Genomic DNA, 144,179 nt, shown 5'->3' with positions numbered 1-144,179 from the left:
ATACGTGTACAAACTTTCCAAAAAGCCTGCAATGCAGGATCACTGGCCTTCGAAGATCACAGGCTTCGTAAAAATGCCTCGCGACCGCACTGGCTTTCTTCTGCGTCGGGACAATCACACGAATTGTGCAAAAACATTTATCTCATCCTCGTATACCTTGCCCTTCGCGTAAAGCAAAATGAGGTATACTCGGCAGGAAGGACACTCTTACCTTCGACAACGCTACGTTTTGAAATTGCAATAAAAAATTGATCCAGCTTTCACAGACATCGGCGTTTAATTCACCTGTCTTCCACCGCGTGCCGCATATGACTTATATTTTTTAATCTATTGATCGATATGTGGGGTTTAACGTCCCAAAGCCAACATATATAAATATAAGAGACGCCGTAGTGGAGGGCTCCGGTAATTTTGACGACCTTGGGTTTTTTTAACGTGCACCCAAATCTGAGCACACGGGCCTACAGCATTTCCGCCTCCATCGAGGATGCAGCAGCCGCAGCCGGGATTTGATCCCGCTACCTGCGGATCAGCAGCCAAGTATCTTAGCCGCTATACCACCACGACGGGGCATTTTTTTTAAATCTAGCGCAAAGTGAAAAAATGCGTCGCGGCAAGAAAGAAAAGAAATACGGTCCTTCAAATTACTTATGTATGCCTTTCTAGTAAAAGATGCACATGCAGAATATATACGTGTTGTTATGGTGCCTTAGATTTGCGCAATAATCACTTATTAATTGACAATTGCACAAGTATGAACGCTAAATGTTGAGCAACATTGGTGGGCGCTGCGAATGGGGTCGGCCGTTTCAAGTACCCGGTGCCGGTAAGAGTGGAAAAACAGACAAATGGACAGACAGACAGACAGACAGACAGACAGACAGACAGACAGACAGACAGACAGACAGACAGACAGACAGACAGACAGACAGACAGACAGACAGACAGACATACAAACAGACGGACATACAAACAGACAGACAAACAAACAGACAGGCAAACAGACAGACAGACAGACAAACAGACAGACAGGCAAACAGACAGACAGACCAAAATTTTTGCGTCGAAGGTCCCCAAGAAAGACGATATCGTCTTTAAAGAAGTTCAAGACTTCACTTGGTTTGCCGCCGTTCGTCGTGAACGGCGACAGAGATCAGACCGGCGAGTTGTAACGTTAAAAGGCTAGTCCTTCCCCGATTCTACCAATGAATCGTTAGACGCACCGGGAAAAGAGAGAGAGAGAGAGAGAGAGAGAGAGAGAGAGAGAAGACGAAGAAGAAATGCTGCTCCAGTGCTCCTGAAATTCTGAGAAAAGCAGCCAAACGTATTCTTGTTTTTTTTTTTTTTTTAACAGCATCGATGATACGCCCGCAGTTCGTCCGGTTCGCGTCGTAGAGAAGGGACCATGATTATGATGGCGTGGCGGCGGCGTCAAGCAAAATTAAAAACAGCTGTGCCTAGATGCGTGATTTTTCGCCGCTTCTTTGGTCTTTCTCTACTGTGACTTTTCGGGGACGGCTTTAAGCTCTCCCATAGTAGAGTACCCTGTACTCTAAATCGTTACCCACTTTTTTCTAATCCCCCCCGCTACACCGATGTAACCACAGCCAAGCCTTATAAAGCAATGTTGAGCATTGTAAAACCTAATTAGTCATGCATGACTAAGTTAATGAAATCAGGCCGTTATAAGCCCTCATTAAGCCGAGCTGAGATTCTCGTATGTCTACAGCCATGCGGAGCAAGTTAAGACGTGTGGAGCTTAGTCTAATACTAATTAAGACTGAGTCTAACTATAGTGCTAACTTGGTTATTTAGCAAATTAAACTTTGGGTAAAATGAGATCCAACCTCATAGAGATCAAGCCTCGAATACGCAAATTAGGCAAATTGTTTATTTAGAGAAGTAAGGTACTTAGTGCTGCGATTGCGAATAGATTCTCAATGGAACCGATACCGAGTCAATACTCGTGAATCGCAATGTGATCGCGTGAACATTTTGTACTTGGGCATGTGAGTGAACATGTGCATGCATAGTCAAGCCTAGACAAGCCAGTGCCGACTAGCTTTACTCTGCCCCTGCCTTGCACGACTCTGCGAAAGCTGAGCAAATTGTTCACCGTGTTGAAAAGCTCGGCCTATGGCTGCTCTTGAAGGGGTTAGCATACATTTAATGGCATAACAATTGAATGGTAGCATTTAGCTTTGTTGGCTGACGCGGTTGCGGTTACGCTATTGTTAAAGGCTTTTCACATGCGCAGCTTTGTTCTTTGTTGGCTTTGCGCGCTCTGTTGTACGTATATAAGAAGGTCTTTTCGGTGCAATAAACAGTTGGTAATGAGCGCTGTATGCTGTGTGTGTTACTCGGGTAGTTGTGTGAGTGATTGTGAGAGTGTTTGCGGAAGTCGAGGTTGCGCTAAATGTCTTACAATATGACGAATAACCAACTAGCCCAAAAACAAGTTGTATTTAGCTTTGTTGATATTTAAGTTACTCAGCTTGTAGCGTAGGCTAACTTGTCGTTCCCGTGTTTTTCGAGCTTTTTTCCGCTACTTAGCCTTCTCTGGCCGCACAGAAATACTTTTTATATTTCATTTCATTTCATTTCATTTTTATTTCCTTAAGGACCCCACTCGGGGGTATTACATAAGGGGTGGATACACAGGAAAAGACAACATTTGAACACGTTAGTTTTCGCAGCATAGGTGATTTGTAAGATTTGACGCGAAGGATGATGGGCAGGTGGTTGAAGCAATGGAGCAGGGAAGGTCGTTCCAATCCTTGACGGCGCGGGGAAAAAAAGAAGCGGAAAAAGCGGCAGTTCTGTTACGATAACGGGACACTTGAAGTGGATGGCTTGTGCGGTGTGAGATGTATGTCGGGGGGAGGATGTAAGGAGCTGCATTGAGAGAAGAATGAAAAAATTTATGAAAGAGAGAAAGGGTGGCGATACGGCGGCGAACAGAGAGGGGTGATAAACCGGATTGTGCTTTCAAGGATGAAATACTGATGTCGTATGAGTACTGGGAGTGAATGAATCTAGCGGCGCGATTTTGGACAGATTCGAGGTCGTTAATGAGGTATGTTTGGGGCGGGTTCCATATGGGGGAGGCATATTCGAGTTTCGATCTGACGAGGGACTGATATGCTAGCAACTTCACATGTTTTGGTGCATGACGTAGGTGACGCTTCAAGAAGCCCAGAGTTTTATTTGCCGATGAAATGACGTTAGTAATATGCGCATTCCAAGTGAGATCGCAATACAATGTGACACCTAGATACTTGTAGGATGGTTGTGATTGTACAGGGACGTTGGCGATATGATATGAAGAAATGAAAGGATTCTTACGGCGGGTAAACGTAACAAGTTTGCATTTGTTAGGGTTAAGAAACAAAAGCCAATTATCGCACCAATCTTGAATGTGGTTAAGATCGTTCTGGAGAAGATTTTGGTCGTGAGTGTTAGTTACTGTCCGATAGATTACACAGTCATCTGCAAACATGCGGATTTTGCAGGATATGCTGAGGGGTAAGTCGTTTATGTATATCAGAAACAGGAGGGGGCCAAGAACTGAACCTTGAGGTACGCCTGATGTTACTTTGAGGTAAGCAGAAGATTTATTATTGACATGCACAAACTGAGAACGGTTAGTTAGAAATGCTTTGATCCAATTTAGTACACTTGGGTCTAAGTTTAACTGGGATAGCTTTAGCATTAGTCTTTGGTGGGGTACTGTGTCGAATGCCTTTGCGTAATCTAGAAAGATTGCGTCAGTTTGTAAGTTGTTGTCAAGGTTAGCATGCAGATCGTGAAGAAATATTGCTAGTTGTGTTTCGCAGGAGAATCCTTTCCTAAAACCATGCTGGCTGGGGTGAAAAAAGTTGTTGGAATCTAAAAAGTTTACAATCTGAGAGTAGATGACATGTTCCATGATTTTGCATGGGACGCTTGTTAAAGAAATGGGACGGTAGTTCAATGGACAGTTCTTATCACCTGATTTGTAGATGGGAACGACCTTGCCCATGTTCCAGTCATCTGGAAGAAGGCCTGTGGAGAGCGACTGCGCATACATCAAGCACAGAAATGGGGCGATGGTGTTATGAATGTTTTTTAACACTTTTGAGTTAATATCGTCGACGCCACCTGATGAGGACAGTTTCATGTTTTGAATAATACTTGAAATACCACCTGCGCAAAAAACAATTGAGCCCATAGAGGATGTCAACAGCACCGGGGCAGGAGAGGAAGGTACGCTAGATTCGTTAGTAAACACAGATGAAAATGCGCTGTTAAAAGCATCAGCACATTGATCATCTGAGAGTATGTGACCAGAATCATTAGTAAGGTGGATGGTGCTGGTAGGCCGAGGGTTCACTATCTGCCAGAATTTACGTGTGTTATCGGTTAGCATGCCTGGTAAATCCTGGTTCAAAAACGTATATTTTGCGTTACTAATAGCGGTAGTATATTCTTTTTCGGCTGCGTTGTATTTCGTCCAAGCTACAGGCGTCTCGTTTGCTTTTGCTGCGCGAAAAAGGCGCTTTTTTCTATTCGCTAGTCTCTTTAGTTTGTTTGTAAACCAGGGTTTCTGCGGCGTGCTACGGAATGATGTTGTGGGGATAAATTGGCTAATTAATTTATTCATCTTATTTTTAAAAATATCCCAATTATTGCTCACAGATCGGGAGTGAAAGCTATGTTCGAAGTCTGGAAAGAAGTGTTTGAGTTCTTTGTTAATGGCCTCATAATTACCTTTATCGTATAAGGTAATTGTTTTCTTGAGTTTGTCGCGCCGCTTAAGAGGGAAGGAAAAAACTGCATGTATTACTTTGTGGTCACTAATTTCGGGTAGGTATGAAATGGACGATAAAGAATCTGGGCGGTCGGTTAGTATTAAATCTAGGATGTTAGCACAGCCGCCTGATATGCGCGTGGGCTCTGACACAAGTTGAGATAAGTTAAAATTCAAACAAACGTCTATGAAATCTTTCGTTTCGACATCGTATGCCGACGAGGGTGCAGGGTTATGCCAATCAATTTTCGGGAAATTAAAGTCCCCAAAAAGTAAAATGTGAGCGTTAGGGTAGGTGGTCGTGAGTGTGCTCATTATATTGTTTAAATCACGTGAAAAACCTGTATTGGTGCTTGGTGGCCTGTAGCACACCCCGAGTAGGAATGTTTGAGGGGAAGCGTGGCAAATTAGCCACAGAATTTCAAAGGCAGATTTTATGTTAACAGCAGAACAGGGTAGTTCTGGGCCAACAGCGATTAGCACACCCCCGCCCCGGCCGCGTTTGCGGTCAGTGCGGAATAACTGATAATCGGGTAAATCCGAAAGCACTTCGGCGTCAGTAACTTCATCGGTTAGCCACGTTTCTGTTAGTACCAAAATATTACTGTTGGAAGACGCCACAACGTTTGACACGAGTTGGCACTTCGGCATGAGACTACGAACATTAGTAAAGATAACAGAAAAAGAAAGTTCACGACGTGTTTGGATTTGGCGGTGGTGTGGTTTATTCTGCGGACGCGGTGATCGCTATGCGACTTCTATAACCGATTGTGATCCGTGGTCAAAAATGTACTGTTTGGAACCCATATACAAAGTTTTGAAACGGATCTGAAATTTACCCGATTTCTGCTTAGCGAAAGCAACGAGATGACGGCGGGCAGTACGAACTGAGAGGGAATAATCTTCGCCAATGCTGAAATTTGTTCCTTTCAATTTTTTGGCATTTGAGAGGGTGTTTTCTTTGGTTTTGTAGAATGCGAACCTGACAATTATCGGGCGGCAACGATCATTGGTGTGGCGGCCGAGGCGATGCACTCGGTCAATTTCTTTCGGGTCAATTTTTATTTTCAAGTGTTTGAGACAGTGGTTTATGATAAGTTCTTCTGTTTCAATATTTGTTTCTTTGGCGTTAGTATCTGGAAGGTTATAGAAGATTAAGTTGTTGCGGCGTGACCGGTTTTCTGCGTCATCCAGCCGTTTTTCAAGTTCGGAAACTAAGTGCGTGGTTGCGGTAGTTTCGGCTTGAATTGCGGCAATGTCAGCTCGTATGGGCAAAATATTTTGGTAATGGCGTTCTAGTTCGGTCATACGCTTTCCTAGATCCGACAATGTTTTGTCGGTTGTGAGGAGTTGCTGCTTTACTTCTTCAAAATCGGATATTAGTTTGTTTTGTCCAGCGCTAATCTTTCCGAGTTCTGCGAGAATTTCGTTCATTTCCGGACCAGGGTTAGTTTCAACGTCACCAGATAACAACAAGAGTACGGAGTAAACGGCATATAAACACTCGGCAATGATAGCAACAAGACACTGTGGGCCGGGCAGCTGGACTAGAAAGTAATCACTAGATTTTTTTGCGTAAAGACTGCTGTGCTTACTAACCTGCATTGTTGGGAGGAACGGGTAAGCGAACTGCATTGTGTCACAGCTGCCAAGCCCACAAGCTGACGCCGGTGACCGTTCGCGATATATAGGTGCTCGGAGTGGTGATGTTGACTTCGATGGGGCTGTCCAAGGTGAAGTGGGGGAGGAGTAGTCAAGCCACGGCGCTGGCAACAGTGTCGGAGCGGTAGCGGAGGGGGGCGGGACAGTGCCTGCTTCGCCATTGCCAGGCAGGAAGGTGCAGTTTGATGATGGATCCAACGAAGTGATTGCCAGGCCGGGCATCAGCAGGCGAGCGACAGATACAAGGAACACCTGCATTGTTGGGAGGAACGGGTAAGCGAACTGCATTGTGTCACAGCTGCCAAGCCCACAAGCTGACGCCGGTGACCGTTCGCGATATATAGGTGCTCGGAGTGGTGATGTTGACTTCGATGGGGCTGTCCAAGGTGAAGTGGGGGAGGAGTAGTCAAGCCACGGCGCTGGCAACAGTGTCGGAGCGGTAGCGGAGGGGGGCGGGACAGTGCCTGCTTCGCCATTGCCAGGCAGGAAGGTGCAGTTTGATGATGGATCCAACGAAGTGATTGCCAGGCCGGGCATCAGCAGGCGAGCGACAGATACAAGGAACACCTGCATTGTTGGGAGGAACGGGTAAGCGAACTGCATTGTGTCACAGCTGCCAAGCCCACAAGCTGACGCCGGTGACCGTTCGCGATATATAGGTGCTCGGAGTGGTGATGTTGACTTCGATGGGGCTGTCCAAGGTGAAGTGGGGGAGGAGTAGTCAAGCCACGGCGCTGGCAACAGTGTCGGAGCGGTAGCGGAGGGGGGCGGGACAGTGCCTGCTTCGCCATTGCCAGGCAGGAAGGTGCAGTTTGATGATGGATCCAACGAAGTGATTGCCAGGCCGGGCATCAGCAGGCGAGCGACAGATACAAGGAACACCTGCATTGTTGGGAGGAACGGGTAAGCGAACTGCATTGTGTCACAGCTGCCAAGCCCACAAGCTGACGCCGGTGACCGTTCGCGATATATAGGTGCTCGGAGTGGTGATGTTGACTTCGATGGGGCTGTCCAAGGTGAAGTGGGGGAGGAGTAGTCAAGCCACGGCGCTGGCAACAGTGTCGGAGCGGTAGCGGAGGGGGGCGGGACAGTGCCTGCTTCGCCATTGCCAGGCAGGAAGGTGCAGTTTGATGATGGATCCAACGAAGTGATTGCCAGGCCGGGCATCAGCAGGCGAGCGACAGATACAAGGAACACCTGCATTGTTGGGAGGAACGGGTAAGCGAACTGCATTGTGTCACAGCTGCCAAGCCCACAAGCTGACGCCGGTGACCGTTCGCGATATATAGGTGCTCGGAGTGGTGATGTTGACTTCGATGGGGCTGTCCAAGGTGAAGTGGGGGAGGAGTAGTCAAGCCACGGCGCTGGCAACAGTGTCGGAGCGGTAGCGGAGGGGGGCGGGACAGTGCCTGCTTCGCCATTGCCAGGCAGGAAGGTGCAGTTTGATGATGGATCCAACGAAGTGATTGCCAGGCCGGGCATCAGCAGGCGAGCGACAGATACAAGGAACACCTGCATTGTTGGGAGGAACGGGTAAGCGAACTGCATTGTGTCACAGCTGCCAAGCCCACCAATATTTGTTGGTGGTTGTGCGTCCAAAGAACGCGATATGAAAGTGAGAGATGGCTAATTGATTGATTGATTGATTGATTGATTGATATGTGGGGTTTAACGTCCCAAAACCACCATATGATTATGAGAGACGCAGTAGTGGAGGGCTCCGGAAATTTCGACCACCTGGGGTTCTTTAACGTGCACCCAAATCTGAGCACACGGGCGTACAACATTGCCGCCTCCATCGGAAATGCAGCCGCCGCAGCCGGGATTTGAAACCGCGACCTGCGGGTCAGCAGCCGAGTACCTTAGCCACTATACCACCACGGCGGGGCAAGTGAGAGATGGCGTAGTGGAGGGCCCAGGGGCGGATTCAGCGACTCATTTTAGGGGGGGGGGGGGGGGGGGGTCAGATTGAAGTAACACCGGAGGAAGGGGGGGGGGTCCTGACGCTTGCTTTTTGTAGCACGAAAACTTCGCCATAGCATAAATACTGGTCATGCATGCGCACTCACAGTGCACGGTCTCCCTCTCAGTTGTTCTAATTGGTGATTGCAGGTGGACGACAAGCACTAAAGAGAGGAGTGAGGTGCTGACACAGGCATAGGGGGGGGGGGAGAGGCAAGCGCCCTTAACCCCCCCCCCTTTTTTTTTTCTGGCTCCGCCACCCAGTGGCGGAGCCAGAGAAAGAACCTTAGGTGGTCGAAATTTTCTGAGGCCTCCACTACGGCATCTCTCAGAATTACATATGGTCGTTTTGGCAAGTTAAACCCCAACAATTACTATGGCTATTGAACTACAAGGTCATTGTACTAGAAGGTGTCGACTCGCGGTACATACAAATGGGCGCATAGCATATATAACCACGCGCGTGTTCTACCGCTACAGTTCTGCCGCTCACTTGGCTTCTTACGTCAAAGTACTCGGCGAAAGAAGAAACACTACCAAAACAACGTCATTCAACGCTCGATGGTAAATTATGTTTTTCAATAAACTAGAATTATTAATAACAATATCTGGCGTTTTACAATGCCAATACCACGATGTGAAAATGAGACCCGCGGTAGAGAACGTTGCAAATTTCGACCACGTGGTGTTCTTTGAAGGCAACTGACATCGAATGGTGCACGGTCGTTTCGCCTCCTTCGAAATGAGGTCGCTGGGGCCGGTATCAAACGTGCACCTTTCAGGTCACTGCAGCCACCGATCTCCACAGCCGCTGCACTATTCGCAGTAGTGTATACAGGGTGTCCCACATAACTTGAGCAAAGAATTTCAAGTGAAAAACACTTCAGTGGCGAATTGAACTAAACACGTACTCGTACTAGCCTGTAGGTACACAAGCTATTTTTTTTATTTCTTCCCCACACTGATTATTAATTATTCTTATTTACCTAACTTTTAAATCATGGGCTGGAAACCCAAAATATGAGCACTGAGATGTAGAGCACTTTCCGAAACCGCCGACTGAATTGTTTGCTGTACGATACGTCTAGTGCTGTTATTTTTTCCGCGTTGTAAAGAAAGCAGCGCTATACCAGGGCGCTTGCGATCCGTCACACGTCTTATTTTAACGTTTCGCGGGCTTTCTTCACAACCCCAGCATTTTGCGTGCCTGTCAAGTATTGTACCTCAGGCCCATGCCACTTCTCGGAACTACTTTTCAAATAGACCCTTTTCGTTAAACGTTGATCATGGTTGCACCGATAGCTATCCAATTTTGCAAACATTACGCATGTACTCATTTGATACCGCCATCACGTCGGCTGAACGTCAACGACTCGTCCGGTTAACGTCAAGTGTAGTTAGGCGCCATCCGCTGAAGCTGATTAATGAGCAGAGTACGGAGCTACCATCCTCGCGAGCACCAGCGTTTCTTTATATCTGCTTACCGCCTCTAGTGTGGCTAATATTCATGTCGATGTGGGTATCGTTACGCAACTGTGAACAGCCTCGGGAACGATGTCGTCTAACAATAACTTTATAGCACCACTTCGCAACGTTTCGCTGATTAAAAAAAAAAGTTACAACACAGTCACCTTCTATCCTCTTGCTTCGCATAACATCAATTCCCAATTTACGTGGTATCTGACAAAGTTTTTTTTATTTATCTACCAATTTTTTTCATTGATTTCACGTGCACTCAAACGCCTAGGCATATTTGAGGGTTGTGGTACATGTGTGCAACAATTAACGAGAATACTAATCTTTCAGCGAACACTTTTCAATATTATTTAAAGTTTGGCTGCGGGATATTAGAATTCTAGCTCGTGAACTAGTGTACGTGAATAGGTGGAAATTACTAGTAACACAAAGAATTGAAAGGCACAGTCAATTAACTAACGAAAGTTCACTAATTTTGTTCCTAATTAAATTATCACCACCATTGGAAATTGCGAAGTAAAGCCGAGGATTTCGCAAGATGGATCCGTCCGGAACGAGTATGACGCCACCAGTTTCGAGATATTAAGTTTTGAACATCACAGAAAAATGCATTGTCATTAGAATTTTTTTTCTTAACAAAACGCGCTTTCATTTATCGAAGCCCAAAATTAAGCGACAACACGGTCCAACACGGGGTCATACAGAATTCGAGTTGCCGATGGACCTCACCTGTCGAAATTGTGAAAAAAAAAAGAAAGAAAGAAAAGGGCAGCTCAATTACCTATAGTTTTTGCGTGGACCACGGCTTGCTGAAGAACACCACACGTATAGGACCATCTATCCCTAGCCTCTTATAGATGACACCGCAATCACCGACAATAATCATAGTTTTTGTTTTTTCATTTGTCATATACGTGCGCTCCGACTACTGTCAGTCCCGATGGCTGAACTTGTCCACTCCATGCCAGCCCTTGTTATACCCGGTGGCCTATAGGAATCCATTGTTACGCTATTCGGGCTATGCTACGCGCTTGCAACATTCGGACGCATGATTGATATCCTTCGCAGCTTAAAGTGGCAGACGAACCTCTGCTACCTGGATGGTACTGTGACCGTTCCAGACGACTTTGCGACCCATCCACAATAGGTCGAAGCTGTCGTCAATAGCCTCAGCTCGAATGGCGTTCACACTTCTAGAAGAGTTGCTCACGGAAGAGCTGCTCAAGGTAGTCACGCTAGAAACAGTGGATAAATACAAATATTTGGGCGTATACATAAACAACGGGGCTGAGTACCTATAGGGCACACGAAAAACCCCCTAATGACCATGTAACGGGAATGCAGCTGTAACAAAACATAGGGCACTGTGGAACTACAATAGGTACGACGTTGTGAGAGGGATTAGGAAAGCAACAAAACCGCGTGGTGGCAAAAGCGCAGAAAAAACGGCGCTCTAGCAGACGGCTCAACCCGGCATATTATGAGTGACGTCACAACGTAGGTGTCGCCACGCTATGTCATCAGTTCTATTAAGTTCCCTAATATACAATAGAGGGAACTCTGGCGCTAGTGTCTATGGGAGTTGCAACGCACGGCCGCGGCGCTTCAGCGAGCATGGGAGTGACGGGTAGTACACATATTCGTCTAATCTTCGTACTTCTGGCCTGCTTTTGGCTCCGTGTGTGTTCGTGTGGCTTGGAGCTGTTTTCTCACGAAACAAAAATCAGCAAATGTTCAGCAGTTGTGCTCCACCACCTCATTTTTTTAGGCTTACCTTTTTAAATCGGGTCGCGAGGTTCAAAAGGGTTCGTTCTTTCCTTCAAAACAAAACCGAAACGCAGCAGCAAACAAAGCCGCAAGTACGATTCGCCGCCCGCAAGCACGAAGACTAGGCAAACTTGTATACTACCCATCATTCCCATGGTCACTGAACGATCGCAGCGCCAGAGTCTCCTCTAGTTAATGTTAGGAAACTATATGATCGGTTCTGCAGTGCGAGCAGTAAGTTTGTTTTTGTTTTTTCTGTCAAGGAACTCGCTTGGAGATGCTGCCTGCATCGGCGTTGCGAAGCGAGAGAAAGAGAGACCAGGACAGGAGAAAGGGGATGCACATGCGCAATGGTAGTGTAAAAGCCGCGTGGAGGGATGGCTAGATCAGAGGAGAAGCGAGCGTGGACTAGCAGACGCTGCCTGCGTCGGCGTTGCGAGGTGAGAGGGGGCATAAGAGAGGAAAGAGGGGGAGGAGCCGTGCAGTAAGACTGTTCACGCCGCGCACCGGTTTGAGCTCGACCATGAGACGCTTCGCATCTAAAACAAAAGGCAGTTTTAGTGCTGGGTACGCAAGCTCTTGAGGCTTTGCGAGCTTGGGGGCACGCGGCATTGCGTACCCAACCCATACCCAACTGGAAAGTTTTATAGAGGCGTGCACGCAAACGCAAGCCGCACGAAGGTGGATGGATGGATGGATATGGCTGTACCCTTTAGATCGGGCGGTGGCTAGCGCCACCAAGCCGTAATACTTAATGAACTCAAAACTATATTTGTTTATTTTTTCCTTAAAAAGTGAGTTTGAGGATTAGTACTTTGCCGTGAAGAGTTTAATTTTCACTCGTGCCTTGACTTTCGCCACCAATCAGATAACCTCCTTCTAGTTAAGTCTACTTGCTTAAAGTCTATTTTGCCCTCCCGGTCCCTAAACCCCAGTGCTTTGAAAAACTCTGCGCCATCATCCTGAACTATAGGGTGAAGCCCTTTACAGAACATTATCAAGTGTTCGGCAGTTTCTTCTTCCTCTCCACACGCACTGCATACTGTGTCTACCCCTTCGTATTTGGCCCGATATGTCTTGGTTCGCAGTACTCCCGTCCTTGCCTCAAACAGTAGAGAACTACCCCGAGTATTATCATAGATCCTTTCCTTGGCAATTTCCTGCTTAAAATTTCGATAGATCTTTAGTGCGGACTACTTAATCATGCCCGATTTCCACATGTCAGTCTCCGTTTCCTTCACTTTCTTCTTAACCGATAGTTTTTTTTGGTTTGGCCACCTGCTGTTTTCTAAGTATTTACCAGTCAACTTCCTGGTTCACTTCCTCCATTTTGTATCGACATTCTTCATGTACAAGTAGCTGAAAACCTTCCTAGCCCAACGCTCCTTCTTCATTTCTCTCAATCGCTTCTCAAATTTTATCTTGCTGCTAGCTTCCCTGCCCTCAAATGATGTCCATCCCATATCACCTTGTACTCCCTGATTTGGTGTATTCCCGTGAGCTCCTAAAGCAAGCCTACCTATTCCACGTTGCTTAATTTCTAATCTTGCTTGAACTTCTGATCTCATGCACAAGACCGCATTGCCGAACGTCAGCCCAGGAATCATGACCCCTTTCCATTTTCCTCTCACAACATCATACCTATTGTAATTCCACAGTGCCCTATTTTTCATGACTGCTGCATTCCTGTTACCTTTATTTGTCACGTATATTTTGTGTTTCCTCAGGTACTCGGTCCCATTGCTTATCTATACCTTTCACACGCACTCGCAGGTTGGATGGATGGATGGATGGATATGGCTGTACCCTTTAGATCGGGCGGTGGCTAGCGCCACCAAGCCGTAATATATAATGAACCAAAAACTATATTTATTTTTTTCCTTAAAAAAGAGTTTGAGGATTCGTACTTTGCAGTGATGAGTTTAATTTTCACTCGCGCCTTGACTTTAGCCACCAATCAGACAACCTCCTTCTAGTGAAGTCTACCCGCTTAAAGTTTATTTTGCCCTCCCGGTCCCTAAACCCCAGTGCTTTGAAAAACTCTGCGCCATCATCCTGAACTATGGGGTGAAGCCCTTTACAGAACATTATCAAGTGTTCGGCAGTTTCTTCTTCCTCTCCACACGCACAGCATACTGTGTCTACCCCTTCGTATTTGGCCCGATATGTCTTGGTTCGCAGTACTCCCATTCTGGCCTCAAACAGTAGAGAACTACCCCGAGTATTATCATAGATCCTTTCCTTGGCAATTTCCTGCTTAAACGTTCGATAGACCTCTAGTGCGGACTTCTTAATCATGCCCATTCTCCACATGTCAGTCTCCGTTTCCTTCACTTTCTTCTTAACCGATAGTTCTTTTTGGTTTGGCCACCTGCTGTTTTCTAAGTATTTACCAGTCAACTTCCTGGTTCGCTTCCTCCATTTTGTATCGACATTCTTCATGTACAAGTAGCTGAAAACCTTCCTAGCCCAACGCTCTTCCCCCATTTCTCTCAATCGCTTCTCAAATTTTATCTTGCTGCTAGCTTCTCTGCCCTCAAATGATGTCCATCCCATATCACCTTGTACTCCCTGATTTGGTGTATTCCCGTGAGCTCCTAAAGCAAGCCTACCTATTCCACGTTGCTTAATTTCTAATCTTGCTTGAACTTCTGATCTCATGCACAAGACCGCATTGCCGAACGTCAGCCCAGGAACCATGACCCCTTTCCATATTCCTCTCACAACATCATACCTATTGTAATTCCACAGTGCCCTATTTTTCATGACTGCTGCATTCCTGTTACCTTTAGTCGTCACGTATATTTCGTGTTCCCTCAGATACTCGGTCCCATTGCTTATCCATACGCCCAGATATTTGTATTTATCTGTTATCTCTAGAGTGACATCCTGTACCAGGTCACACGTGCTCGCAGCGCCATAGCGTTTTGTCGCGTAAGTATTATTTAATTATTTTTATGATTTAAAATGTTAAGTTAAACATACATAGTGATCAGGACACTTTTTGTATCATGTACAGTATCCTGGTATACGCAAAAAAGTGAAAAATACAAGGTTACTGTAACAACAGTGTCGACATCTTGTGACACATCGTGCAAACACAGTCATGAACATGTTAGCTTACGCGTAATGTTTTTGAGGTGAAAAAGAATACAAAGGTTAGTCATTTGTAATATTGGCACTGCGCGGTTTTTGTGCCCGATGTAAAATGCACAATGTTTCTGCAATAACAATGTTGTGCTTGTCTGTTTCACTATAGCCGCGCTAGATGGCGCCACCTATTCAGCTGGTCGGGGTCTGGCATATTTTTAGTTTTTATCACGGAGGAAGGAAAGGTAGGAGAGGGTGTGCCCAGCCAAAGCCACCTAGAACAGGTGGCGCGGGGCGTGAAAAGTGTGGCGGAAATGATATCATGGCGGCCATATTCACTAGGCACAATGGCGGCATTGCTATGGTTACGTGTTGCGCAGTGGAGCTGGTCTAGCAGTGAGCGGCCGCGGCTGGCGGCGGAATGTGTGCCTCCCCAGGTCTCGTGCTGAGCCGTGGCGGACAATATCTGTGCTCTGCGCCGCGTTATTGGTTACGCAGTGTTCTCCTGGCAGTTACATTACTCTTAGCAACGTTTACAAATGCCTTTGCCCATCACGGGGTTTCAACAGTGCGTAGAACAAGTGCATATCCATGTGTCGTGCGGCGGATGACGCGTATGAAGCAGTTAGTGTTCACTGAAATTGCGTTGGGCACCATGACGAAGCTGAATGACGACTAACGCCTTGCAGGTCAGTGACGGTTGAGCAGTGCTCTTGCTTGTGACAACGGACGACGCTGTTGAGCCCAGCAAGACGCCGTGAGGACCATGTGCACATACGTAGTTTCGTGTTGTGTGTGTACAGTAACAACTTGCATGTGCGTATTAAAACACTTTTTCTGTTCCGCTTGGTACTCTCTCCACCAGCATTGCATGTAATCTCAACGTAACAGCAACCGTGTTCAAGTGTCACTAGAGAGAGAGAGAGACGAGAAAAAGGAAGGCAGGGAGGTTAACCAGATGCTAGTATCCGGTATGCTACCCTACACTGGGGTTGGGGAATAGTGGGTTGAAAGAGAAAGGGAGAGCACCGTGCTCAAAGTCACCACGGTCGCAGAATGCTGACGCCGGCGAGTTTCATGCGGAACACGGACGCAGTGGCCGGACGCTCCGTCGGCCGCGTGGCGGAATGCAACCGTAGAAGGCGCACGACCGATCGTGTTGTCTGTACAGTTGCTGAATTAATGACGTAAAAGCACTCGCCGTTGTCAGTGCATCTAGCGCACGTTCTCTCGTAGTTGCTTCGTTGTCGGCGAGCTGTTACTCCCTGTTATTACTCGGACGAAGCGATTTCGCTGAAGGTGTCCCGCTGGCTCAGAGTGATGAGCCCAGTTCCATTAGTTTCGGATCGTCACGTCTGCTTCGCATTCATATGTAAACAATAGAGGAGAACTTGCCTAGTCAATATGGCCGACTTCTGGCTTCATCGCGGCTTCACAACGAGTGACGTCAGGGCCTCTCCTTACCTTTCTTTCCTCCGTGGTTTTTATATTCCAGGCCATTCCAGCTTTGGTAAGTTGGCTGAAACCGTGTAATCGCTATAACTGCTCGCACTTTGGCTTACTTTAACTCGACGGAGAGGCCTTTGTCCTGGAGTGGACGTAGTCAGGCTGATGATGATGATGAACTCGACGGCTAGAGTATCCGCAGTGCGGATACCGTGAGTTCTTGCGAAGGCGGCCGATCCATGCTGTCCGAAATTTCGCGCCTTTGTGCAATGCTATTTGTATAGTGGCTAGCCACTATAATATTTGCGCTTAAAACTTAAAAGTCAAAGTGGTGGCTTTGGCCAGCTTCGGCTTTGGTCGCCGTGAAGGTAACATGATGCGCCGGCATGTGCGCCGGGGCAGCTTATCTCCGCTAGGAGGCCAGTGGTGGCAGCGTTGTTTATGGCCGCGTGGACGCAAGGCCCCATCGTCCCAGCGATCTTGCGACGCATCTGTTTGGCGTTTCGCGCATGCGCAATACCGCCGCCCCAACGTCCAGGGTACGCAAGCCGCTTGGGTACCCAGCACTAAAACTCCCTAAAAATTGACGAGCGCTCGCGTCTTGCTCCCACAAGACAACCTCCTCGGACGCCGCTCTCCCCCTCGTTCTGCTTCTGTTTATTTTTTTATGTCTGAGCTCCGAAACTTTCACGTGACGTTCTTTTCTAGTTTTTTTTCCTCCGTGCTTAAACAGCTCCGCTGCTTAAACGCACCTTTTTATGAGTAAGAAGATTTATGATTATCACAATGAAGTATATGCACATAGAATAGATCCATGATGTATGATTCGCCAAGGTTATCGTGAACACCTTCATGAACACATCATATATATATATATATATATATATATATATATATATATGACATCCAACAGACAACAATGCCAAAGAATGCATAGGTGAAGTTGTTAGAACAAATGGAATGTAAATAAATAAGAAGAAAGAAAAGTGGATGAAAAGATAACCAGCCGTGAGCAGGAATGGAACCTACGACCTTCGAAGGTCGTAGGTTCGATTCCTGCTCACTGCTAATTATCTTTTCACCCACTTTTCTTTCTTCTTATTTACATTTCATTTGTTCTAACTTCTCCTATGCATTCCTTGGCATTGTTGTCTGTTGGATCTCATTATTATTGTGTCAAAACACGGAAAAACGAGCCCTTAGGTATACACCTCTTTCCCTTATTTCATTGAACGAGGGTCTCGTACTGGCAGACTTGGTGTCATTAGGTTGTCTACGAGGGACTATTAATAAGCTGCCCGCTCATAATAAGTTCAAGTGCTACGTGACGCCAAACATGCGCATAAAAGGGTGTTTTCACACTCGTCGCTTGGCTAATAGATGGCGCTGACTGTCACTCCTACTTCTAAATTCACATATAAACCCAAAAAAGTGGATGGAGGGAAATGTCAGTAGTTAGAGCATCGAACGCGTTATTCGAAGGTTCGATTCCTGCTCACGGCTGGTTATTTTTTCATCCACTTTTCTTTCTTCTTATTTACATTCCATTGGTTCTTCCTTGGCATTACTGTCTGTTAGATCTCATTAATATCGTGTTAAACCACGGAAAAACGAGCCCTTAGGTATATATATATATATATATATATATATATATATATAATGTAAGTGTGTGGAGAGGAGGTTGGAGTAAAGTGCCTGGATATTTTTTTTTCGAAAGTACCGTCTTTCCTTTAACCGAGCCGCTGCGCCGCACACCCTCCTCTCGAGCCACCACTCGACAAAGGTCACGAACATCGCACGTATTATCAGCGTTACATAGCATTCTAGATAGAAAAGTGCCGCGAGCCCGATTACAGAGCCGGAACCCACCCGGTGGCCGTTTGTGAACTCTTGGGAGAGGAGAGTTGGACACTTTGGATAGGAGTGTCGCTACTTTAGGTTGGAAGTGTGGCAGCTTGGGCTAGTTGGTATGGCATGACGCGCGAGAACAAGACGACGACACAGAGACAAGAAGGACACGAAAGACACGAGCGCTCGTGTCTTTCGTGTCCTTGTCTCTGTGTCGTCGTTTTGTTCTCGCGCTATAACTATCGTTAGGTTGGAGATCTCCGCGGTCTCTACCCACGGTTAGAAGCGGGGTACGTTGAACTTTTCTCCTGTCTTCTTTTTTTTTAATATTGCAGGAAGCGGAGGTGGGGAGCCTGAAAACCTGCGTCACATTCAGCAGCTTCGGAATGTGCAGCGGCACTGTAACGCACCGCTAGCGTAAACAGTTGATGAACAGAACAAGTGCTACGTGCCCGTCAGTGACGCGAGGGATAAAATATAAAATAGAGCTTACAAAACAAAGGCGGTACGACTTTTCAAGAGAAGCAGGAAAAAGAAAAAAGAAAGAGAGAAAGAGGACGAAGCGGTGGCAGAGAACGACCTTCTCGCAGAGAGAGATAGAGGCAACGTGCGAAGGAGGACGAATGTTTTGCTTCTCCATTTTTGTTTCCCTGGGGGGCGAATGCGCGTGACTCGAGCCTCGCAGCCCGCATTTTCGCTTTCTACTATGTGCTCTCCACTATCCTCTGCTGTGTTCCCCACCGCCACCATCCTGTCGTCGTGCTCTCCGCCTCAGTCTCTGTGGCAAATTGCCGTCGCTTGCCGAGGGGTGGTGCCACGTTCTCCCTCTGGAGCTGGGGTGGTAAGGCGTCAGTATGCGGCAGTGCGCGCATGTGTTGCAAGCGGCCACCGCAAGGATCGCCAGCTACTGCCCCCATTATAAACGAGAAATGAGGAAAAGGAAAGGGCAGCAGGTTTTTGGCTCGCGCGGCAGGCGCCTTTCTGGAGGAGGCGTTGCTGTGCGCAGCCCGATTGGTCGAAACCTAACGTACACGTGACCTCTGACGTGTCGTCCCGCAGCGTTTGCACAAGCTCCTTTCTGCCTGTGCTGCCGTCGCGCACCAAGAACTGGTCTATTTCTCGCCATCTTCGCTTTCGAGGGCTTCTTCGCGAATATGGAACACACGCTGACGTGAGCGCGTGAACAGCGTCTTGCTGGTGGTGAGTTTCTCGAGATATCGATGCTTCGCGTGCGACACTTGTGTTTATAATTTGTGTTCGGACAGTCTCGTTTTTTTTTTTGTGCGTGTGGCGGCTCAGCGTTCCCGAAGTGAAGCAAGTAGCCCTCGAAACTGACCGCCATATCCTTGTCTGACCAACAGCAGCAGCGATACCGTGCTGAGAGATCTTGTTGGGGCGACCACGTCCTTGTATCTTCTGTGCGCAATCGCTTCGGCCGCCATCTTGTTTGGACAGGTGTCATCATGGCTACCAGGGTTGGGCAAGCCGTCGGTCCGGTCGCATTCGGACCTGTGCCACGTCGCCGTGACCGCCAAGCTGGCAACGGCGCACATCATGCGCAGGGAAACAACGCAGCGCCTCCAAAGAAAGCATTCAAAGCAGTGACCCCGTCACCTGCCAAAAACTCTGGCCGCGTTCCTATGTTCACAAAGAGCGCTTCGTCATCGCCACCTTTGGGACACTACGCCGGGCCAAAGTTCAGCGAGTCGCCTTCCCCGGCCGCATTGCCACGACCGCCAGTCCATTGGGTGTCTTGTGGTGCCTTGCAAGCCGCATCACCCGAGGTTTGCCGCGAGATGACCAACCGACTGAAGACTCTCCTCAAGGTGAACGCCTGAGGAGGAACGCGGCTGACGGTGGGACTCGTGTGAAGTGCTTACGAACTGACTGCGTGGTCACTGAACCGAGCCCGGGTGCTGCCTTCTGTTTGAGTGGCTTGTTCTTGGAGTACCTGGCGCGGAAGTACTGCGAAATTTGTCGGTGGATCTTGCTGGCAGGTCGTATTCACTAAGTATGGGTCTAGTCAGATATATATATAGTTTTTTATGAAATGACCATACTTACGTCTGATGGCGTTATTTTTTGCATTCTAAGCTGTCGCAGATCATACGCGTCGTGCATACGGGGGTGTGATATATATTTTTTTGCCCCTGGCCGCTAGGATTATCTGTCGTATGGCTGCGAATTTGCATGGGTGGTGTGATGTTTAGAAATTGGCTCGGCGATCATTTTACTATCGTGTTCGACATTCCGCGTCATATATACATTAATGTAAAAAAGTCATACGCACCACTTCGTGCCAGTTTGCGTCAATTCGGTTAAGCATTGTGGTAACTCGATGCCCTGTTATCGTTGGTCGTGTTGGTGGAGCCACATTCCATAGTTCAGCCATATGGTGCCGTCAATAGTGCGTGAGGACATTGACGAGGTGAGGCAGTTCGCAATTTTTTCTGCCCAGCATTCGCCCCCAAAAATGAATGCGACAGCAGTTAGAGTATTCTGCTAGACCAGTGCCAAGCACTGCCCTGGCATGAACGCGCTGTTGTGCGAAAGAATGAATTTACAGCCCCACCCTTTATCGCTGCATGTTAAGGGCATAGAACATGGGGCAACGCAACTATTGACAAGAAGCTGGCCCCAAGACTCGTTTTGTGCTATCGTACACCTGCCAGGAAGATCCACCGGCCGCAAGCTTTTAAATGCTCATATAACTTCCATCTTCGTTTGTAAACAAAAAAAAACCTCCTGGTCCTTCAATTTCTGTCTCATCACAGTTCTCTGTGTCCATGTAATGTTTTCTTTTTTTCCTCTCCCTGAAAAAGTCGTCTATAACAAAAACAAAATAGGTAAAAAAATGATTTTTTTTTTTTACATTGTACTTTCGACTTGAATTTGGCTCATCTTGTCATCCAAAAGTTTCTCTCTCTCTTTCTATGACGTCCCAATAACCCTTCCCCCCTTTCCAGGGCCCCTTCGGGGGCCCGCCAATGGTGTCCGGCAGTAGCAACGGGGCTATTCTCCCCCGAACCCTCTCATGCACTCAATGTGCACTGGGCCTTCAAGAGTGCTTTCGAGCACAGTGCCCGAAGAAAGAAGTGCACAGGCCTTCAAGAGCGCTTTTGAGCACAGTGTTTGAAGTAAGAAGCTCAAGTCGAAGTCTGGGAAAGTCCATGTGCTCTGGGTAACGTATTGCATATTTGTTCACTATTTAAGGCACCTGAGCCCCCCTCTTTATTATTTTTTTACAGATTAAAACGAGGACGGATGGATGGATTGATATGGCTGTACCCTTTAGAACGAGTGGCGGCTCACCTAGCTGGAATACTAAGAGAACCGACAGCTAAATTTATCTCTTTTTTTTTCTTTAAATAGTGAAGTTGAGGACAGGTACTTTGCAGTGAAGGATTTTTCACTTGTGCCTTAATTTTAGCCATCAATCAGATAACCTCCTCTTAGTTATTTCTACCTGCTTAAAGACTATTTTGACCTCCTTGTCCCTAAACCCCAGTGCTTTGAAAAACTCTGCACCATCATCCTGAACTATAGGGTGAAGCCCTTTACAGAACATTATCAAGTGTTTGGCAGTTTCCTCCTCCTCTCCACACGCACTGCATACTGTGTCTACCCCTTCATATTTGGCCCGATAATTTTTCGCTCACAATACTCCCGTCCTGGCCTCAAAGAGTAGAGAACTACCCCGAGTATTATCATAGATGCTTTCCTTGGCAATTTCCCGCTTAAAAGTTCCATAGATCTCTAGTGCGGACTTCTTAATCATACCAATTCTCTACATATTGGTCTCTGTTTCCTTCACCTTCTTCTTAATTGATAGTTCTTCTTGGTTTGGCCCCGTGCTCTTTTCTAAGTACTTACTCGTCAATTTTCTGGTTCGCTTCCTCCATTTTGTATCGACATTCCTCATGTACAAGTAGCTGAAAACCTTCCTAGCCTAAAACTCCTCCCCCATTTCTCTCAATCGCTTCTCAAATTTTATATTGCTCAAACTTCCCTACCCTTGTATGATGTCCATCCCATATCACCTTGTACTCCCTGAATTGGTGTATTCCCGTGAGCTCCTAAAGCAAGCCTACCTATTTCAGGTTGTTTAATTTCTAATCTTGCTTGAACCTCTGATCTCATGCCCAAGACCGCATTGCTGAAAGTCAGACCAGGAACCATGAGCCCTTTCCATGTTTCTGTCACAACATCATACCTATTGTAACTCCACAGTGCCCTATTTTTCATCACCGCTGCATTCCTGTTACCTTTAGATGTTACATATATTTCGTGTTCCCTTAGGCACTCGGTCCCATTGCTTATCCATACGCCCAGATATTTGTATTTATCTGTTATCTCTAACGTGACTTCCTGTATCCTAAGCTCACAACCTTCATTATCATTAAAAATAACGACTGCTGATTTTTCCTTACTGAATCTGAAATCTAACCTATCCCCCTCATTACCGCAGATGCCCATCAATCTCTGCAAATCTTCCTTGTTGTCAGCCATTAGCACTATGTCATCTACGTACATTAATGCTGGTAGTGCCTGTTCAATGAGTTTTCCTTGTTTGATGAAAGAGAGGTTGAAGCCAAGTCCACTCCTCTCTAATTTGGCCTCTAATCCTTGTAGGTACATCATGAATAACAAGGGTAACAGAGGACACCCCTGCCTAGGCACCCGTTTTATCTCTGTGGGCTTGGATACCTGTTTTTCCCATTTTATAACTACTTTATTACTTTTATAGATATCCTTTAAAAGATTAGCGACTACATGTTCTACGCCTAGTGTGTCCAGTATTCCCCACAATTCCTCTTGAACCACGCTATCGTACACTCCCTTGATATGCAAAAATACTAGCCACAGGGACTCGTGTTCCTTTTCTGCTATTTCGATGCACTGCGTCAGCGAAAACAAATTGTATTTCAACCTCCTGTGTTTCCGGAACCCATTCTGGAGTTCCCTATCCTCTATCCATGCCTGCAGTCTTTCTTTTATAATCTGCATCGCCAGCCTGTAGACAACTGATGTCACTGTTATAGGACAGTAGTTGTCTGTCAGCTTTGTCCCCCTTTCCTTTATAGATCATGTTCATCCTGCCAAGTTTCCATTTCTCGGGGACTTCCCCATTGATTATTGTTTGCTTGCTGCCTCTCTCAAAGTATGCTCAGACTTGGGACTCAATGCCTTTAACGGCATAATTGGGATGCCATCCAGGCCTGTTGATGTACTTCTAGAAACCCTCTTTTCAGCCCTTTCCCACTCTCATGAAAATGGAGCCACTGCACCACTTGATCCATCCTTGTCTATTAAGGTGCATAGGGCACTTTGTTGAAATTTTTCTGTCACCCTTGTTCTTGTATATTCAATAGCTTCATCCCCTTTTAGCCTAACACCTTGAGCTGTAGTTATAAACCTCTGCTCTAGGCTTGTCTCATTTTTTAGAGAGTTTAGATGGTTCCAAAATTTTGCAGCTGTCTTTCTATCCTTTTTATGTACTTCTGCCAGCCACTGAGCCCCCTTTCTTCTATTTTTTTCATTATCAGAAGGGATGCTTCCCTTCTACAGCTTAGAAAGATGTCCAATTTTCTTTCAACATAATATTGTTACGTACAATCCAAATGGTGTACGAATAACTGTTTATTGGGGCGAACTTGTGCCCGAAAAGTAAAGGAAAATGTAGCGGTGTCTCTAACAGGCGATCAGCAAAAGGGGATCAATCTCCGAGAAACCCTCGAGCGGTGCACCACTTCTTTTTCATCAAAATCCTGTGCTGAGGAGGCGCGCGCCGTCACAGCCTATTCTTGTTTGATCATCAAGCCACTGATCTCTTGGGGGGGCGCACGAACTAGCGCGCGTAGTTTGAATACTGCGTTTGCCTTGCATCAATATGTTGGTTCACCCCGCTGCTTAACACGTCTGTGTTCTCTAAAGGCTTCCTGACGCTTTGCTATGGCTCTCTTAACTTACTCATCCCACCAACTTTTGGGTTTGTATCTCCTTTTCCGGGGTGACTTGTCACATGCCTTAGCAAGCTCTAGCTCAGTCTTATTAGATTCGTGTATGTCCACACTGTTTTATTATCTTCAGTGATTACTTTCTCAATTTGTTTAGTAGCTATTTCTATTTGCCTTTCTGAATAAAAATTCCACTGTAGTTGCTCATCTTGTCTCCTTCCCACTTTCATTGCTCTTCCATAACTTAGCTTGATATGTTTGTGATCACTACCTAGACTTCTGGAGCCACATTCATCTATGCGCATTCCCCTGAGCCTATGATACATTCTATATGACATCAGTGCATAATCTATTCTCGACTGCAGCCTTCCTACCTCCCATGTTATCTGCCCGTCAGACTTCTCAGTACTGTTGTAAATTATCAAATAAGGTCTTTCAGACATATCCATGATTTTTCCTGTTGGGTCAGTATAACCATCTATATCTCCTATGTGCGCATTCATATCTCCTAGTATAATTATCTCGCACTCTCCTCCTAATTCCTCAATGTCATTTGTTATAGACTCTACTGTTGCTTGGTTTTCCTCTCTGGCCTTTGCTTCCAACCACCTCACCAAATACGGCATCTCGGCAAAGCCCGCCCCTGGTGTCACCGTTAGATCACAGGATCACCTGTACTAACCCTGTACGTACTTCTACGTTATTCTTTTTTGAATAAATGCGGTTCATCTGATGCTTAGCTTCTGTTATGCTGTCCCATCAGACAGTTCGGAAATCAAAAGGACACTAAAGTCAAATAACAGTTTACGTCGGAGTGAAAGCTCAACATTTGACGTCTAAAATGAGATATATTATCAACAGCAGTGCCCTACTTATCGAGAAATTAAGGTAAATGCACAAGAATACATGCACCGCAGTAAGACGTTCTCAAAATGATCCCTATGATGTCAGATGAACTGCCTACAATTATTCACTAGTGATCGATCTAGCTGCACTAAATAAAGAACCTTCTATGCATTGAGATAATAGAATCTCGATTTCGTTTGTTTGATTCATGGAATAAAGAACCACCGGATGTTAATCGATAACGCTTGGGTCATTGGCATGACAAAAGTCTTTAAAGGAACATGTAGAGACGGGCTTATACTTTTGTAGTGGTTGAAGCGGTAATGATATGCTTACGAGATGATCAGAGAGCCCTGGCTCGACTTCCACAGTACAATCAGAAAAATCACGACTGATGAATGCCAGGTCTAACACAGAACTAGATGTATTTTGTACACGAGTTGGTTCATGAACTACCAGCATTGAATTACACCTTAACATAATCGATCATAATGCTAACGTGTTTATTATGTGAACTACTAGCAACAATGTCTTGCCAATCTGCTCCCAGCAGGTTACAATCACCGAGAAGAAAAATTTTCTTATTTTCGTGCACTGACATTTGATTATGCAGAGTCTCTAATACATCCTTTGTGGCATTCGGAGGTCTAGAAAATGTGTATAACATAAAACTATGGCCCCAGCTGGAAATTCTAACACGCAGGCTTTCGATACCTACTATGTCATCTCATAAAACTGCCACTAGCCTGCCGATCTTTATGACATGCTGTGTAAGAAGGAGGGATTATGTCATTGTGACATATCTCCTCATTCAGCCAGGTTTCTGTCAAAACAGTTACATGAGGATCATATTGTAGGAACAAAATTTTTAAGCATTTCACACTATGGGCATTTACATTCAATCTTCGGACTTCTTTAGGGCTATTACAGGCATCGTGTCAGTCGCAAGATAATGTCGATGTATTATAACGCTGACCTTCCAAATGCAGCCGCCAAAGCCGGTGTTCGATCCCTCGACTTGAGGGTCAGCAGCCGAGTATCTTAGCTACTAGACCACCGTGGCAGGGTGGCCTTCCCATGTTCTTGGTAGTAGTCTAAATTTTTTCTAACTCAACAAACCGCACCAAATGCTTCATGAAGTGACAGATATCGGCCATAACATTGGGGCTAAGCACTGCGTAGAAGGCCTTTTCACGTGCTTGGTAGTCTAAATTTTCTCTAACAAACCACACGGAATGCTTGATGACGTGAGACATATATCGGTCATAACATTAGGGCTAAGCACTGCGCGGAAGGCCTTCCCACGTGCTCGGTAGTCTAAATTTCCTCTAATGCAGAAAACTGCACCAAACACTTCATGATGCAATATATATATCATAACATTTATTAAACACAGGCTACTGCATGAGTTGTGCACATTAATACAAATGATAGAATTTGAATTCAGTAATATCGTAATAAGTGCTTCAACAAAAACACATGCCCACCTCCTGAGATAAAGGCACCATTCACATTCCTTGTGAACAATGTGCAGGACAGTAATACTGCACTTTAATTCATTCTCTAGACACATGTGGTGACATTCTGTTTTCATTTTACTATCATGTCATGGTGCACCTGTGATTCCAATAGAGGTGCTTCTCACAAACTTTTAACCAATTGGCTGTCCAGCTGTAAACAAAACGTGTGTTTTCTTTAAGTAAAACGTAAAATGATGAAAGAGCACCGTTGTGTGCATTCGCCTTAGTTTACAAGTATCAAGTACACTAGGGAAAATGCGTGTCAGAACTGACAACCTGCAAAACAAGGTGGGTGCAAGTGGGCATGTGCTCACGTTGCACGGCAAAGAAGCAGAATAGAGTCAAGAAGCGAAAAAGCAGGCAAAACGAGCAGCACTGAATCATGCAATTTTTATTTTCGATCACCACAGTCGCGCACGTTCAACTTTGTCTTGTACATGGATGGAAATGAGACCGTTGACAGCTGAATGTGTCAGCGTCGCTGATACCCAGCACGAAATCACTGTTACCAATAAGCGCACGTTCATTGGTAACAGTTTGGCAACACATGCAAACGGTTTGCACCGAAGTCAACGAATGTTTCAGCGACATACAATCCGCAAATCCACTTATGCCCGTACGTTTTCACATCAACGAAATGGTTGACAAGTGTGAGCGCTTTCGGTGATGATGAATATCGATGTTCAAAACTCACTGCCGCTCAAAAATCGTGCGTGGGCATCAGGCCATGTCTCAGGCGTCTTATATAGCGTCTACGTTGCTACGGAAACTACTGTCAACCAATGTTCCTCCCGTAAGCTGGTTCACATGAACTCGATGGTAGAGGCCTACGCTGAATGCAGACGATACCGTTCTGAATTGACTTTGCGGTAGGCGAGAACTCGCGTTCAAAACTCTAAACCTCCTGAGCGCATTTTCACTCGTTCCGAGCACAGATGATCACAGATCAAAGCACAGGAACAACGACATGCTGCAGTAGTCTGAACGATGTTTTCACTCGGTCGACGATCGCATTGAGGCCCGGGGAGGCGGCAGACATTCGCTGGATTTATCGGCACCGCTCGAGCTCGGCACGAAACCGCGTCCCGCCGGTAGCACTCGTAGTCGTTCGCCATGTCGTTGACGTTATAGATGACGAAACAGTCATTCAGGAGAGTTTGAAGTAGTTTCCGTTCTTGCGCCGGAAACTACTCCAGCGAGAGATGCGTGCGCTAGATTTTGGCTCTAGCGGCTTAGCCAGGCCATAGATGTTCTGTGGCTAGGCCTAGCGGTACGGCCACAGTTGCGCCAGCCATGGAGACACATGGAAGGAAAGCACGTGGGCTGCGCAGCGCGCGTGTCGTGACGATCCGAAACTCGTGGAACGGGTCTCAACACTCTGGGCCAGTGCGACACGATCAGCGAAATCACTTCGAGTATTAACAGCAAGTAACAGCTCACCGACAACGAAGGAAGTACAAGAGAACGCGCGCTAGGTGCACTGACAACGGCGAGTGTTTTCACGTCATTAATTCAGCAACTGTACAGACATCACGATCGGTCGTACGCCTTCCACGGTTGCATTCTGACACGAGGCCGACGCAGTGCCCGGTAACTGTGCCCGTGTTCCGCGTGAAACTCACCGGCGTCAGCATTCTGCGACCGTGATGACTTGAGCATGGTGCAAGTGACACTTGAACGCGGTTGCTCTAACGTCGAGATTAGAATGCTGGGGGCGAGTATAACAAGTGGTACAGAAACGTTGTTTTATTACACACATGCAAGTTGTTACTGTACACATACCGAACACGAAACTACGTATGTGCACATGGTCCTCATTGCGTCTCAACACAACAGTTGGGCACAACAGTTTCGTCCGCTGCCACAAGCAGGAGCACTGCCCAACTGTCACTGACCTGCAAGGAGTTCGTCGTCGTTCCACTTCGTCATGGTGCCCAACGCAATTTTGCTGAACACTTCTAATGCTTCACCCGCGTAAACCGCCGCACGACACATGAATATGCGCTTGTTCTACGTTCAGGTGAGATGTCAGGCTATGTACCGGCGGCTCCAGCGGCTCTCGCGAGATCTCGAACTACCGAGACCAAAACCATAGCCTCCTAGATTTCATTTGCCTGCCGGATGAGCGCGAAACGCCCATCATCTATGACGGCGCTGCCTACGTAGGAATAAAGGTCTTTGTACCTGGCCTTTAAGATTGGCAATTTTGACGTTTGCTACTAGTTTCAAACATAGAGTTCCCAAAATTAAGAAACTCTATGGTTTCAAAGGCTATGCCTTGTATTGAAAGAGTTGCCTGTTGAATGACGGCGTCACTTACGTAGAGTTAATTATAATTACTTTTATGCTTTTTGAAACTTTTACGTTATTTTTGTTGCACATAAGCTCCAAAAACGTAAAAACTTATTTGAAGACCACCCTACTTAAGTAGTGCCACTACTGCCGTTCCGACCATGGCCGTTTCCCAAGTAGAGGTGTGTGCCGTGGTGGTTTCGACCGGCGGCGGCGTGGAGGTCGTTCCGAGTTGGCGGCGTCGTCGGCGCACGCCGGGCAAAATTACCTGCGGCACCAGCGCCGGTGGTGTGGAAACCAAAAGTACAATAAAAAAAAAAGCTACTTTACCATGTTTACTCTGATTATTTTGCTGAAATTCACTACTTTTAACAGTAATGCCTGAGAGAACAACATAGAGATGTAAGAGAACTGGCAAACGCTCCGTAAATGATTTGTTTTTCAGCATACACATTGAATGTAAGTTATTTCAGCGCGCCCCGTTTGTTCACATAGCTAACACTGTATCACTAGAAATTTCATTTCTTTTTACTCTCACAGCGATGCTGTTATATCTGCTAGGTATTATTCCTTGTTAACTTACACTTTGTATTGTTTTTACTTCCGAATAACTGTTAATTCATTATCAAATGTACCACTTGCCTCTGTAATGCCTTCCTGCCTTGAGGCTACTATTAAATAAATGAATACTGAAGGAGCCTCTTTTTAACGGGTAAGCAGGGGCAAGTGGAGCTCGCAGTCTTCGTGCTTAATGTACTGCTTTTTTATTTGAGTAACAGACAGGTGAGCATTTATGTAGGTCACAGTGGCATATAGTGATTCATGAAACACACGAGAAAGGCACTAATTTGTCTCCCATGAGGGGACACTGCCCATCAATTTATGATGCAAGTGCTACAACATCACGAATGCAAAAGGAGCGGAATAAATATAGGAAATACATGCGCTTTTTTCTTTGTTTCCATTTTGAAAGGTTCCATTCTTGTAAGACGCAAGGAGGTGCGGGTGGGAGGTGGGGTGGAGAGCAGTGTTTGGGTCTCGTTTGTTTGTGAGACTCCTCTTTATCTACATACCAGCTCATACCCCCTCCCCCTTTCTTTACCGAAACAAAATTTTGAGAGCGAGATAACCTGTCGAACAGTTTTGTGTAGATACGCACATCATATACGAAATGTAAACAAGTATTGTCACCCAGAACGTAGTCAAAATTAATTTTGAATGGCGTGTCGCCCTACGGCATTCTACGTATGCCTTCGTCATTAGAGTAAACAAACAACCACCCCCTGCGTCAAGAGTTTTGTGTTGGCTGCTTCTGGCAAACCATTTGAACGGACAGAAGGGCAGAGTTGTACGAGAATACAAAGGCTGGTGTTCGAGCTTCAGCGTTTCTTGAAGGGGTCACGCATATTTACAACGCCGGAGAGGAGATCAGAGGAGCGCCCACAAAACCTCGTTGAAAAGACTTGTCGACGTGGTGATTCACGTGCACGCGGTTTTGTGCGTCCACCTAGCCAGTTAGTTACCTTAGCACGAAAACCCAGGATTCCTTCCTTCCGTGTGAAAACCCCTCTGGGTCCAGCCTCACTCGGCGCTCAAGTGGAACCAAGACTTCAACAATTAACATCGCGTGCTCGAGCAAACAAGCTTTCAGGCCGTGAGTTGCAAAAAAAAAAAAAACGACATTTCTGCGTAAGTGCTCCTTCGCTCATAGAGTCCAAAATAAAAAGGGGGCTATTTATGACGCACGCCGGTCTTATCTCCTATCACAGTGTGTCGGGGACGGGGGGGGGGGGGGATAGGGCGTAATGTACGACTGGAAGTGGAGATGTTCGTAAAATTAAATGGTTGCCGCAAAGGCTTTAGCAACGCTTCATTGCGCAAAAGATCCTTTCTTTTCATCTTGCTGTGCCATCTCGATGCTTTCTCATGCCCCCCCCCCCCCCCCCCCCCGCTAAGCTTAAATTTGCTTTGTGCTTGCCAGCTGTGGGTGAGGCGAGTTTTAGCTAATCCCACCAGCCTCCCAGATTAGTTGCTACAGGCTTCCACTGAAAAGCAACCATACACGTAGAAAAATGATCGAAATCACCTTTCTTGGGCACGAATAAAGAAATATGAACAAACGTGAGAACTCCAATCAAATCAACCAGTCATCCAATGACCACTCTTCACCACAGCGGCGAAGGCGGAAAATAATGCCTGACTTCGACGCAAACGGTTATTTACAAAGGCGTTTATTCCCAGAGCCCTCCGTAATAGAAAAGAAGGGGAAAATGTGGCACCAACCGCGTCGCAACAACGCCACGTGTCGATTCCCTACATCGTGGGTGCCAGCGAAGTTCAAAAGGCAGGAGTGGACGTTGCCACAAGCCTTCCGCCACCACCGGCAGTTTCATCCGCTGGTCCAAAGACCTTGCACCTGCGGGAATAGCGCATGACGTCATGTGCAAGATCTCTTGCACCGGCTAAACCAAGAACTTCCATGAAAAAATGAGAGAGCACAGGACTTCCGTCAAATGAACAGTGAACGGAGCGCACAGGCGGGTTGTAAGCGGGTTGGCCACCATACCGGTCCCGACGGCGTGGTGGTCTTCTAATCAGAAAGAAACCTTCGCCAGCCCTTCCCCTTTGAATCTTGGCATAGTCAACAGACAGTGCGAGACAACAACCGCACCACTGGGGAAACTGCCCCCCCCCCCCCTCTATTTCCAGGGCTTGCAACGAGTCGTGGCAAACATCGCAGGCCTTCTCACCCCTGAGAAAAAAAGCCGATCAGGCTTCAAAACATCAAGTTCCTTAATATAAATATTTGCTGGAGTTTTCTGTTTTTTTTTTTTATTTTTCTGTTATCCCAACCAAGTATACTTCTGCCAAACGCTCACTTTTGAATGAATACATATATACCGTATGTGCTGCCCGCCCTGAACCCGGAGAGTAGAGCTCATTGCTGCGTTTTGCAGCCTGCCTGCATTCCTTGTGCGTACAAAAAACGCAAAAGCTCAGGTGTGAGTGACTTGAGCCTGGGTAAAGCCCGTGTCATCAAACTTTTCGCAGAATGGACTGGGCGAACACAATGACGGGCGAGCTACCGCCAAAACTGCTTCCGCGTGTCAAACCTGCATCACTATGAATGGAAAAAAGTTTGAATAGGAAAAAAAAAGAAAACTACAAAAAAGGGGTGCTGCTATGCCGTGTCGGTACGAAGCCCTGAACTGCAGGAGTGCTGGCAAAATGTTGAGAAGCTCCTCAAGTTCTCAGGTGGTCACAAAAGTCTTTGACAGCATTACAGTTTGAAGGAATTCGTTTTTGTCAGTGACTAAGCGTGACGCACGGCAGGAGCGGTGTATTAATTCCTGCCCCCTTTCTCCTCGGAATCCACTCGGAAAGTTCTCAACGTGTCACATGACAGGAAATGATATAAAAGCTGATAGCATGTGTTGTCACTACATTTTTAACAAAACTTGAAATCCGTCGAGATGGTGCGTTGCTATTGGAAACTTTTTTAGCGCAGAGCAATACATCGAAAGGGCATTCACAAACGCCCATCCAGACTCTCTCGTTCTTCTGAATATATTATTTTGTGCTCCGTAATTTTCCAATCACCACATTCATTCATGCAAAAGCGGAAGCGGTGTCTGAGGACGAGTAGCTCAATGCAGGAGACAGCGAAGAAGCACTCGATGCTCGCGAATCGTGCGGCTCTGTCGCCTTGGAAGCTGCATGATTTATCAAGGTGGGATACAGTGCTCATTCTACTTTGGTTTTCTACATAACTGTAGATCAAACTCAATGTAAATTACGATGTTGCGTAATGAAATTCCCGGGAGTTGCATATGTGCCAGAACATGCTGCACAGCCCACTTCCACGCACTCTTAAAGCCATGTTCATTCATTTTGAACAAATGTAAATTACACTATATATACACAACAATGGAGTTATGGACAATTATTCAGTTTTTCCTCTCGTTATTCCGATATGTGTTCTTCTCTGAGAAAAGATAATACGAGTTTTGTAGCATGCATGAGCATAAATTGCTCATTATACTTTGTCATAGTCTGCGAAAGGTACACCCTGCAAACACATTACCTATTAGCATTAAAGTTGAAGCCACTGCGATGCATAAAATCACTGTTACATTACTAAAAATTGCGGGTTTTTTAGAATAAACCCCTAACGTCTGGTTGGAAATTCTAACTTCAAATTGTGAAATCACGCCGGGGTGAACGGCATTAGCTCCATGATCAAATTTTGTAAATTTGTATAGGTGCACAGCTATTTGTAAATTTGTTTGCAGTGCATACACTGCAAACAAATTTACAAATAGCTACTATTGTATTTTCTGTAAAATTTGTAAATTTGTTTGCAGTGTATACACTGCAAACAAATTTACAAATAGCTGTGCACCTTGGAAGTAGGCAGTATACATTAGCTTCTTAGTCATGTTAGCATTTTAATGTTTATATCTCATCTGAGTGGTGCACTTTATGTCGCCATTTCATTCCGTGCCTTTAAGTTAAGGTTATCACTTTTATTAGGAGATATGAGAAAGTGGCTTTTATCAAGGACCTTCACTGGAACGAGTTCCAAGGGTGTGGGGAATTAGACAGATTTACAATTTGGAAAATCAATTATGTGGTTTTACAAGCCGACACATACACGATTACAAGGCACGCCATAAAATGAGACTGTAAATATTTGTAAGCATAGGTCAGCAAAATAAAAAGACACCCTCATTGAATGAGTTTTTTTTAGCATAAGACTCACAAGAACCTGGACTTACCAAAATTTTGCTGAATCGAACTAGGAACTCGCTCGAACTCAGACTCACCGTAGTAAAACTCAGCCTGGCTAACTAGGACTGATGCTTACCTAAGCATAACTCAGCGGGACTCACTCGGACTCTGACTCGCGCCTCAATCTGAGTCTTTCAATTCCTCTGATAGACTCATCAGTGAGTTTGCCGACTTATAATCGGAACACATCTCTCATTCACGTCACGCGTTGATGAAGACTTTTTGCGTGCGTTCAGGATGGTGAAATATGGGAGAATGAGGAAGTATGGAAGGGTGGTTGCTATGCCCACATGACGATAATAAGTATGCATGATCGTTACTGATCTACGTAAGAAAAAACCAACGGAAAACACGAATGTTATTTATTATTTTTTAAGATTATTAAAAACACCCAAAACTAAATGTTAATAAAGAAAGGCCTACAAAAATTAACCAGCAGCACATGCTTGAAAAGGCTATCTAAACCACATTTGCACAATTAAGCGCACTTTTTTTTTCCAACAAATGTTTCAAGGTGGTATGAAGCGGCCGATTTCCATTGAACACTAAAATATCAACGCCAAGTATACCCGCTATCTATACCGCGAGTACTTTATCTGTAAGGAAAGCTGGGGGATCACTCACACATGACACTTCGCTCTGTTCTTATTTCGAAGGCTTCACGTGTTTCACGTTGAATATTTTTTTTTCTTTTGCCAATGACATTCAATGATTTGAAAGAAATTCCTTTGTCATGTGACCGTGTCTACAGAAATCAGACGGGTCGAGGTCTAGTGACACCTATAGGCAGTGTGAACATCATTCAGGCACAAAACTGACCTCTTCACTAGTCTCTGCGTCCCCAATTTATCAGTGTCATCGGCAAAGGAAGAAATAGATTGAACGTGAAGATTTTGTATCCTTAAAAAACAAAAAAGGCAAAGTGCAATGCATGTATAAGTTGTCCTTCAGCTGTCTTTACAGCTGGATAAGGAATTCGCGTTGCTAGATAGCGGGTGCACGTGGCGTTGATCATGGCAGTGTGCTGTTTGTACCGTTTTGACACGCTTCTTGGCATTTTAGTGCTAGGTGTACAGCTCTGGAACGCCTCGGCCTATTTTTCATGAATGCGCTTCTGGTAATGGGTTTGTGGACTTTCCGCCAGAAACATTTCGCTCGAAGTCCTGTCAGGTAATTGAACTCCTTAGTTTGTTTTTCGAAAAATATTATAAACCAACTCGCCGAGCAAGCTACATATGTGCTGTCCTTTTTGAAACATGGTTGTGACAAACCTGCATCTGTAGTTAGTTGAATTAAGTCTGAGATAAAAACTGGTCAAGGAAAGGCAGATTAGTTGGTTTGATAGCGCGGTATGGAGCCTCGCACGGTGTGCAGGGCAAAACACGTTGAAAATACAAGCCCACGCTTCAGTGTTTTGTCCGCATTCATCTTCTGCGCGTTACTTCACAGTTTACACAAACTTAATTTATGGTGATCACCATTTCGTCCAATATTGTCGATCTTGCTCAACCTGCCGATACAATGGGGATAGTTTCTGTTTGATTGAGCATTTCGTACTATAATAATTGTCATTTTGCCTTTCTTTGTTCAATAAAGGCTATGCATGTGGTCCAGTTTCTTAAATGATTTTTTTTTTTGTAAATACGCCTTAAACAGCTAACCCTTTCTCAGTTATAACAATATCTTCCATACACATTGCGCTTGTACCCTGCCCGTCCCTAGATCTGGCCCCCACCTTTCGCATTTGAACGGCCTTTGTTCCTCGACTCGCTTGCACATTCATAATTATGAATATTCCAGTACCGACTTTCCATACCTTTCGTCATTGTTCAAAGCCCGCCTCACATATTACATATTCTCATCAGCTAGAATTTGTCGACAGTCATCGCCAAGCACCACCGTTGGCACTGTCACTGAGCGGGATTCGCTGAAATACAATGAACTCAGAAGTATCCTAACATTCACGTTGAAATCTAATCCAACGTTATCAGGAGGACTCCACAAGTTTTTTTTTTTTTTTTATAGTCCACTTATTTAACTTGAAATGGCAGGCGAACCAATTTCGATACGTTTGCGAAGTGGACAGAATTAAGCACAGACTGGTGACAGAAGGTGCAAAATAAACGTAGGTAAGCTGAAAGAAAAAAAAATCGTATTTAAATGGCGCGCCGAGAGAACACCGGCGGCGCGCCGATCGGTTGGAGTCGGTGCCGACAGCGTAGCAAAAATGATTGGCAGCGGCGCGCCGACCTTTCGGCGCACACTTTTATTCCCAAGTGACCGCCAGTAATCCGGCAGGCAAGAAAAATCTAGGAGGCTGTGCCATGATTGAGTAACTCTCGTAGAGTGTACTAAAAGTGTTGAGTGACGTGACCGCGCTTCGCCGCCTGATTCTTTCCGCATTGCCCTTAGCGCCGGTGCTGCAGTCGAATACTACTGAAAGAGCCGTGCGCCGGGTGCAGGAACTGCTATGCGCTTCGGCTCCTTTGTCGCGCTTTCTTGTTGCAGATTTCTTCGTACCTGCCCATCATGCATGTCTAGCACATGATGCTATATGCCTTGAAGTATGACACGCCAATCTGCTGAATTCGAGCTCCATAAAAGCCCTTGTAAGAGATCAAAAATAATTCAGAAAGGGTACGTGTGTCTTATACTGATTTATTCTCTCTTAATTCTTTCTTCGTTGGTTAGGCATCTACAATAATCAGAAGAACTGAGCTGATTTCTTGGAAGTTAGGTGGGCTCAGAAAGCTGTGAGATTAAAACAAATACTGTGTCACACGCACGCAGAACCAGAAAGCCATAAGTAAAGAGAAAGGGAATATGAACCCTCTACACCACGATATGTTTTCGTACTTTAAACAAATTATCAGGGTATACTAAAATATTTACACGCATTCACAGCGACCACCAAGTGCCACACACACACACACACCATATATATATATATATATATATATATATATATATATATATATATATATATATATATATATATATATATATATATTCGTGTGTGATTTATTGATTGATTTGTGGGGTTTAACGTCCCAAAACCACCATTTGATTATGAGAGACGCCGTAGTGGAGGGCTCCGGAAATTATGACCACCTGGGGTTCTTTAACGTGCACCCAAATCTGAGTACACGGGCCTACAACATTTCCGCCTCCATCGGAAATGCAGCCGCCGCAGCCGGGAATCGAACCCGCGACCTGCGGGTCAGCAGCCGAGTACCTTAGCCACTAGACCACCACGGCGGGGCTATATTTGTGTGTGTAAATTTCTCAAAACAAGATTCACCACTGCCTGCCTACACTTTTGACACTTAATAATAGAATTACTCTTATAATACAAAACATCGTCATAAATTTGCTGGCTTGCAATGGTGTTACGCCAATAGAATATTTGGAAAGCAGCACAATTTAAGCTGTAGATAGAAAATGACAATTGATTACAATGAATTTACGTAGATTAACAGACGGGCTATATGTAGAATTGGCACTTTTTATTATGTTTGCGTGTTGTTTTATTAAGTTTAATAGCCTGTTGGAAAGCAATAAATACTATATTTCACAGAGTCGTCATCGATTAATGTTGTGACAACGTTACTTATACTCGGGTTTCTCGTGAAACAATTGAGCGCATGTAGGCTCATATGAGGAACACTGTGCTGTGGATATCGTAGAGACTGCCGACAAAATGAGCGTATGATTTAATCGCGGTTTTGATACTTCTCCTGTCTTTGTAGTTCACCAGTCGCCACTTACTATGTAACGCAGTTCACAGCGCTGATTGAGTAAGAAGCTAGGCGGATCCGTGCAAATTCGGATTGACTTTTTTTTTTTTTGTGTGTGTGCGGGTCGGCAGGCTCTTCAAACAGTGAATGACGCAATTTCGGCGTGCCTGCATATTCACTCGTGCACCATGGCGCGTAGCAGGTGCGTCCACTGATAAAGGCTCAGAAACGCATTAAACGCGCTAAAAACGAGCAATTACACGCTTTTGCAGGCTCGGGCGCGCGCACTCCCAATGCAGACGCTCCCGCAATCTTCAGTACCATGGAACTACAGCGCCGCCGCTACTGTCACCCACCGGAGAATCAGCCGAAATGTTGCGCGGCCGCCTCGTTTACTCCACTGCCCCCTTCTAGTACACTGTTGGCCATGGCCAGCAAGGCATAGAGAGGTTACTCTACGAGCAAAGCGACACCGCAGAACACCGCAACACTACAGGAAACCTAAGGTGGTTGTAGCTGCGAAGTCGGTGTGAATTCGCGAAATTGGAACTTAGATAAGTAACCTGAAGCCAATAGCTGAACAGGTACAGTGGATTGTGATCACTGCTAAGCTGGAGCACAGCGCTGGACGACCGGGCAACGTTATTTACGAAGAAGCAGGAATCCGATGGTGACGTGAAGCACCGCGACGGATTTGTGGGTTCTGTACGGGACCTCGTGTGCGTGATCCCTCACCACTGTGGTGGTTGCTGCGTGTGTCTAACCGGAAGATGTCTGAATGATCGCCCACAAAAGCATTCGAAGTGTTAGGAAGTAAAGGTTAGTTCTAGTCATGCATTTAGCGTGCATGTTGATGCACGTCCGTGTTCTACGAAGCTCAGGCGATTTTTCTCGCACACGGGGCCCTCGTCATCGTGAACGTAGCTTTCACGGCACGTGAAAACGCTGCCGCCGATGGGCGCATTTTGTATTTAGCGTTTAGCAATCCTAGTTCGGTTCTTCCCCCCCCCCCCCCCCGTGACCTTATAAAATGTCTGTAACAAACAATAAATGTTAAATTAGTAAGCGATCGTCTTCTTCATTTCTGTTCCTCACTGCTAGTTGACTTAGCCTCAACACCCCAAACCGCTACTCGTCCTCAGAAAAGATCGGCTTGTCTGATGCCTTGACTTGCGCACGGTAAACTAATGCTGTGGGAGGCAGCATCACATTGCGGGCGTACAGCCTTGCGTAAACTAACGTGTCTAAAACAGTGCTGTAGGCAACGTCTGGTTCTAGAGTTTTGGACAGCAGGAACCGCGGTAACTGTAATGTATACGTCATATCGGCGAAAAGGAATCGCCGGCCACGAATTTCGGTGTTGCAGGATTTTCCTCCGCAGCCTCACAGGTTTCGGTGCCATTCAAATCGACGGCAACTGAACCGATGTGTGCGCTCAACTACCAACAGTACCAAATATCGCATTAAATGTCCCGACGTTATGTAAATAAGTTTCTCCCGCACCGAAAGGAGCACTGCCTTCATTTACAAAATAAAATGACGAAGGCACCGATGCGTGCGCAGTTCGATCGCACTACGGCTGGCGAGCTGTCGTTTCTATTGGCAACCCTCCGTGTTTACATGACGATAAGCTGCCGGAAAGCACTCCAGCAGTATGAAGGCAGTTTTCACACTTCCGGAAAAAACGCACGGTCCGGGGCCAGTGTTTTTTACATGGCAAAAGGCGAGCGGCAATTATCTCGTGACGACTGGCTACGACCAGACAGTGAACGTGTACGACCGTCACGGCGACCGGAAGGATCAAATCAGCCTGCCTGGAATGTGCACGGGGCTGGGCTACGACAAAGACGGCGACACGCTGGGAATCATCACGGACCGATCAGCGCGGCTTTTCTTGTGGGACGCGAACACCCTGCAGCTGGCCCAGGTGGACACGGGCCTCAGGGATGTGTTGACGCTACTTCTGTGGGCCAAGACGGGGCCTTTTCTGGCTATTGGAACCTCCAAGGGAAACCTTCTTATCTACCATCACCGATCCTGCAGAAAGGTGCCCATTTTGGGAAAGCATGCCAAAAGGATCACCTATGGCGCTTGGAGCCAGCAAAACATGTTGGCCTTGGTTGGTGAGGACAATATGCTGACCGTCAGCAACCAGGAGGGAGACACACTATGTCAAACAACATTGAAATCGGAGGCTACATTGGTGCAGTTCTCATGCATGAAAAAGGATGAAAGAAGCATGACTGAAAACACAGTCAGTCTAGTGCTAAATAAGAAAACTTTGCTCCTCCTTGATATATATGACCCTGAAAATCCTTATGTTCTTGCATTTCAGGAAATGTATGGGAAGATAATCGAATATAAATGGTATGGGGCAGGCTACATTCTTCTAGGATTTACAAATGGTTACTTTGTAACTATCTCCACAAGTCCTAAAGATATAGGCCAGGAGATGATGCAGGTTCGCTGTCACAAGCAATCACTCTCACACATTGCTATGTGCCTGTCCCAGAACAAAGTGGCATCATGCAGTGACAATATCATCAAAGTGTACGACCTCTCTGACTTGCAAGATGTGCAGTCGGTAGTTACTGTGGACGATGTACGGAAGATCGAATGGCTTGACTGGTCTGATGATGGCCAATTCCTGGGAGCAGGTGGTGCAGGGGGCAGTTTGCATGTCTTCCTCACAAAGCTGCCCACCCTGGGCTGCAGCCTTGGTCATCGCTTTGCTTATTTGACATCTCTCACTGAAGTAACTGTAGACAGTGTCACAGAGCCAGAACTGCACATGACACTTAAGGTGGATATTGAGCCAAGCTTCATCGCTTTAGGCCCATTTCATCTTGTTGTAGGAATGAACAATCACGCTTGGTTTTATGCACTGGGAGATAAGTCAATGGTTCCGCTTCATGACAAAGAATACTTAGGAACTGTAAAAAGTATAAAGCTGAACGGGGATTATGCTGCAGCTCTATTTGATGGAAAACTTCAGCTGCAGCTCATAGAAATTGAAAACAGTGACCTGGAAGAACGCGAAAGCAAGCTATTTCCAGACTCTACTCATGGCCATGTCAAGATATTGTGCCACACAGTTACCGATGACTTTTTGATATATGGGACAGACACAGGCTTTATAGAGTTTTTTTTCCTAGAAGACTGGACTATCATCAATAGATACAAGCACTCCAGTGGAATCCGACAGCTTCACCTCGACCCGTCAAATGCACGGCTAGTGGCTCTAGATGACAGGTCAGTAGGGTTTGTATACAACCCTGTTAACGATCATGTGATAGACATTGCAAACATACCTCCAGCTGCTAGGGGCGTTTTCTGGGACCAGCATTTGGACAACAGGGGTTGCTTTGCAGTATTTGACGACAATAATGTCTACGTCTACATGTATGTTTCAGACACAGTGGTAGGAGCTCTTGTAGAGGCTGTTCGCAAAATTAGCATTCCTTCTGGGCAGCATCCACTGCTACTGCATAATGGCAGCTTGACCTGTCAGACACAGAGTGGGAAAACTGCGCTGCTGCTAGTCACAGGGACAGAAGACAAGGGAAGGAACAGCGAACGAGAATTGCTTACAGAATGCCTCAAATTGCGCAGGTTTAATACTGCCTGGCAGGTGTGTCAACGTATAGATTCAAAGAAAGAGTGGACTGAATTTGGAAATAGTGCCCTATTTAATTTAGACCTTGACTTGGCAATAAGAATTTTTCGGCAAATCGGTGACGTTGGAATGGTGTGGTCATTGCGGGAGCTGTGTGAAATTGAAGACAAAAGCCTTTTGGCAGCATACCTTGCCATGTTCAAGGGAGATTTTGGAGTTGCACAAGAGCTCTTCCTGGCATCCAGTCAGCCAACAGCTGCACTGCAAATGCGCCGTGACCTGCTGCATTGGGAACAGGCACTGCAGCTTGCGAAGCGCCTGGCTCAGCAAGAGATACCTTTTATTTCAAGAGAGTATGCGCAGCAGCTCGAGCTCGCAAATGACAATGCCAGTGCATTAACATACTATGAAACTGGCATTACCAACGATCCACAGCATATAGACCACGATAAAGCCTGTCGTGCAGGCTTAGCACGCACATCACTTCGATGTGGAGACATTAGAAAAGGAGTCAGAGTTGCCAAGGAGCTCAACAGCAGAACACTGCTGCGGGAGTGTGCAGAGATTCTTGAAAGCATGAAGCAAAACCAAGAGGCAGCTCCTCTTTACGAACAGGGGAACTACTATGATAAAGCTGCCAACCTCTACATAAAACTTAAAAATTGGAACAAGGTTGGTGAACTTCTACAGCACATCACGTCGCCCAAAATATATGCACAATATGCCAAGGCTAAAGAAGCTGATGGGCGATATGCAGAGGCAGCTAAAGCTTACGAGCAGGCACATGACATTGAAAGTGTAGTTCGCATACAGTTGAACAATCTAAACAATCTGGAAGAAGCGGTACGACTGGTTAAACAGACGAGGTCGATGGAGGGTGCGAAACTTGTCGCCAAGTTCTTTCAGAAGTTGGGAGACAGTGTGTCTGCAATACAATTTCTAGTGCTTTCAAAGTGTACAGACGAAGCTTTTCAGTTAGCGAAAAGTTGCAAGCTAATGGACGCCTACTCTACCGCCATTGGAGACAATGGCTCTCCTGAGGACTTCAACATTATTGCTACCTATTACGAGGAAGAGCGAAATAACTTTGATGCTGGTAAATTCTATCTTAAAGCTGGTCAACACAAGCAAGCCATAAAGCTTCTTCTAAAGGCAACGACAAAAGATGATGATGAGGCAATCAATTTAATTGTCCAAGCTGCAGCAGCAGCTGCTGATGACCACACAACCAGACAGGTCATAGAGTTTCTAATGGGTGAAACTGATGGAGTGCCCAAAGACTTCAAGCATCTCTTCAGGCTGTACATGGGGCTCTGTCAATACAAGGAAGCAGGCAAAACTGCTGTCGTCATTGCACGTGAAGAGCAGAATGCTGGAAACTATCGAAACGCACATGATGTTCTACTGAGCATGTACCAGGAACTAAGAAAGCACCAGATCAAAGTTCCAGCTGAAATGTACCACAACCTAATGCTCCTCCACAGCTACATTTTGGTGAAGGTCCAGATACGTCATGGCAACCATATGCAGGCTGCTCGGCTACTAGAGCGTGTGGCAAACAGCATCAGTCGTTTTCCAGCACACACAGTCCCGATTCTGACGTCGGCTGTAGTAGAATGTCAGCGTGCTGGTCTCAAGAACTCAGCATTCACCTATGCCAGCACCTTGATGCGACCCGAGTACCGTAGTCAGATTGACCCTAAGTATCGAAAGAAGGTAAGTGGTATGCAGACACAAAACACAGAACCTGCATACTGTAAAGAATTTGTATAATTATGATCAGCATATTTTACGATATTGTTAATTTCAAAATGGGCTTAAAAAACACAGCAGTGCTGGTACAGTGGCTTATGCTTTTAGTCTATGAATCTTACACTAGCTTCGATCTACCAAATGGTTACTCATGATCACTTGCAGTAAAATGTTTGACAAGAACTCATTTAGTAATAATAGTAAATGACCAAAATAAATTGAGTGCACATAGAAGGTGGAAAAAAATGAACATATATTTGAAGTTCTGCAGCTACTACTGGTTTCTTGTTCGAAACAAAGAGCAAGATAAGAAGGCCCGATTATTCTTGCTGAAGGGAGCATAGAACGCTTATTGTATACCATGGAAAGATTACCCCGCATCCATTTTACTGTAGATCTGTTTGTTGGATGCATGATAAGACCAAACATGAACGCAAGGCACCTCTCTGTGATAATTACATACCAGCACAATCCTGACCAATAATGTGTTAGTCGATATGTGGGGCTCTTCCAAAACATTTGAGCACTCATTGAATTTTTTATTATGTTCTGGCGCTGATAAATTCTTTCATGAATGTTTGAAACGTCTCCTTTGCAAGATGCATCAGAGTTTTTGCAAGGTGCCTCGTAGATTACACCTCTAAGCCTTTTCAAAGGGTTTTCACTGTCAACTTTCGAACTGGCACGTAGGCAATTACTGTGCCTTATGCATCAATAGCTTCTTTTTTCCTCTACTATTTCATGGTAAACAACACAAAAGTACAGTTTATATTACTTGAGCAGCTGCAAAGAGTAGTCGTTGCTCGACAGGCAATTCCTAACCTTATGTCAGTGCCATAGCCAGGAATGATTTTTATTTTTATGCTGAGAGATGAACGGGGTTGCATGCTTTCCACTGGGACATGAAGACTGGGCAGGTGGTCATAGAATACTAAGAACAATATCATACAAGAAAGGTACATCATATTTTCAAGAAATGATTCTACAACATCAAAACGATACCCGCAAAGGCAACAAAACCTTGAATGCCTCAATTGAGCACTACATTCAAGTTTTCACTACATTTACTGGGATTCTGCTGGCATAACCATACCAAACATATGTCTATTTTAGTGTTTGCTGTTCGAGTCATGTATCATATTGAAAACGGGATGTGATCTTCCCAAGATACGAGCTCAGTGCTTTCACATGCATGAATAGCTGGACTATCTCACTTTTCTTTATAGTAAAAGAGAGATCCCTTAGTGCCCTCAAAATTCAAATTGCAAATTTTTCTTTTCAACCTTAGCAGAGTGCTTACTTTATCATTATCATGTGATGACATGCAAAATGGCACTCACTACCATAGTCAATGATGTGAATAGAAAAGAAATGGGACTGGAATAAAATACTGGAATTGTAGTAGTCTAGCTGACAGCTGTTATTAACAGTTTATAAGTGAAACAAGGAATTATGTATGCCTACACAATATTTAAGCAGGATTTTCACAGCCTAACAAATAAACAAGGTAATGACTGGACCACAAACCGCATGGCCACAAAGGAAAGCTTTGTCATGGCCAAGTTTAACTGTGGAGGTGAGAAAGCCAGATGTTAATTTTACAGTTGTTTTTATAGTAATGATTGCTAGTGCCTAATCAAGCATATTATACTGAAATTTTGCCTTGGCACCCATTCGTACACTACTTTGCAATAACTAAATTGATTTTTTTTTATTACTGCAACAATATTGTAGTTTACTGTTGTAAAAAAAAATGCCACTGGCTGAATGAAGAAAGCATTGGTCATGTCTGCTACAGTTTGTAACACTGGGTGCCATCAGTTCCTTAAGAAGATTTCTTTTCAATTAGTATATTTTTTTTAGGGTTAGAAGCACAGAAGAAAGCAAAGTACACAGTTTAAAAAGTTATTGCTGACATAGAGTTTGCCGTTACTTTTTGACACTGGGTACAGGGCCGTAGCCAGAGAGTGGTACACTGCCCCCCCCCCCCCCTCTTCCCCCACGAAATGTTTTTTGCCCTTCCATAAACAGCGAACCCCCCCCCCCCCCCCCCCAAAAGGAATTCTGGCAGTATAGTTGGTGTTTATAGTCTTCCTTTGCTGAAAGGATGGCCCCCTCCCTAACATGGGCTGTGTGTATATATATATATATATATATATATATATATATATATATATATATATATATATATATATATGCATGTATGTATGTATATATGTGCAAATGTAGAGTTGATCACCACAAATCTTGGGGAAAGGGTCAAACCTCCCCGCGAGCCACAATGATTTTAAGCCCCGAATATAATCAATTTATGCAAAGCCATATTTAAAGCCAGAAGGGCATCGTTTAGGCAAATACATTTGTTGATTATAATTTTAATGCTGGCCATGGTGCATCGCTTCAAACTCCTGTCAAAATATTAGTGCCATGGTTTCATCAAAGTGCTTAACCTGCTGGCCTACTAAGCTGGTGAATGGTGTGCATTGTTTTACTGCATAACACACACCCTTTTCTTTGGCTTTTGACTTTAAAGGTGGAAGCGATAGTTCGCAAGCCTAACCGGGAACAGGAAGAAGCACATCACTCGCCATGCCCCTTCTGCAACTTCAGCTTGGCTGAAATGGAATTGCTGTGCTCTCAGTGCACAGCCAACCTGCCATTCTGCCTAGCCACGGGCAAGCACATTGTGAAAGATGACTTCACGCAGTGTCCAAGCTGCCATTTTCCTGCCATCTACACACAATTCCGCGACCTGCTTGCAGTGGAGACCACCTGCCCTATGTGCCTTCAGCCAGTGTCAGCAGACCAATTACAACCGGGAAAGTTTGAGCCAGAGGTATATGAAGAAACGGAGGAGTAGCGTCAAAGTCGAACAGTTTATACTAAGGCTTCGAGAGATCTTGTCTATATTAAAGGGAGCGAAGAGGCAGAATTTGCACTTAGCTCTTTTTACTTAGAACAGCAAGTACGGAACTATAAGTCAGATGAGAAAATTCTGTGTCCCTTTTGGCCCTAATTCAGCATGGGCATTAAACTGGAACAAATAGTTTTTTTAGGAGTAAATTAAACAAAGAATCTCATGTTTAAAATGTAATTTGATAACATAGTATTGTTCATGTTGTGTAAGAATATTTATTTTGAACTGCCAGAAATTTTCAAGCAATAAAAAGTTTAATGTTTGAAGCACACAGTATCACTATACTTCTCACAACATCCTACGGCTACCAAGATTCGGTGCATAACGGTTGATGCATGTGCACCTCTGGGTACGAAGTATAATGTGGACTATGCATACTCCGAGAAATCAGTTTCCTTGCGTTCAACTCGCACAGCTCAGAACCCAGAAGTTGCAGCTATGACCTTGAGACTATGAGCACCATGGCATGACACCAGGCTGCATGCATAAGCTTTGATAAGCTCCGCTTTTTGAAATAGCACAAATGGCTAAAAAACATCGTCTTAAGCTTTACACGGACATACAAGTCATATACATACTAACATGCCATTCACATCAGAGAATCAACACATACTTGAATTGAAGCCTTCTTGAGTCACATGAGTGCATAGTGGCCATAATTTATGGGGACTGAAGAATAAATGAACAGGAAAGTCAAGTGCTTAGTGTAATAAATTCACAGAACACCGAAATGACAGGTGTAGCAGTGGTACAAACACTTAGTCTACGTGTTGTACTACATGTGAGAATTTTGGGAAAATAGACAACTGTACCAAAGTAAATTTTTTGTGCCCTGCAAGATACATGTGCAATCAATGCTTTTGCAAGGGGTCCACTTTCTTCTGCATTGTTAGCAACGGCAACATTCAAGTTTTTATTTGATGCTACCAACTGTGCAACTTCTTTCACGTCGTAAGCAGCGCAGAATTTAGCGGGGCTGAATAATAATATACATACTCTAATTTTGAGGAGTGGCACGATGACTGCTTTAGATTATGCGACTACGTACAGCAAAGTGATAGACTCCATATTTTTTCATAATCCAGCTTCAATCCTTTTCTGCAAGGCTGCACCATACGATGGTTTTTGTTACTTTTAAGTAAAATTTAAAAGTATAAATCTTACTCGCAATGCAAAAAAAAACTGCAATCTGTGACCATATTTTATGGTCTTTTCATTGGTACTAGGATTCAATCACACCTTCTGGGTAGTTGCTTCTTTTAAGCCACACACCCTAAATAGCCAAGCTCTCATGATAAAAAAAAAACAACAAAAAACTTATCTTTTACTTAAAGGAGTACCAACACGATTTGAAGACATTATGAAAGGGACACTTTTCGTTTCCTCGGAACGTAGCATAAACACTCTCTGCACACTGGTGTCGGGCAACACGTATAAAACATCTTATCTTTTAATGTTTTCGTCACTGACCACCTCTGCAAGCCAGCTCTGCATCCTGCGCACACCCAAAATAGCAGAAATCACTGTCAGGGTGACTGGACGACAATTCACTTGTTTTTTACATGCATCACGAGCAGATAGCAGATTTGCCCGTAGTACGTCACCAGTTACCGTTTTCCCACGAGGTCATACTGCTATGACATGTTACTGAGAAGCCACCATCTCGATAACGAAACTGAAAGTGTCTTTTTAAGGTAGCGGCAATAAAATATATATTCGATGCGCTCTCAAGCACAATACCCATTTTGGGTTTCTCGACACCAGTATTTTTATTTTGAGCAACAATCCAAAAATTTTTAAAATTCGTGTCAGTACTCCTTTCAAAAACCTACCTTTTCCGCATAGATGAGCTTGCACTTATATACCTTTTAAGATAGATTTTCTCATGATCCATTTTTGGGCAACTCCTTGAGTATAGACATCATGTTTTTGGTACTACTGATAGCCCATCTTGTTCAAAATTTTATATCGCCTGTATAATCAGGAACGTTTTCAACGCCCTTTAATATTTTTATGAGCGCCTTAAAGAATGAAATGCTAGACGCAGCTAAATTAGGTTGTTTTAAACACACAGTATTTTCCTGCTTATTATGTTATGCTTTTTAATGGGCTTTCCTTGAGGTCCTAATTTTATATCGCCTGTATAATCATTACGAACTTAAAGTAAGCAATTAGTATGGGCTGAGGATTCTAAGAATCCTCGCATTAAAATTTTTTTTGTCCATTAAAATATCTTATTTGCATTTTTTGATGATTACTTGCATTCTACATTCAATGTGGCACAATATGAGCTATTAATGACTCAGAACCATAAAGGTGTAGTGGCATAAAAAAGTTAGTCCAAAACAGACTGTAGTTACAGATTGTTGTGACACAAAATGAAAACTGCACAACTTGGTATAACACTAATTACATATTTGAAATCAGCATAAAACGCTATACGTAGAGCAAACATTTTTTTATTGCCCTAGGCTACAGATTAACGAAACTTATTTTTTGAACTGCATCTTTCCTTAACAGCAAAATGAACAGTGTTGCGGTTGATGCATACGCACGAAAACGGTAGGCTTGGTGCATACGACGTTTCGTGGCCTTGTGAATCCACATCGCAATATACGAAAACAAACAAACAAAAAAACATCAGCTTAAAAGCCCAAGATGGCAGCGCCCTCATGTCTTAGGTGAAATAGTCTATAAAAGATTACTCCACGATTGTGAAACTTCATATTCCTAATGATATACTTACTGAAAAACCCTACTCTCCCTCAAACACACACATATATAGGGTGTTTCAAGAACTGTGTGAAAAATCCTCAAAAATTAGGAAAATAGGATATTTTCACGCTGCCTTCACAACTGCTTTTTCTCAAGCAGCAGGCATTTTAATACATAATTTGGGACTGTAGTTATGAAAACTATATTAAATAGTGAAGTTAGGCAATTATGTTAAATGGGTGAGTTGAAGTTCATGTGAAGAACCCATGGCAGCTTTGCGATAAAAAAAATGGCTTCTAATAATTATCGCGGCATAATGTAATTCAACCTGACTCAATGGCAAATAACCAATCACTGATGAGTGCAGCAGTAGACAGCCAGAATGATGTCACTGTTCAAAGCAACAATTACAGAGCTGTAGTTTTTCCGTGTTTGTTACTGTACATATGCCATCCATGCTACAATTGCAAGCACAGCCTGTACATTCACACAATGAAGTCATAGTTGATATCACGATGCTCACTCATTATGGACATCTAAAAAAAAAATACAGTGGTTGCCCTATTCCGCATTTTGGTTTTGCCGCCGAATTTCGCTGAATTTCACTACTTTGCAATTATTACCAAAGCCTGCTTTTCCAAAATCTCAAAGCTGCAAAGTCTCACCCGGAGGAGCTGATGCTCTATCAGCAATCCCCTCTAACCATTCTCAGTCTTTTCTATTTTATTCTTTGAATCCTTCCTTATCCCTTCTGTGCACCACTGCTGAGGTGTCTTCCCCTGTGAGAGACAGTTGTAGGGAGGACTTTTGAGGCGAAATCCTTTAATGTCTAATGCTCATGTCTGTTTGCTCGTCTGTGCCCTGGCACAGGTGGCTGCCAGGGAGCACCAATGGACGCTGGTCACGTCAGAGTCTACAACAGTCACGCTTTGCTTGCATAGCGTTGCTGTGCCTAGTTCGTGGAATCATGCTAGAAGGGAGACGTGCACATCACGTTCTATTATGACCGACCCCGTCTCGATGGGCACAGGCGTTCGGCAAACGAACTTTGGAATGTACGAAGTGTCTTCAAATTTTTTTATCTTCTTTTCACGAAATTTTATTAATCACTCACACACTTGAAGCTGCAATGGGTTTCCCACATGAAGGATTTCGGTTCTTGCACTTGACATAGCCACCTGGCTCTACTAATTAAAATACCAATTTAGACTTCTTAGTTACAGTACCAAATGATGTCTTTAGACATCTTAAGATGCTTGCGGTCCCAGAAGAAGCGATTGTGAAGGCATCTAACAAATACAGTAGACTCTCAGTGCAGTCAAACCCCTTTATAAGAAACACTAATAGTCGAAACTCTTGATAAGAGACACTAATATAGGAGACAAATGGGTATAAGAGACACCAAAGTGTCTATGGTAAAATACAGGTTAAGAAATACATGCGAGGTACCCTGCTTACAAGAATTGCTGCCTAAAGTATGTCTTTTATAAAGGGGTTTAACTGTATTGCTTAAATAGAACAGTCTCCTCTGATATTATTGGTTTCATCACTGTATACTGCACCCGAGTTAATTTCTCAGTAAATGCAACTCCTGTTAAACGAAACATATTTCTCCAGACCCTTCAGGTTCCGTTTAATGAGAGTACTGCTTAGCATTTCCATGATTTTTGAGGATTTCGGTGACATTTTTTTGAAACACCCGGCATGTGGTGTGTGTAATATGTAAACTGGCAACATGCGTTTTTTTTTACCATTCTTAAAGAGGAATGAAACTGAAAAATATTAATATAATCACATATTTTCTTAATGTCTTACCTCATCTTTTTGGGGCTCAATTTTTTTATTTTTTAGAACTCTCACAAGTTGCGACGGAATTAAAATTTTCCTGGGTTATCTTGACAACAGTGACACAACAGCCATTCTTTGTTCACCTTGAAAAAGTTATTTATGGAAGCGCATAGGTAGTTTTCTATGGTCTAATATCCACGTGTGGCAACAGAGGTACATGATTATAAAGCCTCGGCCTCAATTTTTAAAAGCAAATGAAGCCCATGTTCTTGGCAAAGAGACTTACTTGAGACTTAAGTTTGAGATCTTTCATGCTGTTACTGCACCAGTTTGATGCTGTGGTTGGAAAGATAGATTTTCCTCAACAGCTAAAGCCCTATACTTATAAGCCACTTCGTACTCATTGAGAAAAATTGCCACCACGCGCTGCTGCAGCTGGAGATGGAAAAAAGATTGTATGTAGCATTATTCAGTCTGACACACTCAACAAAGAACAATCACATTACACAATATGGTCAGGGCTAAAAAAAAAAAGACACACAAATGTGCCCATACACAAGTTGAAACAGTTCACTCAATGATACCATGCAAGAGTGCCTGTTTTAAAGTTTAACTGCTTTATGTACGACAAGTGGAATGATACATTTTCCACAATATGTGTGATGTAGTACATAACACATAGCATTTGACTCAGCAATAGTTTGGCATTTAACATGCAACCAAGAACTTTATAATTAAATATGCAATCAGCCTACCTCTTTTGAAGCCAATCTGATAGCACACCTAGCAGTGTTCATATGGCTGTAGTGGCTTGCTAAGTAAAAGCAGTCATAACGACAGAGCTTGATGTTCAAGGGATAGAATAACAAAAAGTAGAGCTAGTTACTAGAGATTATTCATAGAAAAACAACTTAGGCATACATACATGGACACATGGATTACAAAATGTTTGCACTGTCTGGTTTCTTTTTCTTTTGTGCACGTCTGAGCATCTAATTTCTTTCTAAGAAGAATTTTTCAAGATAATAAGTTTGAGCCACTGTTTCATATTACGCTCGACACACTTAGAACTCCATTTATTTCTATAATGTGAAGTACAGAAACTAACCAGCCGAACTAAGTGCGAACACATCAAATATAATAGCTGACAAGTGCCCCGAGAAAATATTACAGAAAATTAGTGAGCAGCATCCAGAATTAAGCAGACAGCTACCAGGCCAACACACAGGCTTCTGCATAACAAAAGACACAAGCGTGTAGTCCCAGTGCTTAAAGACTGCAAAAAATGTCATACTCTTTCATATTCTGCCAGTAGTATTAAAAAAAAAAAAAACAGTGATTAACAGAAAAGTTGTGGAATGAAGAAATGCAGCAATAACAGCCAAATTGTTCTACAATAATGAGTTTGGATAATGTTGTAGGCAGGATGGTTGATGAGCAGGTATCCTTCATATAGCTGTTCACAACTTTGTCATTTGTAAGTGCATGAGAGAGAAATGCCGTAAGATTATTAAGAATTTAAGCAAGTAAGCAGCAGACAACACAATCTTAATATGAAAGCGTATTTTTACACATGGATCAAGTCTATATTTACTAGATGGCACAACAAACACCATTTACAGAATTCATATGTCCTTTCCCTGTCATACACTCTCATTATCTTGATTTCAATAATTTGCTTAATAAAGTATGCTATATTTTCTATACATATTTATATATACACACACATGCACACGCACACGCACACACACACACACACACACATATATATATCAGTTATTTAGTATACATATATAAAAACTAGTAAGCGATCATGCAACGATATAGGTGTGCAGCATAGCGCTAACAGTGTCAAAAGGGGGATATAGATGCTTTGAAAAACACATTCTCGAAAATGTGCGAAGCTGCTTAATAGAAGTCCAACAAAGAGTACCTAATTTGCACAGAATAAAGACAGCAGGGGCCATTCCAACCAAACCAAATATAAAGAACAGTCCTGTTCAAACTCAGCACTACAACAGCCAAGATGTTCTGAACATAAGTGTTCATAACAGTTGCAATTCAATGGTGGACACAGAAACATGTTCCTTCTCAATGGGAGAAAAGCACAAATCAATCGTCAGCATGCACAATACAGGTGAAAAAGGTGAACACCAGATTCGATTGACTAAGCTACACACAAGAACAGTTATTGAATGATGATGGTGTGTAACATGGGTGCAATGGAGTTCTGCGCAAGCTGGCCTGTTCGTGCCTCATTAACACATTCTACCAAGGCACGTGGCACAAAGATGTGACAATGTACAGTGAAAGTTGACAACAAAATAGAATGGCAGTACAGCCAACTCAATGCCTGAAAATTCACATCCTACTGCACACTAAAGCTCAGAGGCCTGGTTTGCATTCTTAGCCACAATTTTGCAAGGTGGCAGAGTGGAAAAAGACACTGCCAAACTAGACTATGTATAAAAGGGCCGATTCCCACAGCCTCATTTTGGCGTGAGGTAGTCAGCAGGTGCCGCAACCAAAACATACAATCACTTCTTTCATTTCAGGCGGCACTGCGTTGCATCAACAAGGCGGTAGTCCTTGCTTAGCCTTGCTATCTCCTCACCAAGTGTGTTGATATTTTCCTGTAAAATTGTGCCAACAAAAAAATGATACATAAATGCATGAAGGCAGCCATTTGAAACAGCATTCTTAATGGTAAATATATATGCAAGAATTTTCACATAAATTTAACAGCAATCTTGAATAAGAGGTCTAACACTGCAAGTAATGCTGCACATGAGTATGTAAGTTGTCCAAGTCTATAGCGACATCTTTTCCCTTAAGTTTTCACGTGGGTTAAAAAATATTCTTCTGAAGCGTGCTTTAAAAAGCATGCAAGCTGCCAAAACGAGCAGCTTTCATGTCTTAAATTTTGTCATTGCAGTGTTTACGTGAAAAAATATTGGCCTCATATCTGCATGTTTCACTGCAAATGTTGTTGAAAGATGATAGTCTTGCATCTGGAGAGAGTGAACAAAACCTTTATTTAATGTTCTGCATGAGACAATCGGTGAATGGGATTCTGGAGGCAGTGCCTCGATGCATGCAGCACAGGTGAATGAGCGCATCGAGGCACTCTACGAAGTGACACATGAGCGCCATCTGGCAGTTACCATCAAAAATGAAAGCATGGCCACTGATATGGCAAGTGCGCGATGTGCACGCCCGTCTTGGAGGCCATAATGTGTAGAATGCAAGGTGACGGGTAAGTTCCATCCCTGTGTCGTCTTAGCAAAGCATAGGAAACACTTGCCTTTTCGTGCATAGCGTTGCATTGTCAGCGAGCTTGATAAACGCTACGGTCCTTAGAGTTACTTACGTATGCTTTCTCTAGTATAAAAAAACACACAAGGTAGTATTGGCATATTGATACTGTGCCTAAGATATGTGCAACATTTTTTTTTTATTTGACAATCACACAAGTATGAACACAGAAACCAGAGCAATATTGCTAGGCATAGCAAATGTGGTTGGACTTTAACCGTTTCGGGTATCATTCAGACGGACAGACAGACAGACCAAAGTTTTTGTGTCCAAGTACCCCAAGAAAGACTATAGTCTTTAGAAAACCTCTTTTCAAGGTAATATATGCAAGTGCATAAAGGATCCTAGTTGAGAGAAGTAATTATTGAAAAGATATTTTCTGGGGGAAAAAAGAGGGGAGGGGGGCTCTGACACTTACTGGCAAAACATTTACCTTTCTAACCTGAAGACACCATAATCTTTCATGACTTTTATAGATAATTTTTGTTCCACATTCTTTTTGGTCATCAAAAAACCGAAAGTACTCAGCTTTCAATATTTTTTTTTTTACTAATTCGTTTTTGACTAATACATATTCATATATAGAATACAAGCTTTATAGGTGCATATACTAAATGATAAAATACTGTGGGAACAAACAAAAGAGGAATATTGTGACAGAATTGTGACTAGGTTGTAAAAAATAGCATATCGAATCATACAACGTTTTCATTTTTGTAGGGTGGCATTCTGACTAAAAATAAGGCCTATATGAGATTGCAAAGCATGGTTTGCTGGCAATTCATACAGAAACAAAACAAGGGCACTCTTTGTAATGCTTTCACTACGCAGCATTTCAGTGCTGTGCTCCAGTGGACACCTTTTATAGGTATATACTATGAACTGCCTGTGAAAGATTGAAGATTCAAGTAATATCGCTGTAAAGCACTAACAGTGCTAAAACAATAGAACTAGGGACGTGTATTGCCTGGAGAAGCAAAGTGTTGTCCATGCTGATGGCTTCTACTTAATAGTACAACATCGGTTTTAGTTTAAGTTTGTTTAGTCTACTTGGCTAACATTAGTTAGGGAACTGTATACGCATTCAGTTTAATGAGTTGCTTCTGAAGTTCCTACAACTACGTACAAAGCATCACTATAGCTTAAGTGGTAATGTACTATAATGGGGTTCCAGGGGTGGCACTTAGTGAGTTTGTTGTATATGTATATATATATATAGTACGCTGACTCAATTCATAGCTTAAGTGGTAATGTACTATAATGATGTTCCAGTGGTGCCACTTACTGTGTTTGTTGTATATGTATATATATATAAATATAGTACACTGGCTCAACTCACCTTAAGGGTGATGTTTTTCAGTAATGTATCTTCAAGGACTGCCTGAAGCTTTTGGTTGATTTCAAGGGACAGCTCCAATGTCATAGTTGTGTCAACAGCATGGCTATTGTACACTGACGCCATAATGCCTCCTTTCTTGGAGATCTCAGCCTGCGAATACGAATAGAGAAGAAAGGCTACAGCTCTTGCACCGCACTTCAAGGATGATTTCAGTTACCTTTTGCTTTTTTCCCAACAGCTGCTTGGAAATATAGACAGGACCAATGAGGGAAATTTATTGCATGCTATGGCAAGTAGAATTACAAGACACTAACAACACTTTTCAGTACACACCTTATTGCAGTCCATGCTGGTGGGAACCAATGCACCAGATTCTTCTCTTGTTATATAATTCTGGATTATCCTTTAAAAAACGAAACGAGAAACGGAACACTCAGAGTTACAGAAATGGTGACAAGTTTTGGCACAGATGCAGACAATGGGAAGGGAATGTTCCGCTGAATTCTCGAGCTCAGTATTGTCAGTGGTGCACGCTTTATGGCAGCTGCCTTGGGCAGTTGAAATTTTGAAAAAGTGACAAAGAGGAAAGGCGGGTATATAAACTTGACTTTCAACAGACAGTTTTTTGACTGACGGTCACTTACAGGCCACTGCACACAGATTTCATGAGCTCAGGTACTTAGAGAACTGTGTTTATATTGCTTTACTTGAGCGTTACTGCTCATCTGGGGCACCTCACGATAAGATAAGTGTTCTCGTCTTGCATTAGTTTGAGCTTTTTCAATGCAGCATTGTATCTTTTCACTCGTGGCACAGCAGAGCATGCATGTGCTGCGTGACACAGAGCATGAGTGAGGGCACATGCAGCAATTAACGTTCGCTGACACACTCGGGACAATCAATTTAACAGTCCCAATACAAGCTTTTCTACAAACCAGTGGCGACACCCTTATGAAGGGGCTTTAGTCGAGCTTATCACACAATTTTGCATGCGTCATGAGGCAGACTATCCATGCAGCTTCCACGAGGTCGTGCATGTAGTCACTTGTTTGTTCAAGTTGCTTGTTTGTCACTTGGGTTTCATTAGAAAAATAATTTATTAGCTACTTGTTTTTAAAAAGGGTCCTGCAGCACTTTTCAAAGTAATCATCGAGTGGCCTCACTCTAGGCGTATACTGCCAAACCGATCATCTGCCTCAAGAACTTTTTAGAATATGTCAAGTTTGAGCCGAGTTACAGAGATTTGTCGCTCGCTTCAAGCGTTTTCTCTCTTCTATTGTTCCAGTAAGCACGCTGAAAGATAAGCAAGAGGGGATGACATGAGGGCTAGAAGCTGCATTTGTACAGCAGTGCACTTAATGACCTTGAGCACATATTCTTTTTTTTTTCTATGAATACGCACCTCACTTTCAGTGTGATCACGATCGCGCTGGTGTAGTTTTCTATATTATGCGTAATTCTAGCACAACAGAGTGCAGTGTGGGCACGTAACAGCGCTCCACAGCAGCTGGGTTGCACAGCTATGCAGCTCATGATGCTCAGATCAGCCTATGCCTAAGTCGAATTGAAATTACAAGCCAAATAAATGGTCAAGAGAAGAGCAAGCAATTTTTAGCCGACTTTGAAGCTTAATTGTAAATTACACACTGCGTGCTGCGCTATAATGTCTGGCTAACATCTTCGCAGGAGCCTCGGCTTACAATTGGCAGCTTTTTCTGAGCATATGTAAAAAGTGTTTGTGGGCACCTTGAAACAATTAATGACAAAAGTAATTCAGACACTATGCATACTTGGATTTCTTTTTCATTTCAAGCAGCAGCTGCTTGATGTGTTCCTCAAGGAAGTCAATCTTGTCATTGCGCCGTGCAAGGGTCTTCTGTAGCCGTACAATGCGTTCCACTAGCATTTGCTTGTCCAACTCAAGCTGTGCAGGGGCTGTCTGTGCATGTTCAGGTGATCCACTACTGCTTGCACCAGATGCTCCAGGACTTCCCTGTGAAAAGAATCAAGCTTTCAAACTACGCACATACAACAATAGCCCTGCAAAAATTATGAGGTTTGTATATAGCATCAATAAAATGAATTTCCACAAATGAAACTTTTGCAATTGAAGAACTTGAATTTCTGAATAAAAGCCACAAGGGAAGGTCTCTCAGACAGGTGAACGGAGTGAACAGAAACATGGTCCTGCAACGTGTTAGTTTGAAAAAAGCACAAGGAAGCTCTTATCCCTTTTCATCTAGCAAGGATGAACACAAACTTTTAAATGTTCTTTTCTAGTTAAGTGGCCTCTGAAAAGCATGCAAAGAAATTACGGAGACGGTAAGTACAATGGTCTTCATGGGAGAACCATGTCTTGTATACTGAAGACTGGGGTTTAATTGTTGCCCTTGTGGCAACACCAGGGTTCATGCTCGTTTACATGACAAAAATCCAAGAATTTTCAAAGACTTTCAAAATGCTGTGTGTGCAAATTTTTAAGGACCACACTGTCTGTTAGAAACCCAATTATCATGTGTTCAGGGGAGAGAAAATGCTTGAAATAATGAGAAACCATCGAAAGAGGGCAACACTACTGAAACAGACGTCAAAAACATGGCTCCAATGACATTTTATTTCTAGACAACTTTCAATCATAGTTTCTTAAACTTGCATATGTGATCACTTATGACAGTATCACACAAGTATAACACAAGTTCAAAACTTTAATTCATATAGGAAAAACTAAGGAACAGTTATTAAGCAATGCCTTGTTGCTTTTTCTGAATTTTCATGTCAATATCCACTCTGCTGCTTGGTCTTGGCAGTTTTTTTTTAAGGTTGTTTGACTTGATGATGCACGTCAAGTCGGTAATCTTCTCTGCCTTTTCTGCATATGAGTCTGCTATAGCTAACAAATCCTTAACAGCAATTTCTAGTTTCTTTTCCTTTTTTTGTGATCATTTAGACCTCCTATTAAATGCAACATTTATTTTTCTGTTTCTCACCCTCCTGCTCCCACCTTTTCCAAGTTTTTAGAAATGCACGGTGTTGGTTCTGTGCAGAAGCTACTGGTTGATTCCGCGTAAGATCGAACAAAGCATGGCTGGTCAATTTCTTGAATTTCTTTTAAAATTTTATATATTGTTGCTCGATGAGTGGAAAGAAGATATCCGCAATTGGTTTTACTGTAAAAAAATTTTTTTGAAGCACAGTAAATCACTAATTTCGAAAAGGTGGAGTGCCGCGCTTACCTGCTCTGCTGTTTTTTCAAATTTGGCGATGAATTACACAAAATATATTAAAGCTACATACCTAAAATTTGTGCGGCGATGGCGTAGTGATTAGAGCATCCGCCTCGCATGCAAGAGGTCCGTGGTTCAAATCCCGGTGCCGGTAACCACCGCTGGGAACGCACTCCCTCACCAGAGAAGGATTGGTCACCCTGGCCCAGTATCTGGCCAATACCTCCCCCATGCATACGTCAAATAACTCACGGTCTTCAGTCCCCAGCAGCTGCGAAGCAACTGACCACGGTGGCGGTCAGATCTGCAACGCAGCAGAGGGTGCTAAGAATCTCTGGATCCGGACAGGCCGCCATTGGAACCTGAACTTGGCAACGTTTAACGCTAGAACCTTATCTAGTGAGGGAAGTCTAGCTGTACTATTCGAGGAGCTAGAGGGTGTTAAATGGGATATAATAGGGCTCAGTGAGGTTAGGAGGACAGATGAGGCCTATACGGAGCTACAGGATGGGCACGTCCTTTGCTATCAGGGCTTGGCAGACAGAAGAGAACTGGGAGTGGGGTTCCTAATTCACAGAAACATAGCTTGCAACATAGAGGAATACTATAGCATTAATGAAAGGGTGGTAGGTATCGTAATTAAACTGAATAAAAGATACAAGATGAAGGTAGTACAGGCTTACGCGTCTACATCCAGCCATGATGACGCTTCAGTTGAAAGCTTCTATGAAGACGTGGAATCGGCAATGAGTAAAGTGAAAACACAGTATACTATAGTGATGGGCGACCTTAATGCAAAGGTAGGGAAGAAGCAGGCTGGAGACCAAGTAGTAGGAGATTATGGCATCGGTACTAGAAACGCCAGAGGAGAGCTACTAGTAGAATTCGCAGAACGCAATAATTTACGGATTTTGAATACCTTCTACCGAAAATGAGAAAACCGCAAGTGGACATGGAGGAGCCCTAATGGCGAAAATAAGAACGAAATAGACTTTATAATGAGTGCACACCCAGGAATCGTGCAGGATGTGGAAGTGGTTGGCAAGGTACGATGCAGTGACCATGGAATGGTACAGTCTCGAATTCGCCTAGACTTGAAGAAGGAACGACAGAAACTGATATGCAAGAAGCCAATCAATGAGCTAGCACTGAGAGGGAAAGTACAGGAACTCAGAGTGTCGCTGCAGAACAGGTACTCGGCTCTTAGTGAGGAAACCAACCTTAGCGTAGATACAATGAATGATAATCTGACGAGTATCATTACGGAGCGTGCAGTGGAAGTTGGAGGCAGGGTAGTTAGACAGGACACTGGCAAACTTTCCCAGGAAACGAAGAACTTAATTAAGAAGCGTGAAATCATGAAAGTGTCAAGTACAACAGACAAAATAGAACTGGCAGAGCTTTCGAAGTTGATTAATAGACGTAAGGTATGCGATGTAAGAAGGTATAACATGGAGAGAATTAAACACGCTCTGAGAAACGGAGAAAGCGTCAAAGCAGTGAAGAGGAAACTTGGGATAGGCAAAAGTCGGATGTATGCACTAAGGGACAAAGAGGGCAAAATAACTACCAATATGGATAGGATAGTTAAAATAGCGGAGGAGTTTTACAGAGATCTGTACAGTAGCCGAGACAACCACGACCTTAATACTATAAGAACTAGCAGTAACCCAGATGACACCCCACAAGTAATGATAGAATAAGTCAGAAAAGCTTTGGAGAGCACGCAAAGAGGCAAAGCTGCTGGTGAGGATCAGGTAACATCAGATCTGCTGAAAGATGGAGGACAGATTGTGTTAGAAAAACTAGCCACCCTGTTTACGAGGTGTCTCCTGACGGGAAGAGTACCAGAGTCTTGGAAGAACGCTAACATTATCTTAATACATAAGAAAAGAGATGACAAGGACTTGAAGAATTACAGGCCAATCAGCTTGCTCTCTGTAGTATACAAGCTATTTACAAGGTAATTTCTAACAGAGTAAAGAAAACATTAGAATTCAATCAGCCAAAGGAACAAGCAGGATTTCAAACAGGCTACTCAACAATTGACCACATTCATACTATCAATCAGGTAATAGAGAAATGCTCAGAGTATAACCAACCACTATACATAGCCTTCATAGATTACGAGAAGGCGTTTGATTCAGTAGAAATATCAGCCGTCATGCAGACACTGCGGAATCAGGGCGTAGATGAAGTATATATAAACATTCTGGAAGAAATCTACAGGGGATCAACTGCTGCAATAGTGCTTCATAAAGAAAGCAACAGAATACCAATCAAGAAGGGTGTAAGACAGGGGGACACAATCTCCCCAATGCTATTTACCGCGTGCTTACAGGAGGTTTTCAGAAGCCTAGAATGGGAACAGTTAGGGATAAGAGTTATTGGAGGATACCTTAGTAACCTGCACTTCGCCAATGACATTGCATTGCTGAGTACCTCATGGGACGAATTGCAACTCATGATTACGGAGTTAGACAAGGAGAGCAGAAAGGTGTGTCTTAAAATTAATCTGCAGAAAACGAAAGTAATGTACAATAACCTCGGAAAGGAGCAGCGCTTCGAGATAGGTAATAGTGCGTTTGAAGTTGTAAAAGACTGTGTCTACTTAGGGCACGTAATAACCGCAGAGCCTAACCACGAGATTGAAGTAACTAGAAGAATAAGAATGGGGTGGAGCACATTCGGCAAGCACTCTCAAATTATGACAGGTAGATCGCCACTATCCCTCAAGAGGAAGGTATATAACAGCTGTATCTTGCCGGTACTTAGCTACGGAGCAGAAACCTGGAGACCTACAAAGAGGGTTCAGCTTAAATTGAGGACGACGCAGCGAGCAATGGAAAGAAAAATGGTAGGTGTAACCTTAAGAGACAAGAAGAGAGCAGAGTGGATTAGGGGACAAACGGGGGTTAAGGATACCATAGTTGAAATAAAGAAGAGGAAATGGACATGGGCCGGGCATGTAGCGCGTAGACAGGATAACCGCTGGTCATTAAGGGTAACTAACTGGATTCCCAGAGAAGGGAAGCGGGTTAGGGGGAGACGAGGTTAGGTGGGCAGATGAGATTAAAAAGTTTGCGGGTATAAATTGGCAGCAGCAAGCACAGGACCGGGTTAACTGGCGGAACATGGGAGAGGCCTTTGTCCTGCAGTGAACGTAGTCAGGCTGCTGCTGCTGATGATGATGACCTAAAATTTCTTTAGCTATATATAGGTGTACTTGCACTTACGTTCAATTATATTTCGATTCCCTGCACAGTGTAGATTTCTTAAATAAACATTCTCAAATTTGACCTAAAAACGTTTTAGGTGCGAAGCAGTTATTTGACTAGCCTGTGTAATGCTGTCCGTCCGTGTTTCCGTGCCAATGCATTGCACCGCGTTCCCCCCGCCGCAGTTGTTGAAATGATGCCAAGTAGGTCGAGTCTCAGTGTGCGTCGACGTCACTCTCTCCCTCACCCGCAGCAGCTGCCGGCTCCTCCCAACACACTTAGGTAATGTTGCTTCTCCACCCGCTCGCAACACTTCTCTCTCGCTTCACCCTCTCCACTGCTCACAACGCTCGACCGCATCTCGAGTGGAAACACTCTTTCGGCTCTTATCGGCGTTGAAACTTACACGAAACCCAAGAAGCCTCTCGTGTTTTCGCATTTTAAATAAACGTTTACTTGACTAAAGGCTACACCGGGTTTCACATCCAACTGTTCTTCCAGCATCCGCGCCGACGGTCACTTCAGCCGGGTCAACAGCGTGCGCACCGCTGCTGCTTCGCATCCCATCATGGTTCCCTTCAGAAAGATGGTCCATAAGTTTGTTGCCTAGTTTGCAGGCCTTTACATCAAAAAGGACCTATGACATAGGGGTAAAAACTTCTCATTACTTTCTCATCATGCTTATTTATAAAACTGCCGAAGCTTATATTCATAACAGTTTTCAATGAAAAGATATAATCATGCTAACTTCAAGAAAAGAGCACGCAAGGAAAACTTCTGACAATGATAAAAAAAAATTATATTTTTGCATAATTTCCCCACTTATTCCCCTCCACATCAGCTTTCACAATCAATAAAAACACGTTGCATAATATGGTTTCACTTACGGCACGCCAAAGTGCCCTTGCGCAAGAATGGGTAATTATAGATCAGACTTCCTGCCCGGTAAGTATGGAATGCAGGCCTACACTTCAGTTTTTTAAAAGGCAAGCATCACTGAAATAGTTGTTGACTGCACTGAGCGTACCGGTTTTGAAATGATTTGGTCATGGGAGTCGCCATGAGTGCTGGATCACCGAGCAAGCAAGCGCGCACAGTCTGGCGTGTTCCAGGGCAAGAAGGGTTTGTTTTCGTATCCTCAGACCGATAGGTTGCGATACAGCAGGAGATAACGTCCACGCATGGACAATAAACCACAAGAATGAAGGTTTATTTAAAAGGCTGAACATCCTCGAAATTGTAATATATTAACATAAAACATTGTCTCCATCATTAATTGATTAGTTCATAAAAAATAAGCCTTGACAATAACTTGCTTCACATATGACTTTGCACTATTAAGAACGCATCATGTTGTCATATAGCAAGATACTACATTATAAGTCTGCAGCATTTCCACCTTAAAGGTAGATGCATACAAGCCTGTACCAATGGGTGCGTGCATACTCCTGAGTGGAGTCGTGAGACGGTAAGCCAGCTCGTTACATAAGAGAATTACAAAAGAATTGCGGAGTGCAAAACCAAACCTTCTCTTTATTTTAGTGTAAGAAGCGATCGGCTGCCACGCTCAAGTCCTTTGGGTGGAGCCTTCCAAACTTCTCAAGTTGTATCAGACTGTAATTACGGTCGCTCTACACTAAATTTCATAGATAAGTATATACATTAAGAACAATCTTTATTTTAACCTAACCAGTATAATAATGTCGTATACATTTCTAAAAAAATGAAGGCACTCACTGACAAGATAGCACTACAGGTGTTTTCACCCATCTTCATTTTTTTTTTTTTTTTTTCCACCTCCCGCCGCGGTGGTCTAGTGGCTAAGGTACTCGGCTGCTGACCCGCAGGTCGCGGGTTCGATTCCCGGCTGCGGCGGCTGCATTTCCGATAGAGGCGGAAATGTTGTAGGCCCGTGTGCTCAGATTTGGGCGCACGTTAAAGAACCCCAGGTGGTCAAAATTTCCGGAGCCCTCCACTACCGCGTCTCTCATAATCATATGGTGGTTTTGGGATGATAAACCCCACAAATCAATCATTTTTTTTCCACCTTCAAATGCTTTTTAGCAAAAAACAAAAAGAATTGATAGAAAAATTTATAACTTCAGTATGATATTTTGCCTTCTGAATTTTTTTGGGGTGTGTAGAAATTCGAGTTTTTAATTCTAATCGAATATTACTTACTAGAATAAGTTGACAAGTTGAATATCTAAAATGCAACAGAGGCCGATAGTGCAACTTGTGGTAGAGTGGCTAAAACGATTTTAACAGGCCTTTCGGTTAAATGCTGATTCAAAAACGAGTGCATGTTCATTTTGACCCTTTGTAGGGCAGCGGGACTCGTATCCCACAGTTATCTATCTTTAAACTGATTAGCTAGTTCGAAATAATTGAGGGCTACACATGATTAAGGGTATAATGGGAAAAACTGTATTCCACCCACACGTACAAAGGAACACATGTCTTCTTTGATCCAGTTCACTGTCCAGACTGCCCCACCTAACCAAATTCTCTCTGCGGGAAGAAGGCAGCGCACTCTCTCCTGTCTGAGTTCGCACTCCACGGTGAGTCTGGCTCTCCTCTGTCAACGGTTTCGTTTTCGTTCGCAGTTTCGAGTTCTGGGAGAAACCAACTTTTGTGGATTGTTATATCATCTAACTCTTGGAGCTCTCCTAGTTTATTACATCCTCCCCCGAAACTGAGCTTTGATCATTTTACATGTGCCTCCAAAGGATAGAAGAGTTGTACCAGACGTCGCAGAGTGATTCCAGTGGACAATTTTACGGCACAAGAGCGCACTGCTCGGTCACGGCCTTTGAAAACTTCATGGACTCTTCCTGTTTTTCACATATGTGGCTTGGTATGGTCCTCATGTACAATCACAATGTCATCTATCATGACGAAATTGTCCTCTCCTGAGAGTATTAGGTGTGCTGAGCGCCACTGTAGCAGATAACTCTTCTGCCATCTTTTTTAGAAGGTGTTGAAAAGTGATCGTCGGTACTTCCAGTGCTGGTTAATATAAGCTGATGTAGAAGTGGGAACAGCACTTGACGTGGAAGCAGGAAAACTGTTACAAGATAAGATGGTGTCAGCACTGATGCCTCACCTGGCTCCTCTACCACATGAGTAAGCGGGCGCGAGTTTATAGTTGCCTCCACGTTCGCCAAAACTGTAGTGAGCTCCTCAAAGGACGGGCTTTGACGACCAAGGACTTTTCGAAGGAATACCTTCACGGACTTTACCATTCGCTCCCACAACCTCCCCACCAAGCTGCCTTTTATACTATGAATTTACACGTGATGCGCTGAGAGCCGCAGTAGTCTTGAACGTCACCACTGCGAAGAACTTTACAGAGGCTTTGAATTTCCTTTGATGCCTTCTTGAACGTCAATGCGTGCCACGAAGCGTCGGAGGACCAACAGAAAACATTCATTTGAGAGGCTGGAAACTAACTGCACTGATCTCGTTGTTGCGCACGTGAACAAGGCGATGTAACTCTTTGTGTTTGACGTTTTACTTTTAATGAAAAGAGGGCTGGCGAAGTTGATCCCACTACTTGAAAAGGTTTGTCGCTGTTCACTCTGTCACTTGGAAGAGGAGCAGTAGGAGCGGTCACCGGTTTGAGTCGATGCTTTGCACAAACAGGGCATCATGATATTACTTTCTTCACAAGCTGCCGAAAACATGGAATCCAGTAACACTGGAGCAGTTCAGACATGGTGCTGAGAGCGCCTCAGCGAAAAGTTTGAAGATGAGCTGCAACCAATGTCAATCTAGTTACGACATAATCTTTCAGCAGAAGGATTGAGTGCTTCACTTCTTCGAATACTTTCGAATATTGAAGACGCCCTTTCACGAGCAGCAATCTCTGTTCGTCAATGAAAGGCTGAAATTGTGCAATTGGTGAATTCACCATCAGGCTCTCTCCCTGAGAAAGTCTTCTGATTTAAAGCTGGTAGTATATGCTTTGAGCAAGTTGAATCCAGTGGTTGCTGGCCTCTAAAATTTCATCCACGGCGAGATATACTGGGTTACTTCTCTTGTGCTGTTGGCAGTTTCTTACAAACCTCAAGACCCACGCAGTCACTCTGAGGAGACACGTGTAACTGCTAAACTTTTCTACCTGTAGCAAAAGGGTCACTGTGGTTATTCCTGTATGCAACTGAATTGCCTTCTTCCTCTTTCGTTGTCAGTTTCATGGCTCTGACACGCATCAAATTCCTTTAGTGGCCAGAATTGCGAACTCTGTAGCAGCCAATTTGGGCTTTTCCACCAAAGCGTGTTATCTGCGAGGTACTCGGCACGCATCCCTCTTTCAGGCAGTCAGCGGGGTTATCGGTACCTGGGCAATGCCTCCAACTTTCTGGGCTGCTTAAACTCTGTATTTCATTCACCCTATTTTCGACAAACGGCTTCCATTGCTTGGCTATGCCTTTTACCCAACAGAGTGTGATAGTTGAATCCAACCAAAAATGCACTGCAGATATTTTATCAAGGACACTATGAAGGTATTTAGCCATTCGTACTCCAATTAGGGAAGCCATCAATTTCAACTGGGGCAGAGACATCACCTTCAGCGGGGCCACTTGGGACTTCGTGAAGATGAGGTTTGAGTTCACCATTTCGCTGTCATCTTGCGTCCGTAGGTACGCGCAGGCACGGTAAGCTTTCGGGCTTGCATCGCAAAATATGTGTAGCTGACGTTTAGCCTCACAATCTCTCCATATGCAACAGGGGAAAGAAAGCTGTTTCAAGTTGGCCAAATCTGAGCACCAGCTGTTCCACTCTTGCTCTAGATCGTCCGGCAGTTGCTCATCCCAGCCGACTCCCCCCTCCCAAAGGCGCTGAAAGAGCTTGTACCACAAAAGGCGCTACTAGTCCCAAAGGGTCAAAGACCCTCGCTGATGCCTGTAGGACCGTACATTTTGTGCCGACTCCAGTACATGCCGTGATCTAAAAGGGGCGCGGCTGATATAGACATCTCGTCTTTAGTCGGTGTACACAAAAGCCCCAGTACTTTTTGTGGCTCGTCCGATGCACTACTTGGCTGACCGCACACTGTCATCCTAACTTTTTCTGAACTGGATGACCAATTTCTTTGGTGCAATCCAGTATCCGTCACTATCTTGTTAGCTTCTGAAGCTATCTTCAACGCCTCATCCTCAGAAGTTGCTCCTGGTGCTCAGATTTGGGTGCACGTTAAAGAACCCCAGGTGGTCAAAATTTCCGGAGTCCTCCACTACGGCGTCTCTCATAATCATATGGTGGTTTTGGGACGTTAAACCCCACAAATCAATCAAAGTTACTCCTGTTACCAAGTCGTCTACGTAGAAAGAGTCTTTGAGTAAACACGCTGTTTCTTGAAGACTTGTCACCCTGGCTTTCCAAGTGGCGAAGGAGAACAGCGTTTAGTAAGTACGGGCTCGCCGTAGTGCCAAACGATACTTTTTACATTCTCCATACCTCTATATTTGGAAGGACATCAGGATTGCGGGGTACTTCGCTGTACCAAATGAATCTTAGAGCTTCTCTGTTTTCAGGTTGCAGGCTGATTTTGAGCAAAGCTTTCTCGATGTCTGCCACGAGGGCAACCGGGTGTAGGCGAAAATGCAGCAGAATGCGTACCATGTCGCCAATGAGCTTTGGCCCTTTATCCAAATGTTCATTTAGTGACGACTGTTCTGGTGCATTAGAAGAAGCGTAAAGTACCACGGGAAGTTTCGTTGTCTTTGGCTGAGTTTGGATGACCGGCCGGTGAGGCATATAAAATAAGTGCTCAGATGCTACTTCATTGTTTACTCTTTTGGCTTCATGTAGCTTTTAATGGCCGTGTCATATTCTTCCACGAGCTTTGTGCTACGGCACAACCTCTTTGTTAGACTTCTCAGCCGTTTCATAGCCATTTCTCAGTTACTTGCCAAATTGCTGGAAGTTTATTTGTATGGAAGTGGCATCTCATTGATTGATATGTGGGGTTTATTGTCCCAAAACCACCATATGATTATGAGAGACGCCGTAGTGGAGGGCTCCGGAAATTTCGACCACCTGGGGTTCTTTAACGTGCGCCCAAATTTGAGCACACAGGCCTACAAAATTTCCGCCTCCATCGGAAATTCAGCCGCCGCAGCTGGGAATCGAACCCGCGACCTGCGGGTCAGCAGCCGAGTACCTTAGCCACTAGACCACCGTGGCGGGGCAAGTGGCATCTCATAGCGGTCACCTTTTCTCTCCACACTGATCAGAGTATAGTTCTCGCAGTCATGCTTTACATTCTCTTCATTGGCGATTCCAATGGCGCCCTACTGCCAAAACTTTTGTAGTATAGTTTCTTCTTTGGTATCGCTTCCTAAACCAATATTTAGGATGCAAATATTTGTCACCATGGTCAGAGAGCTGTTGAGGCTGAACAGACCCTAGAATGTCCAACCAAACTTTGTGTTGATTGCTGCTAAACTGTTGTCTGCGCAGTGGCAGACCTTCCTTAACAACAATTTCTACGAATGATCTGCTCCAATCAACAGGGCGATTCCTGGAACCGCTGGCATTCCTAGAAAAATGAGCTTCTCATCGATAAGTCCTCCACAACTCTCAATTTCTTTCACGAAGGCATGGTCAACTGGAACAGATGCCATGCCTTTGCATATGAATGAAACCTCTACGGCCTCAACGGTTATTTCACTGCCGCTGTATTGACTCCGCAAGCGAAGTTCAACAATTCGGAATGCTTCCATTTTCACAGCAATCGTACCAAAGGTGTTGAAGTGGAAGTCCTTATATCCCAAAACACGCAGGTTAAACGTTTTAGAGATGTCTGCTCTAATGAATGTCTTCTGACTGTCGCCGTGCAAAACACCACAAATATATCCACATTGGTTACCGCCCCCGGCCCAAGTGCGGAAAGTTTGCAGAGCGACTTCTTTGTTTGCTTCTTTTTCAGAGGCCATGTGTACATTAGTAGCAGTAACTTCTTTCACGGCTTCTTGTGGACAATCATTCTTTGCTTTCTGCCAGTCAGGGTGGCACACAAAAGACACATGGCGTTTGTCGCATTGGAAGCACTTTTCTTTTGCATTCTTTTGACTGGTGGGGATTGTTATATCGTCGTATGTTATATCGTTATAACAATCCCCGACTTTTGGGGATTGTTATATCGTCTGGCTTTTGGAGCTGTCCTAGTTTATTACAACCACCTCACAATGTTCTCATTTTTCAGATAAAAGCCACTGAATCGATTGCTTCCAAACTTTTAATGCAACCACATTGATGTTCTAGAAAGTGGTGTTGGTAGTTGTTTTGATGGTGCTGGCAAGGTGGCAGCACACACACAAGCTTCAAACGAACCATTCCGCTTGCACACCCTGTATCTTTTTTTTCTTTAGATTTTGACACGCTCTCTACTCAATTCAGCATAAGAGGAAAGCTTGAAAAGTTTATTTCATACTCACAAGTTCCTAAATGGCTATTACATTGCTTTTCATCATTCATACACATACAGTTTTCTAAAAAAATTTATGCGATGCAAAATTGAATGCCATTTAATGATACAGTATTTCCAAAAGCGTACCTAGTTCAACATTGCGCACAGCTGATTGCAGTATCCAAATTTCATTCTGCTTCATGCAGGGTGAAAGAAGCTTCCTCAACAGACAAAAATTGTATTGTTGCAGGCAAGCCCACTACCGACATCTGCTGCCTGAGGGCCGTTATAGCGAGAAAGTGTTCAATGGACATTCAGTCAACTTTTTTGTGATAGGATATAGGCGTTTGTAGGCTCTGTCCTTAGTTTATTGTAAGGCAGCAGCAAGTCCACATAATAAAACAAAGATAATTTTTTTGTCTCTGAGATGACTGTCTTCAAGGGGCAGTGGGAAAGATATGTCCCACTTTTTTTTCGAAGATCCTTAACAATAGAGAGCTAAAATTTTTGACATAAGAAGCTGATACAAATGACAGTGCCACCTTCTAGTTGGCAGGCCTCGTTTATAACATGAGGGCCCCATAAATGGCTAAAGAAAATTATGCCATTTCCACACGTCATGGCTCCAGCAAAGTTGGCCATGGAACAGTTTCAGAGACTGTAAAACTGCTAGCGTAAAAAGATAATCAGCACACTAAGTTCAGGACCCTTTCTATGGGCAACAGAGTTTTACCACTACCACCAATGAGAGTAATCGTCAAAATGTTCAAAAGTGCTTCAATAAGCTCCTGATACCAAGAAAGAAAGAATGATTGTTTTAAACAGCATAAAGCATGGAGCTGAACTTTATCGAGGTTTAGCCAAAATACTCTGCAGTACCTTCCCATATCTAGTGAGGCTAGACTAGCTATTCTATTCGAGAAATTAGAGGGTGTGAAATCGGATGTAGTAGGACTCAGCAAAGTTAGGAGGAGATGTGAAGTTTGTACAGTGCTGAAGAACAGACACGTCCTATGCTACCGTGAATTAGTTAACAAAAAAGAACTAGTGGTGGGGTTTTTTGTGCAGAAGAATATCGCTGGCAACATAGAGGGATACTACAGAATCAGTGAGTGGGTTGCAAGTATCATAATTAAGTTTATCAAAAGGTACAAGATGAAGGTGGTACTGGCCTACGTGCCTACACTGAGCCATAATGATCATTTGGTTGAACACTTCTACGAAGACGTAGAGTCAGACATTAAAAAAGACAGTATACTATTCTGATGGGTGACTTTATTGCCAAAGTAGGCAACAAACAGGCCGAAGACCATGCAGTGAGAAAATATGGCATTGGCTCTAGAAATGCCAGAGGGTAGTTATTAGTAGAGTTGGAAGAACGTAACAATTTACTGATCTTAAATACCTTCTTCAAAAAATGGGCTAACCGAAAGTGGACGTGGCAAAGTGGTAATGGCGAAACTAAAAATGAAATGGACTTCATCCTGTGTGCACACCGAGGCATTGTACAGGATGTAGAAGTAGTTATCAAGATCCGATGCAGTGACCATAGCAAGGTAAGAGCTCGTATTCACCTAGATTTAAAAAAGTAAAGGCCTAAACTGATATATAAGAAGCCAATTATTGAGCTAACAGTGAGAGTGAAAGTACAGGAATTAATAGCTTAACAGATTCGAGGCTCTAATTCGAATTAACAGATTCGAGGCTCTAAACGAGGTAACTGACATTAGGCTTGAAACAATGAACAATAATCTTACTAGTATCATCAAATAGTGTGTAATAGACATCGGAGGTACAGTCACTAGACAGGACACTAGCAGACTATCCCAGTGCCAAACCATGAGAGCCTCAAATGGAACTGACAAAATAGAGCTAGTGGAGGTTTCGAAGTTAGTCAATAGACATAAGGTAGCCGACATCAGAAGGTATAACATGGAGAGAATTGAGCGGGCTGTAAAAAGAGGCACAAGCCTAAAAGCTGCGAAGGCAATCTTGTGCATAGGCAAAATCGGATGTATGCATTAAGGGACAAGGAAGGCAATGTCATAACCGCCCTGCCATGGTTGTCTAGTGGCTAAGGTACTCTGCTGCTGACCCGCAGGTCGCGGGATCGAATCCTGGCTGCGGTGGCTGCATTTTCGGTGGAGGCTAAAATGCTGTAGGCCAGTTTGCTCAGATTTGGGTACACATTAAAGAGCCCCAGGTGCTTGAAATTTCCGGAGCCCTCCATTACGGGGTCTCTCATAAGCATATGGTGGTTTTGGGACATTAAACTCCACATATCAATCATACAGCAATGCCATAACCAATACGGGTAGGATAGTTGAGGTGACAAAGAAGTTCTACAGAGAGCTGTACACAAGCCGAAACAAACAGGATGATATTGAGAGAAGCAATATCAGCGCAGAGGAGTTTAACATCCTACCAGTAATGACAAGAGAAGTAGGAAAAGCCCTGGAAGGAATGCGAAAAGGCAAAGCTGCTGGAGAGAATAAAGTAACAATGGACGTGCTGAAAGAGAGCGGAGAAATTGTGTTAGAAAAAGTGGCCACCTTATATACGGAGTGTCTCTGTACAGGAGGGGTACCAGAATCTTGGAAGAACACCATCATTTCAATCCATAAGAAAGGAGACATCAAGGACTTAAAAAATTACAAGCTGATCAGCATACTGTTTATTTTCTACATACTATTTACAAAAATAATAGCTAATAGAATTAAGGTGACATTAGAGTTGAATCAACCAAAGGACCAAGCAGGATTTCGTACAGGCTACTCCACAATAGACCATATTCATACTATCAATCAGGTAATAGAGAAACGCGTGGGATAGAACCAACCTCTATACATAGCTTTGATAGGCTACGAGAAGGTGTTTGACTCAGTCCAGACATCAGCAGTAATGCAGGCACTACTAAATCAGGGCATCGACAAACACTATATAAACACACTGGAAGACATCCACAGTGGATCCACAGTCACCATAGTTTTCCACAAAGAAAGCGACAAAATCCCTATATAGCAGTGTATAAGGCAGGGAGCCACCATGCTGTTTCCAATGCTATTCACCGCGTATTTACAGGAGGTTCTCAGGGCCCTAGATTAGGAAGAGTTCGGGATAACAGTTAATTAGGAGTATCTTAGTAACCTGCAATTCGCTGATGACATTGCCTTGATGAGTAACTCAGGGGAGGAATTACAGCTCATGATTACTGAACTGGACACGGAAAGCAGAAGAGTAGGTCTGAAAATTTATCTGCACAAAACTATAGCGATGTGCAATAGTCTCGGCAGAAAACAGCACTTCGCATTAGGTGGAGAGACGCTGGCAGTTGTAAAGGAATATGTCTACTTAGGACAGGGAGTAACCGCGGAGCCGGACCATGAGAGTGAAATACCAACAAGAATAAGGATGGGGTGGATTTCATTCAGCAAGCATTCTCAAATCATGAATGGTAATTCTGATAGATAGATAGATAGATAGATAGATAGATAGATAGATAGATAGATAGATAGATAGATAGATAGATAGATAGACAGACAGATATATAGATAGATAGATAGACAGACAGACAGACAGACAGACAGATATATAGATAGATATATAGATAGATAGATATATAGATAGATATATAGATAGATAGATAGATAGATAGATAGATAGATAGATAGATAGATAGATATGTGGGGTTTAACGTTCCAAAAGCACCATATGATTATGAGAGACGTCATAGCTCCGGCAATTTCGACCACATGAGTTTTTTTAACGTGCACCCAAATCTAAGCACATAGGCCTACAGATTTTCCCCTCGCTCGAAAATGCAGCCGCGGCAGCCGAGCTTCAATCCCACGACGTTTGGACGCTATCACGTTAAACACTACCATGACACTATCGCATTAAAACTGCCTGTGATGCGCATTGTACATTCAATCAGATCAGCCACCTGCGTGGTGTCCCGCTTCCCAACTTCGCTGTACTGGAAGTGGGTGGTCGAATACACACTTGGCTGAGCTGCTATCATCTGCAGCAATTCACAGCTTTGAAGCATTTTAATAAATTACACAGTTTACCTCGGAAGCTTAAATCAGCCTGTAAACAATTCTTTAGACTTGCTCTACCGGTACAGTGTGGTTGTACAAAATAGTCAGAATTGTTTCAGGGTCCCTTGAATGAGAAAAAGCGTGAAGGGAAAAAGGTGATGAGAGAAGGGTTTCCACAGCACTCTGGGAAAGTTGGTTGAGGTGTTAGTTGCCAGACCAAGAACATTTTAGGCAGTGGCAGATCCAGAGGAGGGGCAGTAGGGGCGATTCCTCCCCAACTTTGAGTCAACGCTCCCCCCACTACAGTGCTCATAGTCCACCCAATTAGGACAAATGAGCGAAACCACTGTGTGCACACATTAACAGTATCTATGTTATGAAGGCGTCTTTCTGCAAGTAAAAACAAAAAAGTCATGACCACGCCACCCTCTTCGGTGTTACTTTAGGTAACACCCCCCTTTCTAAAATGAGTGGCTGAGTCCAACCCTGATTTTAGGCCAAAAACACATAAGCAGTCAAAAAAACAACTTTTGGTGCAGTTGCCCCAAGCAGCACTTGGATGGGCATGCAGCGAGGTGCAGTCGACTAGAATTGCTGCAAAATGGCATAAATGATGCAGCTAGAACACCACTAAATATGTTGTAGACAAATCTGTAACCTGAAAAAACATATGCCTTTGCCTCAAACTTTTTCAAAACACACGAAAGAATTTCACTCACAACACAGCTTCGACTGGAACCATTCAGCACAGTCACAGCAGCAGCATGCAAGCGTGATTCCTTGGGCTAGTAGAAGTCAGGGTAAGGAGGAGAAGGCAAGCACAAAGCATGTCAGTTCAAAAAGCTGTCACAATGCAAGCCATGCACATCTTAGCTACAAATAAAGTTGCCAATGGGCAGGTGGATACTACACAAACACAAAGCATTTTACACAACCTGCGTAACTATGCAACTCAAATGATTAGTGTATCAAGGGTTTTCAGTTCTCCCCCAAAAAAATAGAGGGATTTTACTAAAAAAAATTGCTTGTAATCAGGACGTTACCTATACAATCTAGTGAAATCCAGTTTACTATAGGTAAGGGTGTGAAGATGGTGAGCTGACTGAGGGTAGCGGCAAAGGACTGTGACTGCTCCTAATTATGTGGTATGATCTCTCACCCACTGTGCAGGAGACATGGCAGATGAGTGTAACTGGTATGTTTTACTTTTGAAGTGTTCTTCATGATCAACTATGCATAAGCGACCCCTCAGCAGCTCTCCAATTTGCCAATTTCTGCTTTTATAATGCAAAAATGCGATAAGCTCACAAAAACACATTATTCTACCCCCCATTTCTTGACTTAAATGCATTTCATCTGGGTAAGATAGAAAGTGACAAAAGGATGAAAAGACTGGGTGAGACAACGTTGTTGCAGAGATTGAACCTTTATCTTTATTAATGTTCATGCCTTCATTTATGCATAGCACATTCACGATAGGAAAAGGTTCAAGGGTTCACAAGAGTGGAAGCTTGGGCTAGTTGGTGCGTAGTCATATTTGCAAGATGTTTCAGCGCGCGAACAAAAGAAAAAGGACAGGGTAGACAGAAAGAGCGCTGACTTCCAACTAACTTTATTTCACACAGTGGCAAGAATATATACTGCTAAAAAGGATGATAACAGAACATGAAGGTAAAATGCAAGCCTAATCTACACATCAGTAACAAAACACGTGTGACGGGTCCTCTATTGCCTCAAAGCCCAGCTAGGTAATCACGTTCAGCCTGTGATAAAGCAATCGATGATGTGCTTACACATTTATCTCCAAGCAAGAATTTTTTCTATTATTGTATTTTTTTAAATTATCGAAGCTGAAAAATTATAAATCTGAGCACACGGGCCTACAGCATTTCCACCTCCATCGGAAATGCAGCTGCCGCAGGCGAGATTCAATCCCGCGACCTGTGGGTCAGCAGCCAAGTACCTTAGCTACTAGACCACCACGGCAAGGCCAGTTTCTAATCCTTCTTCTCGTGCAGGCTTAAAAAAGAAAAAAATCACAGCCTATCGACTGAGTGAATGATGACGAGTGGGGTGAAGCGTCCGTGCATGTGTCTGTCGTCCGCACACGCGTCCATCTGTCCGTCTGTCTCTGTGTCTATCTTTTTGTCTGTCTAGCGACGAACGCAAGCCGCCGTGGCCTTTCGCTTCGCTTCGCCCATGCCTCACAAACGAGGCGACAAGCACAAGCCGTTGCGGCGCTCCGCGCTTGCTTCTCTGCTTTGTCCATGCCACACCAACAATCAGCCACTTACGGCGGCAATCCAGGAGACTGAGAGAAGCACTCGTTCCCTGCACACCCAAGCATAGCCCGCACAGCAGCCAATTCGAGAGTAGCGGTAAAGCGCCATATAGAATATCCTCACTCAACTGCTGTTTGTATGTACTTCTATAAGACGGCACCCTCTATTATACTGTTCAGGAGATACTGTTTTCCTTTTTTTCTCGTTTTCTCTTTCTGCCAATTACGCCCCAAGCAGGACAAGGTTAGACTAAGAAGAGCTTCGCCCTTAAAATTTAACGTAATCTTCTAAAAGGGAACCCTGAGATGCGAAGCAGCAGCTTTGCGCTTGGTGGCATCACAGGTTGAACAGCGCTAATGCGGGAGCTGTGGTAAGTGCTACAAGATTCGTTTGAAGCGATGGCTGGAGTAGGTTTTGTTGTTTCTTCAGAGAGGACACATTCGACGTCGAAGTTGGCAAAGACCAGACCGATTCATGTTGCCCTTATCGTGGTGGGTAATTTACATTCCGCCGACCCACACTTCAGCGAGTGCACGTCACGTATGTAATCGACGAGCCATTTTTCTTCTCCGCTGACATCAACGTTGAAGTCTCCCGCAACTATAACAGGTGCACGCAGACACACCTTACCGCAATCAGTCAACATCTCCTCTAGAGATCGCCGAACATGCTTCTTTAGCAGGTTGGGAGTGAGGTACAGCGCGAGAATAGTGACATCGCCAGCCTGCACGGCAACGCACTCTGAGCAGGAGCGTCTTCAAGAGATTTTAGATCATTTTTCTAGGTCACCACTGGATCGGCCGGTGGAGCTCAGTGCTTTCGAGACGTTGCCGACGCCGATGACGACAAGGATTAGCCGGCATTAGCCTTCCACTGTCGGCACTTGCACTCGGCTTCCTTGGATCCTGTCTTGTCGGTGTTACCCGCATGCCGTCTCCATTCTCGAACGCAATCGGTCTGCTTGACTCACACCTTGTCGGTTTCATTGGTCTTCCACTGCAGACACTTTCGTTCCGCTTCTCTGGCTTGCACCTCATCGGTGTTGCAGGCGCGACGTCGCCATTTGCGAACGTGATCAGCTTTGCTAACCCTCGCAACGCCGGCGACGGCCGGGTTAGGCCAAATCACATCGGCACATTTCAGCGGGCAAAGAAGTTTCACTATCCGGCGTCCTCTCCATTGCAGATAAATGAGCTGAAAGAGTGTTCACTGGATGTGCGCTCGAATTTTGTTAGCGGTGGAGAGGGTAAAGCGAGAGAGGTGATATGAGGCAAGTGCACGGCGGGCGAGAGAGAGTGACGTCACCGCGCACTGTGAGGGAAGACATGACCTAGTTGGCACTGCTCCAACGCCTGTGTCAAGGGGAGCGTGGTGCGCGTGTTGCCACGGAGACACGAATGGACAGCTTTACACAGGCTAGTCAAAGAGCTGTTTGTATCTAAAACAGCATAATGCTAGTCTGCTTTGTGGTCATACTCGAGCCTAGGAAGGCCTCCTCCAGCTGCTGGACGCACGGCGTCAGTCGATCTTGCCCACCACTGCACTTGACCTTATTTTGAAGACCTACCATCAACGCCACTCCAAAGTCTGAACTTCGACCCTCGAACCCGCTTCTGCTGGCTAGCGAAGCAATGCTGAAATCCATCCAGCACCTTCTGCTTGTTTTTCAGCACCGTCGAAAGCGTAGACAAAGGGATGCCGAATTTCTGTGCGATGCTCGATTTCGTTCGGCTTCCTTTGTCCACTTCCTTAATTAGGGCAACCTTTTTTTTTAGCATTAGCGACTTGCAGCTGCTTTGACACCATGCTTAACGCACTCACACTAAGTTGCTGCTCCTCACAGTCAGCGAAAAATTCGTAACACTCGTTTCGCACAGATGAACAGAAATCACACGTCAGGGAAAATAATGTGCACAGCACAAAGTGAATGGGCCAAACTTGAAACTAGGCCAAGCATGTGCAGAGGGCTTCCCTGCTCGGTGCACAGGGTTTCTTGACAAAGTTGATATGACGCTGGGCTGAAACTGCGCACTTCACACTCGTGGAAATTATCGGCATAGTGCCTGGCACGGCTACATCGATGGACTTCAGGCATGGCAGCATTGCGCAAATTTTGTGAAGTGGTCCGGCGGCAAAATTTCCGTTCTACTCCCAGTCAAGATTTCGTTCGAGACAAAAGAAAACATGTACATGGGACGTATAGGAAAATGTTCGGTGCTGCGGAAAATTTTGCCTTCGTTGGTTTTTCGAGATGTGAAAGTTCAAATTAACGAGGTATTACTGTATTCGAGATGAGACAGCTCCACTCAAACAAGGAATGTTCGGTTGGACAAGTATCTTTTGATGGTTGTTAACTACTTCACACACCCAGTGTCAGGTCTCGGAGTATGCCAAAGCACCATGTAGTGTCATATGCCTTTTCAATATTGAGGAACACAGAAAGAAAAAATTGCTTATGAATAAAAGCATAGAATTTGTACCTTGATATGAACAAGGTGGTCAGTGGTGAACTTAGCCTCTCGAAATTCGCACTGGTAAGGGTAGAGTAGGCTATTTGTCTGAAGGAAGTGTATCGGTCGCCTCTTTATCAATTTCTCAAAGACCTTGCAAAGACAACTAGTTAACGCTATTGGCCTGTAACTGGAAACTGAGGATGGGTCCTTGCCTTGCTTTAGAATCGAGATAATGATTGCTTCGGTCCAGGCTGAGAGTAACTCACTGGAAAATTATAACACGTTATACAGGGAAGGGGGGGCATTCAAGGTTTCAGTAGGCAGGTGTTTTAACATTTCATATGCCCCACGGTCGGGGCCTGAGGTAGACCTATGACAGCAGGTAAGGGAGGCCTGTAGCTCTGCCAAACAAAAGGTTCATTGTATGCCTCATGTGTCGTAGATTTGCACTTTAATCTCTGTTTTTGAATTTTGGTTTTGTAGAGTTGGAACGCTTCAGTATAGTGCGACAAGCTGGAAAATCTGTTCAAAGTGTGCCCCGAGAGAGTTCACCAGGTTCTACAAACTGTCACCATGTGTGTTCACTAGAGAAAGTGAGTGTACTTATTGTTCTGCTACCTTACCAATCATGTTCCAAGCCTTTGCCTCTTTTGTATAAGAGTTGATGCCTGATAAAAACTTCTGCTAGCTTTCCCTTCGGCCTGTTGGTGTGTTCTCCTGTTTCGAGACTTCATTTACTTAAAGCTGTCAAGATTCGTTGCGGTTGGTGAGTCTCGAAACAACCTCCATATTTTGTTTTGCTGTTTCAGTGCATTTCAACACTCACTGTTCCACCACGGAACGCGTCGTATTCCAGGTAATCCAGATGTTTGCGGGATGCACTTAGTTGCAGCATCAGTCAAAAAAGCAGTAACGCCCTGTACAGCTGCATCTATGGTTGAACCACATATGTCAGTTGAACTCAAACTAGTACTGCTAAAAAACTGGTTCCAATCAGCTTTTTCTATCAGTCATTTAGGAACCTGTGGATTACATTAATTTGGTAGTAGTGTACTGAAAACTAATGGAAAGTGGTCACTTCCTCATAGGTTATTGAAGACTTTTAATTGAAATGGGGGTAGAAGTGATGGTGATACAATGCTCCGATCTATTGACGAGTAGGTATTGTTAGCGAGGCTATAATACGTTGGCTCTTTTCGATCTAGGAGACACGCGCCAGAAGAGAAAAGAAACAATTCAATCAGGGGACCTTGCACATTGCAGCGGGAGTCACCTCATAGACTGCTATGTGCATTGAAATGTCCAAGACAAAGATACAGGTGTGGAAGTTCATCAATTGATGACCAGAATTCATGTTTATTGAGTTGGTGTTTTGGACGTATGTAAATTGAGCACATTGTGACCAGTTTGTTAAAGATAACGGCTCAGACAGCTACTGCCTTAAGAGACGTCCGAAGCGGTAAATGTGGGCAGGCTGTTTGTTCCTCGACTAACTATAATGGCAACACCACTGGATGACACGACAGCATCATTCCGGTCCTGTTGAAAAATAATGTAATGTCGTAGAAATTTCATGTGTTTTGGTTTCAAGTGTGTTTCTTGTACACACAGCACTTTTGATGTATGTTGGATATCATTGAGGTTTCTCAGCAATCCTCTGACGTTCTACACCAGTATTTGCGTCTCCATTTTAAAGTTGTTTGGTGCTGTATGTACAAAGGTGTTGCTTTAAGATACAGGGCCTTTGGGCGGCCCTGTAATGCAGAGTCTCTCTTTTTTTGGAGCACTCTGAAGCGCTGCACCTGTCCTTCAATGTCTGGAGTGCCGGAAGAGTGTCGCTAGTATCTATCACCGCTTATGAGGTTACAGATGGTGCCTGCACGGTAGGCATGTTCACAGCAGTTTCGAACATAACTACGATTGCAGTGGCCCGGGGTCCGGAAGACTTGGGAAGTCCACTGACCCTGGTTGGCAGACGGTGGAGCAGCACAGGCTACTTTGGCCAGGGCGCTACAGGCACGACCGCGGTCACACCCCGTGTGAGTATCGTGGGCACCAAAGAGCGTGGCATGGTGCCCCGATGCGCCACTTCGGCGAAGGATGAATTGGACTGGTTATGTATGGAAAATCGTTTGAATGCCTCCTGGAAGGACATGTTGAATTTGACTTTAACTTCTATGATCTGTTTCTCTTTTTTTCCAAGCAGGGCATGATCGCGAGTAAACTGGATGATCTCCTTCACAGTTAGCGCAACGGGCTTCAGAGGTGCAGCTGTCGGATGTGTGTTGACTGGATGCACACTTTGCGCAACTAGCACATACTCTAGCAGGTTTGTGATTCGTGTCCAAAGCGCTGGCACTTAAAACATCGACGAGGATTGGGTATATAAGGTCTAACATTGAGCTTACAGTAAGTGGTTTCAATGGATTCAGGTAGGAATGCTAATGTGTTTTGTTAGAATCTGTTTCTCGTCTCGCCTTACTAGACAGTTATAGTTTACTGTTGGCGTGATAGCGGGGGTTAAGGGAATAGCGTTTAAGTGGTTTACGGACCCCAGCTGGGACAGTGGTGCCACCTATTGGAGGGTGAATATGTTAAAGAACAGTGAAAAGGAAAAGAAAACGAAAATGGTTTGCCTGTGTCACCGTGCGAAGCAATGTTACAAGTTTTTGTTAGTAATAATAAAAGTAAATAAATATGAATCACACACCAAATGCGAAAACATTGCCAATTTGTTTACATTGATTTTCTAGTTAAGCCTAAAGACGTTCGAAATCGGGAGCTGTCTCAAAAACTATGCTAACTTATTTGTAATACTCGGTCATCAAAGCTAAATGAAAGCAAGCAAAGCCATTTTAAACAATCGTTTGCTGTGAATGAAGTGAATATTTCAACAACTACAGCAAAATCACTTCGAGGCAAGCATCCGAAACTGCCACCATGTTTTACGTACACTAGGTAAACCACGCTAAGACGGTAATATAAAATCTGAAAAATAGTATGCCTATGGTGAGTGGTACGGGTCACGTATATCACTGTGCATGCGCAATTCGATCCCGCTATACCGCTAAGTACGGAAAACTAACTGTCTATTGTAATCCTTTGGACATCAAACAACGTTTTGCTTCTACCAACCTTCCAGCAGTTCACTTTCAGATAGTTTGATGTGGTCATCTTCAGAGATGACACCGCGCGCTGTGTTTATCAAGACGTGTGGGCCCACCGATACTGGAATACATTGCCAAATGCCACGAGTTTGGACAGCTTGTCATACTGGGTCTTGTCGCCGACTTCTAGAAGAAGATTGCCACTGCCCATCTTTGTTACTTTATACCCTGGGCCATTTACTCCTGTGAGAGTTCTTGCCACAATAAATGATGAAATCACTTGAACTGCTTTGTTATCCTTCAAATGAATTCCATGATGGTTGGGAAAGGTCTGTTTGGGCTGTGGAAAAATGAAGCTTTCATCGGTGTGCCAACTTTTCAAGCGGCGATCATAAAGGGCAGAAAAAGTTTGGCGGCGATGGTGGCGATCCACTACCGAGACCAACAAGGGGACGCTCCAAGGTTGAGTGACAAACACTTGGAGTCGCCCGCCATGCATCGCCGCTATAACCTAATATAACTATCCAAGGTTGGATAACTCCATGAGGTTAACCCTTGTCGTCATGAAAAATTGAAAGTAAACGACAGAGAAAACATGACAGGACAGATTGAAAGTAAAAAAGAAAGATGAAGAAGTGGGGGAAGAGAGAGACAGAGAAAGGTGACTGCTGGTTTCCCCTGGGTGGGTCCACCCAGGGATGCTGTCTACGTGAATCTGGGGCCAAAGAAGTGTGTTGCCTGAAAGTGTGTTAACTGAAAGCAAGGGCTGTCTACGTGAATTTGGGGCCAAAGGAGTGTGTTGCCTGAAAATGTGTTATCTGAAAGCAAGGGAAGCCATTTTAGGAGGATGCTAAATATCATATAGAAAATGTAGCAAGCAAGTGCAGTTGCAACATTTGTGGCCCAGAAAAAGGGGAATGGCAAGGAGCAAAGCGGAATGAAAAAGCAAAGAAAGAAAACTTTGCTGAGCTCAACTTTGGAGATGAATCCACAATCTTGCTCTGCAAGTTGCATGCAATACAATCCCTATTCACAATATGTAGTGCATAGCAAAAATATGAGGTGTACTGTAAATTTTACGATCATAATTATTTATACAATTCAACAAAGAAACAATTCTTTATTTCTGTGTACAAGCAACTTTTGGCATTTCTAAAAAAACGGGTATGGCACGAATTATGATGGATTACAACCTTCTAATATAAAAAATGACACTCAAGTCAATAATGAAAAAGTTAATTATTGAGTTTTTAAAATTAACCATAACAGTGTCCTGTTAACTGTGGCAAAGTACCGTATTTTCTCGTGTGATGAACGCTTTTTTTTTCTAAAAAAATCGGAGCAAAGTTGGGGGTGCATTTATTATGGGAGTTAAATTTTATGAAAACTTTTTCAAGAGGAGCAAAAAATGGGGTAATGCAAAAAAGTTAAGTTGCTTAGCTTTTCGCAATTGACATAAACTTACGTTGTTTGGAAACAGCTTCTTTGTTGCACTTTACTCATGTTCGGTGGTTGATGGCGCTATTTTCTGCAAGCCGTCCCAGGGCCGCCCGCACATGCCATAAAAGCGTTTTGCGGCTATATTTTCTCGCAATCGGTTAACCGCAATATCTACTGTGATCTCGAGGGGCACCTAAAAACGTGTGCTACGACGCTACGACACACTTTGCCAACTTCACGGCAACCTCGCACGAGGACTGTCACGACGCCTTTAACACTGTAGAAAGTGACCAGCATAACAGCAAGCTACCTCCAAAGCATCAAAACAAACAGCCAATAACAAGACTAACGACGAAATACGGCCGCCTCACTTCTACACGAGAAGTTTTTCTATGCGCGGATAACAAGCGAAGCGAGAATCACGGGTGCTATTAAGTTGCGGAAATCATCATGATCTTTTCTGGACAACAAGCTATACGTTTCTGGTTTTCCAGAAACTTGTGATGCAATAATGATGAATGACCTTTTGCAACAGCAAATCTCGTCATCGTCGCTCGAAAATCACATGCGCATGGTTGAGCTTTTTCGTATTCGCAGGAAGCGATCGTCGGTTGGCGCGGGAAGCTTCGTGACCTTCGCTCGCTGCGTGCTTATCAGCTGAGATGTTTACATTCGCACTGTTCGTGAGCCCCGCTGTGGTGCACAAATAAGATGGGGGGGGGGGGGGGGACGTTCTGCACACAGATAGAAAGAAAAACAATACGGCATGTGGCAACGGGCAAAGGGGGAGAAGAAGTGAGCAGAGGTGGCCGGAGAGGGGGGGGGGGCGGCAAAATAATAAACAATAGATTCAATGGGTGAGGAGGCGCCGGGTGTCTGTTAGCGAGACTGCAGCAGATTAATGTAGGGAGTGCGTTTATTATGCGGAAAAAAATATCCAAATTTTGATGTCTGAAGTTGGGGGTGCGTTTATTACGCGAGTGCGTTCATTACGTGAGTAAATATGGTATTTTTGCCTCGACGTGCAGTTTGTGCGAAGAAATGACTAGAGCCTTACTGTCATAAAATTTGTGTAAGAAATCTGTATTGTTTAATAACAAACAAACAATAACACCCTGTACATATCTCCTCCAGTCACCAATTATGATGCACTGTAGACGAATGTATCGAATTCACACCATATAATTACTAAGCAATTGATATTACATTCCAAGAAAAAAAATGAAATAATGCATTGTTTTGAGTATTTCAGCAATTATTTGTAATTAATATGTAGTTAAATACTTTATCATTCAACAGACAGTCACGTTTCATTTTGATGCAAACTTAAAGAAATCATAGATTCCTAATTTCTGAGAAATGAGTTCTTTGTTGAATTAATTTAGAAAAGAAAAAAAAAAGCGATACTTTTAACGTTTGTTCTGGAATGCGGCAAATCGCACAACCCATAAAACATCAAAGTGCATTCAACAATGTGTTCGGATGTGGTCACACCCAGCAGAGTGAGGTTATGTCAAGTCACACTGACTATGCAGAAGGTTAAATTCATCTAATAGACAATGTGCTTTGTTCTTTTTTGACCACAAGTTCACCCAGCTAGTACAAACTAATTGCACAAACATAGCCACCCCCACTGAAGGAGATACAATATTTTTTTAGTGCCATGTCTGACAGAACTTAGCGAGCTGAGAAAGTGCCTCACATGATGAGAAACAACTTTTAAGCAATAATATTTTAGGAAAAATGCTCTTTGCAAAGCTAGTTTTTTTTTTTTTTTAGAAAATCCAGGGTACTCCTCAAAGTAACTGGGACACATGCCATGGAGCGACTCTTGCTTGAATATGGAACACAACTTACAACACAGAATGCCAAATGCAGAATACACATGAATCACAACTGGTGTTACTTGAGAGGAGAGGGGGCAAGCAGGAGACGCAGAATCAGTAGAGTCAATCATTGAGAAAATGGGAGGAGAATAATGGAGAAGCCAGCATCCTAATCAGCATTCCGATGACACCTTAACATATGTTATGATCAAACTAACAAAAAGTTCTATTAATTACTTGCTGCTGTATGTTAAATGTCAATGAACTTATTACCTAATTACCGTTGTTCTGTCAGGAACTGTAAAAGACATTAACACTAATGCGCTCATATTGCATAACCACACATTGCTTGCATTTAGCACATGCACAATGCTGCGGGGACAAAATTAACTACATGCCACTCACCGGAACAGTGGTTCTTCCTGCATTGACGAAGGTGACTGTGGGATGGTTGCTTGCCACCTGGCTTGGCCCTGACCCCAGGGTCTCCAGTGATGCTGTGGAGCTGGTGCGCGAGCCCAAGCCAAGAGGTTCAGGCGCAGAGCCCTGGCGAGGGCTACCCTGGGCATCCTGCTGCTGCTCAAGGCGCTTCTTGGTCAACTGCAGCTCTCGTGACAGCTCCTGTTCCAGGGACAAAACATAAGCAAGACGACAGCAACAATTGAAGGGAAAGCTGATATACAATTGGTATTATATATTCCGTCTCCACCGAGTAAATAATTTTCTCGTGTTTAACCCGCCCCTGGATACTATTCGCACCCCCCAATATAAACTACGGAAAAATGAAAAGCAAAAATTAGTCAGGAAATCATAATAATAAACAAGAACATATGAGCAAGGTTTTACTGTACTAATATGCTTTTCACATTACAATGCAGAGATGTTCCTTGACTCGTACTTAACTCAAGACAGTCTTGCCACTTGCCATAAATCGTTCTCAAACTTGCGGACGACTTGAAAAGGCGACTTGACTCGGTCAAAGCCAGGACAAGTTTCAAGTCAGCTGTAGGGCTAGCTTGAAAGCAACTTGATGGGTTATTCTAACATGGCCACCTCTTGAATGAACATCGTGTGGAGGTTGGCCGCTTTTGTGTTTGCTGGCTACGCCATAAGCGTAGCATTTTCTGAGGTGCACTGCCAGCCGAAGATTCCTCGACCCGCTTTACGTGACCGAGGGAATCTGATGGAGCTGTACGATGAGGAACAATTCTATGCTCGATACAGATTCACGAAGAACGCCGTGCAGCAGCTGCTGGCTATGTTGCCGCTCCGTGAAAGTAGGGACAACTGAGGACAGCCTGTGCCTCCCATGCTACAGCTACTGATGGCACTCATTTTACGGCACTGGCACATCCCAAACAGTCACCGGAAATCTCGTCCGCATTCCGTACTGGACAGTGTGCCGTGTAGTTGGAAAAGTTACGCTACTCATCGCAAAGCACCTATACGCGATGCTGGTGTGCTTTCTGCAGCTGGCGGCACATACTGAAGTTATGCGGGACTTTTATGAAGTGGCCGGGTTCCCTGGCGTTACAGGATGTGTCGACTGCACACACTTGCGTATTAATAGCCCCAATGGCGACGACAACGAAGTGTTCCATAACCGCAAAGGCTGTTTCTGTTTTTCTAAAACATGACAACATTTTCCATCGTTTCGGTTTCTTTCAGTAAAAAATTGACTCAGTACTGTGTCCGAGTACCTCGTCTATCCTCTCGTCTCGCCTAGGGTGCTGTTTCTCGCTCAGACAGGCATCGTTTGCAGCACAACACTACGAAAAATTAGGTGCCCCTATCACGGGTTTCCTGACCATGTGCTTCTTCCTCCACCATCTACAGCGAGACATTGCTGCACTCGGCGAGACAAAATTCCGCCGAGGGCAATGTCCTGACCCCCACTTTTTCTTTTGTTTACCAAGCTCAACAAAAGGATACGAATCACTTTTGTTACCAAAACTTGTTGCTTTTATTTTTTCGAATATAACTGTGACCTAGCCTGGTACAACCATGTCCACAGGCGAATAAAAAAGAGAATATCTTGAAAATCACGTTACCTCGCGAGCCAGGTTAGCACAAATAGATGTCGTGGCATTCTAATGAAAAAAAAAAAAAAAGCCAGACCTGCGTGGAAGGTGCAGCAAAGTCACAGCGAAAACTATAAGAGCGTCCTTTCAGAGCCTTTCAAAACACTCACTCACTATTGCAAGCACACTTGCTTAATGGCCCCTAGGGCATTAATAATAAAATTTTTTGGGTAGTAGGCCGGCATTCGCTATGCTATTTTTCGTCATTCTTCTGAGAAGCTTAGTATCCGCTAAACACTTTCAAGGAATTTTGTGCCAATGGTTCATGCAGTGGCTGACGACGATGAAGAATTATGGCTGAAGTGGGTATGCGCCATAGTTAATAGAGAACAAGAACAAGCTTTTGTAATGGGTTGGGGCATTGGACGACCCACTCATTATGCTATTCGCATTGTGCGACCACTGGTTGTTCTTTTGCTGTTTTAAAATGCTTTACAAGTCGTATTAACGCGATTGCTATCCAATCATCAAGCCTGCTTAAGGCAAGTTTGCCAACAAGTCCCAAGCACCGGTGTGGCTCAGTGGTAGAATACTGGGCTGGCACCCAGTGGACCCGGGTTCGAGCCCCATTGTGTCATTGGTGGTAGTTTTTTTTTTCTAATTTTGCACAGTGTGGTTAGGGACACCGGCGGCGGCAGACAATCGCGCATGACCCGAGCTGTGACCTTATTCATAACAGCTTTCGCTGTAAAAATGCGATGCTTGCTTCACCTCCAAACAAGCAAGCGTAAAACAACGCGCTGCATATGGGGGGACATTTAAACCAGCAGGCAACGGACGCTTTTCCGAAGCAACACTGCGCATTGCTGCGGCGGCGGGCATCACGTGCCGCTCGTTAGCCGTAAAATGGTAAAAATATGCTTGTGGCACATTGTTCTTATAGTTGTTTTGAAATGTACGATTTTTTTTTTCTGTAACACGTGCCTTATGCAAACAACTTTATTATTAACCTTGTTCCCAGGCAAGCAACGCGTTTCTGCATTGAAGCTTGTTCTTGACTTGACCAAGCAAGACAGCCTGAGCATCTATGAAATGTGAAGGCTGAATGGGGCGTTTTCAAGTCCGCTGCTTGCTTTGCACCCACAAGTCAAATCAAAGGCGCGAGCCAAGTCTCTACATTCTGGGGTTATAAAATGTGCCATTTACATCTAGGTACCTTTAAATGCCCAAGTTACTGCTTGCTTTTCTCACATTTTAGAATAGAGGGCACAAGTGGCAAGCATAATGCGACTGACTTGCAGGCATATTTATGCCATATACAGTTTCAATAGCTTTTCATATCATGTATTTCGTTAAACCAGCACATGACTATTTCTTTTTTCCTAGCAAAACCTCACATAAACCTTAAGGGGCACACGACAATAGGAAGAGCAAGAGCAATTGTAACTAGCATGCCAAGCTACACATACCTTGATGCTTGAAATATGCCGTCTCTTCATCACTCTTTGTTCATTCTCAGCATCTTGAACTTGTGTTGTCAACTTTTCAACTGAGCAGAAAACAGGACCAACAGTGATTTTGTTTTTCAATGTGTACATAAACTTTACAGCAGATTCGATAATTTAAACTCATATTTCAGACTAAGCTCATATGTATATATATATATATTTGGGTTCCCCTGTTATGTTTTTCCTGTATTTTAAAGCCACTACTTTCAAGTTTCAAGCTGCCTCACCAAACTTTTTTCTTTTGCTTATCCATGCCTAAAAATATCTGCTGCCTTTGTTCCTTCTGGATGAATAGTTCCATTTTTTTGTCCCTAACAATCACAAATAAACCTGATTGTCTGCCTACAAAACAGCCAAACTGGCCAAGCCATGCACATTAACAATACCCTGCTGACTGAAGAGATTAGAAAGGTGAGACAATCTGACCTTGGTCTATCATGCAGCAAACGCTTGATAATGTCATTTTCACTGCAGTACTATGTTGTCATGCAAAAAAAAAAAAAATCCTAAGAATGTCACTGGACACAACACATTTTATTCTTTAAAAGACCCCTGACCGCAAAAGTTTTGTTTGCAAATTTTTTACAGTAATTTGTAAGTTTGCATCTGGTAATGCCAAAATTATATCATAGATGCTCTAACTAATCGTACAATTAATGCTAGCGGCATTAATTCATAACAATTTTGCGTTAGTTCAAAAAGCCCGCCTAAATACCATAAGAATCTAGCACCCCACAGCATAGCAGCGCCTGAAACTACGTGCTCTCAAGCTTCGGTGACGCTGAAACACGCTATTTTCAAAGAGAAAGAACTGCGGGCGGTGAAAAATGAAATAATGTGAGGGCTTTAAGCATGTCCCCCTCAGAAAAAAGAAAAGCATTCCTGGCGTAAGCAGCCTAAACGACCTCAAGAGCAGCCGACAACAGAGCGAGAGGGGTGACGAACAATAGTCCTTGCCGGGTACCACTGTACCAGTTGGGGTATTGTGCGTGCTCCGCAAGTGCTCTTGAACTCTGCAAGGTCAGAAGGGGAACCCCTGTCTACATGAAACCGCAAAAAATGTCGATTGCACCTGAATACTTAGAGGAGCACGCACCCTTACTTTAAAACCAAATCAAAATATCGTCTAGGCAACACTCGCCACTAATAATCAGTCAGAGGTGGCCTCGCATGCGGGACTATCAAGCAACACAAGCGTCTCGAGTTTTCAAATTTGGCTTCACGGGTCCTTTAAAGGGAGACACGGGTCTTTTAGAGAAAAAAATTGCCAAAAAATCAATTTTTCAAAATATATTTTTTCGAAATCTCGACGTCCAAAAGAATCTATTGCTGGAATATTAACGCATTCCGATTAGTATTTATTTTGTTATTGCGTTCTAAACAGATCTTCATGATCACTCTCGCTCGAAAACGCCCCCCCCCCCCCCCAAAACGGGCAATTTCAATGCCGTCGTCTGCAGTAACTGTTAGCCGCAGCGCGGCCATTTTGGAATCATTCGAAAGCTAAATTCTTCAGCAATCCGGTTTTAGCGAGAAAACAACTCTAAGTCTGGCGATTATGGAGCTACACGCCACTGAAAAGGAGGGAATACTCGCACGGCATTGGGGCGTTTGTACCACGTAGGGCAAATCCTGCTCTCCGATTGGACGACAGAAAATTTCGTCTGCCCTACTGTGTGCAACAATGGCTCGTGGGCGATGCAAATTCGCGGCAGCTCATGCCTACGGCAAAAAACGCAAGCGTCGGTCTCAGATACCTGAAGCAGCGTCGAGTGAATCGACGACGACGAGCTCCATGACATGCGCCAGCGAGTGTACGATATCCACCGAAGCTGCAGCCGCGCAAGCGATGCCTGTGGCCGACGACACGAGGACAACGCGCGTCGATACGCATTTTGTGACAAAAGCGGAAAAAGTGGCAATTGAGCATCACGTGGAAGAGCAACGACAGAAGCTGTCTTCGTTATCAGCTACCCGCCGAAAGCGGTCGCTTATCGGAGATTCACCGGAAGGGGTGGGGTCCAGCATCGAGTTCACACTGCTAAGCCTACCACTGCTGAACCAACTGCTTCGGTGCGCGAAATGCGAATTCTGCTCTGGCCCATTGAACGTTTCACGGGGCGACCATGAGTACAGATTGGCAGTTAGAATAGTGGTGAACTGTGCCGTCTGCGGAGATGTCAGCGCCGGATGGAGCTCGCCGAGAGCAGGGGGGGAATTCGACCTGCAACCCTTTCGAAGTAAATGTGCTTGCGGCTCGTGCAGTTATGAGCACAGGCAATGGGCAGACCGTGCTAAACGACATTTTTTCGGCCCTGAATGTGTCTCGTCGTGGAATGCACAACAAAACGTACCAAGACTACGTCAAAACCAAGATGAACCCTGCCGCGATGAACGCATCCGCGGGTATTATGAGTGAGTGCGCAACAGCTGTGAAGGCCATCTATTCTGAACTGAATTTCGGGAACCCTGGCAATATCGCAGTTTCCTTCGACGGGACTTGGCTCATTCGTGGCCACTTGTCGCACATTTGTGTGGGAACTGTAACAGAACTGTTTTCGGGCGATGTGTTGGACTTCAAAGTTCTCTCGAACTTCTGTTTGGGTTGCGAGATTGGCCCCAAGGACGATGACCCTCGATACAGTGAGTGGCGAGCTCGGCACAAGTGCCAAAAAACACTTCGAGCAAGCCTGGCCAGATGGAGGTGGAGGCTGCCAAAATTCTGTTTCGCCGGTCCCTCGAAAAGCATGGATTCCGCTACACAACGATGTTGTGCGATGGCGATAGCCGCGCTTTCAACAGCCTTCAGGAGGAGCAAGTGTATGGCTTCGTGGCTATCGAAAAGGAGGATTGCGCAAATCATATACATAAAAGGATGGGTGCTGCACTGAGACACCTCCTGCAGAAGAGCAAGGGGGAAGGTAGGCCAAGCCTCGGTGGCAAAGGAAAGCTCACTGCTGAGCTTGTAACGAAGCTTACAAATTATTATGATTGGGCACTTAAGGCACACCAGGCAAACATCGATGAGATGGAGAATGCTGTCCTTGCCACTTACTATCATGTGACTTCTACTGACGTAAAGCCACAACATTCACGGTGCCCAAAGGGAGAAGACTCGTGGTGTGCCCACAACAAGGCAGTGGCAAGGCAGCAGGCTCCTCCTAAGCATCAGTACAACCTCCCGGAATATGTTGCAGAAGCGCTCCTTCCAGTGTACACTCGCCTCTCAGATCGAAAGCTGTTGGAGCGCTGCCAAAGAGGCAAAACTCAAAACTCAAATGAGAGCCTCCATTCAGCGATATGGTCGCTTGTACCGAAAACCAAGCACGCCTCGCTCTTCACAGTCGAAACTGCTGTTGCGGAAGCGGTTGCTCGGTTCAATGCTGGAAAGAAACGTGCTTCTGAGGCCATTTTGAAGGAGCTGCATTTGAACCAAGGCAACACAGATGTTGAAAGATGTATGGAAAAGGACCAGCAGCGGCTAGCGGCATGTGACAAAAAGCATACCAGAGCAGAAGACTAAGAATGCCATGAAGAATAGGCGTGTAAAAGAGAGTGATGGTGATTATGAGCCTGGTGGCTTCTAGAGCAAAAAGGACTCCCATCTGTTGCTTTTTTGGCAAGAATTAAACCTATATATAGTCTTCAAACTTCTTTTTGTGTTTCCTCAAAATCAGTTTTTTGCCTATGTGCTATACTGTTGCCCACAGTATCTTTTGATCTAGTGATCAGATTGTTGCAATTGACAGCTTACGAGTTCCTATACACAATAAGACTACTAAAATTTATATTTAGTCAAGAGAAAATTTTTTATGTGCTGATAAATCTCATGAAAATTCTCATGTTCCCGACCATTATATTACATATGGCAATAACTTTTATAAAAATAGAGCTGAAATTACAGTGATAGTACAATTGTGATCCTTGATTATTCTAGACTATGTCCATATAAAGTGTTCAAAGATATTTAATGTTTAAATTGCAGAATAATTGGGCAATCCAACTATTCATTATTTATTCACTATCTCTAAAAATACTTGAGATAAAAGAAAATGGATTGCATATATCTTCACAGCAGGTTAAAAGATACATTGCGTGAAAATTTCATTCAAATATGATAATAAACAAAAAAAATTTTTAGAACACCAGAGTCTCCCCTAAACTACAGTACTGAGAGTAAACGGAAATCTGTTAAATGGAACTACTGTTTAAACGGAACTATTGCCTCTGCAATACTTGCTTTCGGGCTTGTATTCTGCACCTATGTTCACCTATCAGTAAACGGAACTCCTGTTAAATAGAACATATTTTCCTAGTCCCATCAGGTTCAGTTTACTGAGAGTCCACTGTACACAAGCATACATCCGTTGTATAATAATGAGCACCAGTACAACTGCCAACATCTACAAGCTTTACTGGCACTCATCCAAAGCTGTCTATGATGTTGCTGCGACACTGAATAAACATCACAATGAAAGTAGGTATGATGCCCAGAGTCACATTTATGAGAACTTCTGCTCATAAAACAAAATCCTGCAGCACCCTCAAATTTAAATATCGAGCCTACTGCATCTGGTTTTTTTTTTTCCATTTCTCTACAGTATAGGCCACTTATAAAGTAAGCCGCGGGTGTTGCGAATATTTGCACTATAAGCAGTACCGCACTATAAGCAGTACCGCACTATAACCAAAATAACCTTTTCTAAGGGCCACAGCTGTGAAAAACGTGTTGAGCATGCAGCCTCACGTGCCTAAGAAACAAAGCCTGCAATGCATAGTGCTTACAACCATTTAAATTCACAACATTATAAAATGTAACGCCCAAACACCTGTGTTTCCAATGAAATGAATGCAAAATGGGGGGTAGGCTCTAACAAAAAAAAGAACTATCACCAAAATTTGCCAACTACATTTCAGACCGCCTAGACTATTACACAGAAACTCAGCCGAATCATGTCTGAAATTTCGTGCACCCTATATAAAGACATCACAATCAAATCGCAAACCATTAATCGAGTGCTACACGTGCCGCCCTCGTATTCATTAATGATATGTATCTCTTCCTTTCCCTTCAAGCGTAGCCACCACAAAGAGTTTTGTTCTTTCTGTACCAAACCGCAACTTAGATTCCAACCAACCGCTACCGAAATGAAACCAACACTAATCAGACCTATCCTGCTGTTTGGCATATTGTAGCAGAAAGTTTGTCCAAGACATGAAGATAGGGCATTGAAAAAATTTCACTCAAGCATTAAACTAAGAACAGCGAACATGATGCAAAGATCGCATTTGCGGCCCAGAGATCAAAGGCGTCAAAAACCTGCCAAGCTGTAAAACCGTGCACTGGCAACGAAAGCGAAAGCTTGCGGCATAAAGCAGTAAAAGTTTTAAATTTACGGTCGAAGTAGCAAACGCGATATCTGTAGCAAGCTTGACAGTGATGACGCTTTTCCGGACAGGAAAATTCTAAGCACAGTTGATAGGGCAGGATCGCACATGCTGTGTTGAGCAGTGCGCGGCTGGCAGCAAGCGGCTGGAGCCACACTATAGCCGTGCCAGTGCCATTGCAAAGGCCTATCTGTTGCCAAGGCAAGTGCCCAGGCAACTGCCCTCCTCCCTCACTCTGCAAGCAACACATTGATTGCCAATGCGTTATAACGGGTCTTTCCTCCTCCCTCACTTGGAGAGCCCACGCAGCATGCCACGGTCTTTCTTTCCTTTTCTTTTCCTCCCTCCGCCCTCGTTCATTCACTCTGTCTCCCCTCTTCCTCCTTAATGACCTTGTCGCTCCCTCCCTAGTAGCGCACTCCTTTCAAAAGCGCACTCGCTACCGTGTTTGTGATAAAGATTTTCTAGCAACTGCATTTAATCGGTCTTTCATCATGGGGGACTGCCCAATAAGCGGTACGCGTTTACATGGGGTTTTACAGGAGGGTGTATGGGAGTCGAAAAAGACCGTATTGTAACTATTCCTGCACTATAAGCCGTTACGTTATGAGTGGTCTGCACTGTACCATAGAAATTAGTCTATCACAGCCAGCAAATCAACCTGTGCTTTCATGCTTAGCGGTGCAACTGTGCGAAACGAAAATTGATTCGTGAAATAGAGAAATACAGATCAGGCAGGCACAAGGCACAGGACAAACATTCTACTATAAAACTGGTTTTATAGACAATGCAGCTTGTGCGACTGAGCTTTATTTTTTATTTTGTGACAAGTTCCAAATCGGGGGGGTGTTCTACCAGTCAATTCGTGCGCTTCAGTGTCACTGCTTGCTCAAACACACTAATGCGCCCACAAAAAAGCCGGAAATACCAGAACCACTAGAGTACTGCTACAGTATCCTCCGACAAATTGGTTTGGCTTCACCACTTAGACAACTATCAAACTCTTCCCATCAGACCCTGTTGTGTCAAGTTCAAGGTTCACTCAAGTCTATCTCAGCACAGGCGTGGCACAAAAAACACATATAGCAGCCATTTGTCTTTGCACGTAGCAGCAATTCCTCTTGCTGCAATTTGGCAAAGCACTTTTATCATTGACCACCCATAGAGAATTAATTATACTTGACGGGTTTTTAACGTCCCCAGTCCACGATATGATTATGAGGGATGCTGTAGTGGAGGGCTCCAGAAATCAACCACCTGGGATTCTTTGACGTGCACCTAGATCTATAAAAACACCGGTCTCAAGCATTTTCGCTTACATTGAAAATGCGGCCGTCATGCCCAGGATTCGATCCCATGACCTGCCATACAGAATTCTAGCACAGTTATTTTTAAAGCATGTTCAGTAACAGTATATTGTAATATGCAAACAATAAGCCTCTATTGCGGTAACAAATGAAAACATACTTTTCTGTAGTGTGGTAACCACCCCACTTTATAAGGTGCACAGGAAGGCAGAACACAGCTTACATGCCCTAATATTTTTTAGATAGTTAAGGTGGCCTTGTGAAACTTTTAGAACAGACTATAAAATTTTGAGCAAGTGCTCCCTCTAACTGTGCTACTAATTTAAAATTTCCCTGTCTTTCCAAGTAAGTAATAATCCTCAGTAATACTTCTGTGGTTTGTTTAGAGTTCAATAAATAAAAGGTATCCACTCCTTTATCTCTTTTCGGTGTACGTTTGGTCATGATAGACTGGCACCAGCAATGCTCTGCTTTCTCCTATGCTCCTGTATGGTGGCATCAAGAGCAGTACACCTGTGTGATTTCAAACACCACTCGTACCGGAGCCGATCACTTGTCTTGTACTGCTATTAAAGCACTTACAAAAGTTCAATGTCCTTACCTAAACCACAGACAGCGCATGCTTTCATGAATGAAACTCCCCAAGGCGTATCTAGAGCTACATGCCTTGGCAGACATCACTTGGTGTTTAGTAATCTATAACTGCTTCAAAATGTTACTATCTATCAGTCATCAAGCTCATGAGAACAAAGCCAGTGCACACAAGTTTCTCATGGAGCTCGGTCAAATTTTTGCAGGACAGTCATGCCACATAGGTGCGCAGTCGCCATTAGGTGCCACCATATGCTGGCATACCGATTGCCTGAAATGCTCAATGCCATGGCGTGACGATGTAGCTTCGTGTCCACTTGTCATCCCTTCCTGTGTAGTTGCCGACATACTTGTCGGGAAGAAGAGAAAGGCACTTGGAGCCTGCCATGAACCCCTGTAGCTCTGCTAATACTTGATGGAGTCAAAAAGCGTTGTGGTAAGAGCTTTGCGAGGCAATAAAGTACTATAGTGAGGTTATTTGGTGATTATAGTAAGAAAATGTTGCAGGACCCCTCTAAGTAGTAAATGCATAAGTGCATCTAAGCTAATAAATCCACTTGACAACATGTGGCGCATGTCTTGTTTGCCTCTGTCTTATATTAGAATGCTAACCCACAGTATTTCGACAAAAATGACTGCTGGATCTTACTTGTTTTGGTCTTTTCAGCTAGCTTGCGTGCCAGAAGCTGCGTTTCTTGCTGACGCTGCTTCTGTTCAGCCTCAAGACTAGATGCCTGCATAAAATCATGTCCCACATTTCAGCATACACGAGCACACAATATTCAATTTAGCAGATATTTTCATTATTAATTATTAACCCTTTTGAAATCCCAAGAAATGATAAAATACATATCATATGTCCCAGGGATATCCAGAAGCATGGCATTTAGATACTTCTGGGGATGAACACTTGTATGACTTGCATTAGATATCCCAGTATGCTCCCTTATGCGATGGCAAAAAATCACCCGCCTGAATTTTGCGCCAATGGGCTCCACTGTGAAGGTTAAACACGTAGAAGCTTTGTACAACATTGGGATATTTAACTTCAAAATTCTTTCTCACTTAAAACAAGAATTACTGTTTTAAAATGTGCAGTATCAACTAGAAATAAGGTGTACTGCCTAAGTTTTTGTAGGCTATATTTTTACTTGGATCACTGCACTGACATTGAAGCTGCAATATGGGTCAAAAATAGCATTTCTTCATACTCTGTTACAGTTTTTCCACAACTTCAGTCTCACTTGCTCCCACAGTATTTTTATCAGATAGTACATGCACCAATAAAGCCCACATTGTGAACATGTTGCTCATTAAATACTACGTGCATCTCATTTAAAGGCAATAAAGCTTATGTTCTTTTTATTTTCAAGAAGAAATATTTTTAAATGCTGATTTTTGTGAGGATTTCTTTTATTGTTAAAAGTAATGCAATTTGAAACAAAAAAAGAAACAAAACATAGCCATAAAAGACCGGTGCCTTGAGATTAAGAAAAATATTGTTTCATATCGTTCAAAGCAGCAGTTGCAAATACAGAAGAATCTATATGATACGATTACGGTTGATGCAAATTTCACGATGATACAAATTTTAAGGTTGTTTTGGATGGACTACATTAAATAAAATACACCATGATTCGGTGTTATAGGAATAGTTTCCCCAACCACCGCGAATGATACGAATGTGCGATTGACTGCTGCCTGCCAGCAGCACAACGCAGCAAAAACACGCCGCGTGGCCGATGCGAAAAAATCAATCCAAGACCAATTTTCCCCCCACGCAATTGCATAGTATCGCCTTTTTGCTTCACGGCTCTGGCTTCACCGGCTGCTCTATTTCTCAAACCACGAGATGTCAACAACCAGCCGCAAATCGACATGGCGGCGAAGGCATCGGTGATGGATCGCGTCGGCGCTATCGCGAACTACTCGTGCGGCACGTCAAAGCTCACGGCCTTTACAAGGACGTGGTCGTCGAAAGCCTAGTCTTGATTACGATCGCTGATAACACCGGAAGTAGAAGAAGGTGCAGCGGCAGCGAGTCAGCTTGCCCGAATGTGTCTTGCTTTTGCACTGCCGGCTAAATCTGTCGCCGCCACTGTGTCCGCTCGTGTCATTTCGGCTGGCGTGTCTTCCGAAATAATGTTAATAAAGGTGTAAACTGTTTCTTTTCAGTGCCTTGTATACATAATTATAACTCGGTACGAACTTCAGTGCTCAGGAAACGGGCAAAATGAAATGAATTCTCAAGCAGCGATGGCGGCAGCGGGGGTGGCAGGTATACGAGGGGCAGAACGAATGTGAACGTTTTCGGCGGGTGCAGAAGTGGTTTTCCGGCTGCGCTGGCATTTTCGCTTGAATTCTACAATGCAAATTCTCCAAGACTGATTTTTTTCGTGCCGACTTCGCGGCACGGTTTTTTGGCTGTTCAAACGGGGAAGCAAGAGAATTTCCAATTAGTTTGGCTGCTTTCATACGCTCTGATTTCAACTGCGAACGCGCTGTGCCAGCAGCATGAGCGAGGAAACTGCGGCACTTAATTAAGAGACGGTGAAGGCAGGAAAGTTCAAACGAACATCACAGACTTTTCTTCAGCAAGGTGTAGTTGCCAATGAAGTTGTTGTTCATAATTTTTTTCAGCTTTAAGTTGTTTTTGGTTCATACGAATTCAGGCTGATACGGATATTTTACGCGCTCCCTTCGAATTCGTATCATCGAGATTTTACTGTAAATTACATTGCACGAGATGGTTTCATTTCAGTGGGAAAAGTTTGAGGTGCCCTCACCGCATGGCAAAACTTTTTTTGGTAACCTACCGCTTCAACAACTACTTCCCACACTGACATATATTAGCAAGATTTGTTTCAGCAAGATTGGAAATGGTGAAAAAAAAACACCATGTGATCATTATATAAAATGACCCTGCTACAAACAGGTGGATGACAGTTTCCTCTTTCGTGATCCTTTCTCCATCTCACAGGCTTCTGCGGAACTGATCCGCCATATACTGTATTCCTGCGCCCAGAGCTTCTAGTCAATTCATTCTCGCTCTTGGGTCCACTAGCTTCATCGTACTCAGATGGTAGAGCAATCTCCCCAGAGGTGTCCTCAGTCCAGCAACCCTGTGGATGTCACTTCCTCTCTAGCGCTCACCACTTGAGCACAGAATTGGGCTGCCTGAATCTCATCTGCTTTGGACTTGGTATGAATGTGGGCCTGACTACAGCCAAAGAAAAATGCAAAGAAAAGCTTGCATGCGCCCATACCAAGGCATAAATTAATCCTACTACAATACAATATCGTGCTAGCAACAAAGAGGACTGCATTTCGCAGTCAGAGTTTTACATACAGCACTTTGCTGCAAGCGGGCGAATGCCTGCAAAAGCAAACGCTTGCAAATGAATGCAAGGAAAACAATGTTAGCGTGCAGCTTTAGGCAAGTGTCACTGATAGGAGTTACGCGTTTCTAGCTCCAGCAGGTTGGTAATGGCAATGTGCACACAGGATTGACTGACGGTGTTAAGTAATTTGTGCAGGAGTGATGACTTTGCATTAGAATTCCAATGTTAGTGAACTTACTATTCTTTTGAACAGTTCTTTTTATATTGCCATTCCCTATGGCAGTAGAATAGATTGCATCTGACCTATGCCATTCAATCGGAAAGCTACTAACTTTATGCACTGTTTTATGTGGGGACAATTGTTGAGTTGGGCTCAAGGTGTAGGTCTGTCATGTTGAGCAGAGATGATTGAGACTGTTGGCATGTACACTAGGGACAAGCAAGGTTCAATGCACAAATTTATTTAGAAGTAGGGCAGTCCTGCACATATGCCAGGAGCTTACATTCTCTTTTCTAAATGCATATGAACAATTATGAAAACTCTACAATATATATAATTTCTTTATTTTATAACCTTCGTCCTCCCTTCCCCTTCCAAAGCAGGCCCCTTTTGCCAAACTCAGGTCCTAGTGTGTATGACAAATTCTTGCAAACATGGAGATTCAGCCATTGAGGCAGTGAAATTTAGGTGATAAACAGCAAGTGTTCAAATGAACTAGAAAAAGTCCAAATCACTGCTAGTCTTTTTTTTTTCTACAGCTTTATATGTGCAAATTTAAAATATAAAGGATGAAGATAATCTCATTACATAATCATCACCGACCAGCTAAAAACTGAAATGAAATAACCATAAAGAGGAAAATTCAAATTCAGTGCTCATCAAAAATTGTCTCTGTAACGCATAATGTGGCACTCCAATGAGTGCATGCAAGCGAAACAAAGCACAAGACTCACCAGGTCTCGATTCTGCTTCTTGAGCTGCGCAATTTCCTGTGTCAGCTTGCTATTCTGCTCTTCTAGGTTCTGGGCCTACACATTTACCACACCGAAAAAAAAAAAAGACAAATAAATGTTAGACAACAAGCAGCTCAACTTTAGCACTATTGTCAAAGATAGCCTTAACTACAGTAAAACTCCCCACACATTGGAAACCTAAGCACCAGTATGACCAAAGTGACAGCTGCATAAATGACTACTAACAGAGAAAAATGACCACAAACCACTTCTACAGTTCTTATATATTAGGAAGGCCTGTAGCCTTCAATGAGCTACACTCACATGCCAAGAACCAACCAATGCATATTAAACATAACTAAAACAAACACAGAAAATAGGCTACTGTAAGAACAGGTTGCACTCGGCAAATTTTTATTCAAGAATGTATTTTGCTCAAGGCCTCTTTCATATTATGACAATCAAGTACAGGATTGATTGATTGATTTGATTGATTTGTGGGGTCTAACGTCCCAAAACCACGATATGATTATGAGAGACGCCGTAGTGGAGGGCTCCGAAAATTTTGACCACCTGGGGTTCTTTAACGTGCACCCAAATCTGAGCACACGGGCCTACAACATTTCCGCCTCCATCGGAAATGCAGCCGCCGCAGCCGGGATTCGAACCCGCGCCCTGCGGGTCAGCAGCCGAGTACCTTAGCCACTGGACCACCGCGGCGGGGCATCAAGTACAGGATCGGTTTTATAGGTGAAATATAGGAGAGGCAGTAGACTACTGTAAGAACAGGTTGCACTCAGCAAATTTTTATACAACAATGTATCCTGGCCAAGGTCTCTTTCATATTATGCCAATAAAGTACAGGATCGGTTTTATAGGCAAAACATAGGAGAGACCTTTGCCCTACAGTGGACACAATTAGGCTGATGCTGATAACGATGCTGCATCCTATAAGCTTCAACCAACTACACCTATAGAATTTTTTTCAATCTCACGGCTTTACTTTTGAAGAACCACTAAAGGTTGCTTAGAGAACTTCACGCCATGATGACCATTTTTCCTGTAATGAATGTTCCTCCTCCTTGTAAATCAAATAAATTTCCTCTCAAATTTTATGGCCACAGCAAAGTGCTCAAGTGATCGCGTAAAATGGGCAAATCAGTAGTTTCACTGCAACTGCAGGGTATACATTTTCTTTTTATAGCTACTTTTAAAAGTGAACAAAACTATCGATCGCTGTCTGAAGGCAAAACGCCAAACAATGCAGATAAGAAGTAAAAAGCACAATGTGTGCCAAAAAAATGAGCAATGGGAGGACTAAAACTGCAAGCCTTTCTCTGAATAGAGCTCATAGTACATGGCCAAACGGTCAATGCCAACAGTCAATGCCAACACAAAGTGGGCCCACTGGTCACCTTGAGCTCTAGGAGGCTGTGCTCAGACTGTAGCTGGACACTCTTGGTGGTCAGGCGCTCTGTGAACTCCAGCAGCTCTCCCTCCTTTAGATGACAGGCCTCCATGTCAGCTTGCATCTCAGCAGCCGACTGCCGCAGTCGCTCTACTTCCTGCTGCGAAGCCACTACTTTCTCTCGCTCCCTGCGTACAAGCCCCCACCACAGCGTGCTCAAATAGACAGTTCAGTGCTTTAATACACAATCAGTAGGAAAGGTAAGAAAAATATGAAAAAAATGAAGTAATTAGACCCAGCGAGTAAATAGTTTTTTCCATGAAGCTCACAAAATATTCGGGGAGTGCAAATTATGCGATGGCACAAATTTGCAAGTAAATACAGTATTCTACAGCTCATTGGCATTGCTTAATTAATTAATTAATTAATTAAAAGAACTCCAGCCTACATGACTTACAACAAAGGGGCGATACACAGGTTCCGATACAGCAGTAAACAACTGACCAAAATAAAAAAGGTGATAACAGAAGTTGAAAAGACAAATTAAAACAAGTACGAAAATTAAATGAACAAGTAAAATAATACATTATGTGACATTATCTGTAATAAAAAATTAAGAAACAATGTAAAGTATATCTAGTAAGATTAAAAAATACAAAATGGGTAGACTGAAAAAAAAAAAGAGAAAAGTACAAAGTAATTTAGCCAGCCGCACTGAAATGTCTAACTATCCAAGGTACAGCTGAATGCTTCTAAACTGCATTCACATGAACTCCAAGTTCATCAGAACAGCACAGTGAGCATGGTGCCATGATGAAAAATGCAAACTACATGCTGCATTTCAATACTTTAGACTGTCTTGAATGCCATGACAAACTTTCTTTGTGATGCTGTAGATGAAAAAGACTGCTTTTATAAGCTGTAATTATGCACAGAAGATGTTTCTACTGTTACCCACACAAGCAATTTTTAATCAAGGGTACATTATGTAACAAACTGGCAGTTATCAATAATCCTTTCTATAACCCTTTCACCCTCCCGTAAGATCTTGCAGAGCTCATTAATAATATTTTGCATTATATAACCAAGTAGTCATGTTTTAATTTTATTTTTAATAATCATAAGAATAAATTATTATGATATATTCAATACCTTTGCACAGAATATATTCCATATCAGTGCACCAGATGAAAGGTGTCAGACTAATTCAGTAGTCCAGTGTCAAGTTAGGTCGAAAAGGGGAGCGGAATTCAGTGTACTGCGAATGAGTCAATGAGGGGCTGCTAGCCTGCAAAAAGCCATTCCTGTCAGGGCATTTTCATTCCAAGCCGGGAAGTCAGGCGCCCTGCAGTCCGGCGTCGCATTCGACATCAATGGGTTTTGGTCATGACAACTTTCCTCGAAGTAACAGCGGCATAGCTGCGGTCCTTTTGATGTGTCTGTACGAGCCTGAGACCCATCACCGCATCTGGGGAAACGAAACTGTTTATAACCAGCCCTCGCGGACTGCTTTGAGGGCCTTTTCGACCCAGGGTTTTTTTAACACCAGATCGTCAAGAAGTAACTCTTGTCTATCTAATCTATGCAAATGAACCTCTGTAAATATCTCCCTAAGAAGGCGCCTTCCTCCCTGAAAGATGGGCTGAACAGGTCCAGTAGCGGCCAGCTACCTACAAAGACACCCGCCAGACCCGAGCCGCAACGACCGGCAGAAGATGTGGTACGCTGTCAAAACTCGGTCTTAACACCAGCAGAAAAAGACTGCAGGGCACCGTAGATTTACAAAATGAGCAAGTGTTGAAACTTACCTGTCCAGCTGAAGCTCCACATTCCTCTTCTCATCAAGCTTCCCATTAAGGTCTACAATCTCCTGTTTTAGAGAGTTGAGCTTTTCCTTGAGCTTGCTCAATGTCTGCTCATATTCAAGGCGTTCCTTCTCGAGGTTGTGTATCTGCATGCAAATTAGTACAAAGCGTGGCTTTCTTGCTAGCTCACCAAGTAAATTTCTGCAAAGCGTAGCTAGTGATTCAACTAAGAACATTTCAGCGAGTATGTGATTTACATAGAAAAATGAAGAGCAGAAAACAGTTTCGTTAAAGTGAGCAACAACAAAAGCAACAACCAATGCAACTATGAGCATATTACCACATTTACACAAAAAGCCTCTAACAGATAGAGAGTACAGTTTTTAAAATTCTGTTTAGCCATATATTTTTATGTTTGCCTGTCACATGACTTGCACCTGCACCATGCTGCTTCACAGGTTCTTATATGCTTCGTTCCTTTCAAAAATAATATAGTTGAGAGTTAGCGCTAGTCTGTCTCTTTCTTGTTCAGTATATTGTTTGAATAAGTTTGTGTGATGTGTGATTAGTGTTCTGGTGATAACAACCTTATAGAAAACTCCGGCAAATTCGTGGCCTGGGCCTAGGCTGCCCCCAAGGAGGACCGGAGACTCTGTGTCGTCGTGGCCTCATGGGAATGCTGGATGCCCAGTTGATCCTGGAGGTTGTAGCTAGCGTGGCCGCCCACCACGCCACAGCTTCATATAAGTGTGTGCGCCATAAAGTTTCTCAGTATGAAGGGCAAATTACTGCAGTTGACTGTACTAAATTTTCTAGATTTTAATGCCAGGCGTCCTGTTGTCAAAGAGGAAAGTGTCCTTGCTGCTGAGTTTTGCTTGTCGCGAAGGGCAAGGTCGACGATGAAATAAATGCATTTGCACAGTTCGCATGTGACTGTCCGGCCGCACATGCATGAAACCCCAGTGCAGCTCCGAAGTGTTCTTACGAAGCCTGTGATCTCCGAAGATGAAAGCTACTGCATTGCAGGCTGTTTTGCTAAGTGTGAACACGTACGGCCGTTCTGATCCATTGCTACGTAAATGGTCATGGGCTGTCACAGGCCGTGCGTGTTATTTGCCTAGAGCATTATGATGTGACGTCAGTATTCAGAAGCGGCCTGCCGGTTACCTCGTTCTGTGAGGGTACGCTGAGCGACATAAAAAAAGTTTGCAGTTGTATATTCGACGTGACTACGTTGCAGTGCGCCTTCCTGACGCGTGTGCTGCAGAAACTGATGCAGGCAGCTGCATTCGAATTGTTCACGTCCTTTTGCGTGTCGCCGATTAAGAGCATCAATTTGCAAAACACTATCATAATAAATATAGCCAATTCTGCGAGGGTCATCAAACATCCAATGTCAAAGTGCCTCTGGATAGGACCACCAGCAGCAAGTCAGGCTGATGGGAAGCCGATGAGCTGGTGCAAATGTTAAAACAATGCTTGCGTGAACAACAACAACAACAAAAAAGACGGCAATGGGGATCGAACCACCGACCTCACCCGTCCTTTACGTGCCGCTCTAGCCAACTGCGCCACAACTTAAAAAAAAAACTTTTTAACAGGGTTTTTTAGGAGGGTTTAACAAGCCGGTTTTGTATTGTTGTCACATTGAATGTAACTAACATTTTTTTATTTTTACGTCTGGATATAATTTCAACGGCTCCTATCGTTACGTCTAGACATAATGCGAGACACTCCGACTATTCAGAGAAAGCGCCTAATTGGAAAAGAGCATGACGTCACTTTCATGCGGCGCAGCAGCCGTTTATGTGTGGAGGTGGCTCGTGCGCCGCACGGTGCAGTAGTCTCTGCTATTTTGAAAATAGGCATTTATAGGCACTTATTAGAATTTAGGCATAAACGTCAAAAATATGCATTTATAGGCACTATAAAAACACAATTTAAGCTATTCTTAGCCTCTAATTCATGCTCATATATCAAAGGGACACGATAGGAACACAAGGAACAAAATAGGCTTTTGCCTAAAATTCGGTATCTAATCATCGCCATCGCTGATCTGTGGCCTTGATAACCATAGGGACACTGACAATCTCTCCACATCCACAATAAAATGAAGTATTAAAAATATATCAAGAAAAGTAGGACAAAAGCACTTCCCTTACCTTCATAGTGAGGTTGTTGTTCTCATCAATGCTCAACTTGTGTTTCCTTTTCAGCGACTCCAGTTCCTGCTTCATTACATGGTAAACCTGCAAGCAAATACTGTCTTTCATTCAGAGCTGGTAGTAGCCATACTGCACTACAGTCGAACCCCCTTATATGAGACACTGATATAAGAGACAAATGAGTAATTGATTAATATGTGGGGTTTAACGTCCCAAAACCACCATATGAAGACAAATGAGTATAAGAGACCACATTGTGCCTACAGTAAAATATGGGTTGATAAGAAAATCTATACGAGGTACCCTGCTTGTAAAAGAAATCTCAAATAAAAGACAAGAATTGCTGTCCCAAGCATGCCTCTAATAAAAGGGTTGAACTGTATGCGGGTGATCTTGCTGGCAACAAAGAAAGCATTGCAGTTGCAAGATTTGCAATAATTTCGTGCTAATCTTGCTGCACTGATCTTGCAGCACTAATCTAGCGCATTTTTCAAGCTAATCTCGCTGGCAACAGAGCAAACATTGCAGTTGCAAGATTTGCGCTTCAAGGCCAAATGAGACAATTTTCAGTCGCTCTTTGCGAATGTTCCGAACATGTCCAGCAAGCGTACAAGTTTTTCCAAATGCAATCAGTCGTAAAAACTGATCAGTGGAGATAAAGCAAGAGCATGTTAAGCATACAGGTAGAGGTATCTTACAATATTTACAGCAGTTCAAATTTTCCAAGGTGCATCAGTGCACTACACTTAACGAATGCAATGATGGGCAATGTCTGATGCAGTGTGAATACGGTTTGGAGTACTTCCAGTGCTTTACTGCAGCTTTTTCTAGCTTCAGAATCAAGGTTACAAGCCTTTGTAGTTCATTCCTGAAATATTCATTTGTACTGATAACACTAGATTTTACGCCTGCACATTATCTAGACATGCCATAAAACTGCTTCCAGTGATGCCACTGTGGTCGTCTGATTTGGAGCAATTTATGGAGCAGCAAAATTTTAATTTTGGAGCACTTTGGAGCAGCTAAATTTTCTATTTTGGAGCACTTTATAGCAGCAAAATTTTTCATTTGGAGCACTTTGGAGCAGCAAAATTTTCTATTTTGGAGCAATCTGGAGCAGCTAACTTCAAATCCTGGAGGAGAAGCAAGTTGCATTTACATTCAAGGACATAAAAAATTATTCTGAGGCTCTTGTGAAAAGCTAGAAATATTTAGCTTCATTGCAAATTTCATGGAGCCAACCATCTTAGAAGCTCCCTATTTCAGTTGATGCAAGAATAATGGCATCATGCTGTTGAGCATTCTGGAAAAACTTGTTCAGTGATTATTTCCGAATAAACAATAAAATTGTACTTCATAAATAACAATATAAATACACCTAAGTGGTTATCAGCAGATATGGTAGACAAATGCAGTGACATACAACGCTAGAGACTCTCACAGTTCCAAGCGCACTTCCCTAAGATAACTTAAAAAAAAAAAAGATTCTTTTTCTTCACGACTAATCAGACTGCTGGGTGTAATATGACGTCATTCAGATAGTCTGAGAAAGCCAACCTCCTCGGGCATTCATCTCTGTGCTGAAACTACACAATTTAACAAACTTCATTTTCTTTTTGCACCCATATTTTATGTGGCTAAGGCGTTCTCTCTATACTCCAAAAACCCCCTACCATGTCCTCTGGAAAGCACTGCATAAAAAAAATCTCACGGGTACCTTATGCGTACCAACAACGCGAAGGCAAGACCCATTTCGTTTATGATAGGACAGCAATTACTTGGAAATTCTCGATTGGTTTTTGTCCTTGCCAGAGGTGTCGCCAGAAATTAAAAAAAAAAATTGAGGGGGGGGGGGGGGTTGCATCTTGATCTGAAGGGGAGGGGCACGTTCTCAAAGTGCGCCACCCCCCCCCCTGCTATGCCACTGGCCGTCATGTTTTGTGTAATGTCTCAACCGATAACATCCCCCGGCCATTGTGTTTTACACGAGGGTAAAAGCGCACAAGCGGGGGCGACAAATGCGGCTAAAGCAGAGATAAGAAGAGTCAACCTATCTCCTTTGCATTGATGGCAGATGCGATAACATCAACCCGCGTGACAGGCCCCCCATCGATTGTTATTCAAGTAGAGAGGAACGAGCCGCCCGTGTCCAAGGGATAAGAAGAATCGAGCTAGGAACGCGAGGGGGGGGGGGGCGTTGTTATTAACTACTTTGACTTCAAGGGTGTGATCGCTGGCGCACGCGCTATTTACGGCTGGTATTACCTTCTACTTTGTACTCTCAACGTGAACAGACTGTGCGAAAAAAGCTGCGCTTTCTAGAGTAGCCATATAAGAATATGCATCATCTTGATAGCAAGGCGGCCGTGCCGCATTCATTTCTTTTTTAACCGTCGGCTATTGACTCAGAAAAGCGAGAGGCAGACGTGTAACAAGGCATAGCCGTTTTACAGGCCTTCCAACACCAGAGCCACCAGCGATGGCGCTATGATGATGCATTAAACCGAATTGCGGGTGCTCCGACCTGAAAACATGCTTTTATATAAGAGAGGCAATTAAAAGAGAAAGCACACGAGAAATTTTAGAACTGGCGCATTAAGCAAGGTATGGCCGACGGCCCACGCGAGAATTTTCAATAATTCGGACCCTAGCAACATCGAGTTCGAAAGAGCAGGGTCTTTTAGGGGCTTTTACCGCCACAGTGATTATAAACGGGGATGTGCTGGTGAAAGGAATTATGAAACACCCAAATGGAGCATATACAGCCCTAACACCACAGTGCCCAGGCAACGAGTGATATCAATGGCAATGGAAGGAGCAATGTCACATGAAGCAGATAACAAGGCAAAGGCACTGAGAGCACGTGCCTCCAGCAAATTTGCAGTAATTTCTGGCACGACAAGCTGAAAAATTGATTTTGCTGTAGCTGGTCTCAAGAAGAAAGGCGACTGTTTGCATGACACGGGTCATGATAGTGGCATATCAGGTAACACAAGAAAGCAAATTAATGCGCAAGGTGCGCTGCTGAAGCTAACCACAGCCATTCAGGCCTTGCAGCTAGATGTAACATCTTCTCTATAACAACTTCTCGTGCAGTTGCATGCAATTTTTCCATAAATGTTGACACTGTGGGATGTATAATGCATATGAACATTATGAAAGCACCAGATAGATTAACAAAGAAAAAAGCAAGTTTTCTCTTTTTTTTTGCCGTGGTTTACCTCTTGAATGTCTCATTTCTGAGCATTTTTCGTTTATTGAAATTCTTTGCCAGTCTTTATGTATATTAGTCCAACGTTTAATGCAGCTCCATGAGACATTAACCAGCCACGGTAGCTGGTGTCTAGTGAGGTCTTCACTAGGCTTAGTGTGAACCCAGCTTTTTGGCGTTCTCCGGTTTACGCACAGCACAGCGAGTTGTCTATTTTACTTCACGGCTTACACAAACACAATGCGTTGCACATGCCTTCTCTTTTTTTTTCTATTTGTGCCAAAGGTGTTCTTGCTCATGCAATTTATTATTTATCTTTAGTTTAACTTTAACTAAAACTTCACCCCTGCCTTGGTGCTTACAGCTTGATGGAAAAAAAGAGAAAAAGAAAGGTAACAAAGCCGCATGTTCCCACAAAGGGAGAAAAGGCACTTTAAAGGAGGGTTCTCAAGTGTTCAAAACAGTCCAGTGGGTATTATGATGACACCCAAGTAGCCCTAATTAAAGCCTAGACCCAATTTGTATGGATATGCTCACTACAGTGAAACCTCGTTAGACCGTAGTTGGCCGGGAATGACGTTTTGGTACGCATTAAGCGATGTACGAATTAACCGTCAGTGCCAGTTTAGCGGCTACTTACCGGTCAGAAAAGAAGGCCACAATCCTCACAAACACGCGCGCGCACACACGCCGGCACGCCAGCTTTATTTATGGACAGGCAGCAAAAAAATCTGTGATCTTCACTTGCCGCCGTGGTGGCCTTGCCTCGACGACGGCATCTTCGAAGTCGGTGAGGCCGCGAGCCAGCCGGTCCATTAGGCCACGCTTCTCGGCGAAGGCTCGCATCACAGTCACAGCACGCGCAGCTTCGGATAACGAGGGGCCGTCGTCCACTTCGACATCGCCCTCCTCCTCACTTTCGCTTGAATCGGGACGAGGTGCGATGGCGGCAACAATGTCGCTGTCGGAAAAGTCCGGGGATGTAAGGACGTCTCCGTCCACATCTCGGAAAGTGCCGAAGTTGAACTTGTCGACTCCCTCTCCTTGCCGCTCGAGCACCTCAACAAGGAGGCTCTCGCAGTCTTCGGTGTCCTCACCATCCTCGTTATCCTCCATGTTCTCGTCGTTGCCTTCTTCTGGCATCTTGAATTGTGCTCGCGCGAAACAGTTCCGTATCGTTGCAGGCTGCACCTGCATCCATGAGTGTGCAAGCAGGTGTATAGCACCCAGGAGGTCTATACTGTACGTTTTGGCACTCTCCATGGCGATCAACATCCGCCGCAAAAGATTTTTGCGGTAAATCTGTTTGACAGAGCGGATGATGCCCTGATCGAGGGGCTGGGCGAGCGCTGTCGTGTTGGGCGGCAAAAACAACAGCTTAATAGCCGACAGGTTACCCACATCGACATGCGCCGACGCATTGTCAAGCACTATCAAAATGCTCCTTTTCTTGGCAGCAAAACGGCGGTCCAGCTGGCGCACGTACTCCTCGAACAGCTGGGCTGTCATCCAGGCTTTTTTGTTGTGCTTGTAAACAACACCGGATGGCAGCCGAGCGCCTTTGAAGCACCGCGGGTTTCCATACTTGCCAATGACCATCAGTGGCAGCTTCTCACTACCGGTCATATTTACGCCAAAAGCGACCGATATGCGATTTTTGGCGTGTTTCCCGCCGGTGCACGTCTCATTTTTAAATGCCAATGTCCTATTTGGAAGAAGGCAATAAAAAAGTGCCGACTCATCAAAATTAAAAATGTCGGCGGCATCGTAGGCTGTCAAGGCTTCCTGCAAAACGGTGTCCTGCCATTCAACAGCGCCTTCTTTGTCTGCTGCAGCAGCCTCACCACAAACAACCTTCCCCACGATGCCGTAGCGGGCTTTAAACCGCGACAACCAGCCGTTGCTGCAGGCAAAACCGGGGCAGTTCAGCTGATCTGCGAAAGTTAGGGCTTTTTCGGTCAGAAGGGGTCCGCTAACCGGCAGGTTCATGCTCCGCGCCTTCTTCAGCCAGAGAAGCAGGGCCTTTTCCACTTCGGGATAAGCTGAGTCTCTCATGCGGCACCTCTTCAAATCGCTGTCTGTGCCTCCCGTCAACTTTTCGCGAGCGTTCCAAATTCCGCATACAGTAGTCAGCGGCAAGTTCTTATCGCGGGCTACCGCAGATTTCTTGGCCCCATTTTCAATAGTGCGAATGATTTCAAGTTTTTCCTTTACGCTCAAGACGTGGTACTTCGGCATAGTAAGAAGTTTTAGTGTGCGAATTTAATCGCACCACTCGCGCACAACACAAGAATAAAAAAAACAACAAAAAAAAAAAAACACAACACGCCGCACAAGAACGTAAGTAACGCAACACCACCACACCGCCGCCACGACCAACACTGCGGGAAAGTGAGGACTAACGACCGAATAAAGAAACGAGCTCAGCCTGGCTCGACGCTGTGGAGCCGTTGAGAATACGTACTTGGCTTGGATTGAAAGCGACAGCGAATTTGCACCCCCTACCGGGACCAGCAATCGAGAATTCCTAGGTTACCAAAAACCGATCTTGAAGGCCATGCTCTTGCACAATGGGATCGGCAACAGACGTACGCGCAAAAAATACGTCATCGTGGCCATGTTGTGACGTCACTATCGCTGGTGGTTGTTGTCCGATCGCCACATGGAGTGTATCGACCGTCTGTGCGCACGAAATTTTGCCGATTTTCGGCCTGTGCATGGATAAAGAGAACGAAAATAGTACGTACTAACCGTACATAACACCACAAGCGACTACGGCTTAAGCGGTCAGCCAATACATGGGGTTCAATGGAGATAGGGCGGGGGATTCCTCGCTACTACGTATAAACCGCAGTTACATATTAAGCGGGTACGTATTAAAGAGGTTTGACTGTAGAGACCAATGCAGCTGCAGTTATGACCTGAATTACTCAACTACAATTATAGTTCATTACCTATGGTAATGTGTACAAATGAAATAAAGCACTTCTTGTGACTGAACTTAATGTAGCAAGCTGCTGCTGATGTTCCCTTTTTAATGACATTAGAAAAAACCTGAAGCAAAATACAAGCCTTCCATGCACTCTGTAAAATGCAAAACTGTTCTGTGTATTTATGCATCAACTATGATGACACTTTCGTTTAGATACATTTCAAAAGCCCGACTTGTCATCTACCACTGATATCAAGTGGCATGGTCACGCTCACAATCAAGTGCTCAATACAGGCCTAGCAATGACTAGCAATGCTCAAGATTGCGTTAAAATACATGAACAAGGTTTAAAATAACATAATTAACAGCAATAACCAAGAAGAAATTGTAATAACGAACTAAATGCTAAGAACACTTTGAACTCATGTGGTTGACTCCTGCACTGTACAAGAGTGGGCGCCACCACCTCGCAGAGTGCGCGATGGCTCCTCCCACCTGCTCTTCGCCTGTGCTTACATCACCACCCATGGGAAGATGGGAGAGAGAGGTGAGATATCAAAAAATATAAAAGAAAACACACACACAGACAACCATATAGCGATGGCTTTCCTAAATACTTGGGTGTTGCAAAAGGAAGCTGAACTCGTTGTAAAACTTGCCTCTTCTTGGCTCTCTTTTTCCATCTTTTGCTCCTCAAGCTCGGACAGCTTTTCCTTCAGCTGGTGATCCAAGGAAACGGACTTAATCTCTTCGGACTCCTGGTAGCGCCTGATCATTTCCTGACAGTCTCGTCGCACTTGCTCCGCCTCCTCACGCAGGTCCCGTAGCCGCAGCTGCGCTTGTTCCAGCTTTGCCTGTGTCTCCTGTGTGTAAAGGCAGAGGAAAGCCAGCAAAAGCATTCGCAACACGTTGGCCAGAAAATGCAGCTGTGATGCTTGGTGTGGAGCTAACACTGAATTACTCTCCTTTACTATCTGCACGATAAAATGCTGGAGAAAAGTCTAGACAGTCAAAGATACCAGTTTCTGGCGTTATTTTTCATTTGAAATTGATGCACACTTAAATTAAGTAAACTACCATCTCATTAAACTTCTAACTCAGGTTGTCTTTAATCCTCTAGAATTTCATCATTTAATTGCACTTACATAGTTGCTCTAAATTTGGTGTAGTTCTGCACTGCTTCTTAATTTTAACAGTGCCTTCACACGTTGCATACAGCCTCGAACAATATTGAAGAAAATGAAACTACTTGGAAGTAATAAGCAGAATGTACCACAGTGTCATATATTGAGTTGGCACATTATTGGCACTAGTGATGGGAGATTTTATTATTACAGTAAGCTCCCTTTAACACAAACTCGAAGGGACCATGATCATTTCTTAATCTTATCAGGAGTTCATATCATCAGAAATGCCCCCCAAAACCAAATGCTAACATGCCGAGTGCACCCAAATATGTTGCTTGAAAAACACTGAATGAAGTGTACTTGCAATGGGGAGGAAAGGTACAATAAAAAGCATTTATTTGGCTCAGCTTGATAAAATATATGCTTTCAAGCAGATTATTTACACTAATCTGATGAGTGCTTGATTTTGTGAGTTCATAATACCTAAATATGCTCATGTATAAAACACTACTACATTATAACAATATAACTGTAGCACGGCCCTATTTTCATGATTAAAAAAAAATAAAAAGAGAGACAAGCACAATTTTTCTTGAAGAATACAAAAATTATTATTCTGGCTGTTCACCTTCTAAGAGGCTGTTTTACTGGCTTTGCTATCACTTTTGGATATGTCTCCATTGTATACCATCACCTTGACTAAGCCAATATACATCAAGTAGCTTATAAAAGTCTACAAGCTTTTCTGTGAGGTTTGGATATTTTCTTATTTTCAGCCCAGTTTGCTGCATTTCACTGGGAACAGATACAATGCACACAGACCCTGTGCAAAACAACACAAATTGACCATAACATGTGCTTAGGTGCCATTGTATGACAGTGATGACAATGCATCCGACTCCCCTGATGGGAGTGCTAGTGCCGCTTATGTCGATTCGGTTTCATGTGATTATAATGCACAAACAATATTTGTCCCCATTTTCACTTTCATTTGGCCTTTTTTTTTTTTTTCACTCCCTTTCCCTTGCATGTTCCCCTCTAGCCAAGCTCTTGTGTTCTTCCGTTCTCTACTGTACTCCTGTTGGGGAACTGAAGAACACAAAAAGAATATGTAAGGACGAACGCTTTTAGTTGTTTCCTTTGCTGATAAAGCCGGCCCTTTCTCCACCAACAGGCTAGGAGTGCGGAGGATACCAGCTTTATGCATTGACCTTTCTTTTCCACTTAACCTCGTTTTCGATTTGCTTTGAGTCATTGCACCTGGAAAGCTTTTTTTTTTTCCCATTTTGTTTTCTCTTGTTCGCCTGAATGTCCCCATCAAGATTGTAATGTTCGTTGTGCAGAATCCCCGTCGTTGTCAATAGCAGCGGGAGTTTGCCTTGACAGAAAAGACCTGTTACACGGTTTGTCTTAAGCAGATATTTTTTTTTTTTTGCATTGAGTCTATGTGAAACTAAAATTCCAGAGTTGTTCATCTTAAGCGAAAATTCAACTTAACTGAGTTCGTCTTAACAAAAGTTCACTATACTTTTTTTTGTGCAGAAAAAAGTGAGCCTTGGAAACAGCTTTTGTGAGCGGGCAGTAACAGCCATATTTAATTAATTACATTCAAGGTAAACCAAGTAAGAGGCATGATGCTGTTCATCATTCATGTATGGCAACAGGCCTGAAGATGTTTTCATGCAAGCTGACTTGTTTGCATACATGTCAATGTTGGCAGTTCAGGCAGTACAGTTACTTTATATTGCACGTAGTTACAGTTCCGATTGTCACGGTAATGTGGTCCCTCACAAGTACAACTCGGTTAGCACTAAGCAGTGACAATTTTGTCATTTTATATGAGTAATGATTATTGAAGTGCAAAATGCACTTGAAAAATTGTTAATTAATGACAAATTGGCACTCACTCGATGAAATATGGCAGGAGTGTTTAATAGGCTCAATTTATTTCTTAACCTGCGAAACCTAACTGTAACAATTGTCGTTACGCCTGGACATAAAGCTAGATGCTTGCTTGAAGTCATCATCATCAACATGACTATGCTCGTTCAAGGGCAAAGGCCTCTCCCATGTTTCTCCAACAAACCTGGTCATCCCCGCCGCGGTGGTCTAGTGGCTAAGGTACTCGGCTGCTGACCCGCAGGTCGCGGGTTCGATTCCCGGCTGCGGCGGCTGCATTTCCGATGGAGGCGGAAATGTTGTAGGCCCGTGTGCTCAGATTTGGGCGCACGTTAAAGAACCCCAGGTGGTCAAAATTTCCGGAGCCCTCCACTACGGCGTCTCTCATAATCAAATGGTGGTTTTGGGACGTTAAACCCCACAAATCAATCAATCAATCAACAAACCTGGTCATGTGTTTGCTGTGGGCACATTATCCCCGCAAACTTCTCGAGTCCATCTAGCCACCTGACTTTACGATTACCGTCGCTTTCTTTCCTTCTCTTGAAATGAAGTCCATTTCTCTTGGTGATCAGCGTCTATCTTGCTTTCTCGCTTCATGTTCTGCCCATTTCTATTTCGTCTTAATTTCACCTAAAATGTCCTCAACACGCATACGTTCCCTGAACACTGTGCTACCTACTTAACTTTAAAGTTCCACATATAATTTTTCTTTTCTTTCCATGGCTCACTGCATTGTATTCAAGTATACTGAACCCTTTTTGTAAGCTGTAATATACTTTTCCCTTTATGGGCACTGATAAACTGTCATTCACAATCTGAGAATGACTGCCAAATGCACTCCATCTTTCTTAGTCCTGTAATAAGCTCAGTTTAATGATCATCTATGGTCATGACCTGCCCTATGAAGACGTCGTATTTCTTTACCACTTACAGTGCCTTGCTAACTATTGCAAAGTGTAGCTCTCTTTCGAGGCTCTTAGATATTATTTTAGTTTTCTGCATATCAATTTCAGACCTACTATTCTGCTTCACTTATCGAATTTAATAGCCACACTTTGCAATTTGTCAGAAATTGTTCTAGAAAAGCTGGCCTGACTGTATACGAAATGTTTCATGACCATGAGCATATCAGAATCTTGGAAGAAAACTAATATAACCTAATTTTATAAGAAATGCAGGCATTACAAAATAAGGGTTAGATGAGCTGTATTTGAAAATACTGGAAGAAATATACAGTGGGTCAACGACCACCACAGTCTTCCATTAAAAAATAAAGTAAAATTCCAATAAAGTAGGGCAGAAGGCCCAGACATACCATGTCTACAATGAAGAAAAGTAACAGCAGCCAAATCCCCAGTCTTATCCAAAGAGCTACACAAAACTGCCCCTTCCTCACACCACTCACTTTGCTTCAACACACTCTTGAACAGAGTAGCTGTCACACATAATTTCACATAACCAACAATGGCAACATTAGTGCACAAATGGCACGTCAATGGAAAGTGTGTAACACTCAAGGATGTAGAAAGACACAGCGCAGTGCCCTTGTCAGTTTCATTCTACGTTCTTTTGTTTCACACTTACCCACTCACTCTTCATGGATGCAAACCAATTAGCCCACCAACGTGTTTTGGCATGTAAATCCAGGAAATCACACTGCATCTACAAATGTTGGCATGCTCCTCTGCTGTATAGTAGAGTACCCTTTAACTCTGGGTTCGGAAAAAAGAGCAGTTTTTGCTGCATCAAAACGGTCATGCATTATAAACTGTTAAGTAATGAGCTCCGTTCAAAACAATAAAAGGTACACGGTACATTCTTTGTAAAATGATAATGTACCAAGCAGCATATACCTTGTGGGCATCCACCTCTGTCTTGAGCTTGTTTTGAGCCCACTTGATCTTGATGTCTCGAGCAGATAATTCCTCCTTGAGCCTCTCCTGCTCTTTCTGAAGCTTTGCCATGTCTGCTAACTGAAAGAACACGATTCAGACAGTAAGAGGGACAGCTGCATCTCACCTCGATCACCAATGCTCTACGACGGCTGTAAACAAAGACCTTTCTCTCTCTGTTCTATCACCTTTCTTCCATCTAGAAATTATTTTAAAAAATGTTATGGTACATTGAGTAGCTGCCACTCAAAGTCAACAAGTACGTGGCCACCAATTAACGAAGACATATAAAGTACCGTGCACTGTTAAAGGGAACCCTATTATTGAGCGCCGTTCACAATGCCAGCTCTGTAGTAGCAAGCGGATAAGAAAACAATGTTTATGCAGACCACTAGTCTGTTAAAAGAAGCCAGAACGGCCAATTATTAGAAGTCTTGTGTAAATCTAGACCAGTATGTTTTTGTAAGAGAGGGAAATACAGTCTGTGGACGCAAGTGTTCCCTAACAGTGGACCCGACTACATTTTAGCAATGCCTTTCCAAGATTGCCCTTGCAGCACTATTTAGCCTCGCTAATACTGAAACCATTTTTTATTTGCACCTTTTAATAAATATCCCATCAATGTGCAAATATCATATTTACTCCCGTAATGAGCACACTCCCATATTACTCGCATAACAAATGTGCCCCTAACTTTTGTCGTCAAAATTAGAATTTTTCTTTTTCTCGCGTAATAAATGCACCCCCCACAATCGTCCACTGCAGTCCTACTGACAACTGGCGCCTCCTTGCCCGTTGGATCTCTTCCATTTTTTATTAATATGCCGACCCCCTTCGGTAACCTGGCTCACGGTCTCCCCCCCCCCTTCGCCCGCTGCCGCACCGCCGTTTAGTTAGTTTTTCTTTTTATCTGTGCGCGGCACGTACCCAATCTTCTTTAAGTACATATGTGCCACAGCGGAGTTCACGAACAGTGTGAGTGTAGAGACATCGCAGCTGACAAGCACACAGCAAGCGAAGGTCACGAAACTGCCCATCACAACCGACGGTCGCTTCCTGCAAATACGAAACTTTAAGGCCCAAACACATGCAGGCAATTTTCGAGCGACAACAACAGAATTTGCTGTCGCTATGGCTGTTGTGAAGGGCCATTCGTCGCCATTGCGTCTCAGCTTTCTGGAAAACCAGAAAGAAATGTTTTGTCGCCACAGAAAAAATCGTGACTATTTCCACAACGTGGCCCCAGATGTTGCTTCGGTTGCAAGTGAGGCGTCTGCCATTTTTTGTCGTTAATCTTATTATGAATGGTTTGTTTTGATGCTTCGGTGGCAGCTTGCTGTAATCTTGGTTGCTTGCTACAATGTTAATGGCATTGTCACAGTCGTCATGCAAGGTTGCCACGGGGTTGGTAAAGTGCGTCGTGGCATCATAGCGCACGCTTCTGGGCGCCCCTCGAGATCACAGCAAATACCACTGTTGCGGTTAAACAATTGCGAGAAAAGATAGCTGCGGTACGCTTTTATGGAGCGCACGGGCGGCACGAGAACAGCTTGCAGAAGATAGCGCCTTCAACCACCGAAGATAAGTGAAGTGCTACAAAGAAGCTGAGCGACCTAACTTTTTTTCGCCATTACCACAATCCTTTGCATATACCAAAAAAGTGTTGATGAAATTTTCCCTGCATGATAAACGCACCCCCCAACTTTGCTCAGATTTTTTTAGAAAAAAAAAAGTGCGTTCATTAAGCGATTAAATACACTATGCTGTATGCTGTATGATGCAGGGTATGACTAAAAGAAAATTGAATGTGAGGGAGCAGCAATTTTATAGCACTAAAGATTTTCATTTCATATAACACTCAGAATCTATGAAAATATGAAAGAACTCTAATGATAAAATACCTCATAACCTAAAATAAGCGAGAACAGAAAAACAACATTTGGTTGCTGAACTTGATGATGGCAGTAGTCAGTGTGATCACTGTTTATTTACTCTTGCATGTCTTATATGCACTGGGACTATGTACCCACCTGTACCCCCCCCCCCCCCCCCCGAAAGACACCCATAGTACATTAAGGAGTTATGAACAACCGACAGGTCCCCAACAATTGAAAAAAGGAAGGGGTATGACTTGTGCCTAGGCCTGAACTAGTTACAATATTTTAACACAACAAAAACAATTTCACTCATCAAGTGTGTACAAGGCATGAATAGGCAAATTTTGTTGACTTTCTGATTGAATATGTTGACTGTTTTCTTTAAAGCCCTACATTGTTAATGAGTTTCATGCACTTAACAATCTCTTTCCATGTTTATTTGCTGGATCTTCAAGTTAATGGCAAGAAAGACATTAAGAATAAATCTAATTCAAAAAAAAAAAAGCTGTGTGAATCTGCAGCCTAGAGCAATAAAATTTTTGCTGCATATATAGGCTTTCATGCTGCTTACAAATATGTAATTACTTTTATAGTAAGTTGCGCAGTGTTAGTTTTATGCCATAAGAATGTGAAACATATAGTTAGTTTTGGAGAAACTTTTTCTGCCGCTAAATATTCGTAGTTACCAGCCCTTTCAGCCCTTAATGGCTCATATTGCTCTACATTAACTATAGAATACAGAATACTATTAAGATAGTGTGTATAGGACATTTTAATAGACAACAAAAATTCTAATGTGACAACACACCCATATATACTTAAGCCATTTTTTCTTTGTGTGTCACCCTTGCATGTGCTTTATGTATTGCCTTTACCTAAATAAGTGCGTAACTACGAAGAAATTTACAGCTCCATGAAAGGTGAAAGTTCGGCTTTTACAAAATGCATAGGATTGGAATAAACTACACAAAAGCTGCAAAATAGTGGTTTGTAAGATAGCCCTCTCCTGCACAGCCGTCCAGGCAATGCGATGCGGACAGGCTGCTAACTATGCAAGGCTTACAAAGATGATGGTGTGGTGCGTCTAACATTCCACGGTGTTATGACATATGCTTATGAAAAAGATGCTGCTCATGGGTCAGCATACTAAGGCTGCACTTGACTGAGCCCCTGATGATGTGGAAACAGTGTTACTGCTATGACACCATTCAAGGGTAAGTTAACAAGCCCTGAAATGATGACAAAGCATGAGTGATGCCAACCTTGGTGTCAAGGCTGGAACAAAGACGGGCACGCTCATTGTTGAGGGAGCGCACTCGGCTGAAATGCTGGTCTCGATCTTTGACTGCTTCCCGGTACTTCTTCTCCATGTCCTCCAAGGCCCTTCGTGCCAGAATAACTTCCTTTTCACTGGTTGCATACTTTACTACCATAGTGTCTTTCTCCTTTGTCACCATCTCCAGATGCTTGGCCAACTGCAATTGAGAAACATACCAGCCTGTCAAATACAACACCAAACCAAGCCATGGTGCAACGTTCACTAGTATTGCTGTCACTAAGAGCACAGGTTGCTAGGCTAGCGAAAGACTTTCAACAAGTGCTGACGCTATATATAAACAGAATTGTTCCAAAGCGAAAGTCCCTTAGCCTTAGCTCTTAACTTGATTATAATATTTCAGCAAGAGTTACTCATGAATTACAGTTCAGGGACATCCTGTAGAATTATAAAAATTTCAGAGCGCTTTGAAGCAATCACATAAGTTTGGAGAGACACTATGGGACTATTTCTGTGAGGCAGATTTGATACTTGCAGTTTTTCAAGACCTCAGCACGGGCGAGAATCACATAACTTGCAGCCTGCATGTTATGCAAATTCTCACTGCTTCAGAAGGACAGTATGTTACCGTAGTTGGTCTAGCATAGTCGCAACCAGACTTAGTGTGAAAATTAGGTGGGTTCAAGAAGAAACCATGGCAGAAGAGTACAAGTGCTACCATGAATACTCACTGCTGGCATGAATAACTTCAACGTTTAGGCCTTTAATTAAATTTTGCCCAGGAACAAGGAGATCCTTAGTGTCAAGCCAAATAAAAGAGGAGATAGTTATTTCACACAACAAAGGCAATAAAGAAATAAGGTTAAAAATAAATGAAGACAAAAGAAATATAGTAGGAACATTAGCAAAACGTTAATGTTCGGCAGTCTTGAAGCTTTCTGTCAGTGATCAGAACAATAGAGGGAGAAAGGCAATTTCAATTTACACTTGTTGTATAATGGGACAAATCAATTTAAAATGCCGGCAGGGTGGCCAAACCTCCTCCTTGTGGTCAGTGCGTGAAAAGATATATGCAGGAGAAATCAAAAGGTTGACGGGAACTTCGTGCGCAAAAAACACACATTCACAAGGCGAGAGGACAGGAGGGGCGCTACTTTCATCTGCTTTTTGCCTCAAAATTCCCGTCAACTATGCACCATCTCGCCAAAGTTCAAGTTTTGTTAAATAAAAGGAATTTCTGTAAAAACAGAGGGCGGAGTGAATGACTTCAATAAAGAGGCTAAGATAGGAACAATTGTAAGGTGACAAAATACCAGGTAAGTCGAGAGTTTTAAAGTTGACATTGCAAGAATAATTCCACAAAGTATAATATACTCTGTGTGCTCATGTGTACTTTCTAGAGAAAGGGTTAAAAATGAATGAGCCATGTCTTAAATATCTGAGACATACTAGAACTTACAGCAAACTAGTGTTTTTTAGAGTTGCTTACCTTAAGAAGACCTAGCAATTAACCAAATTAACCAAATGTGCAATTACAACAGATTATTATATGGTCAACATATCCCTGCCAACAGACGATATCTGTCATTCATCTATTTCATGCATCTATTAAAATTCATGCATTTCAAAATACTTCAGCCAGAGAGGGCTGTCATGGGAGCAGAGAGTAGAAAATGCAGAGACAACAACACACACAAAATGACCAATAGCATGTGAAAGTAGCGATTAAGCAAATGCTCGATGATATAGTAAAAAAAATGTATGGCTCCAAATGTACGTGTGGCACAGTTGCGGTGTGGAACAATTCAAGGTTATGGGCAGTGTAACACTCATGTTCTTGTAGTTATGTTCCGGTTTCATTTTCGCTCCTGTACATTTACTGACACAAGGCATAACAAATATTTAAAACAGCAGACATTTACAAATAGCAACTATTATCAAAAACTGAAGAGAGTATTGGACTTCCTGCATAAAAGTTACAAATATTTGCACACTCATTTTGCCATTATTAATAATCCTCATTAAATATAAACCATAAAAAAGTTTAGCCCATTCACTACCAAATACAGTCCAACCCATCTACAACTATACACGTTTGAGCAATGTATCTGTTTGTGGCATTGGAAAAATGTTGACTTTTGAAATCCGCTACTGCCACAAATTAATTGAATCAGGACAGTGCTAATTTGGGCCGGTAAAATTATCAACATGGCATTGGTGGTGGCTTCAGTATTTATTGACATGCAACTTGAGGAAAACGACTGAAAAATGAGACGTTCACATTGTGGGGCTTATAACAGTGCTGTGAAGTCATCTGTATTTTCAGACATGCCTGAAAAATAGTCATCTGCGTCATCTTTATTATGTGTATTGGCACATCCTATCTGGTACTAAAGTTTTCTAACAGCAACCTGCCATCCCTGTATTTCGCCTTTTGTTTTTATGCAACCATTTAATATTAATTGTCCAGTATAAACAATGAATTAATGGCACTCGAGTATTATTATAAGTTAGACTGTACTAAATGTTCTGAGGGCCCTCCATAATTGGCATTTTTGCCGTGTAAGGGTGCTATGTAAACTACAGGTACTACGTATGTTACATGATGCTCTATAGTTATACTATATGCTAAAGAAATAAGTTTAATTTACAAAATGAGGAGAGGCTTTCTAGCTATAAACATTTAGTGAAAGTAAATTATTCAATTTTTTAAAATAAAGAAGCTTGACATATTAAGGGGCACGGAAAGCGGCCCTCCGGGTCAACTTTGTCATTAAAAGGCCCTTCAAAAAACTCAGTGTCATCGCCCGAGTCCCGACTGACATCATCATCTCTGAATACAATATTGAAAATTTTGTGTTTGAGCCAGAGTGCAACTGCAACAAATCATTCACATCATTTCATAAGTGCAATGGGATGCAAACATTCTGCAAACAAATGCCTAAAATACAAAATGGTAAGCCTCCAATGCAACCAACAAGTAGTGTCATTTATTTACATGTCATATCATTAATGAAGCAAATGCCACGTCCCATGCAACGCCGGGGCATGTGATGAACCTTACCTTGTCATTTTTGGACAGCAGTTCAGCCCGTGCTTCAGCAAGCATACGCATGCTTTCAGCTTCGCGGGCCGATGTCTTCTCACTGACATATCTGAGCTGCTGCTGAAGCTCGAAGTTGGTCTGTTCCAACTTTTCCATAAGGTCATAGTTGAGGGCACACCTTTTGCACCTGCGCATGAAGTATCCGCAGCAACTCTGAAGGTTGAAAGCATCAACCACTCTAACACACTCACATGAGGACCCGATGAAGGCATTGGCCCACTGAAAGAATCGCCACTTCTTACTACACTCAATATAAGGCACCAAACAGCGCTACCTGGGAGGTAGATTCTATACTTATTCTCATGATTGAAATCATACTCAATCGGATTCATCTCTCAGGTGCATATGTAAATGAATAAGTCTCATTCAGTGGTGGTGTGTACAAATATACATGTCTACTTTAGAGGTGCACCCTACACCGCGAGTTTCTTCAACTGGCTTGAAACATGACGTGCACATCTGTAAGCACTTCTAGAGTGTACAACTAGTGTTTAATAAACCTCACTGTGCTGCATACTACTGTAGATGATTACATCGAGGACACTGCCATGTTCGACGAGTCATTTGTAGGATTGCATTCTGAGAGCCAAGTTAAACTCATTATTTTTGCTCAAAATTGTATAGCCCATAAAACTTTGCTGAAGTATTACGAGCCTGATATTTGAATATTTGTATTACTAGCCAGATATCCAAATATTTTAATACAGAAACTGAGCAAAGTTGACTTTAGAATTGATAGATGTTTAATCATGCTCTCATTGTAATGACTTAAAAATGCACAAATCAACATATTAACATCCCTTTTTCTTGCAGTGAAATATCTAGTAGAATTCAATAAATCTGCATAACTCTGAAACATTCAAATACAGTCCACCACAATTCATGTCTGAAGGGGTTATGTTACTGAGAAATGAACAAGATTAGAACATGCACGTGTGCCTTGTCACACACACGCACACACACAAACAAACGCAAACACATAACAAAGCACCGTGTTCTTTCATTTTGAGCAGCACTGTTCCTTTGCCATTCATGTATACACATGAATGCCCACAAATACACATTACTTACTATATGCAAGTTTGAATGAGAGTGAACCTATTGGGTCAAGGTGAACAGGAATATAAAATGTGCATTATCTGTTAGGTATGAGTATATCCAATGTTTACAGACCATTATTCTTAGGAGCTTGTATAGTACATGAAAGTCTCTGAGCTGTGTTAGCGCCACAGAAAATTGTTTATACAGTGCCTGCGAGATGGCATGAAGTTCTCGCTAATAAGTTTATGCAAACGTTTCCCCAGCTTACTAGTGTGCTGGTCACCTGCTTCGTTCCATGTGCATCGTGTGTCGTTGGAATACTGGCCAAAGAGCTTCAGTGAAACACTAGTCAACTGACCAAAAGTGCACTCGCATGTGCATCCGCAAGCAGGAACAATGTGCAGCTGCACATGAGACATGCTGCAGTTCAATGCTGAAAGCTTGTCAACAGCAACCTGCAGTTCAGGAGCATGTAGTCTTGCCCTTGCCTACACCAAATATGAAATATAGCTAAATCCCTGCAAACAAATAATCTCATCCTTCCCTAAAGCAAGCAAAACTGAGCTATTTTTAAAGAACTTGGCTTAACAACGTTCAGCCACGGCTATTTTTCTCAATACTGCCAGAACACAATGTATCTAAATACAAAAAAATGTAAAAGCTTACAAAAAAAGAGTGGGGGGGGGGGAATAATCCAATGCTGTTATGTATTATATAACAACTTGCTTTCTCTCAATTACTTAGTTTCATGTGGCTTCATTAAAAGTATTCATTCTTCAAAAATATGTGAGCACAATTAATTTATTGTTTTCTATTTGAAGTATTCTCAATGTCCAGTGGAATTATAGAGAGAAGTAGTCAACCAAATTATCATGTAATTATGTAACTGATCGATAACATTTTACCACCAGTGACATAGTGCTCATTTAAATTCTTGCGCATAAGGAATTCCGAACATTCGTGTACAGCTGCAGCCACGTCTGTGTAGAGCACGCGAACTGCCGGTTTTTGCTCTGCGGGGCGAAACCTTGGGGCAGTATCAGGCTTTGACGTGGTGAGCCTGACAACTAGGCCGTGCATGCTCCTGATACACCACTTCAAGCCTGAAACAGCCTCAAGGTTTCCGCCCGCAGAGCAAAAACCGGCTGCTCGAGCGCTCTACACAGACGTGGCCGCGGCTGTACATTCATAAGCAAACAAGCTTCACAATCAGTTAGTGTGTGAACCAACTAAAAAAACAAACAGTGAGTACGTGAAAAATTACTCACAGTAGAAAACAAGCTAAACTAATGGACAGGAGAAACAATTTGCATGCTAACATGTCTACTTGTCAGATTAAGCAGCCGAGCAAATATTTTTTTCCCCATGAAAACAATACGTGCTTTAAGGAAAGGTAGGAGACAGAATAAAGAGCATTAGTGAGATGCCACCAGGGGAGCTATTCTCGTGGTGTCCGATTTGCCGGAGCGCGTTCAGGTAGGCAAAAAACGGTGAGTTGTGACGTCATGGCGCACTTAACCTCATGAACGCACCATACCCACCAGCACATTCCCAGCGCAAAAAGAAACTAAATGAATGAAATCTATAGCAACAAAACTTGACAAACTTGACAAGCCTGAACGTGCATATGAATCTGTTAAGATGATTGAAGAGCAACGCAGAGAATGCGTACCGACATTTCAGGAACATCAGGTGGGCAGTCGCATTAAACCTAATTCCTAATTCAAGGGCTAACGTGATTAAAGTCCATACATGGCCTCGGAGATGTGCGTCCAAAAGCGGACCTTTGGGGGTAGGATTTGTTGTTGCGAAATGCGTTCCGTCTTTCCCATTTGTGTCGAGAGTTGTGAAAGGTGCGTGGCATCAAAATGACGTTGCGGAAGAAAGACTGTAAACGGGTGGTGCACTGCTCGCCAGCTTCAGCCAATCAGTGGAGGCTGAATTCGACATGTCCATGAATTAGACACAGCTAGAATAGCTCCCCAGGAAGAATAGAAATACTGAAGCTCGGGGCTGAAAAGGCCAGCAAACTTTTCAAACTGCACTTTTTACAACAAAAGCTGTTATGAGATCATAACACGGGCCGCATACGTATCGTAGTTGTTTGCCACCACCGCCAGTAACGACCATCGCATGAAATAAGAAAAAGAAAACTCAGTAAATAAAGAACACTAAGGAAACAATGGAATTTGAACCCGGGTCCCTTACGTGCCAGCCCAGTATACTACCACTGCAACACTCCGGTGCTTGGAACACCTTTGCAAACTCGCCTTAGGCAGGCTTGATTTCGGGAAAGGAATCTTGTTAATACGAGTAATAAAGCACTTTGGAATGACCAAGGAACAACCAGGCGTCACATAATGCGAATAGCTCAACGAGCGGGTGGTCGAATGCTCCAACCCTTTACAGAAGCTTAATCTTGTTCACCTATTAACTGTGGCGCATGCCCACTGTGGGGTATAATGGGGATTACAAAAGGTTCTGGCATAATTCTTCAGCATCATCACACACAGCACAAAAAAATGCTCAAAGTTCCTTGCAAGTTCCTCCACGCTTTTCCGAAGAATGACGAAGGATGGCATAGTGAATGCCTGCCTACAACATAATGATTAATGGCATATGGGTACCCTGCAAGTGTGCTCGCAGGAGGTACCCAAAGAGTGTTAAAAAAGGGCTCTGAAAGGCCGCTCTTCCAGCTTTCGCTGTGACAGTGCTGTGCGTTTCGTGCAGGCCTGGCAGTTTTTACGGTGGCAACTTTGGCATATTGAAACGTAAGTGGTACAAATTCGCATCACTCTATGTTGTCCCTTTCTTTTTACCCTTACCCTGCAGCGCATCACAACCATGAAGACATACCTATTACAACTAGACCCTATTGCTGCCTCATTAGCATGATTACGTACATATGTGGTTGTACCTGATTGTTTTGCACAAATGTAACTGCACACCTTGCTGCTAGTTGTAAGTCAAGCTCTTTGCCCAACCTCTTCTTCTTTCCTCCTGAGTTGCGTCATTATCTTTTAAACCGTACCAACTAGCCCAACAACATGTTTTATTTATCTCACTGCAAAATGTGAGCCCAAAGCAACAGCGAATGAAAAACTTCCAGAATGAAATAGGGATGCAGATCTGATTGTTATGCAGCTATGAACAGACTAAGAGCAATCTAGACTACATGCAAATCAAGCCAGACAAATGAACACTCTGCAGAACAAGCGCCTTGCTGCAGTAGGCAAGAGTTGTAACAAGAGCTGGTCGGGAAGTGCATGCGAAGAAACAATGGTGTGTGCCAATGTGCCATCAGAATCATGCTGCACAATTCAAGGTGCTGCCACCACAAAGTACTGTTCAGTGCAGCCTTTTGGATTATATGTCAGCTTGGTTGGCACCCCATCTTTGTGCCTCAATGTCAAGCAAAGCTCTTTGTAAAGGTCTCTGTAAAGCCCTGTGCCCTTTATAATTGTTGGGCGACACTAAATAAAAACAATGAATCAGTTTGGGTAGATAAATTGTACCCCGACAATTACAACGTTGTTAAGTTGACTATCGTAGGTTTAGTTATAAAGGAGGCAATGAAGTTCAAAGTATGCTTTTTGAATTTGGCGCTGAAATCTCCATGCATGACATCACGGATTACAAAGTGTATACTACTATATTGTAATTAGGTGTCATTGGCTTCACAGAATTCATGCAAACTTGGTAGGTTAAGTCTATGGCCTCTCAGAAGACACTTCACCTTGTTTTTACCAATTAGGAACCACACAGACCCTAGTACGCAGTGTCAAAATATGATATCACGGCGCATGGTGCAGAAACTTCAAGGTGGCATCACCACCCGCATTTTCTTTTCGTGCGTTTTCCCACTTACCAAGCGTCTTCTTACCACAAGCATGGTGTTTTTGGTACCAAAAGAGAGCAATTTCGAAATACGAGAAAAATCATTTTGCCAGTTAGCTTCCCTTTAATCCAACCATGCAAAAGGATCTAAAGTCTGAAGCTCTAACTTCACATACAAATTATTTTTCACGAAATTTGTGAATCTTTCAGAAGTGATTTCCTCACTGCCTCTGCTTGAAAACTTCCAAATGGTGCGGATTTTATTTTATTTTGATGTGTTCCACATGCAGTTCAAATAATAAATGCCACTTTCTAGCTAAACAATGCCTTTCTCAGGGCTAGATTCTTGCAAGTAGATGCAAAAAAAAAAAATGCTGAGTGCAAGCACAATAAAACCCTAAAATATATCACTACAACATTTTTCATCTGAAACCCAAGTCCCCCCCGACCCTTAATGCTGATTTTATACATAAAAGAAGGTAGCCCTGAGAAGAATAAACTGATGTTCCCCACGTGCAGCCCATACAGCAATGACTGCATTATCAAGCACGAATTTCAACCAGCCAAATTTTATATCTCCTAAAACAGCTGCTCAAAGTTAATGAGGCAATGATAGCAAACAGCAAGAGAATAGAGACGTTGAACAACCTCACTCTATTTCATGGAGGACTGCATAATTTTAACAAAGCAATAAATAAGAACTAGGAAACCAAGTTTTGGAGTCACTCAACAACTTTTAAAAGACTGAAATTAAGAAATGAAATCATGGATTTTATAATTTTAATAAAGAAAAAAGTAAGAACTAGGAAACCAACTTTTGGAGCCACTCAACTTTTCTAAGGCTGGAATTAGGAAATGAAATCATTACACTTTAAACAACTAAACTGTATAGAGTCACTATTTTCTATAATACATGCAGCTCTAACCTTTGTGGAGTAGACAGGTCATTGACTTAGCAAAGCATACAAAAGCTTGATTTTGCAATATTTAGTGTGTTTTTAAACGTTAATGTGCAAATAGCATACCTCATGTCACCGTGAAAAAAAAAACTAATCTGGAAAATTTGTCATAAATACCAGCCACTTGGTACATTAATGGCTATGCTAAATAACCAAACCAAACCAATGTAGTTTCCAGAATGAATAAATTCTAGGGTTTCTACGTGCACAGATCATGATATTATTATGAGCCAAACACAGTAATAGATTCCAAATTATTCTGAACTCCCCACATTGCTTTATGTACATGTAAATGAGTTTTATTCTTATTGTTTTCCTTGACTGTAAATTAATATTCAAGCAATGTGGTATCATAAAAATTCTTTTGTGAACAGGTATTTAATTGCATCTACCACATCACACACTGTACCATGCTCATGAGGTTTCAGATTGAAAAGAGCTTTTTATTTCAGTTCCTTCAAAGTATTGTAAGATACGATGACCTGCGCATGCCATAATCACAATGATAACAAATTGTACCATTTAAATACTTAGAATCAATCCGTTAGAAAACTGCACAGGTCTCAATGGGATCTGTAAATAATATCGTATAGCCTGCACAACATAAATTATCTGTAAACATTTCAAGGCAGAAATATCTAACCAATGGCTTTTTGTAATCACGTTATCTAACAACTGTTTTGCCAGAAAACGAATTTCAGGTTTTGTAAAAATAATGTAAGCATACTACTAATAATAGCACTATAACATTAAGCTAAATAGATGAAAATGGCTCATACCTTTACAGAATTTAACATAAAGAAATATTGAATGTGTAGAGGAACTCATTCTTTACATTGATTTTTAGCAAGAATGTAATACAATGCATGTCGTAGTTCTGGTTTAAAGCACAGTGGCACAAAAACTTTAAATTCTAAGCTGCTAATGCACACTTAGAAACTGCAGATTCGTATGCCATGACGAACCTGCAGGAGATCTATATAGTCTTTTTGCAGATACATAGTATGCATCAAGCCCGATATCAATTCACAGTGAACGCATAACAGTCTGCAAGAATTTCTAAATGCAATCTAGGGTTTTCAGGTCATGCAGTGCTGGGGGAAACAACATAAAAAAAAAGCAAGAATGAGATGACAATCATAGCATTATGAACAAGCTGCAGCTTACTGCTTGAAACAACAATTTTATATACTTGCAGAAGGCCTCCTTGCATATGCAGTGAATCAGTTCCTTAGGAAATAAGCTCTTTATTGAAAATATTGACAAATGAGGTGCTAATCCATTCAAGTTCTGATTTCAAAATGTCAGCTTCAATTATCTGTCTTGTGAGCTTGTAATGCATGAAGCATACAATAGTGCATGTGCTGACCAATGGTTCACACCAAATGCAGAATATACCACATGATCACCTTTCTTGTGGTAAGAAGTACATATAACGGTCAGACGGGCAGGTGCATTAATGTGAACTTGGAGAAGAGAACAACAATGTCAAAAGTGCATGTGGTGGGTGGCTCACAAGTAATTTCATATCCTGGGGTAGCGAACACTTGTTCAGCACATCTACCATTATGTTTCATGCATGGCAAGCTCCCAAGAAAGACCATTGAGGATGACAATATTTGGAGATAAGGTCCTCGTGCATTAGTACCTTATGTTAACCTCTTTAATAAAGAACATTTCCTTGGGAGGTAATTTTTTGTAATTTGGTGGCATTGTGGAGCATATGAAATTCTGGTCTTGAATAATAAACTCCTGTTGGTAGTTGATGCTTTACACGTCTCATTCTTAGTTTTGTGTTTGTTTCCCCTGCACATTACAATGTCAAGACCATGAACCAATGTGCCTAACTTTCTATTACCAAGCTAGACTCGCAAGGCTCTGTTAATAATGAGCTTATGAGCTTTACAATTTTACTAGATAATCCAACATAGGTTTTACTTAGATCAACCTGATACCTCTAGTCCCCTGCAAGTGAGGATTCTTTATGAATGTTTATGAAAAGAATCTGATATGAAATGATGACGCAGCATTTAGTGGCACAAGTGCTGGGCAAGTTCAAAGCATACACACAGACATGAGCACACAAGTAAGAACAAAAAAGTAGAAAACATGTTCATTTAAAACCTGCCAGTGTGCATGATTGTAAGCATACATTCAATAACATGAACATAACCTACAGTGGTGACTGAGGTAGAGCATCACCAAAGGTTATGTCCATTAGACTGTATGTGATGCACTACAAAGTTCTATCCAACTACTATGTTAAATATGGGTGGCAGAATACAGTAGCCACTGTCAACAGAACTCTGAGATACAAACAAGCTTTAATAACACAGTTTGCGAGTTGTAACTTGTTGCCCCTACTTGCCTGCCTATGCAGGCAAGTAGGAGCAAGTAGTATTCCTGCAGACATTGCAGATTGCAAAAATAGAGGTTGGAGTGTAATGATTATTCACAAAAAAAAAAAAGTTTGTACACAGCTTCAGCACTTTCGTAAAAGTTTGCCAATAGCAATAATTAATTACATTATGTAGGTACTCCAAGCTTATCTGAATTAGTTGATAATACCTTATTAGAAATGTGAGCAAACTAATTATTAAATTTTTCAAATTGCTGTCTAATGAATATACAAATGGTATGCAAAAAAGCACACACAGCCAGAGTTTTTGCCTTACCCCATGCCGCATACCTAAGCAAACCTAAATACCGACTCTATTTTGTGCTATACATGTAAGAACCTGGAATAAATACTCCTCCAAATGTTGATCACAACATTCATAGATTCATCTCCTGTGCCTCTCTGCCACCTCATTAAGAAAATAAAAAAGCCATACCACTACCCATAATTATGAGCATTTTAATAGCACCGTTCTTGAATCAATAAGCAATATAGTAATCAGATCACTAATTGGGTGTGTTTATTTAACATGCTGCATGCTGAAAAGAGAGACGACTATGAGAAATACATGGTGCAGTCAATAGTTTGACAAAAGTTTGTCTGGTCAGGTAGCATGACGAAGTAGTAGTTTGATCAAGGAACGTGTACAGGTCCCGAAAAGTCTCTTCCGAGTTCTTACATTGAGTTGGTCAGTGATAGCAATTTCATTAGGAACATAGTGCATGCGTATGTATATGAGGGTGTGTATGTGGGAGTACACTTTTCTGTGTCTGATGTCGTTGAAACTTTCACTTCAGAAGAGCAAGAGAGCTGGCGCAATGAGATATTTGAGATATGCACATAACTGTTTGGTTGAAAGGATCAGGAAATCGAAGGCCAATAAAACATACAAAATAATAAATAACTGGGATTATAAATCTCTAAGCTCAGTCGATGGCTGTATGAAAACAAAACACATGCATTGCCCATTGTACTCCTGCAGTAGCATGTGGGGGCATATCTAGGCATAATGGTTATGTAATGTGCCCTTATTTCCCCTTGTCAAATATTTCCACCCCCTCCTCGACACACACACACAAAAAATGAAAAAATTGTGGCTACACCACTGACAGCATGCGCACTCCTGATTTCTGACAGCATTCCCTTATTTTCTCAGTGAGAAATCTATGGCCAGACAAACAATGATTTAGCAACCAACAAAATACAACACCAACTAAGCTTGAAACTTTGAATGCAGGTAAGGAAGGCCAACAGCAACAAAGAAAAGTGAACTTGGAGCCTTAGCTAGCTTTTGCTAGTATACAGTTGATATTACAGCAAAAGACTTTCATACCAAGGGCTGAAAAGAAATGTCAAGTAACTGATGCCCATACCCTACCTTGATGTTCCTGCTTGAGAGCCATTTTGGAGCCCCCATGCATGTTTAGACGAGTCAGAGCCCTCCACTCCCTCTAGCTCAGACTCAAGTTCCGAGAGCAAAGCATCGCTGTCATCACTTTCCTGACTGCACGATGAAAGCTCTGTAGGTGTTCGAACACACTGTGGCAGGTGCGAGTCTGACGAGTACCGGCATAACGAGAGTCCCCCCGACTCCCCTTTCTTGTCCAGCCTTTCACAGTGCCTCGAAGAACTGTCAGACTCGGAGCTGGCACAGGGGTCCGTGAGGAGTCGTACCTCGGGAGAGCTGTGACTGCTTGAGATCTGCAGAACAGCAGGTCCGCCCACATCGGCACTCTGTGCAGAAATAACCTTGCACATGGAAGCAGCATTTCCCCTCGCAGGGTTATTCGTATTAGTCCTGCTGCAAGACTGTGTCGAGCTTGGCGCTTGGACTCCATCGTTGTTCAGAGCAGGGACTTCTGACAGTGCGGCCACTGGTGAGGTGGGCACTTGAACAGAGTCCTTCTGGAGTGCATCTAAGAGTGGGCAGTTATGCGACTGAGGGGAACTGCTGTTGGTCTGTTTGCACTCGGAGGCACTGGGTTTTTCACTCACACTGACTAGACATGATTCATCGACAGATATGGCTGGACATTGTGAGGCAGCTTGGTCACCGTGGGCCTCTGGCGGTTCCTTCGCAGGCTGATCATCATCCTTAGGAGGCACCGGCTCAACATAATCTTTGGTGCTGCTGTTTATAGCACAAGAACCAGTGGTCTGTGTGCTGCCAGCATCCACCTCGACAGACCCATCTATAATAGAAGACTCCATGGCCAAGAAGCTCTCACTTCCATGTTAGCCCTGGGGAAAAGAAAAAAAAGTATCATACACAACTGCATAAGTATGTAACAAGCTACTTCCACAACACCTGTTCAACATTGTCGTCAACAGCAGAAGTGAAATGACTGAATATAACGAAACTACAACTTCTTTCAGAATATTAACAAAAATGTAGAATATCTTTCAGTTTGACATGAGCTGGAATAAACTAAGATTTTTTTTTGGTAATTTCACAGAAGGGAGAGGAAGATATAAAGGGGGATGGGAAGAATATCACACATCATTCAGGGGGGAAAAAACGCATTAAGGCACCTGACCTAAGCAATTATTCTAAAAATTGATTGATTGACATGTCGCTTTTAACGTCCCAAAACCACCATATGATTATGAGAGACGCCGTAGTGGAGGGCTCCGGAAATTTCGACCACCTGGGGTTCTTTAATGCGCACCAAATCTGAGCACACGGGCCTACAGCATTTTCTCCTTCATCGAAAATGCAGCCGCCACAGCCGGGATTCGATGCCGCGACCTGCAGGTCAGCAGCCGAGTACCTTAGCCACTAGACCACCGCGGCGGGGCATTCTGAAAATTAAGACAATGCTGCAGCAAGCCCTATTTGGTGGGAACATGGTTAAATGCATTGCTTTAAGCAGCAGGAGTCATTGCAGTATGCAGTTCATAGGCCTACAAGTACCAAAAAAGTGCTTGCAAATGACCCAGACATTCCCGACTCAAAGGCCCGAAGAAAGTCTGGGAACTGAGCTCATTACTTACAAAAGGAAAGGCTCAAAAAAGAGCCTCAAGATATGCACTTTCATAGAAGCTACATAAAAGATAGAAGAATAGTAGATTAGATAGAAGATTCATACTTATTAGTATGTATGAAGCAAAGAGTAAAAGAAGAGAAGGTAAGAATGAATATTTGTCTTCTCAGAATTAGTAGAAGTCAACAGAAACACTATTATAATAAGAGCGACATGACTTTTTTTTTTTTACTCAGGCAGCAAGCTAACTGAAAGGAACAGAATAGTACTTACGATAAGCAAGAAAGAAAAAAATTAAGAATTAGGCCCAGCCAGCAGCTGCATAATTTCTCCCAGGTTGAAAAACTAAAATGAAACATCACCCACTAAACTAAACAGAGACTTTCCAAGAAAAGGACAAGCGTTAACTATCAACTGAAAGTTTAGCTGGAAAGCAGTGACTTATGTACACTGATAAGGTTAACAATATCTAGAAAAAAGTTAATCATATTTAGGGTGTTAGGTCCTAAAACCACGATATGATTATGAGCGATGATGTAGTGGTAGGCTCCTGAAATTTTGACCTGTACTGTGTACAGTGCAATGTAAACTCCCATGTACTGTGCAATGTCAGTGCATGGTTGCACAGTACATGGGAATCCAGCATTTTGCCTCCTGGAAATGCGAACGTCATGGTGGGGCACCGCAACAGCCAGCCGAGCACTATAACCACAGCTCCACCGCGACAGAGGATAAATAGTTCTCTAAGAACATACAATAAGAGAACACAATGAAAAACATTACAAAACACAGCTGATGAAAAATATTACTGCCACGCCAAGTGAAAACCCATATTGCCTTGCTGAAAATACTGAACACCTAAGGCATATGCCACTCTCCAAGAAAACAAGCTCTTTATTAGATAGGGTAAGCTTGCAATGCACGCTTGTCCTCGTCTTCTTCAGTTCCTGTTTTAGTTACACGCTTGTATTTCAAGTGTCATGAATCACCAACTTGCCCAATAAGTAATTTTGACCCTTTAAAGGAGTACACACACAAGTATTTCACATTATGTTTGGTCACGTTTTTTTTCTTTGCTAGATAGGTTGATGTAAACATGTACGAGAGTTCGATATATTGAATGTGCACCCCATGAAAGTGGCCTTGAGTTTGTTCACGAGAGTTTCTTGGACAAATAGGGATGTGGCACCTTGTGGTATCACAGTTTTGCATATATTGGTACAACATAATGTTCAAAGCCGCACTGACAAATTCAGGCAACATAACATGGCAAGAAAGGTAAGGAGCTTGTTCGATAATCCAAAAGGAGTGACTGCAAGCGACCAAGTTTGCTAGCTCATGTCAAACAGAAATGCAGTGTACAAAGAAGAGCCCATGCAGCACCCATCCAACTGTAAGTGATAAAAGCATGTGGTTTGAAGCATTACACCTGGTTAGCCAAAACATGCATCAGTACTTTAGAATAGTACCAAATGACCACTATGTGCAATTTTATGATGTGTAAAAGAGTCCTCATAAACATTATGTCAAAAATCTACACTTCAATTGGGAAAAGTTCTGAACAGGTCACATTAAAAAAGCATATATTTAAGAACTACTTGTATGCACAAGCTATTCTGTTGTCATAACCTATAATTATGGGGTTGACAGCTATAGAATACAGTAAAGCAAGCAAAACAATTTCGTTTTAGCACTCCGCTAAAGTTGCTTGGATCTGACCTTATCGTTCAGTAGAAAACTTTGCTGCCTGAATAATATCTGTTCATTTCTGTAAAATTTTACATGAATGTGAGGCACATCGGAGCAAAGTACTTACAATAAAGGATATACGAGATATAAAATTAAAGTGCAATAAAGCAACTATATTTGTGTCACTCATAAAAAATACATGTCTGCTTAATAAAACAATAAAACATGAAGTAAATGGCATTACAGATGTGATAAAATTACACACACACACAGTCGTCAGCAATATACATGCCATCGTGTTACTTTCATCAGTGCAGATTATTTTTAACAGATAGAATAATTGTCTGGCAAGTACTTGTTAATTCCTTACCCACAAAGTCATTGAAGTAATATAACAGTAATGACACACAGCCGCGCCGTGTATATGATTTTGACGTTCATTCAAGTCAGGTTTCGTAACGGATACATTCACACGAATAGACTCCCAATGGGAAATTATAAATAAACGCGGCTAAGCATTGAGACAGTGCCCGCTGGGCAATGCCTTGACCAGTAGTGATTAGTGTTTACCAAAGCCGCGTTTCGAGACGCACAACATCGAAAACTGCCTCACTCAACACTGGTAGTCCAGCGTCCCAGTTCCAACATCTATTCTTTTACCCCTCGGATAGCCATTTCTTTTCTTTTTTTCTCTCTCTCTCTTGACAGCTGTCAGTGGCACCTGACAAATAAAACAAAAACACTTCGCCGTCCACTATGGAAGGCGCCTTCAATCAATATCAGTTCCGAGATCGACAACAACTCAGGCAGCTAGGCGCAGCGCATGACACCAGCGATACGCTTGGTCGAAGCAGCTGTTGAGGGAACGGCACGAGCCAGCAGCAACAGGTGTGCAGGCAATGAAGGCACGAATTGCTTTGACAAAACGGCCTTCGAAACCACAGCAACAGTCAACTCATGAACTGCGTCCATTAATTTTTGGTCGACTAATTAGTCCCCACTAGTTAATTTGCGCACATATGTAAATACCGTCACATATAAAATAACAATATAATAAGAGAAAGGACACGTACTAAACAGCCGAGGAAAAGGCGGAAATAGGGCGTTGCAGCGAAAAACTTCGCGAACGTGTGCCGTAGAACTCTTTCGCGACGGCATTCCATAAATAGAAGTCCTCAAGAGGAATAACCGGCCGCTTCGAATGCGAGAGAATGTTTGCCGTCAAGGCGTAGTACATCAGTAGGATAGCATTGCCAACGGTTATTACGATGAAAGAGCAACTAAATGCTGGAATCCAGGTGAACCACAAACGTATCAGCACTCACGTGGAGCATGCAGAGGTGAATTAGCCGAACAGACAAGTAATACCATTACAGAGGAATTCCTAAAATGAACTTCGCTATCAAACAGGAAGCGCAGAAAGCGAACCGTGAGAGCGGTGGAAAGATGTCAGCAGCATCAGTGTTGCCTGATCTTCTGCCATGGCGGCCGTACGATTTGGCGAAATATGGGAGATCGGCAGGGCAAAGCTGCACCGTACAAGTTACAACGCTTCACGCCATTTTTTTTTTTCATCTTTGCAAAATGGGATGGTTCGTTCAACTCAACGTTACTGCAGTCGCTAGGCCAGGCTAGCCTTCACGTGCTCATAGCATGCGCATGCCTAGACAGAACAGCTACAACATTTAGGGCTTATCATGATGCTTTGTCTCATTGTTATCACCCAGACTTACCAACAAGGTGATGATTACTGTCTTTCACGGACCCTTTGTCCAGCGGCCCCGTACTTACAATGGTGGGGTTAGTGTGGTTACCTGTTGTGGCGCTGGGCCCATGTAAAATTTTTCCAAGGAATTATTGAGTGATCTCACTATCATAATTCATTGTCTCACCAATAGACTGCCACAAAAAGAGACAAAATCTGTCAATCACGAACAGAGTTTGGAGCGCTTTTTCTCTCCTTTAGTCCCCGCGCGAGCACATTAAAAATTACACATAGCGGATGGGTGGAGGCGGTTGGATTGTCAAGGGGCAAGAAGATATACGCCTCATCGCGTCGAGACCTTGAGTACAATCTTATCGACGAATATGAGCGTCGGCCCATTTTTGTCGCTATTACCAGCATGCTATAGTGCCATTTGTCTAATTACTAATTACTGTAGAGTGCGGTGCAGGTACGACTATGATGTAGACGGGCCATGTAACAGGATTTGCTGAGAGAAGAACAAGCGACTTGTAGCTATCTTTGAAATGTACGCAATCGTATATTCTTCGCCACACAGTGCTGCAATATCAAGCTCGTGCACATATTCACAGGAACCAATGACGGCAGCAATATTAAATTTTCGGAACAGGTGGTCTGGTCAAATGCGAGAATTGAAGCCCTTTCTGCTAAAAGTAAACTGCGTTTGAAAAATTTCCGAACGACGGTCGCGAGAAAGCGAAACCGAAACCAAAGAGCCGATGTGCGCTACTAGCAGACGATCTCGAATGACCCCACTATTTTCGACAGTGAATGCGATGTGATATATTAGTTCTGCATTCGTTAACCTACGTTTGCCATGAGTGCTGTAATCGTAAGTACACCCCGCACATTCACGAAGCGAAGTAGATCGATGGATAATGAGGACCGCTCATTCTGGACGTCTTCCCCGGTTTTTCTCGTTTTCAATTATGCCCACGAGATTGGTTGCATTTCATATCTACAAAAAGCGGCAATGAACTCATCTCTAATGAAGTTACTCCTTCAGTATACTCTATCAGAGTACAGTCGTTATAAAAAGAAAAAGCCAACTCAACCATGTTTTATTTGGTGTTGTATACGAGTCTTCTACTGTGCGAAAGCATTGCAGTATTTTTTTTTTTGCATTACGTATTTTTTATTATGTCGATGCAAAATCAAGAAATTGAGTGAACTCGTCCTAAGGAGCTATCTGGTGGGACTTTCTAACAAAAGACCCCGACAATAGTTTCTTTCGGTGGAACCTGGAACTCTACTCTCATGATAGTATTCACTTTTCAAACAAGGAGTAATAGTTAAACGTGAGCAAGCAAAGAGATAGCGAAACGTGTCATAATAAATGATCGCTGTTAATGCTGACCAATATACCTCCTGATGTTTTTCTAGCTAACTACAGTCGCACACAACATGACAATGCAGGACACTATCCTCCCTTTATTTCTTTATTCTTGATTTCACGTTTGCTCCTCTTACAAAAAAAGGTGCAAAGAAATGATGTTGAATAGTTGTTACACCGTTGGCTCTAGTCGGCTATTGCTCTTCAGAGAGCATTGCAACTCTCTCTTCATTCTACCTCAGTGCAATGACTGCCTAACAATTTTTCTCTGACTCACAGGTATACAGCGGGCAAGGCCGAAGCGCACGGCCTACAACATCTGCCTGGCGAGATTTTCCAAACAACAAATCGTGCGAGCTTAAGCAGCTATCAATAAACAAATATTTCGGATGGGTCTCGGGGGCTGTATATGCGTGGTATTACGTATCTAAGGTCGAGGGAAATTGAATCCACGCGGTGATGAACGTCATCTGCCTGAGGTCAGTAACCGGGGCAGACCGGGTCCAAATTGACGTCCCCGAAAGGTGGCATCTTGACGTGTTAGCGTTGTCTTACCTGATAAACGGGGATCTCGCATAAAACCGGCACTCACGAATCAGGATTCGCAGGAAAACAAGAAAAACAATAATCTCATTGGGCTCTCAAAAAAAAAAAAATGAACGATTTCTTGTGGCAAACGCTTTTTACAAAACTGTAAGTAACAGGACCGGGGGATGAAGTCCCGTTACAAATTACAATCCCCTGTCTTCTTTGTATAGAACTTCTTTGAAAGTAAGAATTTCAAATTCGAATTTGAATGCTTCAGACATTGGAATTTAACTTTTCACTGGTTGAAATGATTTAAAAGCTGAAGCGTTCTAATTGGTGCGTAAAAAAGCGCCTGTGAAGTGCTCGAACGCGCGCATCAATTTGTTACGATAACTGTAGCAATCCTACAGTTTTCACATTGTTACAGTTTACTATCCGTAACGTTTACTATATTCGGTTTCACTGTCGAGACTATTTCTTGCTACGCCTTTCACTCCTCTTCTTTTCCTCTTCATTTTTTTTTCCATCATCTTTACTTCCCCCTCCCCACCCACAAAGGCGCTCAGCGTACATGGGACGCGACGCGCGGTGAGAGCTAAAGCCCCTGCGAGAGCTACCACGTAGCTCCATCTGCTGGGAATCTTTTATTGACGGTTGATGTGCTTCGTCTGCAAGGGCTCAACGGTGCCTTCTTAAAGATTCTTATTTTGTATAGCCGTCCTCTTTCCCGACTGTCAAATTTCCTTCGACCAACTTTTCTTCTTCCCTCTGCTCCGGACCTAGGAGGTGCCACCGAGCAAAAGAAAACTTTGTACTGACCAGCGTAGTTCGCATTGTGCGTTGTACGCTAAATAGAGAACACAAAGTCTCGCTCCGCGTGTTGCGCGAGCAGCAGTGGTCCGTCCGGTCGCCAACAGCGCCACCCTGCACAGCGATCTCATTTAACCGCACTGCGCGCCCGATGTTTTCCTCGGAAGGGTTGCATTCCCTCCCATCTAAATCGTCATTCTTCGAGAAGGCGCGGAGCCGTTCCACTCATCCGCGCTTCGATGCAAGCCGTCTTCGCACGCCATATCTTGTTCGAGTGTGCGCAAGAAACGTACGAATCGAATCTCACGTACGTCCGTGAGCACGCACGACCGCTCTGTTCTGCGCATGCGCGCTGTTCACGCGTAGAAGCTCTACGTACGCAAAGCCTCTACGTACGCGAAACTAAAGCCGTCTAGTACAGGAGGTTTCACGCCCCAAAACTACGGTTGATTATGAGAGACAGCGTATACTGGAATGCTCTGAAAATTTCGACTACCCGGTGTTCTTTAACGTAGGCTGAAATCGCACATTATACACGATCCTCTAGCATTTAGCTTCCAATATTTACAGCTCTTCATCGGAGATTATCTTTGGGAGTATGTATTTATTCTAATACGCTTCAAGCATCAACCACCCAACTCGCACATGATCGTCCCTACTATGTCTCAAAGTTTAACTGTGGTGACCGGTTTAACTGTTTCAAAAGTCTAGCATTCCAATCGGTGCATAAGGTACGCATGAGGTGTGCTGGAACGCACGAATCAATAATTAATTACGATCATTGTAAAAATTCTACAGTGATCAAACTGTTACAGTTTATTATCAGTAACATTAACTACGTTCTGTCTAAATGTAAGCAACATTACTGATTTAGCTAGCCGAGCGCGGCAATAAAACCAAAGGCATACTATGCAGCAACACAGAATAATGTAGCGTTTATTATTGGGGCTTCCGTTATAAGTCACGCATAAAGTCGACGCTCAGTTCAAATACGTATATCCCTGCTAGCACATTTAATTAACCACTTCATGTTTAACATTAGTGACAAATTTAAACGTCAAAAGTGAAGCGTTCCGGAAGTTGCGCCTGTGACGCGCATGGAATGCGTGAATAAATAATTCGTTGCTACAGCTGCAAAAATCATACAGTATTCAAATTCTCACAATTTGTTATCCTTACCATTTATTATTGTAAATATAAACACTATTTATTCTCTGGCTAGCCGAGTAGAAACAACAAAACCGGCTTCATACCATGCACAATGCACAATAGTAGTGAGACAAAAGAAGTATTCAGTGAAAAGCTTCAGAGACAAGTAATTAAATAATTAAGCTACGCTACTGCGACTTCCGTTAGTAATCAAACATAAAAGCCCGCACTCAGTTTAACCACTTCTAGCTCCCTTACGTTAGTCAAACGCTGAAAGCGTCTCAAATCACATCTGCGTAATGTCTGAAAAACAAGACCTTTAGCCACACTTTAGTTAAGCGCCCATTAAGTACTCATGCGCTTCATAATATGTCCGCACATCCTGGCCAAGATTCCAGATACTCCCTGGCAATGTAAACGCGGTAAATGGTCTAAGCTCTTCGAGGCCTAGCGTATACCCAAAGCATCGATGTAAAACTGAGCAACAACACCAGGCGTAGTAGCCAGGTATTTAGTCATGTCGTTTTCTCTCGAGTCAAACTCTGTGGCATACCGCGAAGCTTGATCAAGCAGTAGAAACTTCAGAAAGAGTGCGCTTTTATTGCTTTTCTTACATTGGTACCGCCTTAAAACAGTGGAACCTCAGCTTGAAAGGCATCCGCGCTGCAATGCTATACGTTGCAGCCGGACCGTGACATGAACAAACCAGCAAAAAAAAAAAATCGTGGTACATAATGCGCAAAGTTGGATCAATGGGAACTTCAAACACAATATTTTTCAGGGTGACCGAAATAGCTCAAATATGGAGCACAGAATTCGAAATGACAGGACATTGAGAGTGCTCACACTACTGCCATCTTTTGTGCATCACCTTTGATTTTATTTTTATTTCTTATTTTGCACTGGTAAATACCACTCTCACTGAGGTACCCCGACTCTATAATATATTTCCCTATGTCCAAATCGCTTTCATTTCCCTTCTATTTTCGAGTACTTCAAAAGTATGCATGCTTCGCAGCTCCAGAGCGAACCCCCCCCCCCCCCCCCTTCGATCTAAAGTAGGTCAGCCGATGACACATCCTTCAAGTTTCGTAGAAGATATGCAACGCGCAGAAAATGTTGTCAGCGTTCTGCGAAATCAAAATACAACAAGAAAACGTTTCGCTGCCATGGTAAATGGTAAGGATAACTCAGCGTACTTTTGAAACGAGGAACGCCGACTTGCTTTCCCTATTGAGCAGCTTAGCGTCTCAGCACTGTGCACGAGCGGGTGACAGGTCACGTGATCTCATTGCTCCCTTTTGTTCTTCTTTGTTTTATTTCGCATGTGCACACGCGCACAATGCCAATTATTAGCCAGGGTGGAGAGATCGCACGCAAGACACCGAAGCTGCGTGGTCAAGGTGAGTGAGCAAACAGAGTTTATCGTCTGCTTTCGACGAACAGACGGCTTTTTAATGCCGTCTGTTCGCCGAACAGACGGCTTTTAAGGGTTACCGTCGTAGTGACCCTCCTAGGTTTCAGCACGGATCCGTTCCTGATTTCGTACTTTACGAGGACCGCCGCGTCCATGGAGTACAGTATGGAAGAAGACTACGGCGAGGGCACCCAGGCGTCGTCCGCGCTTATCGAGAACACGATGCCCGAGCCGCCCGTGCCGACCCCGGGCCGTGGCCGGCGCCGCACAACTTCTGCTCGCGGTCGCCGCACCACAGCTAAGCCTCACGGTGAGTGTCTTCGCCATCTTGGCATGCATCGGCGTGGTTCTCCATTCTTTTCGAGTCTCGATAGGCTGGTAGTGAGTTTTATGAATGATGCACTAAGTTTTGGTGCGCACCAGTGCATGCCCCGGCAGTTTTTTTTTTTCCGTCGCAGCGCGTGCGCGTTATCGTGCAACTTTTGGGCGTGGAATAGAGATCAGCTGCCCGCTTGATTCTCATGGATCGCGATTGCAGACGTCTCCATGATGGCTTCCCGGACCGTCCGTGGAACGTTCTTTGTTCACCGTTTGTTTGTTTGCTTTTTTTCCTCCTTTATTTTGCCTCATTGCGGAACTCTGCGTTGCTATATATTGTGTTATTGTGCTAGACATTGTTGATTCTCGCCGAAATATCGTCGCAGATGTTAATTCGGGGTGTTTTCGAATCCCCCTTTTTTTAGAACGGAGGAACTTCACTCCTACCGTCGATTTGAAAGTCACCTTGAAACACGCTTCAAGTGCTCCAGACTACGATGCGTAGAAAACTGAGCTGCCGTTGTAAATTCTTGCTGCGAAAAACTTTTTCACCCAATTTATTTTCGTGACTTCACCTGCACATGACGAAATTATATTATTATTATTATTATTATTATTATTATTATTATTATTATTATAGTTAGGTACGCTAGTTCGCTATGTCGACCTCCGCAAAAATAGTGTCTGCGGAAGCGTAATTCTGGTTTTCCTCGCTTTATTCATCAGTGTGTTATCAGTTGTGTATTGTTATCAGGTTTGCTTGGATAATATTTTAACTGTCTTGATAACAGCCTTCTCAACGGTACCGAAGGGAAGCACGCTTGTTATTTTTTTTGTTCTGTATCTTTTGTTTTCCAAATTCTTCATGCTCTTGACTTCAATGAAACTCACCGCCTACCTCCAAAGTGTTTGTAATAAAAATATTCTTTATCGGTGCCAAGGTTCGTCAAGCTTGTTTTTTGTGCCGTGTTAGGAGAAATGGACTTTGAGACAACGCGGTAGCAACACACACCACGTATATGACAGAGCACGAAAGAAAAACATAGAACACAGAACCTAAAAAACCGTGAAGCCGAATAAGTAACAAAACTGTCTGATCGAATGAGAAAACTACAGAACGCGAGTTCAAGGCGGAAAGTTCCAAAGCCTCACGATGAGATAGGGGGCCCGACGAACGCCGAGGTGCAGGGCAGGAAGCGGCGACAGGCGATCGGGAGCGGGTTGCGCCTCGATGTGCGACGCTCTCGTGGCGACTGCGCTTGACGGCGTGGGTGCGACTACGGAGCAGTCAACCCGCATCGGAGACGCGATGCTCCATACGTGTAATGGGCCAGCCCGTCCAGCAAACAGCTTGCGTCGAGACGCGATGCTCGGCGCAACTGTGACCATTAGCCAGGCCACGTACATTGCTGTGCCGAACGTCAGACCACGGAGACGCCTCGCCATGGGCCAGCCCGTCCAGCAAACAGCTTGCGTCGAGACGCGATGCTCGGCGCAACCGTGACCATTAGCCAGGCCACGTACATTGCTGTGCCGAACGTCAGACCACGGAGACGCCTCGCCATGGGCCAGCCCGTCCAGCAAACAGCTTGCGTCGAGACGCGATGCTCGGCGCAACCGTGACCATTAGCCAGGCCACGTACATTGCTGTGCCGAACGTCAGACCACGGAGACGCCTCGCCATGGGCCAGCCCGTCCAGCAAACAGCTTGCGTCGAGACGCGATGCTCGGCGCAACCGTGACCATTAGCCAGGCCACCTACGTCGCTGCGCCGAACGGCTGAATGTGGAGACGCCTCGCCATGGGCCAGCCCGTCCAGCAAACAGCTTGCGTCGAGACGCGATGCTCGGCGCAACTGTGACCATTAGCCAGGCCACGTACATTGCTGTGCCGAACGTCAGACCACGGAGACGCCTCGCCATGGGCCAGCCCGTCCAGCAAACAGCTTGCGTCGAGACGCGATGCTCGGCGCAACTGTGACCATTAGCCAGGCCACGTACATTGCTGTGCCGAACGTCAGACCACGGAGACGCCTCGCCATGGGCCAGCCCGTCCAGCAAACAGCTTGCGTCGAGACGCGATGCTCGGCGCAACCGTGACCATTAGCCAGGCCACGTACATTGCTGTGCCGAACGTCAGACCACGGAGACGCCTCGCCATGGGCCAGCCCGTCCAGCAAACAGCTTGCGTCGAGACGCGATGCTCGGCGCAACCGTGACCATTAGCCAGGCCACGTACATTGCTGTGCCGAACGTCAGACCACGGAGACGCCTCGCCATGGGCCAGCCCGTCCAGCAAACAGCTTGCGTCGAGACGCGATGCTCGGCGCAACTGTGACCATTAGCCAGGCCACGTACATTGCTGTGCCGAACGTCAGACCACGGAGACGCCTCGCCATGGGCCAGCCCGTCCAGCAAACAGCTTGCGTCGAGACGCGATGCTCGGCGCAACCGTGACCATTAGCCAGGCCACGTACATTGCTGTGCCGAACGTCAGACCACGGAGACGCCTCGCCATGGGCCAGCCCGT

At 43.6% G+C, this 144,179-nt stretch overlaps 3 protein-coding genes across 8 annotated transcripts; 2 read left to right on the top strand and 1 right to left on the bottom strand.

The window, feature by feature from the left end:
- The first annotated feature begins 19,131 nt into the window (after positions 1-19,131).
- On the top strand, positions 19,132-20,243 carry aqz (aaquetzalli). The gene has a single exon (XM_075876131.1). It carries the CDS (start codon positions 19,504-19,506, stop codon positions 19,876-19,878), a length of 375 nt encoding a protein of 124 aa, XP_075732246.1. The 5' UTR covers positions 19,132-19,503; the 3' UTR covers positions 19,879-20,243.
- Positions 20,244-21,084: 841 nt separating this feature from the next.
- On the top strand, positions 21,085-45,557 carry Oseg6 (intraflagellar transport protein Oseg6). 2 transcript variants are annotated; one of them, XR_012886601.1, is made up of 3 exons: positions 21,085-21,221; positions 24,560-24,682; positions 45,085-45,225. XR_012886601.1 is itself a non-coding variant. In XM_037426724.2 (2 exons), exons 1-2 carry the CDS (start codon positions 38,838-38,840, stop codon positions 45,409-45,411), a joined length of 4,005 nt encoding a protein of 1,334 aa, XP_037282621.2. In that variant the 5' UTR covers positions 38,699-38,837; the 3' UTR covers positions 45,412-45,557. The 2 variants fall into 2 exon arrangements, 1 of the variants encoding a protein (XP_037282621.2); XM_037426724.2 differs by lacking the exons at positions 21,085-21,221; positions 24,560-24,682 and adding an exon at positions 38,699-42,515 and having other exon boundaries at positions 45,085-45,557.
- Positions 45,558-52,124: 6,567 nt separating this feature from the next.
- On the bottom strand, positions 52,125-135,814 carry Golgin104 (coiled-coil domain-containing protein 186). 5 transcript variants are annotated; one of them, XM_037426721.2, is made up of 19 exons: positions 135,677-135,814; positions 131,057-131,919; positions 121,402-121,570; positions 118,324-118,536; positions 115,146-115,265; positions 110,923-111,126; positions 104,118-104,204; positions 101,959-102,101; positions 100,158-100,338; positions 98,743-98,817; positions 95,097-95,181; positions 87,123-87,202; positions 84,038-84,253; positions 73,244-73,309; positions 56,416-56,618; positions 54,959-55,028; positions 54,843-54,863; positions 54,626-54,775; positions 52,125-52,604 (listed from the first exon to the last, which is right to left on the bottom strand). In XM_037426721.2, exons 2-19 carry the CDS (start codon positions 131,887-131,889, stop codon positions 52,518-52,520), a joined length of 3,003 nt encoding a protein of 1,000 aa, XP_037282618.2. In that variant the 5' UTR covers positions 131,890-131,919; positions 135,677-135,814; the 3' UTR covers positions 52,125-52,517. The 5 variants fall into 5 exon arrangements, with proteins under 5 accessions (XP_037282618.2, XP_075732244.1, XP_075732245.1 ...); XM_075876129.1 differs by lacking the exon at positions 135,677-135,814 and adding an exon at positions 135,425-135,557; XM_075876130.1 differs by lacking the exon at positions 135,677-135,814 and adding an exon at positions 134,965-135,099.
- Positions 135,815-144,179: the final 8,365 nt, after the last annotated feature.

Source organism: Rhipicephalus microplus, chromosome X (genome assembly GCF_043290135.1).
Source record: "Rhipicephalus microplus isolate Deutch F79 chromosome X, USDA_Rmic, whole genome shotgun sequence".
Classification (NCBI taxonomy): Eukaryota; Metazoa; Arthropoda; class Arachnida; order Ixodida; family Ixodidae; genus Rhipicephalus; species Rhipicephalus microplus.
This window is presented reverse-complemented; position numbering and strand designations above follow the sequence as displayed.

Bases quoted from the DNA above. Each gene is read 5' to 3' on its own strand.
- aqz (XM_075876131.1), top strand. From the start codon at position 19,504: ATGGCTACCAGGGTTGGGCAAGCCGTCGGTCCGGTCGCATTCGGACCT.
- Oseg6 (XM_037426724.2), top strand. From the start codon at position 38,838: ATGAAGGCAGTTTTCACACTTCCGGAAAAAACGCACGGTCCGGGGCCA. The intron at 42,516-45,084 runs GTAAGTGGTATG...TTGACTTTAAAG, and splicing joins ACCCTAAGTATCGAAAGAAG to GTGGAAGCGATAGTTCGCAA.
- Golgin104 (XM_037426721.2), bottom strand. From the start codon at position 131,889: ATGGAGTCTTCTATTATAGATGGGTCTGTCGAGGTGGATGCTGGCAGC. The intron at 98,818-100,157 runs GTGACCAGTGGG...GTAAATGTGTAG, and splicing joins ACAGCCTCCTAGAGCTCAAG to GCCCAGAACCTAGAAGAGCA. The intron at 95,182-98,742 runs GTGAGTCTTGTG...GATTTTATGCAG, and splicing joins AGAAGCAGAATCGAGACCTG to GCATCTAGTCTTGAGGCTGA.